Genomic DNA, 144179 nt, shown 5'->3' on the forward strand with positions numbered 1-144179 from the left:
ATTATTTCTGCTTTTTGGCAATTAAGAACAATGCTGCTAGGAATACTGGTTTATAAGTTTTTGTGTGGATATACATTTCAGTTCTCTTGGGAATATACCAAGGTGTAAAATTGCTGGGTTATAAGGTAGCTCTACATTTAACGATTTGAGAAATTTCCAAACTGTTTTCCACAGTGGCTGTACCATTATACAACCCCATTAGCAATAAGTGGAGGTTCAAACTTCTCCACATCATTGTCAACATTTGTTATTACCTGTCTCTTTTATTTTAGCCATTCTCATAAATGTGAAGTTACATCTTGTTATGGTTTTGATTTGCACTTCCCCAATGACGAAAGATAGTAAAAAGCTTTCCCTGTGCTTATTGTCCATCTGAATATACTTTCGAGAAACGTCTGTTCAAAAATTTTAGTTATTTTTAATTGAGTTATTTGCCCTTTTATTGTTGAATTGTACAAGTTTATATATTATACATTTGCATGCCTTATCAGATATATGGTTTGCACATAGATATAAGTACTTACTCCCATCCTATAGATTGTCTTTTTACTTTCTTGATGCTATTATTTTCACCTTTGGATTTTAAATTTGAATTTACAAGTTTCAAATCTTGTTTAGGTACAGTTTATCAAATTTTTCTTTCATCACTTGTGCCTCCAGAGTAATATCTAAGAAACCATTGCCAAATGTAAAGTCATGAAGATTTGTCCCTATTTTTGCTAACAGTTCTTTAATTTTAGCTTCTATATTTAGATTTTCAATCCATTTGAGTTAATTTTTTAATGGTGTGAGGTAGGAATCCATTTCCTTTTTGTGCAAGTGGATATCCAATTTTCCCAGCACCATGTATTGAAAAGACTATTCTTTCCCATTGAATTGTCTCAATGCTCTGTAGATGATAAATTGACCCTAAATATAATTTATTTTTGGATTCTCAATTGTATCCCATTGAATGATACATCTACTTCTACACTGGTACAACACCATCTTAGTTACTGTAGCTTTGAAATAAGTTTTGATATTAGGAGTTTTGAGTCCTTCAAGTTTGTCCTTTTTCAACATTGCTTGAGCTATTTAAAAAGCTTAGCTTGGGAGGTCCCATTGTGGCTCAGCGGTAACAAACCCAACTAATATCTATGACTATTAGGAGTTCGATCCATAGCCCACTCAGTGGGTTAAGGATCCAGGGTTGCCATGAGCTATGGCGTAGGTTGCAGATGTGGCTCAGATCTGGTATGGCTGTGGCTGTGGTGTAGGCTGGCAGCTGTAGCTCCAATTCAACCCCGAGCCTGGGAACTGCCATATACCTAAGGTATGGCCCTTAAAAAAAAAAAACAGAAAAAAGCTTAGCTTGCCTTTATGCCCAGACCCTGGGAGGTAACGTCTAAATTCTTGGAATTTCCTGAATGAAAAAAGTATCTACCTTATTCATGTTGGGCCCTTTGAACCACACGTGATTGTTTATGTTAATAAGGTGAGGCATGGTTGTCCTTCAGATTGTTAATGCTAAGAAGACTCTCGAGATGGGGGTTTGTCATTCCAAAGAGACCAATCATGTGATTAAACTACTGGGGCTTTGAGCCACATGATATCAGGCCAGCTTTGGGGAAGAGCAGGAGACCTGAAGATTGAATTTCACCACATAGCCAAGGATTCAATCAATCACACCTTTGTGATGAAGCCTCAATAAAAACTCTGAACACTGACACTTGGTGAGCTTCCCTGATTGATGCTACTGGTTGAGCATGTGTGCATTTGGATGTTAGGAGGGTGGCACATCTCTGAGGACATTGGACATTTGCCATTTTGAATCCTCCCTGGTGCATCTCTCCCTTTGGCTTGTTCTAATTTGCAACTGTAGTCCTAAGGATAGCACTTTCTGGAGTTCTGTGAATTGTTTTAAAGAAGTATCAGACCCGAGGATGGTCATAAGAACCCCTGAATTTGCAGCCAGCTGGCCAGAAGTGAGGATAGTCTTGAGAATCCCTGGTCTTGTGACTGATATCTGAAGTGAGAACAGTGTTTGGAGGTCTGTGCCTGGAATGTCCAGTCTGGCTAACTCCAGGTAATTTCCATATAAATTTTAGGATCGGCTTGTCAATTTCTGCCCCCCCTCCAACGGCAGCTGAAATTTTGTCAGGACTGCCCTGAATACAGACAATGTAGGGATTGTTGCCTTCTTAATAATAATAAGTCTTCTGAGCCATGAACAGAGAATGCCCTTACATTTATTTAGGGTTCAATCTTTCAATAATATTTTATAATTTTCAGTGTACAAATCTTTCAACTCCTCGGTTAAATTTATTCGTAGATATTTTATTATTTTTGATGTTGCTGTAAATAAAATTATTTTCTTTTCTTTTTTTTTTTTTTTCTTTTTTGCCTTTTCTAGGGCCACTCCCTCAGCATACGGAGTTCTCAGGCTAGGGGTCGAATCGGAGCTGTAGCCGCTGGCCTACACCAGAGCCACAGCAACGTGGAATCCGAGCTGCGTCTGCGATCTACACCACAGCTCACAGCAATGCTGGATCATTAACCCACTGAGCAAGGCCAGGGGTCGAACCTGCAACCTCATGGTTCCTAGTCGGATTCGTTACCCACTGCACCACGACAGGAACTCCAAATTATTTTATTTTTGATTTTTCATTGTATACTGATCCTATATTATGCAACCTTGCTTAACTCACTAATTAGTTCTAATACTTTTTTTAATAGATTCCTTAGGATTTTTCTATATACAAGATAATATTCAGGATAGAGATAGCTTTTACTTCTTCCATTCCAACCTGGATGTTTTTTTGTTTTATTTTGTTTTGTTGTCTTTTCAGGGCTGCACCCAAAGCATATGGAATTTCCCAGGTTAAGGGTTGAATTAGAGCTGCAGCTGCCAGCCTACACCACAGCCACTGAAACTCAGATCCAAGCCATGTCTGCAATCTACATCACAGCTCATGGCAACACCACATCCTTAACCCACTGGGCGAGGCCAAGGATCGAACCCATGTCCTCATGGATGCTAGTCAGTTTTGTTACTGCTGATCCACAGTGAGAACTCCTCAATGTCTTTTAATTTCAGTTTCTTTTTGTCATATACAAACTCTGGATAGGACTTCCAGTACAATATTGAATTGAGGTGGCAAGACATCTTTATCTTGTTTCTGATCTTAGGAGAACGCATTCACTGTGGGGTTTTCACAGATGGCCTTTATCAGCTTGAGAAAGTTTACTTCTAGTCTTAGTTTGTTGAGTCTTTTTATTAAAAACAGTAACTATGGTTTTCTGAAGAGCCAAGAGGAGGAGATGAATGAAACACCCTATAAAATAGCAAATGTGATATGCTCTGCCATTTAACTAGTTTCTTAGTCTCCATTCAAGTGGTGGCTCTTGAAGAGGGAACCCCAGAAGCGTAGACAGGAGCCAGGGTGGCTGACCTCAACTTTGTACAATGAACATGAGGAGATGCCCTGCCCCCATTGACCTGCATTCAAATCATCTAATCAAGAAAACATCCAGTGAAAGTGCACCTGACTTCTGACTTGATGAGCAGCAAAGGAGCCCTGGGGTACTTTTCCAGTCCAGACAAAGCTCCTGCTCTTACTAGGACATTTTTCAACTTTTCTTCCCCTAAATAAGAGCTACTCAAGTGAAGGAAGGAGAGAGGACTGAGAACTGGGGGTTCCTTTATTCTCAGTGGTGGCTTTAGTCCATCCTTCATGCCATGCATGAACCCTTTTTGGTCCCTTGCTCCCAACTATACAAGGAGAGAATTTTAAAAAGAGATTCAGAGAGAGGAGCTATACCAGAGACAGCACTGACTAGAATATTTTCGCTAAAAAGACAACTCTCTATCTTGCTGTGATTGTTTGCATCATCCTAAGTGAGCAATGAAAATTCCTTTTCAGGAGTTCGTTTTGGGTTCAGCAGTAAAGAACCCGACTGGTATCCATGAGGACTCAGGTTTGATCCCTGGCCTCGCTTAGTGGGTCGAGGATCCTGCATTGCTGTGACCTGTGGTGAAGGTCGCAGACAAGGCTCAGATCTGGTGTGGCTGTGGCTGTGGGGTAGGCTGGCAGCTGCAGCTCCAATTCAACCCTAGCTTGGGAACATCCATGTGCCATGAGGGCTGTTCTAAAAAGACCAAAAAAAAAAAAAAAAATGCTTTTCTTAATCGGGGAGACAGAGATGACTGCCTCAGTTCTGATATCTTTTTTTTTTTTTTTTTTTTTTTTGGCTTTTCTAGGGCCACTCCCACGGCATATGGAGGTTCTCAGTCTAGGGGTCGAATCGGAGCTGTAGCTGCCGGCCTATGCCAGAGCCACAGCAACACCAGAACCAAGCTGCATCTGTGACCTACACCACTGCTCATGGCAACGCCAGATCCTTAACCCACTGAGCAAGGCCAGGGATCGAACCTGCAAACTCATGGTTCCTAGTTGGATTCATTAACCACTGCACCACGACAGGTACTCCAGTTCTGATATCCTTTTACACTGTGACTGTCACTGCTGTGTCCTTCTGAGCAGAGTGTAACATGGATTTGAGGCTTCAGAAACCACCGATGTTGAGTCTCTTATACACATATCTAGAGCTATGCCTGAAACAACAGGTAAAAAAGGAAAGCCAGGCTCTTATTCCCCCTACCACCCAATCCCTTCACTTTGCCCTGGCTATCAGAGAGACCACTGGAAAGTTCAGGTTGCCAGGAAACCAAGCCACCCTTCCCCAATGATGCCAAGACTGGCCAGAGCTCCTGGAGGCACATCATCGCCAGGGCATCATGTAAGCCCTCCAACAGAGCTTCCCAGCTGGTGTGTGATAAGGAAGGAGCTCAGAGAATTAAAAATACCAGCTCACTGCTGCAGCGGGACCCACACGTGGAAATTTTGATAAAAAAAATTTATCAAAATTGGGGTCTAAATCCTAACTGTGCACATGTCATTGAGAAGGTCCTGCATGATGTGCACATGGCTTCTCTCTCTCTCTCTCTCTTTTTTTTTTTTTAGTTTTTAGTTTTATACAATGTTTAAAGGTTACTTTTCATTTACAGTGATAACAAAATAGTGGCTCTATTCTGCACATTGTACACTACATCCTTGAGCTTGTCTTACACCCAGTAGTTTGTACCTCCCACCCCCTCACCCCTACATTACCCCTCCCTGCCCCTCTCCACTGGTAACCACTAGTTATATCCATGAGTCTGCTTCTTTTTTGTTGTATTAGCTAGCTTGTATTTTTTTAGCTTCTACAGGTAAGTGATGGGGGATACCCTCAAGCAAAATGCCCTCCAAGTCCATTCAGGTTGTTACAAGGGGCAAAAATTTCATTCTTTTGTTACCACCGAGTAGTATTCCTTTTGTGTGTGTGTGTGTGTGTGTGTGTGTGTGTGTGTGTGTGTGTGTGTGTGTACATATCTTCTTTTTTATTTTTTTATTTTTAAATGATTTTTATTTTTTATTTTTACTTATTGTTTATTTTTTATTTTTATTTTTTCCATTATAGCCAGTTTACAGTGTTCTGTCAATTTGCTACAGTACAGCAAAGAGACCCAGTCGCACATACATATATACATTCTTTTTCTCACATTATCCTCCATCATAAGTGACCAAATACAGTTCCCAGTGCTATACAGCAGGATCTCATCGCTTATTCATTCCAAAGGCAATAGTTTGCATCTATTAACTCCAGATTCCCAGTCCACCCCACTCCCTCCTCTCTCCCTTGGCAACCACGAGTCTGTTCTCCAAGTCCTTGAGTTTCTTTTCTGTGGAAAGAGGCATTTGTGCAGTACATTAGATTCCAGATAGAATTGATATCATGTTATTTGTCCTTCTTTTTCTGACTTACTTCACTTAGTATGAGAGTCTCTAGTTCTATCCATGTTGCTGCAAATGGCATTATTTTGTTCTTTTTATGGCTGAGTAGTATTCCACTGTGTATATATACCACATCTTTTTAATCCATCCATCTGTCAATGGACATTTAGGTTGTTTCCATGTCTTGGCTATTGTGAATAGTATATGCATCTTCTTTATCCATGCATCTGTTGATGGTCACCTAGGTGGTTTAGACAATGTTTTATTTAAACTTAATATTTCCTCAACTGTTAAAAAAAGGATAGTAATAGCACATGATTTATGAAATGATGTGTATCCTGAACATACAATAAAAGGTATGTTTGTATTTGTGCATGTGAATAACATTTTTGTATATATTTTATCAGATTCCAATGAGTAGCATTTTGAGCAATAAGGACAGAAACACTCCAGGGTAGAGTAGAGTTTATTTCTTCAATGTCAGGTTTTCTCATCTAAATAGGAATTAAATGTGAATCAAGGAAAAGATTAACTTCAGGCTGGATAAAAATGACACTGTCTTAAGAAGGGCTGTGGGGGGAGGGGAAGGAAGGAAAGCCCAAGGGAACAAGATGTGCCTTTTCATCTTCAGCAACAAGAGCAGTCAGCGGGCTCCCTGGTGGGGTTGGCTGAGGACTCTCCTGGGGGCGTCCATTCTGTATCATTTAGGATGAACACCTTGGGTTGTAGAGAGACCAAGGCAGGGCTAAGTCTCACTGAGCCCTCAGAACTTTGGGTCTGTTCCTGCTGACATGGTATATTCACGTGCTCCCTTGATATGTAACTTCTTGAGTTTCTTCCAACATTTGTGCCAGAGTCTGAACCAGCTTCAGTGGCAAAACTAAAAAGATAGAGGCTAGGGGCCCTGTGGGAACTGTCCCCAGGCTGAGGCTGAGCTAAAAACTCCCAACTTTCAGCTAGAAGGAGCTCTTGGTTTACAATTACACCAGGATGGATTACCTGAAAACTCAACCTTCAGGCAAACTGTGATTAACTTGACCAAAGACATCTGGGAGAGCCATCGATGGCCTGAAATTATGACCTTCGTATTCTGGCCTGAAACTAGACACCACTGGAATTGCCTTCCTGCAAGACTGCAGCACAGGGGCCTTTGTTTGGTATTCCAACAGCTTTTTTTTTTTTTTTTTCTTGGAGCAGTTCAGTGGCTTGTTAGAAAGCAAACTCCAACTTGCTAGAATCATGGGAGAAAAAGAATGAATGCCCCAATGATTAGCAACTGCTAAATAAGTAGATTTTATCAGAGCAGTGGACTCAATAGAAAATTCAGTGCTTGAAAGAAAAAAATCATATGCTCACAATTAAGCTGGGCTTTCCTGCTGGATACTGTGAAATCACAACAGGCTGTCAGGATTCATTTTCAGTTGCTGTTATCAGCCCATGAAGAAAGGTTGACGTGAAATGTGAAACAGACTTACAGGTGCTAAGGCAAGTCATTTATCAGTGTGAAGCAGGTTCCCTTTTGTTCTCTGAAAAGCCTTGGGAACCTTGGTGACCTCTTTTGCGCTTGTGAGTTGACATCCAGCAGCAGTCACAGAAGCAGGACTTGGAAAGAAACTACGGAAATTTTTAAAAAATCAGTGAGAGTGTCCTTTGAAGCTCAGCAGTAATGAAGCCAACTAGGATCCATGAGGATGTGGGTTCGATCCCTGGCCTCGCTCAGTGGGTTAAGGATCCAGTGTTGCTGTGAATTGCCGTGTAGGTCACAGACACAGTTTGGATCTGGCATTGCTTGACTGTGGTTGTAGGCAAGCAGCTACAGTTCTGATTCCACCCCTAGTCTGGGAGCTTCCATATACCACATGTGCTGCCCTAAAAAGTCAAAAAAAAAGAAAAGAAAATCAATGAGCCCTCCCCCTCAAAGGTGCCTTTCAAGAAATTCTTTGGGCTGAAAATTAAAGTTTTAGAGACCTGTCAACTATTTGCTTCTGTCCTTTCTTCCCTCTCCCAGCCATTACACTGCCCTCTAATTCTTGATATTTTGGTCTTCAGGGGATTTGAAATGATTTTTGCCTCTTCAGGGTGCAACCCCCCCCCATGCCCCACCAGTAAGAGCAAGAGGACGGCAGACCTTATGTTCACAGGCTAAGAGGACAGTGGCCACATTCACAGAAGAAAAAATCGATAAATAGGCCCTTCCTATTTGGGCCACCTGAAGCACCCACAAAATGGGTGAAGTGGGAATACCTAGATGTATAAAATTAAGTCAACATTCAAAAAAAGAGCCGGTGAAACAGGTGAAAAGATCAAGCCATTTGTGTCCATGAATCTCTCCCCCTCCTCCAATTGCTCCAATTTTTATCTTTGGAAAAAAATAAACATAAATGAGGGTGTTCTACTGATCGTTATAAGAATAATGAAGAGTATTTAATAGCTTTGGGGACACTGAACATTTTGCTAGAGTTGAAATCCCTCCGATAAATTGGAAATCTTTTGGTTTACTGAGAAAGAACACATGGACGTGCTTGATAACAAACAGCCCCACTTCCTGGAGGAGGCGCTCATGTAGGAAGGGCTATGGGAAGAGGCTGTGCAGAGATGAGCTACCAGTAGGTCAAAGCTCTATTGAAATATGCTCATCAGTGGATTTTTTTCCCCTCAATTTCCCTCGATCTTCCTACAATTTATTTCTTAATATATCTTTCTTGGTATTTAAACTTCCTTCTCCAAAGATTCCTAAACACGAAACTCAATTTTGTAATAAAGATTTGTTATTCCATGGGATTATGAACATCTTTATGTAAATAATCTAAGTGAGAACCTTGGGTTGAACCCCTAGAGGTTTCAGTAATTTACAAGGAAAGACCCTAAAGGAGAAGCACTGTTGAAATACAGGCATACCTCATTTTATTACACTTTGACAATATTGAATTTTATAAATTGAAGGTTTATGGCAACGCTGTGGCATCCAGCGAGTTTATTAGTGCCATTTTTTCCTACAGCAGTGGCTCGCTAGGTGTCTCTGTGTTACATTTCGGTAATTCTCAAACTTTTTCATTATTATTATATTTGCTAAGGTGATCTGTGATCAGCGATCATTGATATTACTACTGTAACTTGCTGAAGGCTCAGATGATGGTTAACATTTTGTAGCAATAAAGTATCTTTAACTTACGGTATGCACTTGATAGCAATAGACAAACACCTGCAGCACTTACAGAAACAGTTGGCAAGACATAGAGGCTTGAAAGTATCTAGGACCCAGGTACTTCTTAAGGGGGTGTAAGAATGTGGAAATAATGCAGGATGGTGCATAAGGAGCACCAACAATGAATGGATCCAAGAGAGGACTCTGGGAAGAACAGGACAATGAGAAGAAAGGGAAGGTCTTAAAGGGACTTCTCTGATGCTCAGGCCAGGGCTGGGGAAGGAGGGGTTCCTGGGCTGCAATAGGCTCACACACATGCCTGGTTTATTGCACCTCCAGTTCTACACAGCAGCAATTGCCTGGGACTCTGGTTTGCTGCATCGGTACCAATTACTCCCTATTGTTTATCCCTGGCCAGAAGCAGACATTTACATTACTGAACCGGCCCTATAAAAAGCTTCAAAAATGTTTTCCTTGTATCCTCTGGGTCAAGTTCACCTTGTTGGAGTCTTGCAGCAAGAAGAGAACAAGATGGTTAAAGGGGATGAGAGCTGATTTCCCACCCTCCGCCTCCATCCCTCTCTCTAGAAATTCTCCTGTTCGGGAAAGTACCTGGACCCATATGAAGGGTTAAATAATAGTTTGACTAGATAGGCAGAAACCTACCCCCGTAGCCACCCAAAAGTCACCACCAGGGGAGCAAGTGGGTTCCACACAGCATGGAAAGGAGAGCGATCATTGGTTGGCTGGCCCCAAGGTCAACGTTGAGACCCCTCTGTGGGCCAGAAAAGACCCTATAAGGGGAACTTTAAACTTCATTTTACATTTAGCATAATTTTGATCATGTTTGTATGAAGGTTACAGAATACACAAGATGCTGGTTCCTGTCTGCCAGAAGTTTACCACTGAGTTCCAGAAACAGAGAAATACAAACTCAGTGGATGGCAACTCCACCCTTCCCATTGCTCAGCCCACTAGTCCTTGGATGACTTCATCTTTGTCTCCTCTCTTCCCCTCACACCCACCTCCCACCATCAGCAAGCTCCGTCAGTGCCATGTCCAGAGTGGACTCAGCCTGACCACTCCCACCCCTTTCTCTGCTGCCACCCCAGCTAAGCACCTTACACCAGAAGCACCTCGATTGCTTCTTACCTGGTCTTCTTGATTCTTCTCTTATCCATGGCAAGCTAGTCTCAACATGGCAGCCAGGGCGATCTCTGGAAAGCACATCAAATTTTAAAGTCCCACAATGGCTCCCATTTCAAAGGAAAAGTCAAAATCTCCCCGGAGGCCTAGAAGCCCCTACGTAATCTTACCCCCTTGCTCTCCTGACTTCATCCTCCACCCCAGACCCATTGCCCACTCGCTAGAGCTCCGCTGTTGTCCTGGACCTGTCCCCTCTCTCTTTCTCCCCACCTCCTTAGGACTCTGGCACCCTTTATTCTGTCTGCCTGGGTCACACCCTTCTCTGAACCAACCCACTTTCCTTTTGCAAGTCTTTCTCTAAAAATCCCTTTCTCAGTGAGACGGACCCAGATCCCCGTCCCCCCAACCCTCATCTAAAGTTAGCATCTGCCTTCTCCGGATCTCCTCTGTCTCTCTCTGTTTTTTCCATAGGACCTAACATACTGTATATGTTACTTATTTATGATGTTTATTCTTCACGCACTGGAATTGAAGCTCCACATGGACATTTTTGTTTGGTTTTTTCCCTAGTGTAATCCAGAGAGGTTAGAATGAATGAATGGATGAATGAATGAATGAATGAATGACTAAAAATGGTCATTAACAAAACTGTGTTTGTTAAATGCTGAAGTATAGATTAGGGTTATAAAGTTAACAAAATGGGGAATTCCCATTGTATCTCAGCAGGTTATGAACCTGACTAGTGTCCATGAGGATGCTGGTTCAATCCCTGGCCTTGCTTAGTGGGTTAAGGATCGGGTGTTTTCCTGAGCTGTAGTGTAGGTCACAGACACAGCTGGGAACTTCCATATGCTGCAGGTGTGGCCCTAAAAAGACAAAAAATAAAAAATCAAAAATACATAAAATAAAATTAACAAAAGGGCACTCTCATGTTTCCCTAAATAAGTATATATCACCAAGTTGCAAGAGGACTTAATTCGGGGAGAATTTTGTCCCTTCAGCTTGAATTCAGACAGTTCAAGAACAAATGTGTGCTCTTTAAAGATAGAGCACTTCAAAAATAAAGACAATACCCAACTTCTGACCCACTCTTGAACTTTGGCATTTGTTTATCCAAGCAATCACATGGATCTTTAGAATTAAGAATTTTGAGTTGCACGTCAGGAATTCATAACGGCTATTCCATACTGTGGTGATTATTTAAGGACAAGAAAATGAAAATGCAAAAAAAGAAAATCAGATAGGTATTAAGTACTATTTAACAGTGGATTCACATGCTGTCAGATCTAATGCATGTCCAGTCATGCATTTTCCAGCTGTTTTAAGGCTCAGAGCAGCACTGAATCTGTCCTGAAAACTGTGTTCCTACAAAGAAGACTATTAGCACCCACTGGGAATATTCAGGTTGGCTCCAAACTGGCTAATCTCGGAGCCACTGCTCCAGGAAAGAATTTTTCCCGTAATTACAGGAACTTGCAGCCATGGAAAAATAAAAGGCAAGAGAAATGGAGAAGTAGGTATTCTGGAAATTGTCATCTTGGTCAGAGAGAAACAACTGACACAGAGAACACAATCCTATCATCATCCCTCATCCACAAACGTGAATTGGTCCTACTGTTTCATTCTGTGAATATCTGAAAATGAGACAGTAATTGCTCACATCTTTAATTTGAATAAAATCATCTTTTGTGATTTCTGGCAACCTCGATTTGTTTAGACTTTTTGTGTGCATGAGGACATACTTATTTAAAAGTATTTTATTGTGTTCAGGTTAGCGTGCATATTTTAACATTGCTTTTTTTTTTTGGTTTAAAAAAAGACATGCTTATTGTCGAGAATTTGTACTTAAAGGAAACAAATGAAATCACTTCTAATCTCACCATACAGTTAATATTTTTATGTTGGTTCTTTTCAAGGCTTTTTTGTGTGTGCTTGTACACTGACTCCAGATTTCCAATCAAATTATTTTTTTTAATTTTTATTAGAGTTGATTTACAACGTTCTTTCGAATTCCTCTATACCGCTAAGTGACCCAGTCATACACAGATATACATTCTTTTTCTCATATTATCTTTCATCATGTTCTATCACAGGTGATTAGATATAGTTCCCTGTGCTGTACAGCAGGACCTCATTGCTTCTCCATTCTAAACATAATAGTTTGCATTTATGAATCCCTAACTCCCAGTCCATCCTACTCCCTCCCTTGGCAGCCACAAGTGTGCTCCCCACGTCTGTGAGTCTGTTTCTGTTCTGTAGATAGGTCCATCTGTGTCATATTTTAGATTCCACATGTAAGTGTCCAATCAAATTATTAAGAGGTCGTCTTTCTTCTCTTCCCAGGGACTTTTAAACCTCCATGACATGACCCAAGGGGCAGCCTCCTTTTATCATCCCTTTACCGACAAAAAAACAGGACTTTTAACCATCAACTAAAGAGCTCCTTTTTGAGGACTTGCTGCCTTTGTTGCAGCCAAATTCACATTAGAATTGGACCCAATTTTTTTAAAGTATCAAAGAGCAGGCAATAAGTGAACATCATTGTCAGCACCACTGGTTCCTTAACAAACGGCACTCAGCTATGGTTTCTTCACGATGGCGTAAATAGCATCTCCACTGTGTGATCATGTGCTCCAAGCAGAAAAACATTTTCAACATCAAGAAATTATACTTACAAAACTGCACCAAAAAACAAACAAAAAACTTGAAGGTTTCGAAATAGGTGCACGATTTTTAAAAGAGGGCTATTAAGAGTGCTATTAATTTTTTTGAGTGCTATATGTATATTTGCATATGAACATACATATATGTAATGAATGTATAAAATATATACAAGTGCGTTTTTGTACATGTATATAAACATTTACAAGCTCCAGTATTTTCTTTCTGCTTCTTAGGGGATATATCTATATCTATGTATTATACCTATGCCTATATCCATATCTAAATCTAAATATCTACACCTATGCCTATGTCTATATATCTATACTTAGATCTATATATCTATACCTAAGCCCATATCTATATCTATATAGCAGACCTATGCCTGTATCTATACTCTCATTTTGAAAACTACTTGCTAGAGAATATGCTTTCTACCTGTAAATAGTTTACAACTGAACATGGACATTATTGACTCAAATAGTAGAGAATAATTACACAAAGGCCATCCAAACCATGCATGCAAACACAACCAATACCCATGAATGAATGAATAATATATGTACCCCACTTATATACAATGGTTGATTTCAAATCCAGCAGTTTTACAGAAGAAAAAAGACAGGGAGAAAAAAAAAAAAAGCTTTCATTAAAAAAGCACCAGAGGGGAGTTCTTGCGTGGCTCCACAGGTTAAGGATCTGATGTTGTCACTGCAGTGGCTGGAGTTGCAGCTGTGGCACCAGTTCGATCCCTGGCCTGGGACCTTCCATGTACTACAGGCACCGGCCAAAAAAAAAAAAAAAAAAAAAAAATTTAAAATTGAAATAAAAAAAAATAAAAACAAGCACCAGAGAAATCATGGTGCTTCAAGAAACACGTGAAAGAAGGAGAGGAAGGGCTGGACAAAGCATTGCTGAGATGAAATTCCTGGCATGAGTGAGTGTGGGTGAGGACCTGGTCTTGTGAGTGAAAAAACACATGAAAGTTTAATGCAAACACCAGATGGCCTGAGATGGGGAGAGAGATTTCATAGGTCCTAGGAAGAGAAGGGACATTTGCAGCACATTTACAGCCCATCATCTTTCTAGATTATTGAGAAAAAAAATCGAGTTTCAATCTATATTTACTCTTTATAGAGCTCCTGCCAAGAGCTTCAGACCAATTCAGAAGGGATAATGCAAATTGGCTATCCAATAACATTAAAAGTATTTCTAGGAGCTCCCGTTGCAGTTCACCGGGTTAAGGACCCAACGTTGTCTCTGTGAGGATGTAGGTTTGATCCCTGACCTCACGCAGTGTGTTAAGGATCCATTACTGTGGTTGTAGCATAGGCCCCAAATGTACGTCCGATTCGACCTCTAGCCCGGGAACTTCCACATGCCACAGGTGTGCCCATAAAAAGAAAAAAAAAGAAATTATTTCTACTAATGACTTCCTTCCTTTGAGGGGAATAATTATCTTGGGAGTTAAAGAGCACAGACCTCATGGTATGTGATGCATCAGTAACTTTGCAAAAAACTTGAACTTTCACAGTAGTGATAGACAACACCAGGAAAGGCCTTTTGAAATACTGGGGAGCAAGGCTGGGAATTCCAAGTCAAAATTTTCTCCTCTAATCTGTGGATCTGGAGTTCTCATTGTGGCTCAGGGGTAACGAACCCAACTAGTAACCATGGGGATGTGGATTCGACCCCTGGCCTCATTCAGCAGGTTAAGGATCTGGCGTTGCCGTGAGCTGTGATGTAGGTCTCAGATGTGGCCTGGATCCTGCATTGCTATGGCTGTGGCATAAGATGGCAGCTAAAGTTCCGATTGACCCCTGGCCTGGGAACCTCCATATGCAGCAAGTGTGGCCCTTAAAAGCAAAATAAATAAGTAAATTAATTAATTAATGGATCTTTCTTCTCAGTGCTATTTGCTCCCCATCTTTGACCCTCACTGAAGATGTCCATCCCATTATAAGGTGTCCATCCCATTATAAGATGTTCTTGAAAATAATACCTGGAGGTACCACTCCGTTTCCCTGGTTCTATCTGCTCCCTTTTCCTCCCCATAGGAATTCACCCAGCATGGTGACCTGCGTTGGGTTTTACTGGCTCTGCGAAGATGGAGGAAGGGCACAGTTCCACTGACACACATGAGCCCCATCAAACTTCGGGAACTTTTTCTGAAATGTTTACACTAGAGGCACCTGGAACACATGGACTTTCTCTCTGCAAATGTTTAAAGTTTTCTTCTGCTTGGTGGCTGCTGTCTCCTCCTTACTTCCTGTCTTAGGTCAAGATAAATGAATTTTCCACCAGGAAAGCCATTTAGATCTCTGAGGTATTTAACTCCTAAATTCATGCTATATAGTCCCTTGCCTTTAGGTTTTCGCCAGCTCATTTTATCCCAACATTAACTGTTGTTTTCGATGGTCCTACAGCCGCACAAGCTGTAAGAGTCCTCTGAAAGCCCCTTCCTATGCCAAGAGCTACCTCAGTGTATCTCTTCTGTATTCACTTCCCGATGGAGGATCAAATGGTAGACAGACCTGTGGTTACCAAGAGGGAGGAGGAGGGACTGGGAAGGACTGGGGGTTTGGGGTTCATAGATGCAAACTTGCATTTGGAGTGCATAAGCAATGAGGTCCTGCTGTATAGCACAGGGAACTATATCTGATCACTTATGACAGGACGTGTTGGAGGATAATGTGAAAAAAGAATGTATATGGATGTAGAGCTGAGTCATTTTGCAATGCAGCAGAAATTGACAGAACATTGTAAATCAATTATAATAAACATTTTTTAAAAGACGTAAAAAAAAATTTTTTTTTTGTCTTTTCTAGGGCCACACCGGCGACATATGGAGGTTCCCAGGCTAGGGGTCTAATTGGAGACCTACTCCAGAGCCACAGCAACGCCAGATCCAAGTTGTGTCTGCGACCTACACCACAGTTCATGGCAACTCCGGATCCTTAACCCACTGAGTGGGGCCAGGGATCAAACCCGCAACCTCATGGTTCCTAGTCGGATTCGTTAACCACTACGCCAAGACGGAAACTCCTAAAAAATTTTTAAAAAAGAAATTTTTGACCAAGCAGAGAAGAGAATGGTTATATGGAATTCATTATGCACTTATTGATCTTGCTCTCTAGAACATGCCCTCTGATATTAAGCCACTCTGCTCTATCACCCGTGCAAAGGAGGCATCTTTCAAAGACTCCTCAGGAAGGCTTAGAGCACTTGGTCCTGGTTTAGATATAGGACTATTATAGGATGATCTGAGTCATCAGTTTCCAATATGGAAAGATCTGGGGGTTTGGAGGGGTCGTCTTTAAATCACAGTCCTTAGAGTATCAATAAAGAGTTACCCTTTGGGATTAATATCATCGTGATGATATATTCCATATGTAAAATTGGGACCTAGGAGTCATGGCTCAGCAGTTAATGAACCCGACTAGCATCCACGAGGACACAGGTTTGATCCCTGGCCTCACTCAGTGCGTTAAGGATCCAGCTTTGCCAAGAGCTATGGTATATGTCGCAGACACGGCTCAGATCCCACGTTGCTGTGGCTCTGGCATAGGCTGGCAGCTGTAGCTCCAATTGGACCCCTAGCCTGGGAACCTCCAAATGCCAGAGGTGGCCCTAAAAAGACAATAAATAAATAAATAAATAAATAAATAAATAAATATAAAATTGGGACCTAAGGTATGACACACAGAGAAAGAATAGATCATGTTCAAACAAATGAAATGCTCAAAGAAATACATATCTCTATTCTGCAAGTAGGAACACATGACTCGAAGGGGTAATCCTCAGACTGGTTTCAGTCATTCTTAGCCTGATAAGAATCAGTCTTGTTATGAAATTATCTACCTGCTTTCAACTACCTACAATAAAGGAAAGAACAGTTCTTGAAATGAAGATAATCATGAAGTATGGCGCTTTGTCCCCAGCAGGACTGACCTACAGAGACTATGGACATCTGGGGTGGATATTGGGCAGAGGTCAGGAGGAAGGATTTGCCCAAACAGACAAACTGCATGTTTGTTCCTGTAGACATTCTCCAGAAAGCAGAAAAAGTAATCACCTTCTGAGGTTCCAAAGGACATGCTCAGAGTACAGCCGGGTGCCCTCCCTGTCCAGAGTCTGGTCCAAAAGCACCAACCTCTGAAGAGTCCTTCCTGGTTTGAAGGGATTGGTGTGGACAAAAAGCTGAAAACCAATAACATCAAAACAAATAAAAGGGGCCACTGATCCGGGGAGCTAGACACTAGCCAGCACCCAATGGTAAGTTAATAGACTTCTTAAAATCACTTTTTTGGGAAGGGTTATTTCATAAAGTTGAAAACACCATGCAGTTTGACAAGGCAGTTTTTTTCTTCGATTATGTCATTTACTATTTTGCTTAAAGAGGAAACTCTTTTATACTCTTGCCCAAAAGGAAAGTAGGGGGAGGGGACTAAGAAGGAATGTTATAGTTTGTATGCTTCTCTGGCTAACCCAAAAGAAAAGAATTGGCAAAATGCTATAGAAATAATGGCAGATGGTCCCTCTGGCTCCATATTGGACTTTATCTTGAAAAGACTGTTTATTCAATCATACAAGGTTCTTAAAAATTCAAAGAACTCTTACTTTGACAAAACATTCTTTCCATCATCTGGTTAGAATTCTTGGGCCAGTTGGCTCAGATCTGCTATTTCCTCCCCATGTGTTTTGCAAACCATGGGAGGAGGGGGGGAGTCATTATTTTGCAGGAGTCAGGAATGAGATACAATTATGGGGTCCTGTGCACAGGATGGATGGTATGGTCCCCCAAGCCAGCCAGCAGAGAAGACTGCTTGTCTGTGTGATTCAGTGGCTGCTGATTGAGTTTGGCCTGGCGTATCCATATAAGAGCCTTATCGGCCAGCTCTCCTGGTCTGTTTATTTAGAAAGAAACCGTTGTGTGATGTGGTTATTCTAACGAGGACTGCAGAGCAAGTACTGCTTTCGACATGATGAATCTGCAGTGCGAGTGCGCGCACGCGCGCGCACACACACACACACACACACACACACACACAAAGTCCCAGGGGCCCTCCTGCCTGGTAGGTAGGAAGAAGCCTTAGATGGGTGCTTGCGTATCTGAAATTCAAGCAGATAGATTTGGAGGCAGCTAGGGGGTTTGCTATCCTCAGTCTCAACCCACAATATTTTGGGGGGACAGTTTATATTCAGAAATCCAGTGTGTCGGAATGCTGGAATAACAGCAATTTTTGGTAATTTGCCTGGGTTTGGCGTTGTGCTTTCTTTGGCCTTAATCTGCTTAATTGAGACCTGAACTCTGGCTGGCTGCCAGCATTCACGGAGCATGTGGGCACCAGATTGATTTACCTCTTATTTCTGTCGACTGAAAAATGACATTCCTCCCACTCTCTTAGCCTCTCACCGCAGGGAAGTCATCTATTGAACCCACTTGCCTGAAAATAAATGAAAACTTTAAGTAAATAAAAAATAGAAAGTGAATGTACCCATTTTGGCACATACCCCCCATTCTCTAAAAATCTAGGTACGTTAACAAAGACTCCATCTCAAAGAGAAATCAGTAGTAAGCAAAAAATGTGGGTTTTTTTTTTTTTTTTTTTTTTTTTTTGGTCTTTGTAGGGCCACACCCATGGCATATGGAAGTTTCCAGGCTAGGGGTCAAATCAGAGCTGGAGCCGCCAGACTACACCACAGCCACAGCAATGCAGGATCCCAGCCATGTCTGCGACCTACGCCACAGCTCATGGCTATGCCAGATCCTTAACCCACTGAGCAAGGCCAGGGATCGAACCCGAGTCCTCATGAATACTAGTCAAGATTGTTACCTGCTGAGCCATGATGGGAACTCTAAAAATGCATTCTTATTGGGTTCACCTGGAAAGAAACATTCAAGCCCATGTTGTGTCTGTTGAGCAGCCTGCATGTTCAAGCGAGGACAGGAACTCCAGGCAAAGGTCCCCTAACCTTGCTTAGGTCCAGAAAGGGGAGAGTCGTGGGCACAGTGGGCTGTATGTGAGCCAGCATGAAAGGTCTGTTTTAGAGACACCAACAAAGTGTTCAGAAAAGGAATTCGTTTTGTTCCGGGGTGGGGGATGGGGGAGGAAGTTTTGTTCATGGAAGGGCCACATCTGAACTGAAATTCTTCCCCATCAGTAGCAGCCACATCCATACGTACTGACATGGAACAGCCCACAAGTAAAGTAAATACCCCCTTTACTTCCCAGTGAATCATAAAATATGTATGTTTATGCATGTATGTACATGTATGTGTTTATATGTATGGATACCACATAGAGAAAACACTGCTCTGTGCTTTTAAACCTATCTTTAAAATTATATTTCTTAAATCTTCAGGCATTGTGGTAAATTTAGAAGATAAATAGTTGACAATTTATGATGGTCTATATATGGTCTTAACTATTTTTCTATACCCTAAATGAACTATATATATATATATATATATATATATATATATACACACACATAAGTTTACACAATATACTATACATCTATACACTGTAAGTTTACACAAACACTATAAATTTACACAAATATAGTTTACACATATACACTATAAGTTTACACAAATATATAGTGTACATATATACACCATAAGTTTACACAAATATACACATACATATGTAGGTGCATATATGTCATTACTGGTTAGGTCTGTATCTTTTAAAAATATTAATTAATAGTTTTATTTAAGAATAAGTGGAGTTTCCATTGTGTCTCAGCAGTAACAAGCTTGACTGTATCCATGAGGATGAGGGTTCCATCCCTGGCCTCGCTCAGTGGGTAAAGGATTTGGCATTGCCATGAGCTGTTTTAGTAGGTCACAGACATGGCTCAGATCTGGCCTTGCTGTGGCTGTGGTGTAGGCTGGCAGCTGCAGCATTGATTTGACCCCTAGCCTGGGAACTTCTATATGCTGCAGGTGCAGCCCTAAAACGAAAAAAAAAAAGAAAAAAGAATTGACTTTCAACACTATGTGAGTTAGTTCAGGTGCACAATACAGTGATTCTCTATTTCTTTCCATCACGAAAGGGTTACCACAGTTAAGTCTAGTTACCAGCTGTCATAATACAGATATATTACAATATTACTGACTATATTCCCCATGCTTTGCATTTCCAGTCTATAATCCATTTATTTTTTAACTGGATCGTAATTTCCCTCAACTGTTTTAGTCAATCCCTCAAACACCTCCCCTCTGGCAAACAACTGTTTATTCCCTATATCAACCAGTTTGTTTTGCTTGTTCATTTGTTTTGTTTTTTAGTTTTTATATATAAGGGAAATCATGTAGTAATTGTCTTCCTCTATCTGACTTATTTCACTTAGCACCATGCCCTCTAGATTCATGCATGTTGTTGCAAATGGCAAGATTTCATTCTTCTTTATGGCTGAGTAGTATTCCATTATATACACATATCACAACTTCTGTACCCATTTGTCTTTCACTGGACACTTTGATTGCTGTATCCTGGCTACTGTAAATAATGCTGCAATGAACATAGGGGTGAATATCTTTTTGAACTGCTGTTTTTGTTTTCTTTGGAAAAATACCCAGAAACACTCAGAAAAAAAAAATTACCATATTGCATGGTGGTTCTTTTTTTTTTTTTTTTTTTAATGGCTACACCTGTGGTATTTGGGCTAGGGAGTCAAATCAGAGCTGCAGCTGCAGGCATATGCCATCGCCAAGGCGACACTGGATTCAAGCTGCATCTGTGACCTGTGCTGCAGCTTGCAGCAATGTCAGATCCTTAACCCACTAAGTGAGGCCAGGAATTGAACCTGAATCCTCAGGGGCATCTAATTCACATATAGATCATATTTTTGTATCAGACACTTAATGTTTTTTCATTGGAAGATTTAGTCTATTTACATTCTTGTTACATAATTATTAATTATTTACAGGTATGTGCTTAATGCTATTTTGTTAATTGTTTGGGGTTGTTTTTACAGTTTATTTTTGTTCCTTTCTTCATCTTTTACTCTCTTTCCCTGTGATATGATGACTATCTTTAGTGTTATGTTTGAATTCCTCTCTCTTTTTTGTGTGTGTTTATATTATAGATTTTTGGTTATCTTGAGATTTGTATATATATGATCATTTTCAGTTGCCAATCTCTTAAGTTTAAATGAATCTAAAAACCTGAATTTTTACTACCTCCTCCTCCATGTTTACTGTTTTTGACATTATATTTTTTCATATTTTTGTTTAACAGGTTATTCTGGCTATAGATGATTTTACTTAGAGAAGTCCCTTTAATATTTCCTGTAAAGCTGGTATAGTGGTGTTGAACTCTTAGCTTTTGCTTGGCTGTGTAATTCTTTGCTTCTTCAAATCTAAATGAAATTTTTGAAGAATGTTCTTGGTTACAGTTTTTTTTTCTTTTAATCACTTTAAATACATCATGCTACTCCCCTCTGGTCTGAAAAGTTTCTTCTGAAAATTCAGCTGACAGTCTTATGGTAGTTTCCTTGTATGTAACTAGTTGTTTTTAAGATTTTTCTCTTTATTTTTAATTTTTTGCCATTTTGATTACAGTGTGTCTTGGAATGGATCTCTTTGGATTCATCTTGTTTGGGACTCTCTGTGCTTCATTTTCAAGCATTGTCTGTGCTTTTTCTACCTTTCTCATTGATAGGTCTCTTGGGAGATGAGCTCAGGGTCTTCCTATTTCACGATCTTGCAGGTTTCTATCTTTTTTTTTTTTTCATTGACAAAAAATAGACATAATTTTTCAGTGTTTATTTATATGTTATAATGGAAGTGATTAGCTTTCTGTTAATTTATATACTTTTTTTCTTTCAGAAATGCTACTACAAAGGTGATCTGATTTACCTTTAGTGGCTGGAAACACTGACACTTTCTCTGGCTGAAGATATCTATGTCTGTGATTCATACATGACAGCTGTGTGGTGAGAACAGTGCAACCAGCCAAAATTAAGGCTACCTTTCCACATTTAAATCCTGAAGTTTTTGAGTTTTCTATTATAGATTAGAAGTTATCTAATCCTGATCCTGAAGTTACTGAAAGCATTAATTTTTCTCTTCTATAAAATAAGTATGCTGACCATACCTGTATCATGGGGTTGCTACAAGTCTTCGGGGAGACAGTATATACAAAACACTTAGCACATTCTTTGGTACAAAGTGAATATTCAATAAGTATCATAGATTGGTACATAAACAGTGAAATAAATACACACAGCATGTGACTTAGACAATAGAGTTCTCATTTCCTTAGAATTGTTTTACTACATTTCACTGATCTGTATAACAATTAAATGATCAGAATATCATAAAGAAATAGTCCAACACTTTCTTCTCTACTTGTAGTATTGATTTTCTTTCCAGATCTTCCATAATTCAAGTCCTATTCATTTAAGTGCAGGGGCTTTGTAAAGACCAACCAGGGTGGCCATTCCTAGTTGTTATAGCTCATTTAACACTAAGATTTAACATTGGAGTTCCCACTGTAGCTCAGTAGGTTGAGAATCCAACTAAAACAACATGGGTCACTTCAGAGGTGCAGGTTCGATCTCTGGCCTCATGCAGTGGGTTAAAGGATCTGGTTTTGCTGCAGCTGCCGAGTAGATTGCAGCTGTGGCTCGGCTTCAATCCTGGCTGAGGAACTTCCATATGCCCTGGGTATGGCCATAAAAAAAATACAGATTTAACATCAATGGAAATATCATTTTGAGGATCCCATTATCTATAGTGCCTCTGTCTGATGCATCACCACAGATAGATCTCCATAACTATCTAGGCCATTCAAGTAAATACAACAAAAACAGGCCTTTGCTAGATTTTTTTTGGTTTATAAGACTTCCTCTCAAGACCATGACCTTGAGGTGGCCATATTTATCACAGTACCTCCTGCAGCACATGGCAGCACATTTGGCTTATCCAGGACTTTTGCCATGAATGGGAAAGGAACAAACACAGCTTCCTATTGTTGAGTGAAGGTCATATGACATGTGACTTTGTCAGCTTGATTTAATGGCACAGAATTATGTGGACTTTGCCTGATTATGGATCTTTAGTGGCCTTCTCTATCCAAAGAATCAATCCCAGACTCTTTAATCTGTGTAGAAAAGGGAAGATATAGGCAGTTTTTCTGCAAGCATTAGGTTCTGAAAACACAATTAGTAGCTATTCGATATTTGTATTAGGAAACAGAGTCTATGCCACAGGGCCTGGGAATGTTATCTTACAGAAATCTGTGAGAAAAAAATCCAGGAAAAAAAAAAAAAAAGCATAAACACTCATGACGTTGGTATTAGGGGCTGTTTTCTTGAAAAATGGTCCAAAAGAAATTCAAATATTGAGTTAATAAATGTTCGATTCAGTACTAGTTTCAAGATATTTCCATTCAGGAGTTCCCGTCACGGCTCAGTGGTTAACGAATCCAACTAGGAACCATGAGGTTTCGGGTTTGATCCCTGGCCTTGCTTAGTGGGTTAAGGATCCGGTGTTGCCGTGAGCTGTGGTGTAGGTCACAGACGTGGCTCAGATCCTGAGTTGCAGTGGCTCTGGTGTAGGCTGGTGGCTACAGCTCCGATTAGACCCCTTGCCTGGGAACCTCCATATGCCACAGACGCAGCCCTAGAAATGGCAAAAAGACAAGACAAAAACATATATATATATTTTTTCATTCACATAATGAAGACTTTCTTGATCACCCTGGCTTCCAATGACCCAATTCTCCACCTTCCAAGTTCCTGGAGCAATGGTTTTTTTGTGTGTTCATCCCTTAGCCCAAGGCACGGTAGAGTGTAGGGTTAATTCTGGTTTCCTTGAAAATTCACCAGCTCCCGGTTTCCATTCTCACTTGATCCAACCCTGTATTTCTCTGTGACTGAACATAACCCCATCCACATGAACACCTGCTGTCATACAATTCCTTGTTAAGGAACTTCATCTATGGTAGGATCTTTGCAGCTTGGAGCACTTGATATGTGGAGTTTCCATGTTTCTTCATTCCTTCAGGAGTGAGCACACTTGATTAGCATTGTCATACTGTACTTTATTGCTCTGCAAGAAATTCCCTCAGGCCTGGAGGTGAGCCTATTTATGCTATATGCCAGAGAAGAGCCACCTGAGTTACTCTGAGCTGAGTTACTCTCTGTTGAGTGACTATTCTGCCCTGGGGTTAATCTGGGTAAGAATTCCATGAGTTTATGTTTTGTATCTGTGTAAAGCTACCGGACCAGTTGAAAGGAGATAATGATAAATGAGTGGAAATCAATAACAGAAAACAAATATACAAAGAACATATTTATAAATAAACATACCATAAAGAGACCCAAGCAAAGCAAATTGTAGGGTATTTGAAAATATCAATAAAAATGCAAAATCTCTGATAAAATTGAACAAAAGTTCATTATTTTTCTAAAAAAGAAGATTGGACTTCCACTCACCACCAAGACAGAGTATGAGGAACAGGATTTGCAAGAGCACCTGAAACAACAAGCAAACACAACAGAAAAAATATAAAATAATAGTTATCAACATTGGATATCAACAACAAAAGACAGTGATCCCTAAGAGACATAGGAAAAATAAGATAAGGCCTAGGATTGTTGCATATTTGTGCCTTGCAAGAGATTCCAGGCTACTGCATGGGGATGAAAAGCATAGAATGGGCCTCAGGGTTGAAGAGCCAAAGCTAAACATCCTGATAGGCTAAGGTGCTGGAGTTTACTGGGAAGCAAACAAAGAGGGAAGTTGCATAGATAGAGAACTCCAGAAATCTATAGAGGTTTTCCTTTATGCATTTAATAGGGTAGTTAGTGATCAGTGCAAAAAACAACATAATTCATTTAGCTTTGGGGAGAATATTCAGAGGTGGGGATAATTAGCACTGGATTAAACACTGCTCTGGTCCTTCCTAACACGAATTAAAATCGAACTGTCTGCAAGTAACTCCACAGCATCTCAGATAAAAGATGAAGAATATTTAAAGGAATCCAAAAATATCCAGCATGTCTGCCATCCAATCAAAAATAACCAGGCATACAAAGAAGCAAGGAACTGCAAACCATAATCAGAAGAAAAATCAATCAAAAGATTATACATTGAAAAAAGAAAGATCAGATAATTGAGCACATCACAAGAGACACTATGAACTAAAGCACAGAGAAAAAATATTTCTCAAAAAAAAAAATGGCAACCCCTTAAGGGACCCCTCACCAAAGAAGATTAACTGATGGCAACTAAGTATATGAAAAGATGTTCCATGGTATATCATTAAAGAAATTCAGATTAAAACCACCACAAGTCCTGCTATACACCTGTTAGAATAACCAAAACCCAGATCACTGACAACACCAAATGCTGATAAGCATGTAGAACACAGTAACTCTCGTTCATTGCTTGTGGGAATGCAAAATAGTGCAGCCACTTTGGAAGACAGGTGGCTTTTTACAAAATGAAACATACTCTTACCACATGACCCAACAATCATCTCCTTGGTATCTACCTAAAAGTGCTGAAAACGTATGTCCATGCAAAAACCTACACATGGTTGTTTATAGCAGCTTTAATCATGATTACCAAAACTTGAAAGCAACCAAGATGTTCTTCAGTAGGTGAATAAATTAAAAAATGATACATCTAGATGATGGAATATTATTCAGAGCTAAAAAGAAATGAGCTATCAACCCATGAAAAGACATGGAGGAAAAGGCATGCCTATTATTAAGTGAAAGAAGCCAGTCTGAAAAGGCTACATACTTTATGGTCCTATCCAAATGGCATTTTGGAGGAAGTAAAACTATGGAGACAGTAAAATGACCAGTGGTTACCAGGGTCAGGGGGAGGGATGAATGGATAGGTGAGGTACAGAAGAATTTTAGGACAGTGTAAATAGTCCGTATGATACTATAATGGTGGATGCATGTCATTTATACTTTTTTCCAGCCCACAGACCAGAGTCACTATAGTCTTGACCACACGAAGACAACACCAAAAGTCAACCCTAATGTAATGTAAATGATCTGTCAATGTAGGTTCATCAAGTGCAACAAATGTATCACTGGGGGTTGCGGGCGGTGCAGGATGGTGATAAGAGAGGAGGCTACTCATGTGTGGAGGGGGTATGTGGAGAAAATCTTTACCTTCTACTCAATTTCTGGTGCACTTCTCTAATAGAAAAAACAAGTCTTTTTAAAAAGTAATAGTTATTAGAACAACTTTAGACCAGTAGATTTGAATATTTAAATGAAAAGAAATTTCCAGAAAAATAAACTTAGAATAAATATTTAAAGAATTGAATCAATATTTAAAAATCTTCCTTCAAAAATCTCTAAGATTTGGAGTTTCCGTCATGGTGCGGCAGAAACTAATTCGACTAGGAGCCATGAGATTGCATGCTCGATCCCTGGTCTGGCTCAGTGGGTTAAGGATCCGGCATTGCCATGAGCTGTGGTTTAGGTCTAAGACATGGCTCAGATCCTGCGTTGCTGTGACTGTGGTGTAAGCCGGCAGCTACAGCTCCAATTTGACGCCTAGCCTGGGACCTTCCATATGCCACAGGTGCAGGCCTTAAAAGACAAAAAAAAAAAAAAAAAAAAAAAAAAGAAGAAGAAGAAGAAGAAATCTAGAATTAAATGGTTTCATGGTAAAATGGTAAAATTAGCTAAGTATTCAAGGAACAAATATTCTAATAATACAGAAATTATTGCAGCCCATAGAAAGAGGACACTTTCCCCAAATCATTTTATGAATATCATAAAATCTTTTTAAAAATTTTTAAGGCTGCATGGAAAACTATTTATAAATTTCAGTTACCATCGTCATCAATCACTTAAGAGTATTCTGTTAACATCCCCCAGTTTTAATATTGTTTCTCATCATTGTGGAGACCACCTTCCTAAGAAATGGAGAATTGTATGACACAGTTATTTCTTATCTATTATACAATTGGATTTTTACTTCTTTTTCTTTTTTTCTTTTCTTTTCTTTTTTTTTTTTTTTTTTTTTTTTTTTTTTTGCTTTCTAGGGCCACATCTGCGGCATATGGAGGTTGCCAGGCTAAGGGTTGAATCAGAGCTGTAGCCACAGGCCTCCTCCAGAGCCACAGCAACTCCAGATCCGAGCCTTGTCTGCAAACTACACCGCAGCTCATGGCAATGCCGGTTCCTTAACCCACTGAGGAAGGGCAGGGATCAAACCCACATCCTCATGGATGCTAGTCAGATTCCTTAACCACTGAGCCATGATGGGAACTCCACAATTGGATTTTTTATATACAAAGATATAACCTAGAATGATGGATTTGAGTTTTATATTCATGTGTTTTACTTTTCTCACTGCCCCTTTTCTTTCTTATTTTTCTATTATTGTTCACTACAAGTATGATAAAAATTATCCACATCTGTTCTTTATCTTTTTATCCTGGGGCAAGGCAAATGTGTATAGTTCCCTCAGCATAACAGGAACCATATGGAGCCCATGGAATTATATCTATTATCAGTTTACAAATTCAAACTTTTTCAAAGATTGTCCCCAAGCAGCCCAGGGTTCTAGGGTGTAAGAGTTTGCACTGTGATGTTTATTATACTCTGCAAGCATAGTGTAAAACATGCTTGCAGCTGGAGCCTCATCAGAGTGATTGGGCTTAAAAATGGTTCCCAGTGGTTTGCAGACTGTGCTGTGCATTAGAATTGCTTCAGGGGCTTTAAAAATCCCTGTTCTCAGTGCAGTGTAAAGACTCTGTATGATTTACCAATTAAATTAAATTGATAACCTAAAGGGTAAATTCACACTTTACCAATTAACTTAAAATATGTGGGGTAGAATCAGTGGCATCAGTGTATTCTTTTTTTTTTTTTTAATTTTCAAGGTGATTCCAACGTGAGAGTAATTTTGAGAAAAAGCAAGAGCTTAAAAAAAGAGAGAGAGAGAGAGAGAGAGAGAGAGAGAGAGATGCCTTTGCCTTATTTGGTCAGTATAAAGGAAATGCCAAAAGATTAAAACACACTTTCACTTGGTGCCATTTGCTGCCATCCTCACTGGGTGTCACACGTGTCTGGATAAAAATCTCATCCTACTCAAAGCCCAGTTAGTATTCTGAGGTACTATTGCCACGAGAGTATCCTTCTCAGAAATAGCAAGCACTGATATGACTAGCCCCCTGAATTTAATCTTGCTCTATTAAAAAGAAGAGAGAAAGAGGGAGACTGAGAGAAGAAACTCAATCCATTTGCCCAATTTTCAAGTCAATTGCTATTCACTCACCAAGCGACATCCTGGGCTTAACACAAGCTCTGTGTCTGTTAGGCTTAATCACATACAGTTGGCCTTCAGAGATCAGAAAGTGACATACAAGGTACGTTCCAGGCACCAGCTGGCTCCAATTCAGTGTCCTGGAAAGAGCTGTGCTGAACAGTGGGTCACTTTTCAGAGGATGGCCCACTGGACACCTCTCAGAAGACAATCGGCTTTGATCTCAAAGGGCAAGTTCATGCTCATGAAAATCTTTGGGTCGCACAGCTTCCTACAATGGGCTCAGTGTCTAGAGAATCCTTTCCAAGTTGTCTTCCTGTTGCAGGGAAACAATGAGGCCCTTGAATTTTCAATGAAGGGCTGCGTTGCCATCAAGCATTGGATCCCTCATGACTTCTTTAAAAGAGAAGTAACATTTCAAACAGTAACTCTCCTTTGCTATATAACGTTGCTGTGCTAGGTCGAACTGACATCTGATTGGTTGAGGTTAGAGATGTTCGTGATTATAGATTATTTGTAAAATGAGGGTCTGTGCTTTGAAATGGTATAATCTCCGAGATTATTTCTGGCTCTTAATTGTAAGCTTGTCTGATTTTGAGCACCTAGAGGTCGCTTCATGTAGCAGGGTTGAAACCAGGTAAAGGCTAGAGTCCCAATTTTACTATTTATCATAGGCAAATTATTTATTCTTTCTATTCTCAATTCTTGCACTTCTAAAAATGTGCTTATCATTATAGTTGCTCCTCCCCACCCCAGGTCTAGAGAATCTGATGCCTAAAAGCCTATGTTCTAGAATCAGGCTGCATAGTCTGAACCCCAGCTCCAGGCAGACTCAGCCATGTCACTTTGAACAAATTACTTAATATTCTCATGCTTCATTTCCATTACTTCTAAAATCAGAATTGGAGTGTCTGCTGTGGTTCAGCAGCAATGAACTTTCCTAGTATCCTTGAGGATATAGGTTAGATCCCTGGCCCCGCTTAGTAAGTTAGGGATCCGGTGTTGCCATGAGCTCTTGTGTAGGTCGCAGACAAGGCTCAGATCTGGCGTTGCTATGGCTGTGGTGTAGGCTGGCAGCTGCAGCTCCAATTCGACCCCTGGCCTGGGAACTTCCATATGCCTCAGGCACAGCCCTAAAAAGCAAAAATAAATAAATAAATAAAATTAGAATGTTTACAATGAATAAACATTCCTAAAGTGATCCCGGCGATTATGGAAGTTAATGTGCGTTAAACTTAGCATAGAGTCTGACAAATAATAAATAAAAATCATTGCTATCAACATCATACCATGAGTATAAAATGAGACTGCACAAATAGTAATCATAGGAGACTCAAGATGTGTACATCCCCATCTTCTGTATCCCCCCCCTATCTCCAGGAATCCTCAATCACGAAAGCCTTCCTAACACCTGAGGCCAAACCTGTGGGAGCATCAGTCTCAGCTAGGGAACCAGGAACAAACAGGGAAAACTCTTTATATCTCTGGTTCCAGCTCCTTTCTTATTTCTTCCTATTTTCTGAAACTCTGTACAAACATAACAAAGTGAGAGAAAATCTTATCTTTTCCTTTCTGTACTTAAGCCAGTAGACAGCTAAAAAAAAAATCTTCCTTGGTGTTCCAAAGAGGTAAAATAGAAATTTCCTCTGTGGGTTAAGACAGTGGAAACAAATTATCAGATTTTTTTTTTAAATTGAAGAACAGTTGATTTACAATATTACCTTAGTTGCAGGTGTACAACATAGTGATTCAATATTTTTAGAGATTATATTCCATTTAAAGTTATTACCAAAAAAAGACTATATTTCCCTGTGCTGTACAGTATATCCTTGTTGTTCATTCACTTTATACACAATAGTTTGTATCTCTTAATTGTATAGCCTACCTCCCCCTCCCCCTTCCCTCTTCCTACTGGTAACCACTAGTTCTCTCTATCTGTAAGTCTGTTTCTGCTTTGTTAGACACATTTGTTTTATTTTTTAGATTCTACATATAAGTGATAACAAAGTAATTGTCTTTCCATGTTTGAGTTATTTCACTGGCATAATACCCTCCAAGTCCATCCACATTGTTGCAAATGGCAGAATTTCATTCTTTTTTTATGGCCAAGTAGTGTGTGTGTGTGTGTGTGTGTGTGTGTGTGTGTGTGTGTGTGTATCACATTTTCCTTATCCATTTCTCTGTTGACAGGCATTCGGTTTGCTTCCATATCTTGGCTCTTGTAAATGACGCTGCCATGAATACTGGGGTGCAGGTATCATTTCCAGTTAGTGTTTTCATTTTCTTCAGATATATACCCAGCACTGGAATTTCTGGGTCACATGGTGGTTCTCTTCTTAATTTTTTGAGAAACCTCCATAATGTTTTCCGGTGGCTATGCCAATTTACACCACTAACAATGTACTGGGGTGAGATGTACATGTCCTTACCAGCATTTACTATTTGTAGACTTTTTGATGATAGCCATTTTGACAAGTGTGAGGTGTATCTCACTGCGGTTTTGATTTGCCTTCTCCGATGATTGGCAGTGTTGATCATCTTTTCATCTACCTGTTGGCCATTGTGTATATCTTTGGAAAACGCCTTTTCAGGCTATCTTCCCATTTTTAAATTGGGTTCTTTGGGTTTGTTTAATATTAAGGTGTATGAGCTGTTTAGATATGTAGGATATTAATCCCTTATCAGTCACATTATCTGTAAATATTTTCTCCCATTCAGTAGGTTATTTTCTCATTTTGTCCACGGCTTCCTTTGCTGTGCAAAAACTTTTAAGTAGATGTCACTTGTTTATTTTTGCTTTATTTCTTTTGGCAACAGGTCTAGAAAAATATTGGTGTTATTTATGTCAAAGAGTATCTTGCCTATGTTCTCTTCTACAGCCAAATTTGTTCAAGGCACAAAACTTAGAAGTGTTTTTTAGCAGTTCTAAGAAGTCAGAAACAACATCAGGAAACAGAATTACTATGTGTAATATGTCAGAAAATGAGCTTAAGAAAGTCAAAAATAATTTTTTTTTTTTTTTTTTTTTTTGCTTTTTAGTACCGCGCCCACAGCATATGGAAGTTCCCCAGGCTAGGGGTCCAGTTGGAACTACAGCTGCCAGCTTATACCACAGCCACAGCAATGAGGGATCTGAGCATCACTGTGACCTACACCACAGCTCCTGGCAACACTGAAACCTTAACCCGCTGAGTGGGGCCAGGGATTGAACCCACGTCCTCAAGATCCCTGGTTGGGTTTGTTACTGCTGAGCCACAACAGGAATGTCTGAAAATTTATATTCTTGAAGATACCTGCTGAGTAGCATTGAGAACTATGTCTACACACTCATATTGCAGCAGAACAAAGGGTGGGGGAAAAATGTATACATGTAAGGATAACTTGATCCCCTTGCTGTACAGTGGGAAAAAAATTAAAAAAAAAATAAGGATTTCCCGTCGTGGCGAAGTGGTTAACGAATCCAACTAGGAACCATGAGGTTTCGGGTTCAATCCCTGGCCTTGCTCAGTGGGTTAAGGATCCGGTGCTGCCGCGAGCTGTGGTGTGGGTCACAGACTTGGCTCAGATCCCATGTTGCTGTGGCTGTGGCGTAGGCTGGTGGCTACAGCTCTAATTAGACGCCTAGCCTGGGAACCTCCATATGCCGCAGAAGTGGCTCAAGAAAAGGCAAAAAGACAAAATAATAATAATAATAATAATTTAAAAAATTAAAAATTAAAAAATTAAAAAATTAAAAATACTAAATACAAAATAGGCATTTAGAAGAGGGGAAAATGCCACTTGGGATAAAGATAGGCAGCAGGGAGTTTTTTAAAAAACAGATTTGTGTAATTTAAAACTCCAAAGATGGCAGTGAGAAGCAGAGAGTATATGCAAAGAGATCACAAATTCACTTCTAAAGAATTGGAGTTCCGAAGTTCCTATCGTGGCTCAGTGGTTAACAAATCTGACTAGGAACCATGAGGTTGTGGGTTCCATCCCTGGCCTCACTCAGTGGGTTAAGGATCTGGCATTGCCGTGAGCTGTGGTGTAGGTTGCACACTCGGCTCGGATCCTGTGTTGCTGTGGCTCTGGTATAGGCTGGCAGCTATAGCTCGGAGTAGACCCCTAGCCTGGGAACCTCCATGTGCCGAGGGAGTGGCCCTAGAAAAGGCAAAAAGACCAAAAGAAAGAAAGAAAGAAAGAAAGAATTGGAGTTCCTGCTGTTGCACAGTGGGTAAATGATCCAGCTTGTCTCTGTGGAGGCATGGGTTCCATCCTTGGCCCAACCCAGCACAGTACATTAAGGAACTGGCACTGCTGCAGCTGTGGTATAGGTTGCAGCTCTGGCTTGTATTTGATCCTTGGCCCAGGAACTTCCATATGCTGTGGTGTGGCCAAAAAAGAAAAATAAATTCATCCAGAAAAAAATACACTATCTTTATTTATAATCTCATGAAAAAAAAAAACTTTGAAAAGTTTTATAAAACACAATAAAAGTAAGTAAATACTGTGGGTGGCGGGCATTTAGAAAACTTTTTAAAATCCTGATGCCCAAGCTTCACTCATAAAGAATATAAATTTGTTTTTGTTTTTGTTTTGCTTTTTAGGGCCACAGCCACAGGGTATGGAAATTCCCAGATTAGGGGTCAAATCAGAGCTACAGCTGCTGGCCTACACCTCAGCCACAGCAATGCAAGATCCAAGCTGCATCCGCAACCTACACCACAGCTCACGGAAATGCCAGAGCTTTTACCCACTGAGCAAGGCCAGGCATTGAACATGAAACCTCATGGTCCCTAGTCGGATTCATTTCTGATGTGCCACAATGGGAACTCCATAAAGAGTATAACTTAATTGGTCTGGAGGTAGAGTCAGACTATTATATTTTATCTAATGTTATTAGATTCTAACTTGAAGCTAGATTTGAGAACTGTTACATCAGAACAAAATTTAGGGAGTTTTGAGGATGAAAAAAAATGTGTTCTAAGCAGATCCAAGAACAGGTGAAACAAAGGAAACATATATGTGTGTTCATATATATATATATATGTATATATATATATATATATATATGCTGTATGTTCATAGCAGCACTATTCACAATAGTTTGAGTACCTGTTTTCAAACTCTTAGAAGAAACCACAGGGGTATATCTTTATGATTTTAGACTTAACAATGGATTCTAAGATATGACACCAAAAGCACAAGAAACAACAATAAAAAAAATGGATAAACTGGATTTAATTGAAATTAACAATGTTTGTGCTGCAAATGATAACATCAAGCAACTGAAAAGATAATTCACAGAACAGGAGAAAATATTTGCAAATCTAGGTACAAGGGACCTGTGTCCAAAGTATATAAAGAACTCTTACAACTCAACAACAAAATAACAAACAGCCCAATTTTTTAAATGGGCAAAGGACTTGAACACATGTTTCCCCAACAAAGACATACGAAGAGCCAACAAGCCCATGAAAAGATGCTCAACTTTATTTGTCATTAAGGAAATACAAATCAAAGCCACAATGAAGGACCACTTCACATCCACTATGATGGTTAGAATTTTTTTTTTAAATGTAATAAGCTTTGGCAAGTTTGGAAGAAACTGAAAACTTCATACTCTGTGTGTAAAAATGTAAAATGATTCAGCTACTGTGGAAAAGTTTGGTGGATCCTCAAAAAATTAAACAAAAGGGGAAGGCTGGCAAGATGGTGGAAGAGTAAGAGGACATGCTCACCCTCTCCCACAAACATCAAAAAAACACATCTACATGTAAAATGATTCGCACAGAATAGCACCTGAATGCTGGCAGAAGAACTTAAACCTCTAAAAAGGGCAAAGAACACTTGACAGAACTGCGTAGAACAAAAGAAAAAAAGAGAGAGATAGAAAAGGAGTCACGATGGGTCTAACATTCCTGTGAGGGAATTGTGAAGGAGAAAGGGAACTTACACCCTGGGAAGCCACCTAACCAACAGAAACATGGGCGGAGTCAGAGGGAACTCCAAGAAGCTGAGAAAAGCATGGCAGCAGGTCTGAGATCCAGAAAGCAGAGTGAGAGACGCACAGACCATCTGAACCACTGGCACAGACACCACAGGCTGAGATGCTTGGTGGGGGCTGGGTGCTGAGACTTAGGCTCTGGAGGTCAGTCCCGGGGAGTGGGCTGGGGTTGGTGGTGTGGAGTCAACCTAAGGGACTAGGGAGCAGTATGCTGCTGGTGGGGGAATGCTACGCTAAGGGCTGGGGAGTGGAAAGCCATGGCAGAGGGAACCCGGGAGAAGGTCTGGACCTACAGGAGAGGCAAGGTGCCACTGTTGGGAAGGGGAGAGGAGGAGGGGCAGGCTGCCATAGAAAACTCCTTGGGCCCCAGTGTGCATGCTTGCCGACTGGATCACAGAGAGCTGAGCGCCCCTTCCTGGTGCCTGCACCCCACCATGCAGATCTGGCCGTGTGCACGGATCTGGCCCTGCTGGCACCCTTGCACACTCCTCGTGCCTGCGCCCAGCCCAGGCAGATCCAGCCCCACCCACACAGATCCGGCCCTGCCAGCACACTTGGCTGCTCCCAGCACGTGCACCCAGCCTGCATGGATCTGGCCTGCGGGCACCTTCACCCACTCCTGGTACCCACACCCAGCCCTCACAGAGCCAGCCCTGCCAGACCACCCCATACTGTGCCAAACTACCTGTTTGGCTTCCCCAAATTCTCAGTAAAAGAAAAACACAAGCATGATAATGAAGCTCAGAAACCATTCCCAGTAAAAGCAACAGGAGAATTCACCTAAAGCAGACCTTTGCAGACTGACAGACTGTGAGTTCAAAAGGGAGATAGTGAAAATATTGAAGGAATTAAGAGAGGATATGAACAGTAATGCAAATCCCCTCAGAAAGGAGCTAGAAAATATAAGGAGGAGCCAAGATAAACTAGAAAACTCATTTGCAGCGGTACGAACTGAACTAAAGGCAATAAAGACCAGAATGAATAATGTAGAGTAACGAATTAGTGATGTGGAAATAGAATAATGGAAATCACCCAAACAGGACAGCAGACACAAAATCAAATGAAAAAAACATGAAAGCAGTATAAGAGACCTATGGGATGATATAAAGTGGGCCAATCTAAGCATAATAGGAATTCCGGAAGGAGAAGAAAAAGAAAAAAAAGATTGAAAATATATTTGAAGAAATTATCACTGGAAAATTCCCAAATCTAAAGAATACTGATTTCAAGATACAGGAAGCACAGAGGGCCCCAAACAAGTTGAACCCAAACAGGCCCACACCAAGACATATTATAATAAAAGTGATAAAAGTTAAAGATAAAGAGAGGATTCTAAAGGCAGCAAGAGAAAGCCAAAGTGTTAATTACAAGGGAACCCAATAAGGCTATCAGCTGATTTCTCTACAGAAACACTACAGGCCAAAAGGAGTGGCAAGATGTATTTAAAGTGCTGAAAAGAAAAAAGCTGCAGCCTAGAATACTCTGTCCAGCAAGAATATCATTTAAAATAGAAGGCGAAATAAAGAATTTCTCCAACAAACAAAAGCTAAAAGAGTACAGCAAGACGAAACCCATTCTAAAAGAAATACTAAAAGAGCTTCTCTAAATTAAAAAAAAAAGTAAGAACCAGGATAGAGGAATGGATGAAACCACAACTGGAAAGCAATCACTTAAATAAGCCAGCATACAAATCCAAACATGAAGATGTTAAAAAAAAAAAAAAAAGACATCAAAATCATGCAATGTGTGTAAGGGAAGTAAGAAAAAATAGATTCTTTTTTTTTATCTTAATGATGTGTTTGAGCCTATATGATTATCAGGCTAAAGTAAGCAGATATAGGAAGGTGTTAAAATACTTAAAAAACAGGGCAACCACAAATCAAAGCCAAACATTACATTCATAAAAACTGAAAAGAAAAATACTCAAAGATAAAATAAATGGAAACTATCCAACCAAAAAAAAAAAAAAAAAAAAAAAGAAAAAAAAGAAAAGAAGAAAAGAGAAACATAGTGTCAACTGGAAAACAAGGCTTAAAATGGCAATAAATAAATATCTATCGATAATCACTTTAAATGTCAATGGACGGAATGCTCTAATCAAAAGACGCAGAGTGGCAGATTGGATAAAAAGGCAAAAACCTTCAATCTGCTGCCTACAAGAAAATCACCTTAGGGCAAAGGATACATATAGATTGAAAGTGAGGGGATGGGAAAAGATATTTCATGCCAATGGATAAGACAGGAAAGCAGGAGTCGCAATACTCACATCAGACAAAATAGACTTTAAAACAAAGGCCATAAAGACAGACAAAGGAGGACACTATTTAACGGTTAAAGGATCCATTCAAGAAGAGGATATTACAATTGTCAACATATATGCCTCTAATATAGGAGCACCGAGATACCAACAACAAATTCTAACAGACATAAAAGGAGAAATTGATGGGAATACAATCACAGCAGGAGATTTCAACACCCACTCACATCAATGGACAGATCCTCTAGACAGAACATCAATAAAGCAAAGAAATGCTAAAGGAAACAATAGAAAAGTTAAACTTAATCAATATTTTTAGGACATTACATCCAAGAAAATCAGAATACACATTCTTCTCAAGTGCACATGGAACATTCTCAAGAACTGATCACATATTGGTGCACAAAGCTAACCTCAACAAATTTAAAAGTATAGAAGTTATTTCAAGTATAATCTCTGACCACAATGGCATGAAACTAGAAATCAACCACAGGGAAAGAAATGAGAAAAAAACCTTCTACATGGAGACTAAACAACATGATACTAAAAAACCAATGGGTCAATGAGGAAATCAGGAAAGAAATTAAAAAATACCTGGAGACAAATGATAATGAAGACACAACCACCCAAAATCTATGGGATGCTGCAAAAGCAGTGCTCAGGGGGAAGCTCATAGCAATACAATCCTTCCTCAAAAAAGAAGAAAAATCTCAAATCCACAACTTAACCCACCACCTAAATGAATTAGAAAAAGAAGAACTAGAAAAACCTAAAATCAGCAGACGGAAGGAAATCATAAAGATCAAAGAGGAAATCAATAAAATAGAGATTCAAAAAACAATAGACAAAATCAATCAAACCAAGAGCTGGGTCTTTGAAAAGGTAAGCAAAATTGACAAACCTCTGGCTAGACTCCCCAAGAAGAGGAGAGAAAAAACCCAAATAAACAAAATAAGAAATGAAAAAGGAGAAATAACAATGGATACTACAGAAATACAATAAAACCATATGAGAATACTATAAACAATTATATGCCAACAAATTTGACAACCTAGAAGAAATGGACAACTTTCTTGAGCCTTACAGCTTGCCAAAACTGAATCAAGAAGAAATAGATCAACTGAACAGACCCATCACTAGAAATGAAATTGAATATGTCATAAAAACACTCCCTACTAATAAAAGTCCAGGGCCAGATGGCTTCACAGGAGAATTCTACCAAACATTCAATGGGGAAATTATACCCCTCTTCCTTAAATTTTTTCAAAAGGTTGAAGAAGAAGGAACACTCCCAAAGACATTCTATGATGCCACCAAAAAAGAAAACTCTTGGCCAATACCTTTGACGAGTATAGACGCAAAAATTTCTCAACAAAATTTTAGCTAACTGAATGCAACAACATATCAAAAAGACTGTACATCACGACCAGGTGGGATTCATCCCAGGTTCACAGGATGCTTCAGCATATGCAAATCAATCAACATCATACACCACATTAACAAAAGAAAAGTCAAAAATCACATGATCAGCTCAATAGATGCAGAAAAAGCATTTGACAAAGTCCAACGTCCCTTCATAATAAAAACTCTTACCAAAGTGTATATAGAGGGAACATTCCTTAACATAATTAAAGCCATTTATACAAACCCACAGCAAATATAATACTCAATGGAGAAAATCTGAAAGCCTTCCCACTCAAATCTGGAACAAGACAGGGATGCCCACTCTCACCAGTGTTATTCAACATAGTATTGGAAGTCCTAGCCATAGCAATCAGAGAAACAAAAGAATTAAAGGCATTCAAATAGGAAGAGAAGGAGTGCCCATTATGGCTCAGTGGTTAACAAATCTGACTAGGAACCATGAGGTTGTGGGTTCGATCCCTGGCCTTGCTCAGTGAGTTAAGGATCTGGCATTGCCATGAGCTGTGGTGTAGGTCGAAGATGCAGCTTGGATCTGGCTTTGCTGTGCCTCTGGCAAAGGCTGGTGGCTACAGCTCTGATTAGACCCCTAGCCTGGGAACCTCCATATGCTGTGGGTGCGGCCCCAAAAAAGATGAAAAAAAAAAAAAAAAAGGAAGAGAAGAGGTAAAACTGTCCTGTATGCAGATGACATTATACTATATATACAAAACCCTAAGGACTCAATCCAAAAATTACTTGAACTGATCAACAAATTCAGCAAAGTAGCAGGATATAAGATTAACATTCTGAAATCGGCTGCATTTTTTTATACTAACAATGAAATATTAGGAAAGGAATACAAAAATACAATACCTTTTACAATTGCATCCAAAAAAATCAAATACCTGGGAATATATCTGACCAAGGAGTTAAAAGACTTATATGCCGAGAACTATAAAACATTAATAAAGGAAATTAAAGAAGATGTAAAGAAATGGAAAGATATTCCACACTCCTGGGTTGGAAAAGTTAATATTGTAAAAATGACCATTCTACCCAAAGCAATCTGCAGATTCAATGCAATCTCTATAAAATTACCCATGACATTTTTCACAGAACTAGAACAAACAATCCAAAAATTTATGTGGAACCACAAAAGACCCAGAATTGCCAAAGCAATTCTGAGGAACAAAAACCAAGCAGGAGGCATAACTCTCCCAGACTTCAGGCAATATTACAAAGCCATAGTCATCAAGACAGTGTGGTACTGGTACCAAAACAGACATACAGACAAATGGAACAGAATAGAGAACCCAGAAATAAGCCCAGACACCCATGGTCAATTAATCTTTGACAAAGGAGGCAAGAACATAAAATGGGAAAAAGACAGTCTTTTCAGCAAGGATTGCTGGGAAACCTGGATAGGTGCATGCAAATCAATGAAACTAGAACACACCCTCACACCATCTGTGAAAATAAACTCAAAATGGCTGAAAGACTTAAACATAAGACAAGACACCACCAAACTCCTGGAAAAGAACATAGGCAAAACATTCTCTCTGACATCAATCTTATGAATATTTTCCCAAGGCAATAGAAATAAGAGCAAAAATAAACCAGTGGGACCTAGTCAAACTGACAAGCTTTTGCACAGCAAAGGAAACCAAAAAGAAAACAAAAAGGCAACTTACAGAATGGGAGAAAATAGTTTCAAATGATGCAACTGACAAGGGCTTAATCTCTAGAAGGTACAAGCAACTTAACACCACAAAAGCCAACAACCCAATTGAAAAATGGGAAAAAGACCTGAATAGACATTTTTCCAAGGAAGATGTACAGATGGCCAATGAGCACATGAAAAAAATGCTCAATATCACTGATGATTAGAGAAATGCAGATCGAAACTACTACAAGATACCATCTCACACCAGACAGAATGGTCATAGTAATAAGACCACAAATAACAAATGCTGGAGAGGGTATGGAGAAAAGGGAACCCTCCTGCACTATTGGTGGGAATGTAAGCTGGTACAACCACTATGGAAAACAGTATGGTGGTACCTTAGAAATCTATACATAGAACCACCATATGACCTAGCAATCCCACTCTTGGGCATATATCCAGACAAAACCTTCCTTAAAAAAGACACATGCACCCACATGTTCACTGAAGCACTATTCACAATAGCCAAGACATGGAAACAACCCAAAGTCCATCAACAGATGATTGGATTAGGAAGATGTGGTATATATACACAATGGAATACTACTCAGCCGTAAAAAAAAATAACAAAATAATGCCATTTTCAGCAACATGGATGGAACTAGAGACACATACTAAGTGAAGTCAGTCAGAAAGAGAAAGACAAATACCATATGATATCACTTATATCTGGAATCTAATATATGGCACAAATGAACGTTTCCACAGAAAAGAAAAGCATGGACTTGGAGAATAGACTTGTGGTTGCCAAGGAGGAGGGGGAAGGAGTAGGGTGGATTGGGAGCTTGGGGTTAATGGATGCAAACTATTGCCTTTGGAATGGATTAGCAATGAGATCCTACTGTATAGCACTGGGAACTATGTCTAATCATTTATGATGGAGCATGATAATGAGAGAAAATAGAATGTGCACATGTTTGTGTAACTGGGTCACCATGCTGTATGGTTAAAAAAAAAATGTATTGGGGAAATAATCTTAAAAAATAAAAGAAATTAAAAGAAATCAAGGGGAATTTAGAGTTAAAAAAATTGAAACAAAAAATTACCATATGTTTCAGCAATTCCACTCCTCAGTATATACCCCTCTTAAACTGAAAATAAATGTTCTTTACACATTTAACCATGAAAATATTATGGTATATTTTTGGGCAAATGTTAGCCGTTAATAGAATAAACACATAAGGTTAAAAAGAAGGCAATTTAGCAAAGCACACAAGACAGAAAACAAAAACAAAAAGATGGCAGTAATGCAACAGATATCTCTTAGGAAAACAAAGGTAAATGGCTTAACTCCTCCCTTGGGGGAAAAAAAGAACACACAAAACCATTATCAGAGTCAACAAACACACCTCAACTTTTAAAGTTTGTATTGGCGTTTGCTTGTGTTTATAAAAGATGCACCTAAAACAAAATGATAAATAAACTGACAATGAAGAGATAGACTTCGGTGTTTTAGACAGAAATATTTGGTTTTTGTTCTCTTAAGCTACTAAACTGCCTACAGAACACTTGATGGACCAAGGCACCTTCAGCTAATATGAGTAGGCAATTTGGGAAAACTTTAAAATTATAGGAAGAATTAAAATTAGCTTCTCAGTACTATGTCTCCCTGATAGTCAAACACCTGGTCCAACTGAAAAAATATCTGACAATTACTTCATGGAAAATTATGGGCCCCCGCTCAAGTCAAGGTTTATGCAAATAAAAGAAAATAGTAAATGAATTTCATAGTCTTGAATATTTGGCTGGAGAAACTACCTTACAAGTGTTAGCAAAGGATCTGAATTCCTTGTTTCTTACCTAGTTTGGCTTCATTCATTCAGTCAACCAAGGCCATTTTTAGGCAGGTCGTGATAAACTCCGGGAACTCAGAAGTGAACTGATCTTTAATCCAGACAAAGTCTCGTCTTCATAGAGCTCACTGTCTAGACAAAAGAAACATGCAATAAACACAGAAAGCAGCAAATCAATGGAAGAATGTCAGATAACAATTAAGTGCTAAGAAGAAAACAAAACAGTAATGGGTTGGAAACGCCTGGGGTGAGGACCACTTAGCTCTGGTGGTGATGAAAGTCCTTGCTGAAGAGATGACATTTACACTGAAAATGTTGCAAAAGCAAGAAAAGAGCATCCATGCAGAGATCTCAGAAAGATCATTCAGGTCAGCCCCAGGACTGGAAGAGCTTGCTGAAGTGGAGGGCCAGCTAGCAATCTTGACCCATCGGCCTCTCTGACCACCCAAAATCCATATGATTCTTTCTTCCCAAGGAACAGGCTCACTTGACTGTCACCGGAAAGAGCCAAATGCCCCACCCATCACTGTGGGCAACGTAATGTCCATGATCTCTAGGTGATGTGCAATTCCCTCCATCAGATCCAGTCTTGGTTCCTTAGTCCATAAACCAAACGACAAAGAGCTTGTTCCCCCGACTCATCACACTCCCATGAAATGCAGCGGTGGGGCAGAGGTAGGATAACCATGATATGAACTCAGAAAAGAAAAAGCTTGGGAAACGCATGGCAGTCCCTGGTCCGTAGCAATGATGGAGTCTTCTTGGCTGACATTAGAAGGGCAGACCTCCTGTCCTGCTCATGATTTGACAGTGATTCTGCTCTCCGAAAGGAACACCCTTATCAATTTCACTCCAGGAAGTTTCTGGTTCTTCCTGTTATTTCTCTCCCTGGGGATACATCTAAATTATAGAAAGTGGTGAGTATCCTCTCCTTGAGAACTATGCATTTTCATTTTTCCTTTTTTTTTTTTTTTTTTTAAATTACATCTGCACCTACAGCACATGGAAGTTCCCAGGCTAGGGGTTGGATCGGAGCTGCAGCTGCTGGCCTTCACCAGATCCAATCCACATCTGTGACCTGCACTGCAGTTCAAGGCAATGCTGGATCCTTAATCCACTGAGCGAGGCCAGGGATCGAACCCGAATCCTCATGGACATTATGTTGGGTTCTTAATCCACTGAGTCCCAATGGGAACTCCATGAGAAGTATACATTTTCAATTGCTTCCTACAGGTATAAGTTAAAGGGCCCAAGGATTCTTTTATGGCTTAAACAGGCTCATGCTTTCTTTGGCAATATAATTTCTTCAAACACTTAGAAAGCTTCTAATCTATCTGCTTCCAAACAACCTTCTTTCACAGACTTTATTCTTACAGGTGCTTTATCTCTAGGCTTCATCTCCCCTATATTTCCTCTGTCAGTTTACTGAAACATGATTTAGTTTAGATGGGCAGTAACCTGCTTATAGCTGAGCTTTCTCACCAAGCCTCTGTCACATGAAGGCCTTTTAGTCTTATTTATTTATTTCATTTCCCACTCTTTCGGTCCAAAAGCAAGTGGCTTTTCCAACCTCGCAAAGCCTTTAATTGCTAATTGCAAATCAGCCAATTCTTGAATCATCTCATCTCTTTCTTGCAATCTCTTTGTATAAACAGCAACTGTAACAGCAAGAAACATAGCATAACATTCTTTCTAACGAAATTCCTTTCATTTTCAACAGACGCAGTAAGCCTGTGTCCTGCCTTCTAAGTGTTTGCAGGCAGCAATTTGATCAAATGTTCTGTTACTGCATGAGCTGAGGGTCTATTTTTTTACTCTCTTTTATTTGTTTCTCCTCCATCTAGTTTTGGACCAAGTCAATAAATACCACCTACAGTAAGTTTGTATCATAGCAGCACCTTCTTTTAAGGTACCAGTTTTCTGTATCAGTTATGGCGCACTAAGTTGTAATGAGAAGAGACTGTCTGTTAACCCAGATGAAAGAGAGCAGTAACTTAGACAAGAGTTTACAGTGGATGTGACAGGATGGGGTCGAATTCCAGGTAAAACTTAGAGGCAGAATCACCAGGACAGGGTGATGCCCTGGATATGGAAAGGCTGGGAAAACAGATAAATCATCTCCCAGGTTTTTTGTCTGCATAACTGGGTGAATGGTGATCCCATTTTCTGAAATGGAAACATCTGACATTTGATCTGAGATATAAAAAATAAAAAGGATCAGAGTTCCTGTCATGGCTCAGTGGTTAACGTATCTGACTAGGAACCATGAGGTTTCAGGTTCGATCCCTGGCCTTGCTCAGTGGGTTAAGGATCTGGCGTTGCCGTGAGCTGTGGTGTAGGTCGCAGATGTGGCTCGGATCCTGTGTTGCTGTGGCTGTGGTGTAAGCTGGTGGCTACAGCTCAGATTCGACCCCTAGCCTGGGAACCTCCATATGCCACTGGAGCGGCCCTAGAAAAGGTAAAAAGACAAAAAAAAAAAAAAAAAAAAAAAAAAAAAAAAAAAAAAAAAAAAGAGAGAAAAGAAAAGAAAAGAAAAAGAAAAAGAATCCAAACAAAGAAACAATTAAAGAGAGAATAAAAGGGGGAAAAATAAACAATACATATAGAGACCTTGAGAATGAAAAGAGTTGGGCTTATTAGTGGAACATAAAGAGAACAAGTTGAGAATATTTTTTTTCTCCATTTCCTCCATTTTACCCTGTTCCAACCTCTGTCATGACCGAGTGAGGATTGTGAGCTTTGTGCTTAGCAGGTGCTGGATGTGAATTCTAGCTCCTCCACTAACTAATAGTGTGCATTTGGGCCTCAGTTGTGCTCATCTCTAAAACGGACATAACAAACAGACATCACAAAGAATTGTGATGAAGATCAGCAGAAACAGTGGAGATGAAGAACGTAAGACAGGGAGATCGTTACTCAGCAGTAATGAACCCGGCTAGGATCCATGAGGATGCAGGTTCGATCCGTGGCACCGCTCAGTGGGTTAAAGATCCAGCATGCTGTGAGCTATGGTGTAGGTCACAGACACAGCTCGGATACCACATTGTTGTGGTTGTGGTGCAGACCAGCAGCTATAGCTCTGATTGGACCCCTAGCCTGGGAACTTCCATATGCCACAGGTATGTTCTGAAAAAAAGCAAAAAAAAAAAAAAAAAAAGAAGAACTTAAACTGGATGCAGGGGAAGTACTCGGTCACCAGAGTCACCAGTAGCTGTGAAGAGCAGTGATCCCAGTCGATGTTCTGGTTTCAACATCATTGTATCATGACTATTTTGGCCATTTTAATAGATTTTTTTGCATACACTTGTTCACATGCCTTTCTCTCCTGGGTTATCTCTAAGCCCATAATGACAGGGCTCTGACTTGTTTGACCTTGTTTTCCCAGCGCCAGGAATAAGACCTTCATACATGTTGACTGAATTTGTGAATGAACTATCTCAGCCCACAATTAGCATTTTTAGTCTTTTTTTTTTCCACTTTCTAGACAATTTATAATCCTCACCCAATCAACACATGGCAGTTTAGACTCAGTTCCAGCCTTCTTTCCCTTGCAAGCTATTTATCCAAACAGTCAGAGACGCTGGAAGATTTGAAATTCCACTCAAGCCAAAAAGATAAGTCAAACAAGCTCACAGCCAAGAGAGGAGGAAAGAAAAGCTTGGAAAAAAGAGCTGTACTCGTGGTTAAGGAAAATCACCCAGTCTTTAGTAACAAGAGCAGTTTGTTTCATACCGTTTCTTCTCATCTGAGTTGCAACATCTTCACATTGCAATTTTGTTTGTAACAATGGGTAAAATCTCATGGAATCTCAACATGCTAGGATGTCAAGGCCCTGTGTATGAATTTTCTCTGTAACACCATTAACATAGGCTCCAAGGAATTATCCATTTGAAGAGGGACCCTCTGCTTCCCTAGAGAGCCTGTATGTTAACAACGACAACAAATATCAGCTCTACAATTATTATACAATAATCAGGTGTTTACAAATGACAGGCATTTTCTAGGTGCTTTCCATATGTTGCTCATAATTCTCAGAGCAGGTCTAAGAAGCAGACATCGTAGAACTGGTCAAACCTTTAGGTGCAGGTAAGAAAATCTTTGCTTGAAGTCGCTTAAGCATTCATTATCTCACAGGACAACAAGTATGAAGAGGGACAGACAAGGACTCATTCAGCAGTTCCGCAGTGTCACTAAGGGCCCTTTGAGGTCTCCCCAGCCTTTCTTCCACCTTCTTCAGCACGGTGGTTGCATCCTTGGGAAGGACACCTCATGGATTCAAGACGGCTGCCAGCTCTCCAGGCATCACGTCCACCAGGAGCAGCCTACGTAAACAGCCCAAGTAATTCCCGTTCCATTTCTTTGGCCAGAAGTGTGCATTATTTATACCCATCTTTAGAAGCCCGCCCTGGGGAAGGAGAGGGAATTATGATTGCTGTCTGTGGTTAGAATTTGTCCCCTGGGCCTGGATCTTCCCTGAGTTTGAGAGATGTCTGCCAGTTATCTGATCCCCAAATCTAGGTCCTGAGGCAGAGAAGGTACTATTACAATTATCATCACCAGTTTATAACTAAAAAAATATGGAGTTCCCGTCGTGGCGCAGTGGTTAATGAACCTGACTAGGAACCATGAGGTTGCAGGTTCGATCCCTGGCCTCGCTCAGTGGGTTAAGGATCCCACGTTGCCATGAGCTGTGGTGTAGGTCACAGATGCAGGTTGGATCCTGCATTGCTGTGGCTCTGGTGTAGGCTGGTGGCTACAGCTCCAATTGGACCCCTAGCCTGGGAACCTCCGTATGCTGCGGGAGTGGCCCTAGAAAAGGCAAAAAGACAAAAAAAAAAAAAAAATAGAGGCTCCAAGATCTTAAACAATACCTTTAGGATTACACATCCAAGTGGATTTGAAGGTTTCAATCTTCAACACCACCACCAAACTAAGAATATCTGAAGCTTGCAAAAAAAAAAAAAAAGAAAAAAGAAAAAAAGAAAGAAAGAAAAAGAAAAAGAAAAAAGAAACACCTTAGGATTGAGGCATTCCTGAAAAAAGAAAATGAGAAGAGTGACGAGAAAAAGTATGTTTTAGATGCCTCCTGTGAGCTAGGCACCCTGTTATTTACATGGTCTCAGCAAGACTTAGAGCTATCAGTAGGACAAAGAAGGGCCCAGAGAGGTTAGGTAATTAGCCCAAGATCACACAGTATTTCAATGTGGTTCAGTAATTTGAAATCAGGTATTCTAATTCCACAGCCCATGACCTTTGCATGTTACTGCCCTGTCCTTTTGTATAGACACACAAAATGAGATTGTTCGGCTGCCCATTGAACCAGTCCCTCAGAATCAGCTCTGCCTCTGCCAATTTCCCATAAACCTGTCAAAATCCAAATTCTTACTTATTTAAAAGGACCCATACACGGATAGTGACATGAACAACGTGATGGCTGCGGGCGGCGGGGGGAGGGGGGGGCGGTGCTGGTAGAATGACCCAAGTCACTTGCATTCTATGGCAACCCTCACCTTCTATCCTGACCCTCTCCCTCTGAGATATTGTCTGGGGTTTCAAAGAGGAAATTAATTTTGAGCTGAGGTATGTTAATAATTTCTTCTGCAAAGCTCTTATTGCTGTATGCAATTCTCTGTGTGGGAATTCTCTGTTCCTAGGGATAAGTGATAAAAAGTTCAAAAGAGCAAGCATCAGAGTATCTTTTGAGATGTTTCTACAGGGAGTAAGAAACCAAGAGATCTTGTCCTTATCAAGGCTGTATAGACAAGTAAAACTTCAGAGGCAGGAGGCCTGGGTTTGGAATGCCAGCATTGCCACTTACTGGCTTAAGATTATCAGCCTATTTAATTTCTCGGAGGTCCTTAGCTGTCTAAACACACTGACAAAATTGACCTCTGAGGTGTTCCTGACCATCAAGTGAGGCAAAACTCAGCTTGTTGCCTGGCACACAGCAGGTGCCTGCCATTGTCACCTCCCCAGCGTCCCTCCTAAAGTGGCACATTTCCGCCCACTCAGACCAGGACTTAAAAAGCCAACTTGCTCCAAGGCTGGGAGTTGGACGAAGAAAAGCAGGTAAAACCCAAGTCCCCTTTAACATTTGGGAGCTGTCAACTACGAGCCCCTGATGTCACAGGCCTGACATTACAGCCGGTTGCCTAGCAGTGGAAAAAAACTGTCTGGCAAGTAGGAGAATTTATAGATATTTCTCAAAACTCTCTGGGACCTGGGTTGGGGAATGGGGAGGAGGGGATCGTGGTATGTAGGTTATCAAAAGCTCAAAGAAATCCAGGTCCTGTCTGAATCCCTGCTCAGAGATGGAAGGAGGCAATGAAAAGGCTGAAGAAATTTTTCTCAAGGTTGTTTACCAGTTGGGACAGTGGGCAGGCACGTACTCTGTTTCTCTGTCTGCTCAGGCTGCCCTCGGGGCCAGCAGGAAAATCACTCTCCCCTCACTTGTTTTTACCCAAAGCCTCCAAAGGAAAGATTTGAGAGATCTTGTTTTTTCACAGACTTGGATAGTGTCTCCTTCTGTAATCCAGAAAGCAGATGTTTTTGGACGGGGCTTGGAAGCAAGATGTGAGTGGCATTTTCTTTCTTTTTAATTTCTTTCTTTCTTTCTCTTTCTTTTCTTTCTTTCTTTCTCTTTCTTTTCTTTCTTTTTCTTTCCTTCCTTCTTTCCTTCCTCCTTTCTTATATCCTTCCTTCCTTTCTTCCTCTCTTCCTTCCTTCCTCTTTTTTCCTTCTTTCTTTACTTCCTTCCTTCTTTCTTCCCTTCCTTCCTTCTTTCTTTCTCTTTCTTCTTTCTTTCTTTCTTTCTCTTTCTTTCTTTCTTTTCTTTCTCTTTCTTCCTTTCTTTCCTTCTTTTTCTTTTTCTTTCTTTCTCCTGTCTTCCTTCCTTTATTTCTCTTCATACAGAAACTTCTACAAAATTAACTATCATCTATCCAGGAACTGTTTCTATTTAGAGTTCATTTGGGCTTCATTTTTCCTTCTTGCATGGATTTTCAGTTTAATAGGGATACTGTACTGTTTGGGCCCAAATAGAGGAAAAAAAAAAAAAGAAGAAAGAAAAAGAAAAAAGGAAACAAAGAAAGAAAGAAAAGAAAATAGGGACCGTTCTTTTCCAGAACCAAATTATTTGCCCTCTTTGTCTTGGTGGTGCCACCTGACCCCCTGGGCGGGGTTGAATTTATGCACATCCATCACGCCCACAGAGGCCATGTCAAAGCCCAGCCTGGCCTCTCCCCTGCCCGTCTCTGGCTGATTATTCTCTCCATTGTAGGCTGAAGACCAGAGCCTGTGATGGAAAAGGTGCATTCCTGCCCAGCCGCTCAGGACACTGCCCCTTTGTGACCGACTCACCTCTCTTGGTCCTGTATCTATGACCTTCCATCACTGTTTGGAGCCATTGCAAGTGTGAGCTTGTAAGATATCACTTTTCAGAAAATTTGGGGCTGTAACCATCGGCATTCAGATATGAGTAAAAAGATACGTCGGTCATAAAGCCAAACATAACAATTAACGCGTCAGGATTCCTGAGTGCATTTTGCAAGAGCAGGTCATGTTGCAGCTGATGTCAGAGCTTGCGTGTTTTTAATCTCCTGAAAGTGCCCAGGGATTTCTCTCAACCTTGGCCGTGCACACAGGAAAATGCTGTCCAACCGTTTGACATTCTGTTTGAGTGCATCATCCACCATCTTGAAAGGGCCCCAGATTGATTTATATCCTTTTGAAAATTCCCTGCTTATCTGTGGAAGTCAGATTTATAGAAATGCTTAAAGGAGCCAAACTTTGGCTGAGCAGAATCAAAGACATAATTAGGCCTGAAAATACCTTATCAGGCACCAAATGCTGGTATTTCTTGGTACTGCTTAGGCTAAGAATTTGGAAGGAGTGGAGAAATGAACCAAACTGTTTCACCTTCGAGATTTTTTTTCTGCTGAAATCAACATAGGCATTCTTTGCTATCATACATGATAAAGTACTGAAACCGGCTTGATACCCTTATGAGCTTTCCCTGGTTAGGCCAGTTCTGAAGTGTGTATTGTACATGGGCAGAGTACCAGGAGTTACACACTGGTGCCCACAGGGCTAAGTGATAGGGTTACACAGAGAGGGTAAGTGACAGTCCAGTGACAGGGATGGAGACAGCAGTGTGAGTGAGCATGCTCGATCTAAAGGGACAGCCACACCTCTACTCCCGTGAGAACCAAGTATGGCAATATTTTCTGATTTTTTTTTTTCCCAAGAAAATTCAGAAATCTTGATGCTTAGGTGGAATCTTTAAATGTTGGCCACGAATTCAAATTTTTTAAAAATTCTCTATACAAGGGACAGAGTCAGATTGCTGAATCGGGCTTCTAGAGTGGCAGTTTTTAACCTCTGGAACAGTTTAGGACTTGAGCATTTGTCCCAGAGAGCCCCACCGTCTGGGGCTCTCATGGGTGGGGAGTTACAATGACCTTTTCCCTGGGACATCTTGGAGGGTCTGTCACTCAGTCCTTCTGCATTGAGAATAGCCAACCAGAAGCGCTGCTTACCCACAATGCATCCTTTGCATCTTCCACCACGGTCAGCACGCACTGGGGGTTGACCAAGTCTACAGTTATTTGCTTTCTATGGATATGGTAGCAAATTACCACCAATTTAGCAGCTTGAAACAACACAGATTTGTTACCTCACAGTCCAAGAGGTTAGAAGTCTGACCCCTTTCTCAATGGGCTAAAATCAAGATGTTGGCAAGGTGGCATTCCTTTCTCAAAACTCTTGAGAAGAAGCTGTTTCCTGCCTTTTCCAGCTCTTAGAAGTTGCCCTCCTTCCTCAGATCAGGGCAACCATCATCTTTTCAACTTTTTTTTTTTTTTTTTTTTAACAGCCACTCCTGCAGCATATAGAAGTCCCCAGGCTAGGGGTCGAATAGGAGCTGCTGCTGCCAGCCTACATCGCAGCCACAGCAATGCCAGATCCGTGCCTCGTCTGCAAACTACACCACAGCTCAACCACAGGAAGTTGTCTTCAGCTGTATTATTCTTCCCTCATCTTCTGAGGCTCACCCTGTTCTCACCATTTAGCCACTCATTTTGCATCTTGGCCTGAAAAACAAAAAGATTCAGTAGCAAACGGCACTTCCTATATACCCATTTAAAGTCCCTATAAACAAGGAATTCTTTTTCTTTTTTTTTTTTTTTTTTTACTTTTTAGGGCCACACCCACAGCATATGGAAGTTCCCAGGCCGGGGGTCCAATCAGAGCTACAGCTGCCGGCCTACACCACAGCCACAGCTATGTGGGATCCAAGCGGCATCTGCAACCTACACCACAGCTCACGGCAATGCCGGATACTTAACCCAATGAGCGAGGCCAGGGATGGAACCCGCAACCTCAACATTCCTACTCAGATTCATTCTGTTGTACCGCAAAGGGAACTCCATCATTTTGTTTTTCTTTCTCTTTTTAAGAAAGTTATTTACTAAAACTTTATTGAATGGCTTCTGTGGCTTCACCGTCTGTAACATTGTTAGGTCTCAGGTGGGGAGGCTAAGAGAAGATTCCCAAACTAAGAAAATGCCTCTGGTCCTCAGTCCCTTATCAAATGTACAATTGAGTAACAGGTGATAGACGAGGAAAGCAGACTGGCTGTGGGAGAAACAGAGAATACGCCATGGGGAGAGGGGGTCTGTAAGTGGGACATGAGCTTCAAAATCCCCAATGGAACGTGGCTCTTTTTATCTGGTTTTTCTGCCTTTAAACACCATTTCTGTATTGTGATGGAAAGAAGAGGATATTCCAAGTTGGGTGTCGAGTCGAAAGCAGGATGGGTGGTCAGAGACAGCGCTGTGGATGAGGACAAGGGGGCAGATGAGAATGGGGTTCCCTTCAATCTCATCCCATTTTGCAGAATTTTCAGCCAATGCTTTACTCACACCAACTTTGATTATGGTCCTAAATACTATATGCCAACTTGTGAAATTCAATAGCCTATCGAAATAAAACCACAAATTTTTTCATGTTGGTCATCAGTTTTGCAAATAGCTTATTGTATCATAATTATTTGCAAAGAAGCCTGCCTTCCTCTCTTGGAGACGCTTTGAGGAAGAAATGGATTCTGATTTACCTTGTGTTTCCAAACTTGAGTCATACTTAGCACCTCGTAGGTGCTTAATATGGACATGATTCGAATTCTACTTCGTACTGCTCCCCACATCTCTTAACATCATGAAAGCACAGCAAGGCTTTGGCTCCCGTGACCTCTACCCACTTGGGTGCTGCCTATGATTATGTTATGCAATGAAGGTTGATAATCAGCTGAGCTTAAGATAAGGGAAAAGAGTTCCCAATGTGGTGCAGCAGAAATGAATCCGTTTAGTATTCATGAGGATGAGGGTTCAATCCCTGGCCTCCCTCGGGTTGGGCATCCGGGGTTGCCATGAACTGTGGTGTAGGTCACAGAGGCGGCTCAGATCCCATGTTGCGGTGGTTGGGGTGCAGGCTGGCAGCTGCACCTCCGATTCAATCCCTTGCCTGCGAACTTCCATAGGCTATGGGTTCGGCCCTGAAAAGCAAAAAAATAAATAAGTAAATAAAACTTCGAAAATAACGTGTCTCATCCCCTCTGATCCTGCCCCAACCACCCCCGCCAAAACCCCCTCCACTCAATTCTTCACCCCCACGGCCATGTACAAGCACTTGGCAGTAACTTGGGAAGTTCCGTTGCAGAGTCTACCCTCCTTTCGGGACCTCAGCGACCCCTAAGAGCCCTTGTGCTTCTGTCTTGGAAAACGCAGATTATCCCCTCATCCAACTTTTCAGCTCACCCATCTCAAGCGGTAGCCTCTCCAGCCAAGCTACCCCTGGAAACATATTTTAAACTCTTTTAGCAGAGAGAAATATTTGGATCTTTGCCTATTTTGCAAAGGCTGAGAGTCACATTACACACTCAGAGCTTCTGTTTTTTTAATATTATGTGTCTGTATTATTTAAACATACATGGAAAGTAGTATTTTTTTCCCCTAACAAACTAAAGCTTGCTGGCGCCAGCATTGCCTTGGTGACTGTGACCATTGTGAGGGTCGTGTCACCGGGATGCAGTCAGAGGCCTTGGTGAGATCGTCTGAATGCACAGGATGGAGCCAGATTGGGACATGGAATGTGGGCCCTCCCTTTGCTTTTCTGGAAAGGGATAATTACTGAACTTACAAAGACTTTCCATTAATTATTCAAATGTCACATCCTGTGTCTCACGGTAGGCGATGGGAAGCCCCCAGATACTGACATGTGATTCTCCTTATATTGTTGGAGATCGTTTTTAATTAAAGGATGTTTCCTTTCTCTAACCTTTTTTTAATTTAAAAGCCCATTCCTAGCCCATGTATCTGAGCCATGTAAGCACATGTGTTTCGTGACACCCCATATTTCAAGAGGAAAAGAGCAAGATCCTTTGAACATAGTTTCCAAGAGTCTCAACTGATTAAGAATCTATTTTATCTTCCATGTCTGTGAATAGTTTGCAAATGATGTGGCCCAAGTCTTTTACCCCTGAATTTTGTATAGCGTCATTAGTACAGACTTCACTTGGGAATTGGTGAACATTTGAGCAGCAGCTGCACTGAAGTTTGTAGTTTCACAGTCCAGGAAGGAAAAGTTAGCTGAATAAATTAACAATGTAAAAAAGAAAAAAAATCTTTCAGAGGCTTTTTAAAACCAGTTAAGAAAACAAGCTTTTCACAATCACTTTAGATGAATTCTTAACATTCTAAATTCTAGTAACAAATTTATTAATTTGCTGTATTAAGCTAGGCATTTCACTTTTCCCTGCTAGGAAGCTCCTGCTTAACATAGTTTAAGTTATTACATTTATCTGAAATAAATAAAATGATATATCTTAAGTATTTCACCTTGCTTGATGAGGCCTGACTCCATCTTTTTTAATTTGAAGTCTAATTGACACGTAACATTATATTAGTTTCAGATATACAACATTTATGATTCAGTGTTTGTATACACTGTGAAATGATCACCACAATAAGTCTATTTACCATCTGTCACCATAAAAAGTAACAATTTTATGTGTGTGGGAATAATAAAAAATTTTAAGATGCATGCTTTTAATAACTTATGAATATGCCCTACAAGAATATTGACTATAGTCACTATACCATAAATTACATCCCCATGACTTATTTATTTTATAACTGGAAGTTTGTACCTCTTAACTTCCTTTACCAATTTTCCTGCCGTCATACCCCTGACACCTACCCCTCTGGCAAACACCAATGTGCTCTGTAAATCTGTCTTTGTTGTTTATAGATTTCACATATATGTGAAATCATACGGTATTTGTCTTTGTCTGCTTTATTTCCCTCAGCAGAAGACCTTCTCGGTCTATCCATGCTGTCACAAATGTCAAGATTTCATTCTGGTTTTGGCTAAATAGTATGCAACTCAGTACACAATATCATATATATGTATATATAAATCTAGGGGTGCTAGGTTTCCTTTTCTTTGGATAAATACCCAGAAATGGAATTGCTGGATTGGAGATTAGTTCTCTTTTTAACTCTGTGAGAAAACTCCATACTGTTTTCCACAGTGGCTGCACCGATTTACATTCTCACCAACACTGCACATCATCCTTATCAACTCTTGTTCGTTTTTGCCTTTTTGATAATAGCCATTCTAAGATGTGAGGTGATTTGCATTTTCCTGATTAGTGATGTTGAGCATTTTTTCATGTGTCCGTTGATCATCTTTGGTTTTCTTTGGGGAAAAAATGTCTATTCAGATCCTCTAACCAGTTTTTAATCAAACTGTGTTTTGTTCACTACTGAGTTATGAATACTATATATATATATCTATGAATACTATAAATATACTATCTATATCTGTAATCTATCTATATCTATCTATGTATATCTGGATATCTATCAATATCTGTCTATTTCGATAGATATCTATATATAGATATAGATAGATAGATAGATAGATAGATAGATAGATAGATTGCTTTTTAGGGCTGCACCTGCAGCATATGGAAGTTCCCAAGCTAGTAGGGGTCAAATCAGAGCTACGGCCGCTGGCCTACACCACATGCATTGCAACTAGGGATCCAAGCTTTGTCTGCCACCTACAACACAGCACACGGCAATGCCAGATCCTTAACCCATCAAGTGAGGCCAGGGATCAAACCCATGTCCTTGTGGACCCTAATCGGGTTTGTTAACCACTGAGTCACGAAGGGAACTCCTGAATCCGTTATATATTTTCAACATGAACCCCTCACCAGATTTATGATTTGCAAATATTTTCTCCCATTCAATAAGTTGTCTTTTCATTTTGTTGGTAGTTGTCTTTGCTGTGCAGAAGCTGTTTAGTTTGAGGTAATCCCGCTTATTCATTTTTGCTTTTGAAGCCTTTGCTTTTCGAGTCAGATCTGAAAAATCATTGCCAAGACCAATGTCAAAGGGCTTATTGCCAATGGTTTCTTTCAAGGGTTTTATGGTTTCTGGTCTTATATTCAAGTCTTTAATCCACTTTGGTTTTAAATTTATATTTGGTATAAGATAGTAGTCTAGTTTTATTCTTTTGCTTGTGGCTATCACCAGTTTGCAGATTATTTATTGGCAAGGCTCTCCTTTCCCAGTTTGGACATATATATGAGTTTGTGGACTCTCTATTCTGTTGCATTGATCCATGTGTCTGTTTCTATGCCAATACCATACTCTTTCAATTATGTTTGCTTTGTAATATAGTTTAAAATCAAGGATTATGATGCTTCCAACTTTGCTCATCTTTCTCAATACTGCTTTGTCTATTCAGAGTCTTTTGGAGTCCTATATAAAATTTAGCATCTATTTCTATGAAAAATGCCATTGAATTTTGATATTTTTTTGCCTGAATCTGTGTGGATTGCTTTGGATAATATGGGCATTTAGCAATATTAATTCTTCCAATCCATGAGTATGGACTATCCATTAATTTGTGTCTTCGTCAATGTTTTTCATCAATGTTCTATAATTTTCAGTGCACAGGTCTGTCCCCTCTTTGATTAAATTTATTCCTAAGTATTTCATTCTTTTTGATGCCATTGTAGATGGAATTCTTTTCTTTATTTCTCTCTCTCTCTCTCTCTAATGGTTTGTTGGTAGTGATTAGAGATATGACAGATGTGTGTATATTGATTTTGTATCCTGCACCTTTACTAAATTTAGTGATTATTTCTAACAGTGTTTGGGTGGAGACTTTAGGGTTTTATACATATAAAATCATTTCACCCACAAAAGGTGACAGTTTTACTTCTTCCTTTCCAACTTTGATGCTTTTTATATCTTTTTTCTTGTCTAATTGTTCTGGCTAGGACTTCCAATACTATGTTGAGTGGAAAAAACTGGTAAGGGTAGGCATCCTAGCCTTATTCCTGATTTTAGAAGAAAAACCTTCAGTTTTTCACTGCTGCATATGAAGTTAGCTGTGGGCTTGTCATATATGACCTTTAATATACTTAGGTATATTATATACCTACTTTGTTGAGAGTTTTTATCATAAATGTATGTTTAATGTTTTCAGAAGATTTTTCTACATCTATTGAGATAATCATATTTTTTTATCTTTTATTTGTTAGTGTGGTTTATCACACTAATTTGTGAATGTTAAAGGATTCTTGCATCATTGAAATAAATTCCACTTGATCATCTTGTATAATCCTTTTAATGCACTGTTGAATTTGGCTTGCTACTATTTTGTTTTGGACTTTTACATTCATGTTCACCAGAAATGTTGGCCTGTAATTTATTTTTTGTGGTGTCCTTGTCTTGTTTGTTATAAGGTAATGCTGGCCTGGTAAAATAAGTTTGGAAGCATTCCTTCTTCAATTTTTTGGAAGAGTTTGAGAAGGATAGTTATTAAATATTCTGAATGTTTAGTAGAATTTACTAGTAAAGTCATATGGTCCTGGTCTTTTGTTTGCAGGGAAATAGTTTTTTAATGATTCAATCTCCTTTCTAGTAATAAATCTATTTTGATTTTTTATTTTTTTATGTTTCTGTCTTGGAAGATTGTATGTTTCTTGGAATTTATCCATTTCTTCTAGGTTGTCCAATCTGTTGGCATACAATTGTTCATTGTATTCTCTTACGATCCTTTGTATGTCTGTGGTATCATTTGTTACTTCTCTTTCAATTCTGATTTTATTTATTTGAGCACTCTTTTTTTTTCTTGGTGAGTCTAGCTAATGGTTTATGAATTTTATTTATCTTTTCGAAGAACCATCTCTTAGTTTCATTGTTCTTTGTTATTGTCTTTTAGCCTCTATTTTAATCATCTTCACTTTGATCTTTGTTATTTCCTTCCTTCTACTATTTGGGCTTTGTTTGTTCTTTTTATATTTTCTTGAGGTGTAAATTTATTTATTCATTTTTGGCTTTCTAGGGTCACACCTGTGGCATATGGAAGTTCCCAAGCTAGGGGTCCAATCAGAGCTGTAGCTGCTGGTCTACACCACAGCCACAGCAACGTGGTATCTGAGCCATGTCTGTGACCTACACCACAGCTCACCACAATGCTGGATCCTTAACTCACTGAGCGAGGCCAGGCTGGATCCTTAACCCACTGAGTGAGGCCAGGGATCAAACCCACAACCTCATGGTTCCTAGTCAGACTCACTTCCACTGTGCTACACTGGGAGCTCCATTGAGGTGTAAACTTAAATTGTTTGAGATATTTCTTGTTTCTTGATGTAGGTTGTTATTGCTATGAACTTCCCTCTTAGATCTGCTTTTGCTGCACCCTATAGGTTTTTGATATATCATATTTACATATTCATTTGTCTCAAGTTACTTTTTATTTATCCTTTTATTTTTTGTTGACCCATTAGTTGCTCTCTACTAGGTTGTTTTATCTGGTAATCTATATTTGTGATTATTTCCAGTTTTTTTTGCTTGTAGTCGATTTCTGGTTTCATACCACCGTGGTCAGAAAACATGCTTAATATGATTTCAATCAAGTTAATTGAGACTTGTTTTGTGGTTTCACACATAATCTGTCCTGGAGGATTTTCCAGGTGTATTCAAGAAGAGTGGGGTTTTTAAATTGCTTTTGGATTGAATAGTGTGTGTGTGTGTGTGTGTGTGTGTGTGTGATGTACCCCTTAAGTCCACCTGGTCTAATGTGTTAAGACCAATATTTTCTTATTGGTTTTTCTTGTCTCAATGATCCATTCATTGATATAAGTCCCCTACAATGATTATATTGCTGTCAATTTCTCCCTCTAGGCCTGTTAAATTTGCTTTATATATTTAGATTTTCCTATGTTGGGTGCATAAATATTAACAAATGTTATATATTCTATTTGCATTGATTCCCTGCCTCTTTATCACTATTTAATTCCCTACTACACTCTTTGTTTTAAAGTCTATTTTGTTTGATATGAGTATAGCTATCCCAGCCTTACTTTGGTTTCCCTTTGCATGAGACATCTTTCTCCCATCCCCTCACTTTCAGCTAGTGTGTATAATTACATCTAAAATGAGTCTTTAGTAGGCAGCATATATAAGAATCTTGTTTTTATTCATTCAGCTATACCATGTCTTTCAGTTGGAGTATTTACATTTAAAGCAATTATTGGTAGGTATGTATTTATTGACATTTTAAAAGTTATTTTCTCAATGCTTTGTAGTTCTTCTCTGTTCCTCTCTTCTTCTCTTGCTCTCTTCCACTGCACTAAGCGCTTTAAATGTGTTACCTTATTTCATCCTCCCAGGTACCACCATCCTGATAGTTTCCTTTTTCTACTTAGAAGACCAGGAATTTAGGCTCAGGATCATCTTATCCCAAAGATTCTAGGAATAGAAGTAAAGGAATTGATTTCTTAAATCTAATAAAAATTCCAACAAACTGTAACATTTAAGAAAGGAAAGCAGGAACAATTTCACAAGCCAAACACTTTAGGGGAACTGAATTTGTTGTTGAATTTAAGGAAAGAATTGTCTTACCATTAGTACTATAAGCAATAGTTGTAGTAAATACTTTTGAGAAAAATGATAATGGAAACTTGTAAACTAAATATTTTGGAGATAGCTCAGATGGAGATTAAGGCATGGGGTTATTTCTCCTTTCCCTTTTTAGAGGTCCCCAGGAAGAGTTATTTTCTGACTAGCCCCTGGATGGGGTTGGAAGGCGAATCACTGATGTATAGTAAGACCAGCCAGGCTTGCAGTAGCAATAGCAGAAAAGCATTACTAGAATCTTCTTTAGGATGCAGAAGGTGAGACTTGTCCAGCCTCTCCCCACCCCCACCACTCCATACAATTTTTTATTAAAGTATAGTTGATTTGCAATGTTCTGTCAATTTCTGCTGTATAACAAAGTGACCCAGTCATTCATATATATACATTCTTTTTCTCATACCATCTTCCATCATGTTCTATCACAAGCAATTTGATATAGTTTCCTGTGTTGTACTGTAGGACTTCATTGCTTATCCATCCTAAAGGTAATAGTTTGCTTCTACTAACCCCAAACTCCCAGTCTATCCCACTCCCTCCCCCTCCCCATTGATGACCACAAGTTTGTTCTCTATATCTGTGAGTCTGCTTCTGTTTTGTAGCTAGGTTCATTTGTGTCATATTAGACACCACACATAAATGATATCATATGGTATTTGTCTTTTTCTTTCTGACTTACTTTACTTAGTATGAGAATCTCTCTAGTTGCATCCATGTTGCTGCAAAAGGCATTATGTTGTTCTTTTTTATGGCTGAGTAGTATTCCATTGTGTATACGTACCATATCTTCTTAATCCATTCATCCATTGATGGACATTTAGGTTGTTTCCATGTTTTGGCTATTGTGAATAGTGCTGCTATGAGTTTTGAATTGTAGTTTTGTCTGGATAAGTGCCCAGGAGTGATATTGCTGGATCATATGGTAGTTCTATATTGAGTTTCCTGAGGAATCTCCATACTGTTTTCCATAGTGTTTCCATACTGTTTACCAACATACCCACCAACAATGTAAGAGGGTTCCCTTTACCCCACACCCTCTCCAACATTTTCTATTTTTAGACTTATTAATGATAGCCATTCTGACCAGTGTGAGGGGGTACCTCGTTGTAGTTTTGATTTACATTTCTCTAATAATTAGCAGTGTTGAATATTTTTTTTTCATGTGTATGATGGCCATCTGTATATTTTCTTTGGAGAAATGTCTATTTAGCTCTTCTGCCCATTTTTTCAATTGGGTTGTTTGGGTTTTTTGCTGTTGATTTGTATGAGTTGTTCACTTTACTCTTCTATGCTGAGTAACAGAAATATTACTCCAACATTTTCCAGATGTCATTCCCTCTGCCCGGGGAAGTCACCTCAACTTCTGTCTCAAGCATCACAAAGAGTGTCCTCTGGCAGGTTTGCCCTCCCTCCTTGAACATGACTTCTCTTGTTCCTTTTCTACTCTCCAACTCTACATCTGCCTCTTCAGGGCAGCTGCCTCGATGTATTGGAATCCTTGGTCTGCACGTTTATTTCTCACTAGTGGTTGAACCTTCTGAGTGTACGCACTCTTTTCAGCTTGGAGTGCCCACGGCATTAAGAAGTCATTTTGCATGTTTTTGGGATGAATGACACACATTCAAACATGCTCTCAGGTCTATAGACCCATGTTTAAGCAATAAAATAAAAGACGCAATGGCAAAAATATTACCCTTAGTGACCTGATTTTTCAACTAGAGTATAGAATTCTAAAATGCTAATAAAACTTTGCATTTCAGGGCTTAGGTTTCCTCATCTATAAAACATGAGGGTTAAAAGATAATCCTATCTACACACCAGAAACAGATCATGGAGACTTGTGGTTGCTAGCAGGGGCAGGGAAGGGAGTTTGGGGTCATGAGGTTGGAGGATACAAACTATTACATTGGGACTGGATGGGCCATGGGGTCCTACTGAACAGCACAGCACAGGGAACTGTGTGTGTTGCTGTACAACAGGCCTTGAGGAAACATTGTAAATCAACTATACTTTAATAAAAAATAAATAAATAAATTTTTTTAAAAAAAATAATGAACTCTAGGTGATGTTGCCAATAGCTAGAAATAGCTGGAGCCAGGGGTGACCCTCCCATCACCATCCAGCCCAGTTTTCCTTATATCACGGTTCTTACCAGCAGAGTTCTCCTAGCCTAGCCTCGACTTGGAAGCCAAAATCTCAGTAATGTGAATTTCAGAAAGGCCATTGAGCCCTAAATCTCAATTTCAACATTTCTTATTAATTCTGTTTGAAATAAATGATCACCAGGAACATTACAATTCAGATATGAATTCATTCTTTCATTGTTTCCAGATCATATGATATTGGAAACAATGAAATGAAAACCTTTTTTCTTTCTTCTTTTCTTCCTTCCTTCCTTTCTTCCTTCCTTCCTTTCACAAACTGTGACTGTCTGTGCTCCAAAATACTCTTGAAGTGTAAGGTGATATTGGTGAATAAATATCCACAATATCCTGAATATAACTTTCAAATTTTCAATCTTATTTCCCAAAGGAAATATATGCAACCTTAAGAAGAGTCAATAGCTATGGACAATCAGATTCAATGTGTCAGCTGAGAGGTAAAAGAGTGAATGAGTTCCACTTACAAATCTAATCACAAAGAGCACTAAAATGCACCGCAAAAGCGAAATCACTAGAGGCAGATAGAATTTCTCTAGGCCTAATTTTTTCCTGTAAATGGAAGGAAGAAAAATGTAACTTCAGCATCTATCATAACCAATTCAAAGGGAAGCTTCCTTCAGCAGCAAATCAAAGTATCTTACCCATTAGAAGCTATTCTAACTATCTCAACTTCAGGCAGATGGGGAGAATTTGGATAGTACACAGCTCTTTACGTTGCCCTTTTTGTTACAGTCAAGTACAGTCCAAGAGACTGATTCCTGCATGAATGAGATATGTTCCTTTTTTTTTGTCGAAGAGTGCTGCACTTTCATGATTTCCCACAAAACAGCTGCAAAAATACCTACAGTAGGGCATCTGGAATTCTTAAAAGTGACTTGAGGATTTGTGGCTCATGAAACATTGTGAAATAACACTCACCATGTTGTAAAAAAATACCCTTAACCATTTATTGGCATTCTTGAAGACAAAAAATAAAAGGTGCCCTCAGCATATTAGCCCAGCTTGATTAGAAGAAAATGCTAACGTGATAAAGAAATAGTGGAAATAGATGCCAGAAACCTATCTTGACATCGTAAACATTTAAATCTCTTGGAAAGTTTGTGAAAAACAGTATGGTAAAGGCCCACAGTGATGGTCGTAGCTTTAAGTGTTTGATCAGATTCTGAGGCATCATTAGGAATAACTTACATGTTCTGTAAAAAAAAAAAAAAAAATGTGGTTTCCTGTTGAGACCAAGCACTGTTCCCAGGAAAAAAAAAAAAAAAAAAGGAATTCTCCTAAAGATGTTTTTCATTTTTACCTCTCACAAAACAGGACTATCAAAAAGAAAGCAATGGCCTTTCCATGAGAACTTGGGTCAAATAAACCATGTATTGTTCCATCTTAAAATGAAACATCTGGCTGATTTGAGAAGAAAACCAGCTTAATTATTTCTGAGTATCTAACAGAGAGAGAGGTTAACTTCAAAATCTATATGTCTTTCCAAGGTGGACATGGAAGGGAAAAAAAAAAAAAACTATGAAGCTATTTTTGACTCAGGAAAGTAGATCTGGAGGTAATTTAGTGAACACAAATTACCACTGACAAGGGAAGAAATAATTTATTCTCCTGGTGAGTCTTTTTATATGAGTGGGCAGTGTGGAACTGTCAGCAGGGAAAAGCCATTTGGATGGATTTAAAAAATCATTGAAACCCAAGTCCAAAATCCTCTACGACATCCTGGACATCATTTGAAGTTGTGAGACTCTGTAGAGAAGTTTCATGTCGAAAATAAAGCATGAGCGTGAAACTCTGAGATATAAATTTGGGTAGAGGAGAGTTTTTTGTTTTGTTTTGTTTTGTCTTTTGTCTTTTCAGGGCCACACCTGCAGCATATGGAGGTTCCCAGGCTAGGAGTGGAATCAAATCGGAGCTGTAGCCACTGGACAATGCCATAGCCACAGCCACTATGGGATCCAAGCCACATCTGCAATCTACACCACAGCTCACGGCAACACCAGATCCTTAACCCACTGAGTGAGGCCAGGGATTGAACCTGCGTCCTCATGGATGCTAGTCAGATTCCTTTTCACTGAGCCATGACAGGAACTACTGGAGAAGAGTTTATAGATGGGAGATAAAGCCTTATGGATAGCTAGCTTGTGTTTCTTAACAAATTCATCTCTTTTAGCCTTACTTTTTTCCCCCTGGGTCCTCAATCTAAGAGTCTCTACTCACCAGAGTGTTTGTGGATGTCTCCCTTGCAGTCCTTTCTCAGCTCTGTGGGCTCCTCCTGATGGCTGTGAACTTGGGTTTACTTCACTGATGGTCAATACCAGGCAAATTCCACTTTGTAGGGTGTTGTCCTTTCTCTGATGGAACTACTGGACATGGGTGGTTAGAACATTGATTTGACACCGGTCCACATTTCCCCTCAATTTCCTGTTTCCTCTTTTCTTCTTGGACATCACTTAAAACTGACAGTTTGGGAGTTCCCATTGTGGCTCAGCAGTAGCAAACCCAGATAGTATCCATGAGGACATGGGTTCAATCCCTGGCCTCGCTCAATGGGTTAAGGATCCGACTTTGCTGTGAGCTATGGTGTAGGTCGCTGACACAGTTGGGATCTGGCGTTGCTGTGGCTGTGGTGTAGGCTGGCAGCTGCAGCTCCCATTTGACCCTTAGCCTGGGAACTTCCATATGCAACAGGAATGGCCCTAAAAAGAAAAAAAAAAAAAAAAAGAAAGAAAAGACTGACAGGCTTATCAGATTTTCCAGAACATTTGGAGGAGCTACAAGGCAGTTAGTTACATCCTAGAAGAGAGAAACATACAACTCCTCTAAATCTGTTTTCTCCCATAGTTCTAGGAAAATGCACTCATAATTGGAAGACAAAGCATCTTCACAAAGGGTCCCCTTGTGGACACACTCAAGGTCTTAACCTTGGCCCCCTGGCTTGCATCTCTCTCTCCACCATTTATTCTTCGCATCTCCATGAAGTGAAATTCCACACACCTTCCAGGCATATCCAGTCCTGGCAGTCTCCTCCTAGGTTTGTCCTCTTCTTTACCCAGCACCCTCTTTCCTCAAGGTTAGAATTCTCTCTGAAAGGAAGGAGCACTAGGAGGGGACAATTATGGCTGGTCTTTGGTATTTTAAGTCTTGTAAAATATAGTTCTCTGGCCATCTATCCACCTTTACGTGATGGCGCTCCCGCTGGCTTGTACATACATACTCACACGTATCGCGAGGACATATTTTATTTTATTTTTTTGCTTTTTAGGGCCACACCTGCGACCTACACCATAGCTCACGGCAATGCTGGATCCTTAACCCACTGAGCGAGGCCAGGGATCGAACCCACAACCTCATGATTCCTAGTTGGATTTGTTTGCGCTGTGCCAGGATGGGAACCCCTTGAGGACATATATTAAATATCAGAGAGAAGAGCACCAAAACTTATAAGGAGGCAGAGGACTAATGATCAGGAAGAGGGATGAAAACCGTCATTTGCAAGTCTGCCTCTCTCACTGTATTACACTATATTATTACCACCATCTTTTAATCCCCAACCACTTCCTCCTCTCTTCTTCCTCTGCCATCTACTGGGAACAACCCTACGGCTTGAGTCAAATCACTCCATCACCTATATACCTTTTTATACCCACTTTGAAGTTGCCAAAGAACTCAAATTCTTGTCCAAGGATCATCAAAGTTGGTCCTTTTTGGGGGTAAGACAGCTACACCAGAAATGCCTGTGTTGGTGAAGATTCCATATCCAGTTAGTATTCATCGGATAAGAGATGTTAAATATTTGAAAATCAACCATCACTCAAAGGCAGCACTGAAGCTCTGTTCTCAAGGCCAAATGCCCCCAGAGGCGCTGAAAAGAATGGCACATGGGACATTTCAGGAAACGTCCATGTTTCTGCAGGTTGAAGTGGTTGGCCACCCTGTTCAGAATGTTGTGTGACTCAGGCAAGTCCTCACATCAGCTCTGTGACCCTTTCTTGGGGTAGGGGTGTGTGTAAGCAGTAGCAGTAAAAGAAGGAGGAATCGTAGCAGTTGATGCATGGGGTGGGGTGGGGGGGTGTGCACAGGAAAGAGCCACCAAGGGCTTTTCATGGCAGAATAGCTTGGAAAAGGCCAATTTTGTGTGGAACTGAAAACAACTACAGGAGATCTATAGCTTCAGGACCTGCCTTAAGCAGACTTATCCATGCCACTGGCTCTTTGTGTCTTACCAGGGATCAGGTTGCACAATACATCATTGGTTCAGTGAATCCCACAAAACTAGAGAATCAGTAAGTCACTCACACCAACAATATTTACTCACTGTAACTTCTTGGGTTCATGCTTCTGCATCTATTTTCAAAAGTGGCGTGGGCAGGGCAGAGGGGGTGGGACAGGGTGTCTGAGAAATTCAACCAAGGTGGAGGGAGAGGAGACTGGCAGGAGCTGTTGAAGTCTCACTACAATCACAGTGTGTAGACAATGACTGGTGTAGACATGACCCGCCAGGCTTATACCGGGTCAGTGAGAAGTGAGTCTGCGTTGGTAGGACATTTGTTTTCAAGGCTTTGTAAATAAATGTACCGTGTAGGAAAAATGGAGAATTAATCTCTACTTTAAGGATAAATCAAGAGTTCCCATTGTGGCTCAGCAGGTTAAGGACCCAACTAGTATCCATGAGGATGTGGGTTCAATCCTTAGCCTTGCTCAGTGGATTAAGGATCCGGCGTTGTTGCTTGGATCCAGCATTGCCATGGCTGTAGTGTCGGCTAGCAGCTGCATCTCTTATTTGACTCCTAGCCCAGGAAATTCCATATGCTGACGGTGCCAGCCCTAAAAGATAAAAGGAAAAAGAAAAAAAATTAATAATATGGAAGCTCACATGTGGGGCAATAAGTCAAGGATCTGGCGTTGCTGCAGCTGTGGCGCAGGTTCCAGCTGTGGTGCGGGTTCAATCCCTGGCCCAGAAACTTGCACATGCCATAGGTAAGGACAAAAATCAATCAATCCATCAATAATAAATTCATAGTGAGTCTTCAATCATATTATGAAAGACAAGGGAATGACATAATCAAAACAAAGACATTTGACTTTTGTTTCAAAAACGGATATTCACTGAGTAGCACAAAATACTGATTAAGATGAACACACAATGACTAGGTGACTTTAATATTCTGCTGCTTATTTTATAGAGTTCTATTAATGGGTACTTTTTTTCTTTCCAGGATAAAAACATCAATTCCCAGCCAAGATCCTGAGTTGTTTTGACAGTTCTCTGATCATTGCCAGAACTGTAAAGGAATATTCTGTTTTAAATCCCCTGAAAAAAAAAAAAAAAAAAGGTACAGGGACTTATAATCCAATATTTGATTATGTTCACAGGGGGTTGCAAGTTTAGGTAGAGTGGTGAAATCCAAACAAACAATTTAATGTTGCAACCCACTTTAATAAAATTAGTTCCAGGACACAGGAGTCACTCAGTTGGGAGAGAATCTTCTAGGAGAGAGGTTCTAATTAAAGGAAGAGGGTTTCTCATCAAGACAGGACCTTAGGACTTTGACTCTGAAGCATAGCCTTTTTTCCCAGAAGGATATAAGCTTTACGCCATTCCTTGCCCCTCTCGTCCCTGCTTTAAAAAAGAGAACAAGAGGGAGCTAGAGCCAGAGAAAAAGAAAGGGAGGGAGGGAGAGAATTTTAAGGAAACTATGACGCATACGGGATACAAAGAAAAAACATCTGCTGGATAATTAGCAAATTCCTTCACAAAGAGAACATTTAAAAGTTTAAAGTTTTCAACACCAACTAGACCACATTGTTTCCAAAATATTGTTTACTATGATTGTCTACTCTAAATGCAGTCAATTCAGGAACTTCTTTAAAGAGGAAAGTTGGGGAGGGAGTGAAAGAAGTGCCCTCTTCTGCAACCACCATTTTAAATCTCCATCTGTTAAGTCCTTTTGGTATATTGGGTCACCCAAGAGGGAAAAGGAGCTTTAAATATCATTTCCAGGCCTGCTCAGTATTCAAATTTACCCTTGATTTGAACCAAATTAATTTGATATCCAAATGCACTACTTTTTTTTTTTTTTTTTGTCTTTGTTTTTTTTTGCTATTTCTTTGGGCCGCTCCCACGGCATATGGAGGTTCCCAGGCTAGGGGTCGAATTGGAGCTGTAGCCGCCAGCCTACGCCAGAGCCATAGCAATGCGGGATCCGAGCCACGTCTGCGACCTACACCACAGCTCACGGCAACGCCGGATCCTTAACCCACTGAGCAAGGGCAGGGATCGAACCCGAAACCTCATGGTTCCTAGTTGGATTAGTTAACCACTGCGGCACGACGGGAACTCCCAAATGCACTACGTTTTTTAAATTAAAGTATAGTTGATTTACAATGTTGTGCCAATTTCGGCTATACCGCAAAGTAACCCAGTCATACATATACATATGTATAAATACACACATTCTTTTTCTCATATCATCCCTCATCACATTCTATCCCAAAAGAGTGGACACGAGTCCCTGTGCAGGACCCCATTGTCCATCCATTCTAAATGTAATAGTTTGCATCAACTAATCCCAAATTCCCAGTCCGCCCCATTCCCTCTCCTCTCTCCATTCACAACCACAAGTCTGTTCTCTATGTCTGTGAGTTTGTTTCCGTTCTATAGATAAGCTCATTTGTGCCATATTTTGGATTCCACATGTAGCTGATATCATATGGTATCTGTCTTCCTCTTTCTGACTTCACGTAGTATGAGAATCTCCAGTTGCAGCCTTGTTGCTGCAAATGGCATTATTTTGTTCTTTTTTATGGCTGAGTAGTATTCCATTGTGTAGTTGTACCACATCTTTATCCATTCATCTGTCAGCGGACATTTAGGTTGTTACCAAGTCTTGGCTATTGTGAATAATGCTGCTATGAACACAGGGGTGCACGTATTCTCCGAATTGTAGTTTTATCCAGATATATGCCCAGGAGTGGGATTGCTTGATCATATGGTAGCTCTATATTTAGTTTTCTGAAGAACCCCCAAATGCGTTACTTTTTAACAAACCAAGTGAACTATATACTTCCTTTCCTTCAGTTGCTGAAGCTAGTTAAGGGGCAAATTGCATTTTTAACAGAGCAAACATGAAAGGGAGCTGGAAACTCTTGGTCCCCAGATGATGAAGGACTGGCAGCCAATTAGCCCACAAGACTGGCTGACTTTCAAAAAGAAAAATGGAGGTGACAGAGGTTTTCACATTTAACCTTTTAAGAATTCAAGCACACTTTAAATACAAAAGGATAAGGTAAGGAAATCAAGCTTAATTCTTAACTGAGCAAAGAGATGAAAACAGATCCAGATTCCTGTAACCCATCCCTCTATGGGGCCAAAGCAATAAAGGTTGAGCTCTCCATCCCTAAGGCAACAAGAGAAGCAGAACTAGCTCAGACACAGCCTCTGGAATGGCCATGACTGTCCCCATTCCTGTTCCTTGATTGTTACTCTGTCCTTCCTCCCCTCCTCTTTCTGTCCCTCTCACTCCTTCCTTCTTTTCACGCTCCCCTCCGATGCTGCGTTAGGTCTGCTGCATCCTCCTGCTCCTGAAATTCCACATCCTCTTCTGCTCTGAGGTTGACACCAGGAGGTCTAAATAGAAAACAAGCTTCTGGCAAGTATCAAGGAAGAGGAGCAAAAGATACCTGTTACTCCAAGCTATAACCTTCCCCTCCATGAGACATCACGTGATTTTAGTCATTGAACACACAGTTTCCTGACAACCCTCAAAATCCTATGATTTTTAATATAGGAATGTGGATACAGGTCCTTTGGTAAATAAAATATGCACAACTCTTCAATCCTGTTTATGTGTGATTATCCTAACTGGTGGTTTATTTGCTCATTTAAATGTCATAGAAAATTACTAACGCCTGCTCTGCTCTGCTGCCCTTCCCTATTGTCTTGATCCTTCCTAGTAAATTTGTTACCTGGTGGGTAGACCTCGCAGACCTTTTCGGGCAATGGCCCACTGACTTCAACTCCAGTGCACCTGTGTTGATGGTGGGAGGATCTAGCCTCCTTTCTGAGTATGATCCTGCTGAGATAATCAGTAGAAATGACAATTTTTGGAGTGAAAGCGTTCATGCCCTCTGGGACGATTTGATGGCACCACCACAGATAAAACCCCGACATTGATACTGCTCAAACAGGAACACTCAGAAATGTTTCCATCTCCTAATAGCTCCTTGTTATATGCAGACAGAAAATCGATTGAGTCACTTCCATTCCTCTGACACAAATTTTTTTTTTTTTTTTTTTTGCAGATCTCAAGTTGTTGAGGTCCTGATTGTGTAATAATCAGTAAATTGTTACCTATGGACCTGCTTTGTATATTGCAGGTACTCATTGAACACTTGTAGAATTGAAAGACCTCTCCCCCCTACTCCAGATTGTACTAAAATCTTATATCAAAGGTGATGCATACAGGGAGTTCCCATTGTAGCTCAGGGGTAATGAACCCAAATGGTATCCATGACAATGCAGCTTTGATCCCTGGCATCATTCAATGGGTTAAGGATCCAGCATTGCCGTGAGTTGTGGTATAGGTCACAGACTCAGCTTGGATCCAGCTATAGTGGAGGCTGGCAGCTGCTGCTCCAACTTGACCCCTAGCCTGGGAACGTCCATATGCCACAGGTGTGGCCCTAAAAAGACAAAAAAAAAAAAAAAAAAAGGCATTTCATACACACATGAAACAATTTCTGAGTGATGTAAATAAATACTGTAATTGTATCTGTCAGGGTCCAACCAGGAAAACAAACCACTCCAGGTATGTAAAATATAGGTGTGTAAAATGCAATTCCTTCCATAGATGACAGAAGCTGAGAAGCAGAACCCAGCATGGTGGTACAACCCAGAGATTGGCAAGAGCTGGTCTGAGACCCTGTCCGAGACTGGAGGAAGAGGCAGTCAGGTCCCTATGCTACCTCAATCCCAAGTCAAGGTCACAGGAGGCAAGGAGAATCATGGCAGCACGGTGGCTCTGCAGACATGGGAGAGACCCAGTTCTCATGGGGGATGCTGCCCATGGAAAAGAGGGAAGAGAAAATACCTGTTTTCTCCCTTCCTTCCTCCCCCACAATCTCACCACAGTGCCTCCCATTAGCCACACCCTGCTGGAAGACCACCGAGGGAGAAGCCTGGCCTCAGGGTTGTAAACCTCCTGGTGACACAAAGCAGGGCAGAGGAGGGGAAAGGTTAGAAATGGATCTGAGAGCAGGTGGTTAAGCTCTCGTGCCAAAATGGAGTGCCAGTTTAGTTAATATTAACACTGAGTGCAAAATAAATTCAGGAAAAATATTGTTCCTGACACATTACAGCATGAGTGCTCAACATAGTTTGGGTGGTTTTTTTTTTGTTTTTTGTTTTGTTTTGTTTTTTTGTTCTTTAGGGCTGCACATGCAGCATATGGAAGTTCCCAGGCTAGGGGCCAAATTAGAGCTATAGATGCTGGCCTACGCCACTGCCACAGCAGTGCCAGATCCGAGCCATGTCTGTGACCTACACTACAGCTCATGGCAACACAGGATCCTTAACCCACTGAGCGAGGCCAGGGATCGAACCTGCTTCCTCATGGATACTAGTCAGATTTGTTTCCACTGAGCCATGACGGGAACTCCTCAATATAGTTTTACGTATTACACACATTCACCAGGATGACTTAAAGAAGTCACCAGGAAGCTTGTCCACAAAACTGGGACTAGGGATATTTGAAATAACATCCAGTAATTTCAGAGTTATTTCTACTCCAGTGTTGTCTAAATAATCAAAAAGCATCACTCTGGGAGTTCTCACTGTGGCACAGTGGGTTAAGAATCTGACTGCAGCAGCTCGGGTCGCTGTGGAAGTATGGGTTCGATTCCCCAGCCCGGCAGCGGATTGAAGGATCTGACGTTGCTGCAGCTGCGCCATAGGTCACAGCTGTGGCTCAGATTCAATCCCTGGCTCAGGAGCTTACATATGCCATGGGTGCAGCCTTAAAAGGGGGGGGGGGGCACTCTGCACACACGTGACCAAGACAGCCAACAACTTAATCTTCCTTCTCTTCAGGAAAGCAAAGCTTGGCAGGCTTGGGAAACCCATAGCCTTCAGGTGGCCCGTTTCCCTCCAAGCCATGTGCCCAGCCTTTTCACCAGTTCCTTGAGCCGATGGTGTCTGGCTGTGGCTAGACCACAATTCTGAGGCAGTCAGCAAGCAGGGGCTGTGCCAGGCTGACTTCACTGGGATGGTATCAGAGCTGGGGTTGGGGCGCCAGTCTCAACAAGCTGATGTCAAAGCCAGCCTCTTTCTTCAATCTGCTTGGTCTGTTGGCTGGGATCACTGGCCAACATTAAGCTAGAAACTAAAGACCAGAGTAGTAGTTATGGCTCCTAGAGACAGGCTTCTTAGTACCCACTGCTCCAAGTAAGCATGTTGTGTCCTGTCATGGACAATGAGACAAGATTTTAGGGTCAGAGAGATCCAGCTCCAAATCCCACTTCTTTACTAGTTGTATGGCACTAACCATCTCAACCTTTCATCCATGAAACAGGAAAGAGGAGCCAGGATGAAGGGCAGAATGTGCAGGCAGAAGCCCAGGACTCCGTGTAACATATACGTTGTGTTCAACCACTGACACCCACTGCAAGTGTGGATGTTTAGTCAAAGTTGCACATTGAGGATAATGACAATAATGAGAATCCATGAAGGAGAGAGTTTTGCAAGATGGAATGTTGGAATGTTGGGCAAGCCCCTAAAATAAAGTTACAGTGTAAGTAGCTACATGCATTGCTCATGGCTGTTTCATCGATGTGCGCTTTCCTTGCCTGAGACAAATTTGGCCCCTAGGTTACTTATGTGAAGCTCAAGGCCATACTTCTTCCATTCGTGATGGTGATCCGGATCCATAACCCCCAGCAAAGGAACATTCCAAACTGGGACAAGAAATAGGCACTCATAAGCAATACCATTGGCCCTGATTTCAGTGTTACTGAGAAAAACCAGTTGCAAATATTGTTCACTTTGGATGTGTAGAGGGTACTGTACTGGCTGTAAATGACTCAGAAGCCCTAATATTCACTGTAGCAAGATGGTGGAGACAGGCATTTCAAAGAAGATTATGCTTTGCTCATGCCACCCTCGCTCTATCTGTTAAGCCTCAGTATTTCTCTCCCCCCACCTTTCTCATTGCCCCTCTCTGCTCCTACTGGTATTTTTTCCTCCTCCATCTGCTCTCTCACACATAGATGGCTCACATTTAATTATTCGTGGCACAGCATTCAACAGGCCATCTAAAAGTGCAATACGCAACCAAGTCATGATATTAAGGATTTTGTTATTTCAGAATTGAAGAAATCTGCACATGAGAAGAGTCCAAAAACTATGCAACTGCTTTTCTTTCAGGGGCTATGTTGACATATTCAGCAAATAATTTCCAAAACACTATGTGATGTTTGAAGTTGTTTTTCTCTCAAAGACAATGTGTGTGGCTGGAAAAGCACATTTGCGCTGTATGTTTTCTTAGATTGGTTTGCCAGGTGACCAGAAATAAAAAGCATGTCCTTAAAATTCCCTCCCCCAAGGCCAACTCCTCCAATTGAGGAGGTTCAGGGCGTTCTAGCTTTACATTTTTTGTTCTAACGCCCTGTGTGGCCTTGCTCAGTTTAGATTTGAACCCAGTTCAAAAAAGCACAAGTCCAGGAAAAGATTGTGCAAGAGTTTTGTGTTTACACGGTGCTGTACATTCTCAACAATACTGGCCATATAATCCATAAACATCAATCTAAATTTTATGAGATTGCTAATCAGCTTCTCAGCAAGTATTGCAAATTTAAAGGCAAAAACAGAGACAATGCTAAATAAAGCAGTGGGTTCCAAGAAGTTTCTGGAAGACAATGAGCACGAGTGCATTGATTAAATCAATGAAACAGACATGGTGGGGTGCCTGCTCTGGGCATTGTCCTGTTGCCAAGTGCTCAGAGGAGCACAAAAGTGAGCGAGAGTCTAGACCTCCACACAGCAAAATCTGTTGTGGGGCTGAGGGCTTTGTTTTTCAGAAGCTTTATCATATCTGACTTCAAATTAGTAAGAAAATCATTATGCAGTCTCTAGCCAAGGATGTAAAGACTGATTTTGGGGTCAATACAATGTATGAACTGCTTAATTCTGTTCCAAATTTTCTTACTATGTTTTAAGGATGGCGGTGTTCCCGTAGTGGCTCAGTGGAAATGAATCCAACTAGCATCCATGAGGACATAGGTTCAATCCCTGGTCTTGCTTGGTGGGTTAAGGATCCGGTGCTGCCATGGGCTGTGGTGTAGATCGCAGATGTGGCTCAGATCCTGCATTGCTGTGGCTGTGGCGGAGCCCAGCAGCTGCAGCTCCGATTCAACTCTTAGCCTGGGAAACTCCATATGCGTCGGGTACGGCCCTAAAAAAGTTTTAAGGATGGAGAGAGAAGAGTATTTTTTGTGAAATGATTCCTCTAATTATCCCTATATTTATCAGCAGAAATTTTATCACAGTAATCATGAAAGCTAACACTTACTGAGGAAGACCAACTTACTCTGTGGCTGGCCCTGACCTACTTTTAAGCATTTCGCATGCAGTCACTTCTTTGGTTGTCAAAATCACCTTCGAGTTCTGGTTCTAATTATCTATTGCTATGGAACTAACTAGTTTACCCTTAGTGGCATAAAAGAATAACTATCTTCTCATAGTCATAGATTCTGCGAATCAGGAAACCAGCCAGGAGGACTAGTTTCGACTCCATATCTGAGACCTGGGCTGGGAAGACTTCGTCAGCTGGAGGTAGCTGACCAAATTCCCAGGGGCTGGAAGCATCCGGATGCCACTTACCACACATCTGACACCTGGCCTGAGATGACTGGAAGGCTGGACTCAGGGGGATCTGCAAAGCAAGACATCAACTCATATGACTTCTCCATGGAGCTTGGGTGTCCTCACAACATCACAGCTTCAAAGTCCTTGAACGTCTTACTTGGCACCTCCAGCTTCCAAGAGTAAGTGTTCCAGTGAGCAAGGCAGAGGCTAGATCATCTTATGACCAAGCTTTGGAAGCATTGCTTCCATCATAACGTACTGGTCAGAGTAGTTATAGGCCTGTTCAAAGTCAGAGGGAGGGGACATAGACCTTCCTCTGGATGGAAGGAGTATCAAAGAATTTATGGCCACATTTTTTAATTGTTTTTGTCTTTTCAGGGCCGCACCAGTGGCATAGGGAGGTTCCCAGGCTAGGGACTGAATTGGAGCTATAGCTGCTGGCCTATGCCAGAGCCACAGCAATGCCAGATCTGAGCCGTGTCTTCAACCTACACCACAACTCACAGCAGCGTCGGATCTTTAACCCACTGAGCGAGGCCAGGGATCGAACCTGTGTCCTCATGGATGCTAATCAGAGTTGTTTCTGCTGAGCCACAACAGAAACTCCCTATGTCCACTTTTTTTGTTGTTTAAATGCTACCAATTGTTCTCATTATGACCTGTGTTCTAGGAAACTCGGATAGGAAAACTGAGGCATGGAGATGCCAAGAAACCTGTCCAGGATTACATATCAAGTAAGAGGCAGAGGCAAAGTAAAATCCGTCCTCCCAGCCCAGGATCCCACATTCTTTACCAGCAGCTATGTTGCCTCTAAATTCGGCTATGCAATTCACACAACAAGTGTTTGGTGAGAGTTTGCTATGTGTCTGTCTCTGTTCAAGGATCCATCCAAACAGAGTACACAAATGCTCTCTGGTAGCATTTTACATTCCGCTTGTAGAAAACTGATAGTGGATAAATGTATAATATGCCAAGTGAGAAAGATTCATTTAAAAATAATGTGGGGAGTTCCCGTCATGGCTCAGGAGTAATGAACCTGACTAGTATCCATGAGGATGCATGTTCGATTGCTGGCCTTAAAGATCCAGCATTGCTGTGAGCTGTGGTGGAGGTCACAGATGTGGCTCAGATCCCACATTGCTGTGGCTGTGGTGTAGGCCAGCAGCTGCAGCTCTGCTTCAACCCCTAGCCTGGGAACTTCCATATGCTGGGGGTATGGCCCTAAAAAGACAAAAAGTAAAAATAAATAATAATAATAATGTGGCTAAAGAGTCACACCTGGTTATTTGATCATGTTATTTCGTGTAGGGTGGTCATGAAAGGCCTTTGTGAAGACGGGGCATGGACCTAATTGGAATATGAATACTCGTCATACATCATGTGGATTCCTGGAGGAAGAGCTCTGCACATGCCAAAGGCTTGACAGAGGAGAGGGAGTGGGAGGACGTATCGCTCCAACATCCTTAGAGGGAATAAATGATAAGAGGAAAGGGCCAGAGTTCAGAGCTTGTGTGCCCAACACCAGCACCCACATGCCAGCTTGAATGTCTAGCACAGCCTGTTCCTGGGTCCATGAGAAGAGATGAGGTCAGAGAGATACTAGAGGGCCAGAGCCTGCAGAACTTTGTGGGTCATCGTTAGGACGTTGGCTTTCACTTTGAATGAGCTGGGGAACCATTGAAGATGCTGAGTAGAGATGTTTCATGATCTGAATAGACTTTAAGGAGAAAGAATGGAGGCAGGGATCAGTTAAGAGGCTACGATAAGAGTTTAGGCCATGGAATTGGATCAGGATGGCCGTGGTGAAGGTGGTGGAAAATACAAAGATGGTTTGCCAACTCTCAAAGTGAGGCTGAAAGATTTGCTCCTGGGACTGTGCATGAAATGGAGAAATCACAGTCACTTCAAAGTCTTGTCTTAAGAAAGCAAGAGAATGGAGTTGTCACTGGCTGAGATGGAAGGAGTTCGGGGTGATCAGCATGTTTGGGGGAGACTGAAATGTGGGCTTCTGTGTTTGACAGGCTACACTGACCATGACTCTCGAACCTCCACGTGGAAATGTTGAGCAAGCAAATACGCAAGTCTAGAGCTGGAGGCATAGCCTGTCTCAAAACCCTGCAGTCCTTGGTGAGGTTTATTCCTAAGTATTTTATTTTATATTTTTGGATGCGATTTTAAAAGGGATGGTTCACATTCCCTTTCAGAAAAACGTATATGCAGAGAACTACAAAACATTAATAAAGGAAATTAAAGATGATTCAAAGAAATGGAAATATATCCCATACTCTTGGATTGGAATAATTTATATGTGTGTGTATACACACACACATATTGGCTGTGTCCATGTCGTGTGGAAGTTGCCCAGCCCAAGGATCATACCCGTGCCACAGCAGCAACCTGAGCCCCTGCAGTGACACCACCAGATCCTTAATCCACTGCACCCCAAGGGAACCCCAAATAAGAATTAATATTGTTAATATGGGAGTTCCCATTGTGGCACAGCCGAAACAAGCCCAACTAGTATCCATGAGAATACAGGCTCTATCCCTGGTCTCACTCAGTGGGTTAAAGGATCTGGCATTGCTGCAAGCTGTGGTGTAGGTCATAGATGCGGCTTGGATCCCACGCTGCTGTGGCTGTGGTGTAGGCCAACAGCTGAAGCTCCTATTAGACCCCTAGCCTGTCTCTTTGTGTGGCTCTGCAACAAACTTTTCCCTGATCCAAACAAACAGATAAAAACAGTCCAGTGAACCCATGGAAAACCTGAGATTCAAATGCTGTCTGTGCCCATAGCCTACTCTGGAGAAGTCCCCATTCAGTGTTTATCCCATTTCTATGAAAACTCTTTGAAAAACCTACTTTCACTTGCTTTTTCCATGATTTCTTCATGTTCTCCCTCGTTCCTTTTTTATTTTTATTTTTGCTTTTTAGGGCCACACCAGTGGCATATGGAAGTTCCCAGGCTAGGGGTCAGATCAGAGCTACAGCTGCTGGCCTACCCCACAGTCACAGCAATGCCAGATCTGAGCCACATCTGCAACCTACACCGAAGCTCATGGCAACACCAGATCCTTAATCCACTGAGGGGGCAGTGATCGAACCTGAGCCCTCATGGATACTAGTTGGTTTCATTACCAATGAGCCACAACAGGAACTCCCCTTGTTCCTTATAGTCAAGTTTCATTCACCCTTAAAAAAAATTTTTTAGGGAGTTCCCATCGTGGCTCAGTGGTTAACGAACCCGACTAGGAGCCATGAGGTTTCGGGTTCGATCCCTGGCCTTGCTCCAGCTACAGCTCCGATTAGACCCCTAGCCTGGGAACCTCCGTATGCCACAGGTGCGGCCCTAGGAAAAAAAAAAAAAAAAAGACAAAGAAAAAAATTTTTTTAAATGTAGTTGATTTACAATGCTCCTTCAATTTCTGCTGTACAGAGAAGTGACCCAACCATGATGTAAATACACACACACAAACACACACATATATACACATTCTTTTTTTTTCATACTGTCTCCCATCATGTTCTAACCCAAGAGACTGTACACAGGTCCCTGTGCTGTACAGTAGGACCCCATTATCCATTCTAAATGTAATAGTTCGCATCCACCAACCCCATCCCCTTCTCTCCCCACCTCCCCATTGGCAAACACAAGTCTGCTCTTCATGTCCATGATCTGTTTCTGTTTGGTAGACGGGTTCATTTGTCATCCACCATCTTTTCACAAGGTCACTCAGTCTCGTTTTTGCAGAACTTCTGCACCACAGGACATGACGGATCAACCCTTCTTTCCTTTTTTTAATTTATTTTAATTTTTAATTTTTTTAAGTTTTTATTTTTTCTATTATAGTTGATTTACATTGTTCTGCCAATTTCTGCTGTACAGAAAAGTGATCCAGTCATACATATATATGTGTGTGTATATATGTATGTGTGTGTGTGTGTGTGTGTGTGTATACTTTTTATCACATTATTCTCCATCATGTTCCATCACAAGTAACTAGATCTAGTTCCCTGTGCTACACAGCAGGATCTCATTGCTTACCCACTCCAAAGGCAATAGTTTGGGGTTAGGAGATACAAACCCTTGTTTTCAAAATGCTTTTCCATTTGGCTTCACGCTCTCCTGTCCCCCAGTTTACTCTCTGGGGACGCTTTCTCTCTGTAAACACACTTCTTAGTGATCGCCTTCAGTGCCTTGATGCTAAATTCTGTCTGATCTGATATTTCCAATCCCAGTTTTTCTGATTTCCCCATGTATTTATTCACTCAACTGTTCAATGAGCATCACAATCTTAACCTGCCCCGGGAGCATTCTGATTTCCCGCCCCCCACCCCCACCCCCAGCCTGGTCAGGTTTGATGAGAAAAGTCAGAATAGAGCAAGGAGCACCCCAAAGGCAATAGGAGAGGGAAGAAGTTTTGGTCCCCCAAAACCGTGTTCGGCCAGTGATGGGGTATGCTTTGAGACATTAGGCATAAACAGAATTGTGAGCATCATTTACATAGAGTAGTTCCATGACCCATGTCCACAAAGCATGAGTTCTTACTGAACTTATGTTATGTCCAGGAGACTTCCCTACACAAAACAGAAGATGGATATTTCATGCCAAAGCATCTTTTTTTTTTTTTCTTTTTAGGGCTGCACCCACGGCATACGGAGTTTCCCAGGCTAGGGGTCGAATTGGAACTGTAGCCGCTGACTTACACCACAGCCACAGCAACGCAAGACCCAAGCTGCATCTGTGACCTCCACCACAGCTCACGGCAATGCCGGATCCTTAACTCGCTGAGCAAGGCCAGGGATCGAACCTGCATCCTCATGGATGCTAGTCAGATTCATTTCCACTGACCCATGACGGGAACACCCCAGACACATTTTTTTGAAATCAATTTTATGTCCAGACCAAAGATGGGCATTGAAGAGAGGGAGGGATAAAAGCTAGTGACCCCAGAGCCTGAGTTTATCCTATAATCCATGGACACGGATATAAAATGTAGGTGCAATGTCAATTTCATGGTCTTAGCAACTCCAGTAGAGACTGGCCTCATGGGAAATGAGGTAGGTGTTCCATCCCTGCTTCAAGGAAGCATATGGTTACCTGTTGCTTTGCTTTTTATCCTGTGACCTACAGGGTCCTTTTCAGCTCTGCGTCCCTCTGCTTCTCTCTCCAGCTAAGCTCCGTTCCATTTGCTCGCCACCCAGCCAGCAAGCCCTCCCCGCACCCCACCACCATGTTGCAGTCCCCCTCTCTGTGTCTCTTGGTTCAAATTTTGAAGAGAGAAATCTGATTGATGGATAGACACCAATGGGTCGGCTGACTTTGAATCTGATGCTTCCATCTGTGGCCAGCGAGAGGAGGACTCTGCTTTTCCAACATAGACGTCTGGACTCAGAAGATCCTTGCGTCAGGCATTTCCCGGGAAAAGGAACTATTTTATAGTAAATGTCACCCTAGTGCAAATTCTGTAGTTGCAAAAGTAGCAAAGGAGAAAGTCCATGGTTTCCTGATAAGCCTTTCCTGAGAATAAACTTTAGGTATGATGATGAGCTAAACATTAAATAAATAGGAATCAAATACACCGGAATGAAAGCAGTGAGGTTAAAAAAGGGGGGGAAGAAAAGAGGATCGAAATGAAAAGGAAAGAAAAGAAAATGTAGAAAACAAGAGGGAAAGAACAGAGTTCACCAAATGAAACGTTTCCTTGAGAATGTGTGTGTGTGTCTGAGGCCAGTAGATCAGTAGGGAAAGAATGAATCGGGGTTTTAGAGAAACAAAAATGCAAAAAGGGGGGAAAGGGGTTATGTGTTGGATTATAGCCAGTTTTCCAGCTCCAGACATCTGGAGCCAAGACAGGGAAAGGTGAGGAGATGTCCTTTGCAGCAGCTCTTGCCTCCATGGGGGCTGGTTACTCGGGATATTTACATTAAATTAACGTGGCTGGCTGCGGCTGTGTCCAGCGCTTGGATACGCGGTTAAATAATCAGTGTGGTTTGGCCGCTGGTTTCTTTACTGTGGTTGAATAATTGGTGTTGTCTCCGTTGCTAGCTACTTTAAAAATGGATATGTGCACTTGTTTCTCTTTTTTTCTTTCTCTTGAGCAATTTTGACAAGCCCTGGGCAGAAAAGTGGCTGACCTGCTTATAAAGGGATGCTTTTTCTCCTTGTCATTTGTGCTTCCCCCAGATATTCTTCAAGGCTTTGAGAATTGTAGACTTTTCCGCCTGGAATCTAGATGAAGCGCTCTACTTAGGAAGGAATTCAGTCCACCCCTCTTGTTTGTAGCAGCAAAGAGATAAGGCTGAGCCTAAGGGCATCTGTAGTTCTCCAAAACTGGCCCCCATTTCTTTTCTTTCCTTTTTTATTTTTTTGCTTTTTAGGCTGCATATTCGTCATATGGAGGTTCCCAGGCTAGGGGTTGAGTCAGCGCTGCAGCCAGCCTACGCCACAGCCACAGCAACACGGGATCCAAGGCACATCTTCAACCTACACCACAGCTCATGGCAATGCCAGATCCTTAAGCCAATGAATGAGGCCAGAGATCGAACCCAGATCCTCATGGATACTAGTTGGGTTCTTAACCTGCTGAGCCACAACGGGAACTCCCATTTTGTTGCTTTTTAAAAACAATTGCCAAATTACCACAAGCCGTCTTGCCCTGAGAAATATTCTTCTCTCCAAACGGCTCTGTCTCTTACGTCTCCAAACCCAACCCCAACTTGAGGTAAATGATCTCAGAGCAATTAATGCTCTTTCAGCAGCAAACTGACTGGGACGGCTGGGCCAGGTGACAGTACAAGTCAGGGACGAGCCTCCACCTGACAACAAATTCCGATGATGTATGTATATTAGTCGTGGATGAAGGCCAAGTCTTCAACTGCCACCCAGAACCACAGGTTCTCCGGGTTCCATAGCACAAGGAACCCAGAGCTCCAAATTTAAAGTCACATAGAGAGGAGTTCCCGTTGTGGCGCAGTGGTTAATGAATCCAACTAGGAACCATGAGGTTGCAGGTTCGGTCCCTGGCCTTGTTCAGTGGGTTAAGGATCCCGCGTTACCGTGAGCTGTGGTGTAGGTCGCAGACACGGCTTGGATCCCGCATTGCTATGGCTGTGGTATAGACCGGTGGCTGCAGCTCCATTGGACCCCTAGCCTGGGAACCTCCATATGCCACAGGAGCAGCCCTAGAAAAGGCAAAAAGACAAAAAAATAAAATAAAATAGAATAAAGTCACATAGAGAGAGGGAGGAAACGAGTGTTTCAGAGGGAGAAGTGGGGAGGAAAGAGCAAAGTGTTTTCAAACATGGGTCATCAATCATAGGATAATTTCACTTCTACTGGAAGGCTAGAACATACATTTTAGGTCAATCACTCAGTGCTTATTCAGATTAAAAATATAGAGACATCTGCAGTTCCCATTGTGGCTCAGTGGTTAACGAACCTGACTAGCAACCTGGCCTCGCTCAGTGGGTTAAGGATCCGACGTCACTGTGAACTGCGGTGTAGGTCGCAGACGTGGCTCAGATCTGGCATTACTGTGGCTGTGGCATAGCCTGATGGCTACAGCTCCAATTCGACCCCTAGCTTGGGAACCTCCATATGCCGTGGGTGTGGCCCTAAAAAAAACCCAAAAAATAAAAACTAGGGACATTTGTTCTGATCAATCTCAAGGCACAGGTTAAGGGGGGAGTTCCTAAGATTTTAATGGGATTTGGAAGAGGATTCTTTAGAATTCATTGATCTTGCCACTTTAGGAAGAAGTCTTATTTCCCTCTATAAAAGGCATTCTTTTCTTCTTTTGTTTCTTTTAAGGCTGCACCTGTAGCATATGGAAGTTCCCAGACTAGGGGTCGAATTGGAGCTGCAGCTGCTTGCCTGCATCACAGCCACCGCCATGCAGGATCTGAGCTGCATCTGTGGCCTACACCAAAGCTTGAGGCAATGCCATGGATAGAGGCCAGGGTTCAAACCTGCATCCTCATGGATACTAGTCAGACTCTTAACCCGCTGAGCCTCAGTGGGAACTCATAAAATTCATCTTTTAACACTTTTTTTGAGAATTACCAACCAAGTGGAGGAAAAACATTCCAGAAAGGCAAAACTCTAAGCCATCAATCCCACACTGTGCAGGGTGATATGGAACAAAGGTGGAGCGGTGGCCAAGGGGACAAGCTTAGCAGATCACTTTTTGAGTGTTCTCACTTATTTGTTGGATAATGTTGGATCCCTAAACCTCCTTCAACTTAAATGTCATCAATCTTTACCCTATTAATTTTCTGAAGACCTAACTCAGAACATTTGTCTTACACATAATAAGAAAAATTAAAATGAAAGCTACAACGAAGCATAATTTTCATCTATCAGATTGGCAGAGATCCAAAAGTTTAAAAACATGTTGTCTTGGCAATGATGCAAGCAGAGTTATTTTACAGAATAACGCTGCGCATGTGCAAGCTGGAAACCCATCTTCAGGATGACCTGGGAACTAAGACCCCTCAGTCTATTAAACTCAGAAATGTTGCCACCAGAGCCCTCAACCAAGCAAGAAGTCCTTCGTTAAGAAAAATCTGGCTTCCAGCAGCAGTAGCTTCTATGGACCAATTCAAGACTAGCCAATCAGCTTCCAAGTTTGAAATTCCCCAAACCCTTTAAATTTCTCCCTGCACCCTGGATCAAGGAGACAGAATGAGCCCTGCCTCCTGTCTCCTTGCCGGTCAAGTTCACAATAAAGCTCCAAGCCGGTGCCATGGTATTGGCTTCTCTGCACATGGAGCAGCAAGCCCTGCTCTGTAATAATATCATAAATAAATTGGGCAGGAGTTCCCTCTGTGGCACAATGGGATCTGCAGTGTCTCTGCAGTATTCCCGGAACTCCCTACGTGAACTATGTCTATGCAGGGTAGGAAGAGTCACTTAGGAAGGACAGCCACCACCCTTGTCAATTCCCCAGCCTCTTTTCCCTGCTTGCAGCCATTTACTTGCTCAAGGTGAGGGGCCATTGGTCTCCATATTTTCTAGCTTGGAAATGTTCTTATCTCTAGACAAGCCACCATATCACCCAAATTAAATGATACCTATAAAGTAGAAGCCCCCAATTGTTATTATTTGATTCAACAGACATAAAATTAGTCTTCCAAATTGTTGTACAGGTATCCAAATGCTTGCTCCCACATGCTCGTGGGCCACTGAGGAATGGTGCCTGGACCAGCACCTACCCATGAAATGCAGTTGGTGGATCCCTGATGCAGTGGACACCATTTCTTCTTCTTCTTTTTTTTTTTTTTTTTTTTTTTTGGCTTTGTAGGGCTGCACCTGCAGCACGTGGAAATTCCTAGTCTAGGGGTTGAATTGGAGCTATAGCTGCCAGCCTACACCACAGCCACAGCAACGCCAGAGCCAAGCTGTGTCTGCAACCTACGCCACAGCTCATGGCCATGCCGGATCCTTAACCTACTGAGTGAGGCCAGGGATCAAACTTGTGTCCTCATGGACACTAGTCTGATTCACTGCAGCTGAGCCACAGCAGGAACTCCCCATTTCTTCTGATGACACCCTTGGTTTTCCTTTAGGGATCTCCTCTCTCACTTCCAAGCTACCTGGGTGAACGACCCAGGCCAAATGAGACTCCTGCACTTGGCCTAGAACTTTGGGAGGCAGATGATTACGTCTATTGAGATTGCTGGAATATACACAGCATCCTTTCTTGACAGTGTTTGTTTTGGGGGTTGGAGGGGGGTTGTGTTATTATTAGAAAGATTCTCAGTGAGCTGGTGGGCCACGTGGTTGTATTTTACATTTATTTTACATTTTAAAGGTGTAGCTGGATCAGCTTCCAAAAAGGATTTGCCTTTCCACCAGCAGTGTTTGGAGGAATCCTTAGGAGAACTGACAGTGCTTCCACATTTCAGCCAGTCTAGGGGGTGTTGAAGTGATATCTCATGGTTTTCTCATTTCTTTTGATCTGACTACAATTAATTTAAATATATTTTCACTTGTCTGTTGACATTTGGATTCACATTTCTGTGAGTTGTCCACTTATATCTTTCCCTCATTATCTCTTAGGCTATTTTTTCTTATAAGTTTGTAAGAGATCTTTGCTTATTAAAAAATGAGTCTTTTGTTATCTGCTTTATAATTACTCTTTCCATGAGCTCTCATCATGGCTCAGCAGTAAGGAACCTGACTAGTATCCATGAGGATGAGGGTTCTGTCCCTGGCCTCGCTCAGTGGGTTAAGGATCCAGAGTTGCCGTGAGCTGTGGTGTAGGTCGCAGATGCAGCTCGGATCTAGCCTTGCTGTGGCTGTGCTGTAGGCCAAGGAGCTGCAGCTCCAATTGGACCCCTAGCCTGGGAACTTTCATATGCCGCAGGTGTGGCCCTAAAAAGCAAAAATAAATAAATAAGTAAATAAATAAATACTCGTTCCAAATTCGTTGTATGTCTACTAACTTTGTCCCTGGTCATCTTTTTTGTACACAACTTCTTGATTCCCCCCCCCTCACAACCTCATGGTTTCTAGCCGGATTCGTTTCCACTGTGCCACAACAGAAACTACACAACTTCTTAATTCTCTATATAGTCAAATATGTCTGCTTTTGTTCTGCATCTTCTGATTTTCCAATCTTAGTTACAGGAGTATTTCTACATTCTAGGTAATATGTCAGAACCTAGGCTTTCTTATTTGATTTGTATTTTACCTTTTATATTTAACTTTATCTGGAAGTTATTTCTACATTTCCTTCTAAATACATGGCGAGTTTTGCCCAGCATCATTTATTTAAGAGACGATACTTTTCCCTCTGATTAAATCATAAACTTTGTGAAGTAAAGATATGGCAAAAGTTATAGTCTAATCAGCACCATGTTGATTTAATTATCAAGGCTGTATCATATGTTCTGATATCCCTCATTTCACGTTTGGAATCTTCTTAGGTATTTTTAGTCATTATTTTTTCTACATAATTTTTTTTTTTTGGTCTTTTGTCTTTTTAGGGCCGCACCCCCAGTGTATGGAGATTCCCAGGCTAGGGGTCCAATCAGAGCTATAGCTGCCAGCTACACCACAGCCACAGCATCACCAGATCCGAACCACGTCTGCAGCCTACACCAGAGCCACAGCAACGCCGGATCCTTAACCCACTGAGCAAGGTCAGGGATTGAACCAGCAACCTCATGGTGCCTAGTCAGAATCATTTCCACTGCACCACAATGAGAACTCTTCTGCATAAATTTTAATACAACTTTATCCAATTCTAAAACAAACCGTGTTGAGACTTGAATTGGAATTGCATTAGATTTATATATTATTTGGGAGAATAAACATTTTATTTTGTGGATACTTTTCTATATATTCAAATCTTACTTTCATTCTCATAATAGTATCTTATAACTACTCATGTGGGTCCAAAATCTCCCTTCTAAAATTTGTTTCTAAATATTTTATGTCTTTTGTCACAAATATACACAAAGCATGTTTCCAGTTTTCCTTTCTAAGGGCTTATGCCCTTAGAGTACAGAAAAGTTTTTTGTATTTATCTAATAGGTAGTGACTTTACCAAATTTTCTCATTAAATCTAGTAATTTTCTATTAAGTATCTCAAGTTTTCTTAGCATGCAATTGTGCCATTAACTCTTTTGGTTGGGGGGGCAGGTTATGCTGGAGTAACAATGATATCAACATCTCAGGGGTTCATCACGCTGTACTGATGACACCCAGAAACTGCTGGGTGTCCAGGGTGGCTGTGCTCCAAGTGTTGAATTTCCTTTTTTTGTTTGGTTTTGCTTTTTAGGGCCACACCCGCAGCATATGGAACTTCCCAGGCTAGGAGACAAATTGGATCTGCAGCTGCCGGCCTACACCGCAGCCACAGCAATGCCGGATCTGAGCCATGTCTTTGAACTACACCACAACTCATGGCAACAATGGATCCTTGACCCACTGAGAGAGGCCAGAGATCAAACTTGCGTCCTCATGGATACAAGTTGGGTTTGTTCTCGTTCTCACTGAGCCACGTCTGGAATTCCACCAAGTGTTGATTTTGCACCAGAGCTGTTTTGATCTTGTGGCCCATCTCCCAGCTCCAGCCCCATAAGAACGGAAGTCTTCTAGGTTCAACAGGGCAGAGCAAGAAAGGACAAGAGGATATAAATGCCTCATCTTAGAAATGCTGGCTGTCACTTTTCATCACAGCCCGTCACAGCCCATTGACTAGAACTAGTCACATTCCCCACCCACCTGCAAAAGGAATTGAGAAATAGAATCTGTGTGGCCAAGATGATGAGAACTAAAATATTGACCAGCACTAGTAATATTGGCCACGTTTGCTGAAAGATTTTTTTTTTTTTTTTTTTTTTTAGGGCTGCACCTGTAGCATATGGAAGTTCCCAGGCTAGGGGTTGAATCGGAGCTGCAGCTGCTGGCCTACACCACCACCACAGTAACACCAGATCCGAGCCACATCTGTATGGCACCACAGCTCATGGCAATTCTGTATCCTTAAACCACTGCGTGGGTCCAGGCATGGAACCCAAGTCCTCATGAATATTAATCAGTTTCATTACTGCTGAGCCACCATGAGAACTCCAAGAGATATATTTATATGTTCTTTTTCCATTTTTTATGCCTATCATTGCATCTTATGTGCTTATTACTTTGGTTAAATCTTCTAAGGAAATGCTAAATAATATTGACATTGACTATTCCTGTCATTTCTAATTTTAATTCAAATAGTTCTAGTGTTTTATGACTGAGGATAGTATTTGCTGTTTCTGGTTGGTATGATTTATATTATATAATTAGTTTCTACCTATTGCTCCTTTGCGGTAGGTTTTTATTAGCATTGGCTACTGATTCTACTGTATGTCTTTCCAGCATCATTTGATGTGATCATATCTTTTTCTCTTTTACTTTATTGGTGTAGATTAGATGGCTACATTTCCTGCATTCGGATCTCTAGGATAAATCCCTCTTGGTCTTAGAGTGCTATTATTTTGAAACATTGTGTGTCTCAAGATTATAGTGTCTGGAGTTCCCGTCATGGCTCAAAGGAAATGAATCTGACTAGCATCCATGAGGACGCAGGTTCGATCCCTGGCCTCGCTCAGTGGGTTAAGGATCTGTCGTTGCTGTGAGCTGTGGTGTAGGTCACAGATGTGGCTTGGATCTGGCATTGCCGTGGCTATGGGGTAGGCCAGTGGCTACAGCTCTGATTTGACCCCTAGCCTGGGAAACTCCATATGCCACAGGTGCAGCCCTAAAAAGACAAAACAAACAAACAAACAAACAAAACAGATCATACTGTCTGTACTTGGGCAGGTGGTACCCAAACAGCTCAGCCACTCAGCCACTGACTCATCTGACCCTGAGAGCTAAGGGCACACGAGAGGAAGCCTGGGAAGTCTGCCACTGACTGGTGTAACAAAGAGTATGTGCATACAGAGAGGCTGATGATGTTGACATCACGTGCAATGTCCAGGGAGTAAGGGTTCTACAGGGAGCCCCTCTTCCATATTCCCTTCAAGCTGGGAACCATTTCTCTGATAAAGAGACAAACATACAAAAGGTCCCAGATTAAAGGTAGCAGGGCGATGCCATGATGGACGCTCAGAAGAGAAATGCCAATTGGTGCTTATATGTGTGCGCATGTGTGTGTGCCTGCATGTGTGCATGCGTGCATGCATGTGTGTGGGTGCGTGTGTATGTATGGGTGCATATGTGTGTCCGTGTGTGTAAGTGTCTGCATGCCTGTCTGTATTTGAGGGCACAGGCAGGAATAGAAGGGGGTAAATATTTGGAATGGGTTTTCCTAATTATTCCATCTTGCAGTGATAGTAATGACTTTGGGCTTTTTCCTAAAGAGTTACAGTAAGTTTTTAAAAGGAACAGTGATTCAGTGAGACGCAGCAGCAGCAGCAAGGAGGAATATTTTAAAGTAGTGATTCCAAAATGCTGTCTGCAGTTTCCCCTGGATAGTAACTTTCTGCAGAAGTGAGAAAAAATGCAGGACAAGGTATTAAGTTCTTTAAAAATCTAAATGCATTCAATTTAAAGGCCTCTAATCTCCAGTTATTCCTCTCTGTCTTTCCCTCCAAAATCTCCTTTATTTAATAAAACACTAGTGTTAATAGATGGTAGTAAGGATTGTGGAAATTTGTTAACATGTGACACAATTAAGAAGTTGGTATCTTTTTTCAAAGATAATCCAAAAAAAAATTTTAATGAACTGATCTATGAAATCTTGACATCTGCAAACCAGTGGCAGCATTATTTAACCAGAAATATGCCTTTGTATTTTTTTTTTCCAAAATACACACTCCTAGGCCCTCGGGGAAAAATTCAAGTATAATTATTTAAAAATGCATCATTTATTTTTAAAAAACCTCCCAAGTGATTCTAACACACTTCCACTGTCAAGAATCTTTGATTTAGAGGAAAAGTTGGGAAGAGTTGGGAAACTAAGGGTTAGCAATGGTGCAAACTTAAAATAAAATAAAATAAAATAAAATAGAAACAAAACACAGGGCAGTGAGAATACAGAAAGGTTGGATGTGAGACATTTTCTTAGATGGAGCTAATCAGACTTGGGATGGTCCTTAAGAGAGTTATAAAGAGAGATGAGTTCAACTATGGGAATGACCCACATTTGTTGAGCATGAATGGGGTTCCCATCCATTTGGGGCGCCCATCCTTCTATTTTGTTCCCAAGAATAGCACAGGGGACTGTATGCAACCTCTTGGGATAGAACATGATGGAAGATATATGAGAAAAAAGAACATGTATCCATGTATGACTGGGTCACTTCGCTGTATGGCAGAAATTGGCACAACACTGTAAATCAACTATACTTTAATTTTAAAAAAAATCATTAGAAAACACTTAAAAAAGCAATGGAGAGACCAAGGGAAAACTTTTAGAAAGAACGGGGTAGACATTTAGGATACGAGGTAGAACATAGACTTCTAGAGTAGATGTCATTTGGTTTCCACTTGTGGTCTGCTACCAAGTATTTATAGTCTCTAGTTATAAAAACAAAAATAAATAAAACAAGTGAGCAGGTGTCTACAACAAGCCTTCAGCTGGTATCCTAGACATCCTTTCATGACCAGCTGACATAATGGTAAGTCCCCAAAAGGGCAGAGGGCCTGCCTCCTATGGCTTTCTATCTGCCACACGGCTTAGGCACCAAGAGGTAGGTGGTACTTATCCTTGACTCTTTCATTCTTTCACTGAACCACTGAACTCTCCGAGAACATCATTTTCTATTTTTAAAATGTCAGAACTACTCTGTATTCTTTAACCTCTCAAGATCTCTGTTCCCTTTTCTGCAGTATAAGTGGTGTAGCCTCGTTCTGAATTGGCTAATCTAGAAGACAAGCCATAAATTCTGATTTTCCATGCATTCAGCCAAACGAATGTTTCATTGACTGCCTGTGATGGGCCATCAATTGGATATGGGATGTGAAGAATACGGAAGAGTCCAGATAGACCTTTGAGCCAAGCCATTGAATATGATGGAAAGTGTATATATGATTGTCTATTGGTGCATAACAAACCACCTCAAAACTTAGTGGCTTAAAACAATATTTTTTGTTACTTCTAATGATTCTTTGGGTTGACCGGGCTAAGCGGTGCTGTTCTTTCATGAGGGAAAGACCAGAACGAGGGGGAGGTGAATGAAGTGTTTAGGCTACAGGATGTACTCAAGGTCCCTGCAGTAACAAGATGAGCGAGCTCCTCCTTCAGTCTTGTACCTGGGAATCTCACTCCTCTCACCCTAGTCCTGGCCCTGGGTTGGGGTGTCTTCCACATACTTTCCATCAGATGGCAGCTGAGCTGAAGTCACCGAAAGTTTCCATTGGGCTGGTCATCCAAGATGGCTTTTTCTCTTGCATGTCTTGTGCCTTCCTCATTCACATGGCTGAAAAAGCTGGGAACCGCCCAGGCATCTCTTTCTCTCTCCATGTAGCCTCTCCACATGGCAAGCCTGGCCTTCCTCACAGCCTGGCAGTCTCAAAGTAATCAGATTTCTTACATGGTTACCGGCTTCTCCCGAGCAAGCATTCCAAGAAGCCCAGGTAGAAGTTGCAAGACCTCTTGTGCCCTCACTAAGAAGCCCCAGAATGTCAGTCACTGTCACTGCAACTCATTGGTCAGTCACTAAGGTCTGCCCAAGACTGAATGGAAAAGAAATTAGACTCTGCCTCTCGATCTGAGTAGCACGGATATAAAGGGATGGAGGAAAGCGATGGAGATGAATTTTGGAGAATGTATAGCACTGAAAGACTAGGAAACAATGAAGATTTGGGAGCCCAGAATCAGCAGTGCTCTTGGGACAAGCTATGTTTGTGAGGTTCATTGAGCAACCAAGTGAATAACATACACATGGAAATCAAAGAAAGACTAGGATTGAAATGGTGAAATCAAGAGATATAATTTAGAATCTAGGCACTGAATGACATCACCTAAGGAGCGAGTTTGGACAGAGAAGGAGACCCCAGCCAGTATGATGGGTAACAGAAACGTAGTGAATCCAAGAAGCCAAATGAAACAGCACTTTCAAAAGAAGAGTTATCAGTCATGGCCCATGGTGAAGTCGAAAGGTCAAGATTTTGGTCATCCTTGATGAGAAAAATGGTGAGATGAATCCTGAGTATTGTGAACTGAAGAGAGAGCAGAGAAAGAGAGTAAAAGCAAATTTTTCAAGGTGTTTTCATTGAAATGGAAGAGTTACTGAGTAGGAACTTGAGGTCTAGGAAGGGGTTTTTTGTTTTGTTTTAAGGTAGAACAAAGTGGATGGGCATGATACAGTAAAACGGGAGCAAGGGCACAGCAGTGGAAGAAGTAACTGCAAAGCAACGTCCTGAACAGGTGAGAGGTGACAGCACTGAGACAAGGTGACAGGGCATGTTAGCATGTTCTGACGCTGGAGTTTTTGGCCCTCTGATATCAAGAGGTCATCTTAGGAGTTCCCTGATGGCTCAGTGGGTTAAGGATCTAGCACTGTCACTGACGTCTGTGGCTCAGGTTGCTGCTGTGGTTCGGGTTTGCTCCCCGGCCCAGGAAATTCCACGTCATGAATGCATCCAAAAAGGAAAAAATAAATAAATAAATAAAGAGAGAGAGAGAGAGCGGTCTCCTTAGCAGGCACACAAGCATGCTCAGTTGGTGGGTCACTGGTCTATGGTCATATTGATCAAAGATAAAGCCAGTCTTAACCAGTTAGAGCTCAAACTGGACACGGCTGTTTTCCTTAAAAATGACTTGGGCAAACATCTTATTGTTTAGGCTACATGACACTTGGAAGACATGCAAGTTTTCTGTAGCAACAATTAAAGTGAGCTTGGTCAGTGAAGGCAGGTTAGAGGTTTAATGGCTCTACCTGAAGATGACTTGGGGTTCCAGTACTGATTATGCACCTTGCTGGAGAGCAGGGAGGAAAGAGACACTCAGCTTATTTTCTGTCTGCTTGTTTTCCAGGAGCAATCCTGGTTGAGAAGGGCTGTAGCTGGAGGAAAAGCTAGTAGGTGACTCTTGGAATAGCTGACAGCACGCTGTTCAAGGAATCTGGAGATTTCCAAGGAGGAAGGCAGAGAACGCTTTGGAAGTGGGGACAAGGGAGAAATAACAGCCTGTGTTCCTCACTTCGGGGTCTAGTGGGATGTGGATTATGGAAGAAAAATCAGACGGAACTGAAAAGGGCTAAGGTGGAGGCTGTGCCTAAAAGGGCCAGCTGGGATTTGTTTTCCCAGCTTTATTGAGATATAACGGACATAGAACATCGTATAAGTTTAAAGTGTATGAGGTGACAACTTGCTAAGCATATATACTGTGCCATGTGTACCACAATTAGATTACGGAATACATCCTTCACCTCCCACAATTACCATCCTTTTGTTGTTATAGTGAGAATATTTTTTTTTTCTTTATGGCCACACATGTGGCATAGGGAAGTTCCTTGGCCAGGGATTGAATCAGAGCTGCAGCTGCAGTCTATACCACAGCTATGGCAACGCTGGATCCTCCACCCACTGAGCCAGGCCAGGGATTGAACCTACATCCCCAAAGAAACAAGGTCCTTAATCCACTGAGCCACAAGAACATGTTAGAAATGCAGATTCTTGCCCTGCCCCCATCCCACTGCTTCAGCAACTCCAGGAGAGGGCCCAGCAGTGTGGATTTGAACAAGGCCACCAGGTGAGTCCCATGCTTACTAAGGTTTGAGACCCACTGTTCTAAAGAAACTCAACAAACATTAGCTTCAAGATGCAGCTGACTGTTGACTTTGTTCTTATGAGCCAAAAATCCCAGTGCATTAAAAATGAAAGGTTTTTTCAAGCATCCAAGCTGGCTTTGAAGCTTCCATGTGAAGGATCCAAGGCACTGAGAAGGAGTGTGACTTGTCCAAGCCCTCTTGGCAGGACCAAGACTACAATTCTAAATAGCCAACCAACCAACCAACAAAATAAAACAAACCCGGAACCCGGGAAATGGCTGTTCTCATGGGTCCATTCCAAATAACCAAAAAATAACTAAATAAAACCCAGAACCAAGAGAGTGGGATAAACTGGGAGTTTGGGGTTAGTAGATGCAAACTATTGCATTTGGAGTGGATAAGCAATGAGATCCTTCTAAATAGGACAGGAACTGTACCTAGTCACTTATGATGATACTTGATGGAGAATAACATGAGGAGAAGAAGAATTACATATATAGATAATATGACTGGGTCACTTTGCTGTACAGCAGAAATTGACAGAACATTGTAAATCAATGATAATTTTTTTAAAAGATAGAAAAAATAAAGAAATTGGATACTGCAATTTTAAATAAATAAATAAATAAATACATAAATAAATAATAAAACAAACCCAGAACCTGGGAAAGGGTTGTTCTACACGGGCCATACAATTGCATCCTCTCTATTTTGTTTTTTGAACAGAGATTGCTATTGTTGTTTGCATGTTTTCTACGACTCAAGTCAGAGCCATGCGGTCTGTCTTATTTCAACCTGGCTCTTTTAAGGTTTATTTTGTTTAAGTGTTGTTTGGGGGGATTGCAGAGGTGCAGCTTCCTAAGGCAGACCCTGAGCCTCTGAGGAATGCAGCAGGCTCCGCAGGAATAGGAGGCTTTGCTGCTGTAGCCTGATGTGTCACCAGATCCCGTGGCTCTGTTCTGACTTTTGCCATTTCAAATTCACGGAGCCCCCAGGGAGAGGCGGGTAGCCGAACTCAGTGCTCACTGGGGCCCCCATTCCTTTTTGCTTCTAGAAAGGAGATTTAGCCTTAATTTTTGTGACAGATGGAGTTGATAGTCTCTCCACGGAAAGGGGAGGAAAAAAGCGCCAGTTTTTGACAGGCCGCAGGCGCCCGGTGCCTCTGGTGGTCGAAGGCTGCGTTGCGCCGCAGTTAAGGTAGTTCGCAAACTCTCGCGCCTGGGTTGCAGAGGCTGCAGTACTCGGGCGGTTACCCTTCTTCAACCGAGCCAGGGATTGAAACTTACACTTTAATAGAAGCCTTGGAGGGTGCCGGTTTGTCCCCTTCTTCTAGGTTGTGACCGCGGCTCAACGTTCCTAAAGATGTTTAATACTATGATTGTTTTTTTCATCGCCGTCTGTGTTAGAAATTTATATTCTTAAAAAAAAATAAATTGCCTTACTGGATTTCTGTCTTGCAGTTGACAAGGATGCCTCGCCCCCGGACCGTACCTGCCAGATCGGTAAACTGGGATCGGGTTGCGGGGGAGTGGAGGGGTGGAGGGAGGGTTGCAAATATCTCATCAGTACTCCTAATTAAGCGTGTGCCTCTTGTGTGCATTTGGATTTTATTTTTTCAAGTTTCAAAGTCCCACATTAAATTCTGAGTTCCCTCCCACCCCCCACCCCCGGTCCCGGCACACCCACCCCCGTTGATGATCGGCAAAGATGGGAAACTCGAAAAACAAACTGAACTCTGAAGCCAGTAGAAAGCACAGATTGGGACCAGGGAGAATTAATAAAAGTGCCCCCCCCCCAAGAAAAAAAACTCACACAGTATAATGAACCAAACAAAAAGGACCATGGCCGAGCCGGATGCAAGCAGCTGCCCCCAAGCCCTGCCCGCTGGTTCTGTGCTGCGAGCAGAGGGCTCCATATCTGAGCCTCCTTAAGAGTAGGAGGAGCTCCCGGGCCTCTGTCAGGCTCCTTAAGCCGTTCCTTTCAGGCCCTGAATGCCTGAATGTGAGCTGCCCACCACCCTCCCCGCCCTCCCCCACTCCGCAACCCCACTCCAGCGGCTCGTAAAAAAAAAAAAAAAAAAAAGTTTCAACAACAACAGGCGGGACCAATAGCATCTCGAAAAGCCGGGAAAGGGGGCCGAGCAAAGGGCGAAAGAGAGTGGAGAAAGGAGAAAGCGGGCAGGCTCGGAGCGCGCGGGGCCGGAGCTCGGAGAGCCGGAGGAGCGTTGCTAATGTTTTTGTTTGTTTGCTTTTCCATGCATGCATAATGAGGGGGCACCGCGGCACCACGCGGGGGCTCCCGGCCCACTTTTGTATTTAAAGCCTCGCTGCGAGCGAGTCCGCAGCCCGGCTCAGCGGATCCGCTCCCCGGGCTCCTTGTCACCCGAGAAGCCGCCGCCGAGGCAAGCCCGGGAGCCGCTCTCTGGCCGCGCCAAGTTTCTCGTTCTCCTCGCGCCTCCCGGAAAGAGCTCCCCGGAGCTCGGCCGAGGCCGGGGTCGCCGCGGGCGGAGGGGGAGGGGACGCGGGCGGCCCGGCCGCGGGAAGGCGGGCAGCGCCCGGCCGCGAGCCAGGAAGCGGCGCGATGCGAGAGACCGCGGCGGCGGCGGCGGCGGCGCGGCGCTGAGCCCGGGAGGAAGGAGCCGCCGCGGCCGCACAACGGATCTGCAGGCGCGGAGCAAAATGCACCCGCGGCGCCGCGCGGTCCCGCAGCCCCGCCGCGGCCCCGCGGCCCGCAGCCCCCCGGGACGGCAGTGAGCGCCTCCCGCCACCGCCGGGGGCCGACCGGAGGAGCCCTCAGTGGCCGTGCACTTCTAGGAAGCCCCCGCAGCCCGAGTGCGAGCCGACCTTCTGCAAGCAGCGGGGCACCAGCCGGCGGCGCGCATGGATTTATGAAAACACTCATGCAAGAAGTTGGCAGGACAGGGGCAAACTTTTCCGCCGGCTCCGCGTCCGACGCTCCCCGCGCCTCGTCTCCTTTCCGCTCCTCGCCCGGCGGCCGCCGCTGCCCGCGATGGTGGCAGGGCTGCTGGGCGGCGGCGGCGGGGCCCGCGGGGGAACCGTGCCGGGCGCCTGGCTGTGCCTGATGGCGCTGCTGCAGCTGCTGGGCTCGGCGCCGCGGAGCTCGGGGCTGGCGCACGGCCGCCGCCTCATCTGCTGGCAGGCGCTGCTGCAGTGCCAGGGGGAGCCGGAGTGCAGCTACGCCTACAACCAGTACGCCGAGGCGTGCGCGCCGGTGCTGGCGCAGCGCGGCGGGGGCGACGCACCGGGAACCGCCGCAGCCGCCGCCTTCCCTGCCTCCGCCGCCTCCTTCTCGTCGCGCTGGCGCTGTCCGAGCCATTGCATCTCGGCCCTCATTCAGCTCAACCACACGCGCCGCGGGCCCGCCTTGGAAGACTGTGATTGCGCGCAGGATGAGAACTGCAAGTCCACCAAGCGCGCCATTGAGCCGTGCCTGCCCCGGACGAGCGGCGGCGGCGCGGGCGGCCCGGGCGCGGGCGGGGTCATGGGCTGCACCGAGGCCCGGCGGCGCTGCGACCGCGACAGCCGCTGCAACCTGGCGCTCAGTCGCTACCTGACTTACTGTGGCAAGCTCTTCAACGGGCTGCGCTGCACCGACGAGTGCCGCACGGTCATCGAGGATATGCTGGCCGTGCCCAAGGCGGCGCTGCTCAATGACTGTGTGTGCGACGGCCTGGAGCGGCCCATCTGCGAGTCGGTCAAGGAGAACATGGCCCGCCTGTGCTTCGGCGCCGAGCTGGGCAACGGCCCGGGCAGTAGCGGCTCGGACGGGGGCCTGGACGACTACTACGATGAGGAGTATGACGACGAACAGCGCGCTGGGGGCGCGGGCGGGGAGCAGCCGCTGGACGACGACGACGGCGTCCCGCACCCGCCGCGCCCGGGCGGCGGCGCTGCTGCGGCAGGCGGCCGCGGCGACCTGCCCTACGGGTCCGGGCGCAGGAGCAGCAGCGGCGGCTGCCGCTCGGCGCCCCGAGGCGTCTGGACCCAGCTTGCCTCCATCTTGCTGCTGCTGCTGCTGCTGCTCCCGCTGCTCTTTTAGCCTTCACGCCCCGCGCCGCCGGCCGCGGGAGGGCGGGCGCCGGGACACCTGTGGCTCGGGGACAGGGTGGGTGGTTGGGGACGCTCTCTAGGTAGATTCTGCCTAGTCGGGCTCCCCCCACCCACCCGACTCTTGCACGACCCCCGCCTCCTCTCCCGCGCAGGACTTTTTGGACATCCTCCCTGTCCCGCATTCCAGGCTCCAGAAACTCCTTGCAGAAACCCTCCTAGTTTGAGCTCAGGACGCCCGGGATGAAACGGGCTTGGGGGGGCGGCGGCGCGGGGGGGAACAGAACCGTAGTCCTGGACTCCGAAGAGAAGATGCTGACCAGTGGGGCCTTAAGAGTTTCAAGGGACTGGGTTTAGAGCAGGGGTTTTGAAGGAGGATTTCTATGTGCAAAGGGGCTGGTTATTAACATGTCTCCTGCGAGGGGGGAAAAAAGTGCCGGTATCGACTTTTATTGTGGCCAGTGAAGACATTGCAATCTAACCGATTCTTTCGTTTACTCTTGGTATCCGCGCCCAGAAATCTCAGTTTGGCGGGGGGCGGGAGGGGGGGCATGAGAGGGGTTAATGTTGCTGAATTAGTTTTGGATAACTTTGAGCCCTTGACTTTAATTTCATTGGCACCACTCTGATCTCTAAGCACATTTCTAAGGATTAAGGGTCAAAAAATGCTGATCTAAAGAGTTGCTAGTGGTGTTGAACAATGCAACTTTATATCTGAAAGAGCTCTGCACTGCCATCTATGAAGGCCTCTTTATGATGTTTGTTTTATTATCGTTTTTGGTTCTTTACATCAAATGGTATGTACAAATAATGCGGAGAACATATATTGCCTCTGCTTTTATCAGGGTGCTCACCCCTGGTACTTCGTATATAAAGTGTATTAAAACTGGGTTTGTTACCAGTTGCTGTATTTTGTATATAGAATTTTTATAAATTGTATGCTTCAGAAATAATTTATTTTTAAAAGAAATTTAAAAATTTAAATCCACATTCATGGTACACCTTTCTTCTCTGAAATGTACAAAATCTGTCACCAGGAATCCAAAATCACAGTCCATTGTGAAGTGTACTCTATCTAGAACCATTTTAAAATGTACAGTGTATTTTATAGATTTGAAGTTAACATTCTTATTTTTAAGAGAATTTATGGACATTGTAGAAATGTATAAATGCATTTCCAAACTGCCTTAAACATTGTATTTTTATAGACATTGTTTTTTTAAAAAAAAAATCCTATGTTTTAAGTAACTATGGCTTTGTGTACTTTTTTTTGTTGTTTTTTGATTTTATTAAAATGTGTACATCAGTAAAGAGTTTTAAATAATGAATATGGTGTAGTTACTTTCCAGAGCTACATTGCGGTTAATCCAATAATGGGTGAGAAGGTGGGGGAGCGGAGGGGCCACAGGGAATCTATCAACCATCAACTGAAATTAAAATCCAGTACAAGAGAAGAAAGGAGGGCTATTATTTCTGCCTTCAATTTAATGAACAATTAGACATCTGTAAATGAGGCAGCTAAGATAGAATTTGACTGGTCTCCACTGGTTTTTATGTTTGTGGAGAGAATTCAGATAATTTGGGGAGAATTTAGACACTGCCTTCTCCCCCCCTTCCCCACTGGGACCCCCTCCCCCACCCTCAGAAGTGTCTCTTCTGGCTAAGGGACATTCTCACACAATCGAACATGCCAATAACATCTGTTACCAATAGGTCTTCAAAAACCTGGGAGACTCAACTTCAAAGTCATTTTCACACTTTGGGTGAATAAGTATAAAATTTTGTTACAAAACATTCAGGCGGGCAAAAGTAAACACACTGGGGAGAGGAACAATTACCAGAACTTGTAATATTGTTGTGAGGAGTTGTTTAGCAGTGGGCTGAAGGCTGGGTTCCTGCCAGAGCTACTGATCTACACTCAAACGCCCTTAGATAAATAATTACACTCTTAAGCTGTGTCGAGTGCTGATACACTTGACCTTGTAAATAGAAATGTTTGCAGTAGGAATAAACTCCGGCATTGGAAAATCTTTTAAACATTAACACAAAAGAGAGCGCTCTGTCCTCTGGGGATTTGAGTCTGAACCTCGCCAAGCTAGGCACTTGCAAGGGGGAAAAAAAAGTTTATTTATCTTCTATTCCTGGTGTTTATTTAAAGCTTTTCATTTTAAACTCGGTGATTGGAAGGCAAGTCAGGAGTTTAAAAGTCACCACAAATAAACTTTGTCTGAGGGGTCGACAGATTAGCAAGATCTCGTGTCTCTTTATATGATATTAACATGTGCTGAGAAAACATAACCAGATTTTTCTGCTGCCTGAAGTAATTAACAAAGCTATGCCCCCTTCCAACTTCCTCCCACCCACTCTCACCCCCTACTTTCAGGTTTCTTTTGCCTCTAACTCACTCTTTTTCCCAACGTTTAGGGCGGGCTTCGAGGCGCTTGGACCTAAAACCAAGATTTATAGACACACAGCATCAAAAAGTCTGAGGTAGTTGTGTCAGACCAGCCCAGGAGAGTGTGTGTGGCTAAACCCCTGTCACCTGAATGGTTGAGTAAACATATTGTTAAAATAAAGCTGAAAGCGTTGTTTCTTTGGGAAGTGAACAAAGGGTATTCCAAGAGACTTGTAAATGAAATCAGCTTTCTTTACCAAAAAAAAAAAAAAAAAAAAAAAAAAAAAAAAAAAAAAAACCAAAACAACGACGAGTTAGCAAATGCTTCCGCCCTGGTCCTTAAATATATTTAAATCATCTCCTCGTGTTATTTTAACACGTTCTTGACCAAAAGTTAAGTCTTTGTCCCAGTAAAAGGCCCAGTTTTCCCCAGTAAGAAGTAAAAGGCATTAGCACTAGAAAAGGCCTGATAATTAACTGCTACAATAAACTCACGACTTGATTTTACAGGGTCCTGTCAAAAGCATCTGCCTGGAGTAAATCAACACAGCTCTCTTTTGGGGGAGTGGGGACACGAAGCTTTCTGCTCTCTTCCTCAGAGAAAGTGAACATTGATCGGTGGTCCATTTTAATTTAAACAATTCTACCCTGGAGCCCAGGAGCCCCCTCCAGCCCTGGCAGACCTAGTGGCTTCAGAACAGGTTGCCGAGAATGTTAGGTGATGGGATATAGGTTGCCATCTGCTCCCAGGCAGAAAGGATTTTTACAGATGTTGACATCTGTAATAGCTCATGCTCTCTGGGGAGCCTTAAGGAATTCTGGACCTTCGAGGGGGCCCAACGTCTCGTGGAGGATGCCTGGAAGAACCATTACTGGAGGCAAAGGTATCGCTGGCTTTTCCTGGGGATTCTTAAAAAGCACCAGACTTCTAACGCAAGTCTTCCAGGGCCGAGAGCAACTCCTTTTGGATTTCATGGAAAACTCTGTGTTCTCCAGGCCCGCTCCCATTTCCCTGTTCGCAGGTTTGCATTCGCAGTGACAGTTTATTTGTCTTTGGAGGCTCTTCAGTGACAAATGTTTAAGGGAGTGTGGGACAATGGTGGTGAACAAGGAGGCAGTTCATTGAGCTGACAGTGACCATACAGTAAATGGAAGGAGGTTCAGGCTTCACTGCCCACCCAAGCACACGGCGATGCTTTTGTGCATGACCACAATGGACATAACATAAGGTCTCTCTTTATTTGCAACAATATCTAGCAATGTACACGGGCGATACGCAGACGTCAAGTGGAAAAATGGCTGGAGGGAACTCAATTCTTGCACCAAGTAGCAGCACATCCCTAAGCCATGGGCAGGGCTCTGGCAACTGTCCACAAGTAAGGAAGCGGCTCCTGGTGCCAACAGCCACCAACTTAAGGGCCACCACGCTCTGGCACTGCTGGGATGCAATGCAGCTCTCCAGTGAGGTCCACGTGGGTAAAGGTGACTCAGAGCCAGCAGACTCTCTCCGTTGATGCCTCCAGAGAAACCATATGGATTGGGGGGTCCCTTCCTCACCACTCCCAGTCTTTGCACCCCAACTCCATCCCTGCAATGCTGTGTGGAATAGGATGAAAAAGAGGGGGAAATGCCATGAGAACTTTCAGAGACCATCAAACTCTACCCTGAAAATCCTTCTCTTTTAAACGTTGTCTTCGCATGATGAGCTCACTGGTTTCAACTGTGGAACTTCTCAGACATAACCTCATATACCCCTTTTTAAGCCCGGAAAAGAGAAAAGCATACACCATTGGGTTTTAACCTCTTATACCAAGGACCTTCAGAAAGATCAGTGGACCCGATTTCTCCCAGTTCCCCAAAGAAAGGTTGTTGGAAGCACCTTATTGCAACGCCTGTGGCCCAAGAGCCATCCTGGGAGGCTTGGGTTTCCAGTGGGTCTTGCAGCTTTGCGAGTTAAGTCAAGTCGGAGGTTACAGTATTCTGTTTGAGGGATTGCTTCTGCTGGACAGTTGCAAAGCTTCACCCTTGACTATCTGAATGACATAAGTAATGTGCTATTAGCATAAATACCTTCTAAGGCATCCATTTAATCAATTTCTTAAATAACAGAATGATCTACTACAAAATAGTGGACTGTATACACTATATTTTGGCACAAAGATGGTCATTCTCCCACTAGTAACCAGGGGCTCTAAATAAATGATTTCAACAATGTTTTATTAAAGGACGACAAGAGCCCTCGAGCTGCATTAATCGGGGAGAAGTCGAGTGGCACTTTTGTTATGGAAATGTTAAGCACATAATAGCACAGCCAAACAATGTGCAGCCACTTCATTCTTTCAGCCATGCTGACACCTCTTAAAGAGGAACTGCAGGGAAGGATGTGGGAAAGATTTGCTTTCCGAGGAAGCTTTCAGCTCATATTTTGGACAGCTACCTCCAAACCCTGTGTAATATGCATGCAGTGGAAGCAAGACAGGCTGCTATGAGACCGAAAGTATTTCCTTACCTGATTTCAGGAGCTTGGCTTCCCAAAGAAAAGCGAATGTGTACATTTTTTGACAGGGCATATGTCAAAAGTATATTTTAGTGATTTTGCCACACGGTGAGTCCAGTCTTATAAAGTGGATCAAAGACGGTCTCTCTCAATGGTGTTGATATACACTGGATGTGGCTTTGCTGAGTTCCCCATCAGCAAACTGGGTGAGTCTGCAAAAAGGTGCAAAGACATATATCATCAAGGGCATCTTCAATCTGCAACAAAAAATAAAGTCGTCTTATCTGTTTTCAGACTTTATGGACACCTCTGTGGCCTCTGGTTATCACTATGTTTTGTTCATTTTGACATTTAAATATCAGATATCGGTGGGTCCTTGGATGCCAGAATGAAGTAGTATCTCACAACTAAATCCTATTGTAGTTTTTTGTTATCGATCGGATAAGCACCATAATAAGGAACATTTCAATGAGATCTGAGGCTTTTTTCATAGACATGTCTTTTATAGAGGCACCAGTCATCTAATCTTTCATTTTAAGCCCTGTCACCTCTTACCTGTCAGGTAGGTACACCTGTTTGGAGCATCCTTCTATAGGGAATGTTGAAGTAAGCTCTTATGATCATTAAGATCTACATCTGTAATCCTGAACTAGTGAGCAGAGGGGATGGGGAACAAAAAGAGTTTGCTTTGGTTCCTCCGGCATCTGCTGAGGGCTGCTATGGGCTGAGGTACCAGTGTGTATATAACAGAGTCTCATCAATGGACAAGCTGGTAGTCAGGATGGAGAGACAGGCATACACGTCCTTATGACATCAAATGGCAAGTGCAGAGGACCAGCTTGATGCCGGGTGTAAGGAAAGCTTGGAGAAGGCTCACTGAAGTTGAGTCTGAAGACAGGCATAGGCTTTCACGAGGAAAAGCGAGGATGAGGAAGACATTCCCGTGAGAAGAAACCACATCTCCTAAGGCATGGAGGGATCAAACAGCCCAGAATGGGTGTGTGTGTGTGTGTGTGTTCATTTGTCACCACCAAAACATAAAGTGGGAAGTAGCAAGGATGGGGCTTGAAAGAAGGGTTAATACCAGGTCATAAGTGCCTTGAATGTCATTCTGGGCATTGACTTTACCCTGTGTACCCAGCCCAGGGCTCATGACGGGAAACCTTCTGAAAATTCCCAGTTGAGGGTTCCAAAGATTCATCTTCTTGAATGGAGTGCATGATGGTTTTAAGGCGTGAAGACCAGAGACTAGGACAACAGTGAGTGCCAGGTCCCATTAAAAAAAAAAAAAAAAAAAAAAAAGCCAGGCACTGTGTTAAAATCATGGCAGCAGTGGGAAGGGAGAAGGAAGAAGGAATATTCAAGATACAAAGTCAAATGTAGAGTGGTCAAGCCAATGGGACTGCTAGATTGCTGGGTTTCTGGTGGATGATGTCATGTTCGGTCCTCAAGGAAGAAAGATTGGAGGATGAGATATATTTGAGGCTATAAGAAACACCCATTTGTCAATGGGCTGTAGGAAACCAGCTGAAGGCTGAAGGTCCAGGCAGGCATCAGACTTATAGACTGGTCACGGTTAAAAGCAATGAACCCAAAGAAAGCACAGAGAGAAAGAGTCCAATGGGCAGAGAAGGGGGGCCCAGGAGAGGAGTCCCAGAGGGATAAGAGAGGGTCAGATGCATCTGAGGAGGAACAGGAGCAAAGAATCATATAGTTTCTGGACATAGACACCAAAACAGGAAAATGCTTAAGAAACCAAGACTGTTGCTTAAGAAGAATGAATTCACTGAGTTTCCAAGAAAAATATGTGAGCAAAATAGTCTTCATCATAAGCATAGTAGTAATCATAATTATCATCACAACCAACTCCAGGAAAATTCAAAATCACCAAAATTCTGCCACTGCATTAAAATAACATTAATAATAAAAATAATAGTTAACATTACTGAGTGATTATTATTATGTGCCATGTAGGTTGCTGAGCACGTAACAACTCTTCAGGACAGTAATTCCATGTTGTTTTCTTTCTTTCTTCTTTTTTTTTTTTTTTTTTTTGCCTTTTAGGGCCACACTCGCAGGGCACATGGGAGTTCCCAGGCTATGGTTCGAATCGGAGCTAGAGCTGCTGGCCTATCCCACAGCCACAGGGACTCCAGATCCAAACAGCATCTGCGAACTTCACCACAGCTCATGGCAATGCCGGATCCTGGATCCACTGAGCAAGGCTGGAGATCAAACCCACATCCTCATGGATACTAGTCAGGTTCGTTTCCACTGCACCACAATGGGAACTCCACTTCATGTTGTTTTTATTATTATTTCTATTTTATAGATGAAGAAGCTGATATTGAAGTAACTTGACCACGGGTATTCAGTATGTAAGTTGATGAATACAAAAATCTCAAGAGATTGAAATCATAGCTTTTATACATATCAACTCTCAATAATGGTGGCATTGCAGGTAATTATTATTTTCTTCCTTATATATTTACATGTTTCCCAAATTTTACTGATGAATACATATTACCCTACTTTCAGATTTAAATGGTTAACTAATAATATTCAGAAGCATAAAAAAGAAGTAAGAAGTGTAGTTTTGCCCCTGTGGTCACTGCACAGACCTTCACATCAAAGGTCTGTGTTCTCCCTTCTCTTTTGCTTAGTCTACCTCAAATCCTCATGAAGAAGTGATCTTTTTTGAAGCCTCAATTCAAACTGAAATTCGTCTGTTTGAGAAAGCACATGACAAATGAACATAAGTCATAAAAAGATTGCCTCTTGTTAGAGCAAGAAGGGTCTCAAGAGATCTTTCATTCATCTATTCGTTCATCCACTCATTCAATCAATGTTTACTGAACTCTTACAATGGGCCAAGTGATAAGCTAGGCACGTGTAATTCTTAGTAAGCGAACCAAAAAGTGAACCTTCCTGCCCACAAAGAGTGTGGGCCATACTAGAAATCTGTTTTCTGAATCTCACTCCCTCCTGCTTTGTGGTCTTGTAACAAGACCGTCCTTCCTCTGTGAAAGAATGACCACACCCTCTTCTTTCTCTACACCTGTTCATGAAGTGTTTTGTTTATCTTTCCTTTCTCCAAATGTGTTCATGCCTCAGAAATACATGTGGCACAATATAAACTTTCATATGTATGACTAATCATTCTGTTTTTTTTTTTTTATGTTTTACAAGTAGAAGAAATAAATCCTGGAGTTTTCACTTCATTGTACGGTTGTCTCCTTCTAGCGAAGTTCTAATAGAAGAGTTTAGCCAAAAATTATTATAGCACTTTTGGGAGTTCAAATATGCCCTAATTCTTGACATGTGCCTAAATGAAAATGTCTAATTATATTCTGGAAGAACAAATTATCTGTGAGTAAGTGAATCATAAAATTGAATATTGCATATTATTTTTTAAAGTAACCATTAGTAAGCTCTAGAAATAAACAACAGACTCATATTTCATTTAAATTATAAAGTGGAATCTTTGTTCATTGTCACCTGACTTTTCTTTCTTTTTGCAAAATTCAATCTATTGAAACAAATAGCATTTTTTTTTTTAAGGAACTGCTAGTATTTAGGGTGCCCGCAGGAAATTGGTTGTTTTATTACTTGGCTTCTGTTCTTAATAGACCACTCTAACGCTTAGTGACTTAAAGCTGTTATCATTTATTTGCTCACAGTTTTGTTGGTGGGAGATTTTCTGCTGACCTTTTTTAGGCTTGCTTGGCTGTGGTTAGCTGGGGGTCAGGTGGGGGGAACTTTGCGCCTGATGGCCATTCACATGACTGGCAATTGACTAGTGTGACCAGGGCTTCTGAGACACATGTACCTAACATCTAGCAGACTAGCCCAAGTTTCTTATTATGACAGCTGGATCCCCTGAGCAGCAAGAGTGCGGCAGCCCCAGTGTGCGCATCCTTTTTAAGCTAGCACTTGGATCACGTTTGCCAGTTTCCCATTGGACAAAGCAAGTCACCTGTCCAGGCCCAGCTTCCAGAAAAGATGAGAAGAAAAGGAAAGTGCAATTGCAAAGGGGCATACATTCAGAGATGGGAAGAATTATAGAAACACTTGCACAATAATATATATTTTCCTTGGGGTCTGCGGGTATGATAGGGAGAAAGAAATGGATAAGAGTAGTGTAGAGCTTTAATCTTCAGAAGTTATAGAATGTTAAATCTAAAAAGCTAGAAAAGACCTGAAATACCATTCCACTCTTTTATTTACAAAAAAAAACTTGCAAAGTGCTTTGATGTCTAGTAGGACCATTGCTTCAATTTCTCCTACTTCAAAATAATTTACTTTATGTATATGGTAGTTTTGCCCTCCAGAAGAATTTTAGTATTAGCTTCTAAATTTCTTTAAAAAGCCTTTATTGAAAATTTGATTGGGATTGGATAGAATTCACAGATCAATGTAAAATAGAGGTGAATGGTAGCTTTATACTAGAGAGTCTTTCCATCATTACAGTTCAATAAATATTACATTAATCCATAAAGAGCTCTTACTGTAAATTTTATGTCTTCTTTTTTATTCAGGATTTTTTTTCTTTCTTTTTAGATTTATTTCCAGGTCCTTTGTAGTTTCCATTGAATGACGATGATTACATTGCCTGATTCATTGTTACTGGTTTATAAGAAACCTGGTTTTTGTTCATGGATCTTGCATCTAAACACCTCATTGAACCATTATGGGCTCTAGTTATTGGCAGGAGATTCTCTTTGATTTTCTAGACATATAAAAAACATTAACGATTCTCAAACTTTTCTAAGGAAACTTTATATTCTTAAAAATTACTAAGATTTCAGAGTTCCCCTGGTGGCTCAGCAGTTAACAAACCTGACTAAGATCCATGAGGATGCAGGTTCAATCCCTGGCCTCACTCAGTGGGTTAAGGATCTGGTGTTGCCATGAACTGCCATGTAAGTCGAAGATGTGGCTTGGATCCCGAGCTGCTGTAGCATAGGCTGGCAGCTGCAGCTCTAATTCAACCCCTCGCCTGGGAACTTCCATATGCCACATGTAGAGCTCTAAAAAAAAAAAAAGTTACTGAGATTTTGGCTATGTGTGTGCAAAGAGCTAGGGGGCACAATTTCCAACACTGCTCTCATTTCTGATATCCGTTGCAAGGCAAGCCTGAGATTCAATAATTCACTAGAAAGACTCGCAGAACTCACTGAAAGCCCTTATACTCACAGTTTCTTACAGGGAAAAAGTTCGTGGAGCAGAATCAGGGGAAGTATCACATGCAGAGCTTTCATGCTCTTTCCTCGTACAGTCAGAGTGTGTATATTACACATAGATAATCACCATCCAGGAAAGTAAGCCCAGTGTTGGGAGCTTTTATTGGGGCTCCATTTTATACACAATTGATTGACTGATTGATCCCCCATGTGGTTAATCTCAGTCTCCAGGCCAACTGACACCATGTGATCCATAGATCACATTATTGTCCTTTCTGGTATAGCCAGCCCCACTCTAATGTGTGGCCATACCCCATCTTAAATCACTTCCTTACTACCTGGTTAGCCCAAGACATCCAAGCAAACAAAAATTACCTCCTAGAAGCTGAAGGCAAAGGCCAGACCTCTTTGGAGGCAAGGTTAACTCTTTACTACCTGATGAGTTATGTATAATCCATATTTACCATATTAGAAATCAAAGTAGGAATTCCCTTCATGGCTCAGCGGTAATGAACCTGACTAGCATCTATGAGGATGCAGGTTTGATCCCTGGCCTTGCTCAGTGAGTTAAGGATCCAGCATTGCCATGAGCTGTGGTGTAGGTCAAAGATGCAGCTCAGATCTCCTGTGTTGCTGTGACTGTGGCGTAGGCTGGCAGCTACAGCTCCAATTCGACTCCTAGCTTGGGAACCTCCATATGTCACGGGTGCGCCCACCCCCCCAAAAATAGGCCAGAAAAAGAAATCAAAGCAGATGAAAATTTTTAATATCTAATACATTTAAAGAATAAACTTCTGTGTTATATAAACAATATATTTTAATGGAAAATAAGTTTATTTTTCAAAAAAAAATTAGTGAGAATATAGCTAGTTTTTTATATCTGCTTCTGCATTTAATGTTCCAATATGATATATGAGCTACACTATATATCTAAAAGTGTATAGTTATAAACGGCATAAATGATTCATCTTTTCATGTAATTGCAGACATTCTTCTTTGAAACACAACCCTCAATAAGTGGTAGATTTTCAAAGGCTAGTTGTAAGGCAGAATGTGAAATCATATCAAAACATTTCATAATCTGTGATATTAAAATCCATTCTTCTGTCTTGATATTTTAATAGAACTTTCATCCATGCATGATTTTATAACAGCATCCATTGGTCTTTTGAAAAATATTTGTCACTGAGTTATGAAGATAATCCAAATATCAATACACATTAATTTATAACATTAAATAAACAATGTTTGTTAATATCACCAATCTCATCATAAAATTCTCTAATTATTCAAAATATATTAGGTTCACAGTGCAGAATACAAGTTTTCCAAAATTCTCATTTTTCATGCATGATCAAATGTTATTGTTGTCAATAAATCCTATTATTTTCTTTGAATTGTGTTTATTTCTAATAAAATGTTTGTCAAATATCCAAATCTGAATAAAAATAGTTTGTCTTTCAGTTATTCCTTTATGTAAAAAGAGGGCTCAGTGGGAAATGGCAAGATCAGCTGTTCACTTCACAACTCAAACAAACACACAGGTGTTTTTCCTTGAGAAAAATATTTTATGAAGCTCAAATGTATTGTGTGTCCCTCCCATTTTGTCATGCAGAATGTTAAAAAGATGTGTACTCAAGGGTAAAGATTAAATAAAATGTCTATTGTTTTATTAAGGACATTCTAAGGTCACATTATCAATTTTTTTTTAAGTGTAAGTGTATGGCAGTAAAAAATATGACTACTGGCATAGTTTGATGCAGTAGCTTTGATTTGTGCTAAATCTACTACCAATTTTAGTCATCATTGCTTTTGCTCTATTAGTCAAATATCAACATAGTGAAAAAGGAAAATAGTGCCTTGAGATTATTATGAAAGAAGTTTTGACCTCACAGTGTGCTTGAAAGATCTTGGGAATGCTCTAGGCATTGGTACACCACTCTTTGAAAACAGCTAATACATTTTTTACTTTCTAATATTTATAATATTTAAGCCTCATAATTACTTTTCATGTCATATTGCCCTGGCTAGGATTGCCAGGCATCTACTATGATGCTTGATATATGTTTCTAATACATGCTTTATGAAATTAAGGAAATTTCTTTTCAGTTTATTTTTTGTTTTTTGGTCTACTGATGAATTCTATTTCATAAGCTATTGTTAATAATTTACACTTTTATAAAATAAAATCAATTTCATCTAGATTTCTAAAACATTCGCATTATATTATATCAATATTCTCCTTAATAGTTTTAATCTCTAAATTTTGGGTTTATGTATTAATTCTTTTTTAACCTTTTATGTGCCTTTTTACTTTTGATGTTTTGTTCATTTTATTATTTTTTTCAAACAGTAAGTTTTGAGTTTCACCTACAAAATTCATGATGGAATTGTTTCTTCTGTTGTTAATTTTTACTGTACCATTACTGATTTTATTCTTCCACTTTATTTTTTGTTCTTATTTTCCTGTATTCTTGAGCTAAATGCTTATTAGCTCATTTATTTGTATTTTTTGAGCATTCTAATAAATTGATTTCTGGATACTACTTTTCCTTTATGCAACTTTTAAGTCACATCCTACAGGCTTTGTTTAGCTATTATTTTACTTTAATTAATTTTCTTCTTCTTCCTTTTTTTTTTTTTTTTGCTTTTTAGGGCCACACTCATGGCATATGGAGGTTCCCAGGCTAGGGGCTGAATCAGAGCTACACCTGCCAGCCTACACCACAGCCACAGCAACACAGGAACTGAGCTGTGTCTGCAAACTACATCACAGTTCATGGCAATGCTGGATCCTTAACCCACTGACAAGGCCAGATATCAAACCTGAGTCCTCATGGATGCTAGTCAGATTGGTTTCTACTGAGCCATGATGGGAACTCCGTGTAATTCATTTTCAAAGAGTACATACTTCCCACTTGGATTGGCTATTTAGCCTCACAGTTACTAGATTACTTTTTAAATTTTTTTAAAATTTTAGGTATTATTTCCTCATTTTATAATTTTCATTAAAATGGGTAACGTACATAACGTAATAATTTCTGGGTTTTTTTGCAACTTAGTGTTATTTCACTAATTCTCTATATTTCCTTTTCTGTTGTTTTCTTAAAGAGATATGTTAGTCTCCCAACATACTGTGGACTCATCAACTTCCCTTCCTTCCTTCCTTCCTTCCTTCCTTTCTTTTTTTGCCATGCCGACGGTATATGCAAGTTCCTAGGCCAGGGAAAGAATCTGAGCCACGTGGCAATGCTGGACCCTTAACCCACTGCACCAGGAACCACCACAGAGACAACACTGGCTCCTTAATCCACTGTGCCAAAATAGAAATGCCTCTCCTTTATTTTTATCAAGTTTTGCATATATATATATATATATAAATTAATTTAGGTTCATGACTATTTTATCTTTATGGGAGAAAATATCTTTTTTAGCAATGTGAAATATAACTCTTTGCCTTTTTAATGATTTTGACCTTTAACTTTATTTTGTCTCAAAATAATCTTGCTATGCATGCTTTTATTTTGTTAATCTGTACTATTTTCTTAAAAAAATAAATTTTACTTTCCTCTTTTGTGTTTCAGAGTAATAATATACATTTAAAATTTAGAAGATAGTTAATCAAAGAACCCAAAATAATAACACCTGGAGATTATATATATTTACATATAACCTTTCAATATATTTGAACAAAATCAAAATGTACATTTTATTTTAGATTTTATTTAATATAATCACATACTAACACTAATTTTTTGGGGAGGATGATATAACTTCTTAAATCTTTTAATTTTCAATCTTCTGTGTTTTTTAATTTTAACTCTTATAGAAAGCACATAGTTGGTTAGGGTAGAATTTATTTGATTGGTTAGTTGATCAGTACTTTTTTAATGCAGTGGAGTTTTATCTTTTCATAAAAATTTATGTCTGTTTATATTTACTGGTTATTGGTTTGTTTCAATTTATTCTTCATTCTCAGTTTGCGTTTTAAATTTACCATGTTTTCTTATTTTGTCATGTTTTTTAATCGACTTTGATCGCCTTTCTTGGACTGATCACATCTTTACACCACTGTTTGGCTGCGTGACCCCCATCCGACCCTATTTTTTTCTATTGTTTACCTTGAAATCTAACCCATATATTTAACTATTATTTTCTCTCAATATGTAAAGTTAGTCTATATTGCTCTCCTAAAGGAAACAGTCACTTTTCCTAAGCCCTTCTTCCCTCCATCACTTCCATGTGGTTTCATAAATTGCTCAGTTTTGCTATTCATATTTTTTCTTTGCAACCAATCTTTACTTAGAATTAACCATACATATTTGTGTGTGTGTGTGTGTGTGTGTGTGTGTGTGTGTAGAACAGCAAAGTCAGGTAAATAATTATATCTACTCTTAGAGAATTGTTATGAGCTAAAAGGGAAGATAGAAAACTTACTTTTCCAATTTGAACCAAAGTTCCTCTTAGTGGGATTCCAGCCCATATTAAACAAGGCACAGTCCTGCCACTGGGGCTCCTAGATCAGGCCTCCAGGGATTTTTTGACTCCCTGACGGGCAGGGACAATGCCCATACTCAGCTTTGAAACAACTACAGAAGAGGGATAATCACCCTTCTGCTTCCCATGAGAATATGAGAGTAAAGTCTCTGAGGAGGAAATGAAACAGGAGGGAAGGGGGGAGGGCACAATCTTTAAAAAAATGACATAGCCATTGAGGATACAATAAAAACTGGTTAGAACTGAGTAGGCCCGAGATGGTGGAAGGTTTGACTTCCAGTAGACCTTGAGCCTCATTATGCACTCATTATAATGTGTTATCCTGCTAATGTATTAGAGCATGCCCACAGGCACCATGACAGTTCCCAGGCCAACCATAAAAGGGCAAAAAGTAGGCAGGGGCCTAATTTCTGGAAATCCCCGCCCCTTCCCTGAAATAGTTGGAATAATTCCCACTCATTAGCCTATGAGATTACTCACCCTGTAAAAACTAACTACCCTATATTTTGAGGCTGCTGTCTCACTTTTTGAGACTGACCACATTCTGTCTATGGAATATGTATCTTCCAGGTCACTCTCACCTTCTGAGATGGTCCACACACCATCTCTCTCATTAAATCTACGTCTTACCTTTTAAAAACAAAACAAAGTTCTTCTTAGGGAAGAAATAGTCTATTTAGGAAGAACCTTGATAAGTTGTTGGGTAGTGGAGCAGAGGGAGGCTCTGAAATGGAGAAATTGTCTGGGAAAAAAAAAAGATTATTCGAGTACTTTTTTATGAGAAGTAACCATGACTTGTGGTGGGAAAATCAGAAGTGAAAGGAGAAAAGAGGAAGAAAGTGCAGAACAAGATAAGACACGGCATCACGGCAAGAGATGGAAGCAGCATGTGATGGAAATAGTGGATAGACTTGCAGAGAATAAGTACCTAATATTTGTTTTAAATTATCTGTGGTATGGAACTCACACAACATCCTTCACTGTTATTTATAAAACTCCTATAAAATTATACCCTCCTTGATGCTCCTGATTTTTGTAAGTGATGGAAATGTGGTTCAAGAAGAAAGAGCTTTCTTTCCTCGTGGGTTAAGGATGGAGTAGATTAAACATATCCAAGATGCAGAGAGGGGAATGAGAGTAGAAGAAAATTACAAAGTTAGATTTAGAAGGGACTAGGAAAAAATGATACCCTGGCAACTGAGTGCACTCTTAGACTCACTCTAGGACCAGGAATGGAGGTTCTATATCTTAATGTGCAGGAAGATGGGCAGATGATCAAAGAATAGCAGCTGTTACTATCACTGGGAAATGGGGCTATCAACCCTCACTACGGCAGAGGGGAAAATGCAGCCCCAAAGAGTTCACCCTGTGAAGCTAATGCCGTGTACTATGGACACCCATTCAGATCTGAGGTGCCGTTATGATTATTGGGACAACAAACCATGCTACCCAGTCTCAGGAATAGAGTTGTCTTAAATGTATCGGGCCCTTGGAACTTCTCTTCTTCACCTTCTGATATAAACATTTCCCTCTGGGAAGGAGGCAGATGTAGCTTTCATTAGTCATCATGTTTAAGGATTCTTTACATATGAGACTGACACTGAGCCTCCATTGCTGAGTTTCATGTTAAACACTCCTCTTTCATTTTGGGTTGTATGAAACATCCCAGAACCAAGCCAAATGTTTTGGAATAAGTTCTTTTTTGTCAGCTAAGCACATGCCAGCCATGCCCTCTGACTTTAATTTGTTTGTGATGTCACCAGGGAGAATGTTTTTCCCAGGAAGCAAATATGCTTGGTCTTAAGTGAGACCTTAGACCTTTTGGGCTATTCATTCAACCAATGTATATTAAGTTTCTCTACATGCCAGTAACTATGCTATATACTATGGAGACAATGTCACAGTTATCATTGTCATTATCCTCATCATTGATGAGTGACAAACAGCAGGGCAGAGGGATGGCATGGGGTGGGGGGAGTGACAGCCACTCCATGCTTCTATCAATTCCCTCCCAGCCACCCAAATAAATGTTAACAGGAGCTACAGGAAAACAGCAACATGCTTGCTGGGTCAGTATGATTTCAAGACAACTTTCCTAAATTCCCTTGTCATTGGTGCCCCTAAGTTCCCAGATGTACACATGTTGAGATAGCATTGGTAGTAGCAATTTCTCCAGCCTTCTTCTTAATTCCTCTACTTCAGCCTTTGCTCCTCTGCTGCCCTCACTTCTTATTCCCCTGATTCTACTCCCCAGTGATGGCTCTTACCTGCCAGCTCAGGCTGTGAGTCTCTTGGACAGTTTGCTCTGCTCTTGATGTGGCTGCAAGTGCAGGGACACTTATGTGCACCCAGGCTGCAGAGGGTGACAAGCTGGCCTGGGCCTGACATGGGCCCACCAAGCTCAAGTGTCCCTGGAGCCTACTTATCAAGGATGGAGGATGTTATGGTTGAATTATATCCCCCCTCCCACAAATTCATATGTTGAATTCCTAACCCTTAGCATCTTGGGATGTAGAATTTATTTGGAAATAGTATTGTTGCAGATGTAATTAGTGAAGTTAAAATAAACTCATAATGGAATGGACCAAAATGACTGGTGTCCTTATAAAAAGGGGACATTTGGATACAGTCACCTGCATACAGGGAGAACATGTGAAGATGAAGGCAGAGTTTGAAGCAATGCTTCTACAAGCCAAGAAACTCTGAAGATGTACAGCAAACCACCAGATCCAGGGGAGAGGAATGGAACATATTCTTCCTTGGCCTGAGGAGGAGCCAACATGCAGATACCTCCATCTCAGACTTCTGGCTCTCAGAACCATGAGACAATTAAGCCACTCAGTCTGTGGTCTTTGTTATGACAGCCCTAGCAAACTCATACAGGGTATTTGAAAACAAGATGAGTTTAATAAAAGAATTACAAACTTTCAGCTATAAGATGGATAAGGCCTGAGGGTCTAATGTAAAACATGGTGACTGGAGTTGATAACACTGTCCTGGATAATTGAAATTTGAGAAGAGACCAGAACTTAAATGTTCTCTCTCACACACACTCACAAAGGTATATCCATGAGGTTATGGATGTGTTAATTAACTTAAGTGAAGGGAATTCTTTCACAATGTATACGTGTATCAAATGACCACAATGCACACCTCAAATACCTTACAATTGTAATTGCAATTATAATTCAATAAAGCTGAAATCTATCTATCTATCTATCTATCTATCTATCTATTTATCTATCTATCTACCTATCTATCAGTTTGTCTATCTATCTATCTATGGAGCATATGGAAGTAACAGGCTAGCAGTTGAATCAGAGCTGCCACTGCAGGCCTACATCACAGCCACAGCAATGCCAGAGCCGAGCTGCAGCTGCGACCTATGCCAGGGCTTCCTGCAATGTGGGAGCCTTAATCCACTGAGCAAGGCCAGGGATTGGCCTTGGACACTATGTCAGGTTCTTAACCTGCTGAGCCACAATGGGAATTCCTCAACAAAGCTGAAATTTTTAAAAAAGGAAGTTGCATTGAGGAGAATGACAAAGTGGTGATTTAAACTTTTTACTTCTTTTATCAAGAAGTTTGTAGTGGTGCTATATTCTTTAGCTAGGCTTCACTTTATTTTATTTTATTGCTTTTTAGGGCTGCACCTGCAGCATATGGAGGTTTCCAGGGTAGAAGTTGAATCAGAGCTGTAGCCACTGGCCTACACCACAGCCACAGCAATGTCACATCGGAGCCATGTCTGCAATCTACACCAGAGCTCACGGCATCACCAGGTCCTTAACCCACTGAGCAAGGTCAGGGATCAAACCCGAGTCCTCATGGATCCTAGCCAGATTCATTTCCATTGAGCCATGATGGGAACTCCATAGGCTTCACTTTAGAGCAAGACTATTCCCCCTAATTCAAATGTCATATCATATTACGATACTGCCTTATGTATGACAATAGCTCCTCACAAGGCCACCTTCATGTTGGGAAGTGTTAAAACTCACCCAGTGTTTCTCAGACTTTAGTGTGCATAAGAATTGTCTAGGCTGGAGTTGCCATTGTGGCACAGCAGAAACAAATCTGACTAGGAACCATGAGATTGTAGATTTGATCCTTGACCTCACTCAGTGGGTTAAGGACCTGGCATTGCCATGAGCTGTGGTGTAGGTTGCAGACATGCCTCGGATCTGGTGTTGCTGTGGCTCTGGCATAGGTCGGCCACTATAGCTCTGATTAGACCCCTAGCCTGGGAATCTCCATATGCCACAGGTGCAGCCCTAAAAAGACAAAAAAAAAAAAAAAAAAAAAAAAGAAGTGTCAAGGGATTTGTTCTACCTGCAGATTCCTAGGTTCCACACTTCTACTGACTGACCCAGAATCTCTGAGGGCAGAGGTATGACTGTCTCTATTTTGACAGATATCTCTTGATTACACTTTAAGGAACAGAGATAGGAGCAGAAGGAATGGTGGCATTTCCTGTAGAATCTTATTGAATGAGCTGAAGGCATCTTGAGTGCAGTTTTATGGAGAGTCCTGAAAATCACACTGTAAAGGCAGGAGGCTTTCTAGCTAACAACTACGAGAATATCCCCAAAGAACTAACTTAACTGTGCATCTTAAGTCAAAATGACCTTCTTAGAGACCCCTCTCCACAAAAACCACACCATCCTAGTTTAATGAAATAGAAAATTATTTCTCATTGGGTTTGTTTCCCCAAATAAAGGCAAGGGTCAAGAAGAGCCAGACAGTTCATTCACTGATTCAGTACATGTTCAGCACCCTTCTAAGCAGAGGAGGAAAAAGCAGCAATTGAACTGTCCCTGAACTTACTGCTTACCCCCAAGAAGGGAAGGCAAACAAGAACCCAAGAGCAAATGCGAATTCTAGCCCCTATGGTCCCTTATTCTCATACACTGTGAGTCTCAGTTTTCCCTCCATTGATAATGGGTTTGTGGTGATATTAAAAAAAGACATTAAATTTATGTATATGTATCAAATGTATGCATTTTTAGAGAACAAAAACATGTTTCAATGATTGATTGACTGAAAGGTCCTATTAGAGGTGTAAAGCTATGGTATTGCTCTGAAAATTAGCACTGCTAAACCTCTCTGTGACTTATTCTTTCATAGACATTTTGTCTGTGAATCGTAACATGAAGAAGATCTGAAGATCGGATGGTATTAATTGATCTGTTTAACAGGCAGCACCCAGGACAGAGATGTGTTTCCAATTTGCTCAGTTACCCTAACATTTCTCTAAGGACCACAGAGAGATCACGTTTCAAGAAAAGATCTGATTACTGGTTTTCAAACAAGATGGGAAGGTGTTAATAAAAGAATGAACATTCCAAACCCCACGAAAAAGTAAAGAAAATAAGAGTTCCTGTTCATAACAACTACTAGATATCAGTTTTCCACATTATTCAATAAAGTTGAGGAGACAGTTAAATAGCAGATAGAGCGTAAAACAGGCTGTATCTTCCATTTAAAGCTAATTCAATGTCAATAGAGGGTAAGTTGCCCCAGGGAGCACTGTCTTAAAGCTTCACACAATTACAATTGTATAAATTGTTAGCCAATATCTACATTTCATTTTAACATCTATCAGTGTGTATTGCTCAAAAACCAATCATAGATTTGAAAACAGAACTTTGGGGAAAAAAAAAAAAAAAAAGCCAGCAATCATCTACAACCAGGCAGCCACTCCAAACAGGAAGAGCCAAAGTACATTATTTAGCAGCAAAGCTTGTTTCTCTTCTAAGTTCCCAGCCTCTTATTTCAGGGTTTTGTGTGCAGTTTTAGAAAGAATATTGAAGACATGGTTCCTAGACCCATGGCCATTTTAAGAGGATACAACATGCCTATTAATAATTGTATTACTCCTCTATTATTTCTAAGAATAATGATGGACTGGAAGCGTTGGCCCCCGAGCCAAATTTATCCTGAAATGTTTTCAATTAACTCTTGGCACCGGCAGGAACGCATCAAACCTTTCCCAGGCTGAAATATGGAAAATCTGCAGGGAACATCTCAGCGGGAGAGGAATTTCATTAAAACAAGCACATCATAATCCAACGACTTCTGCTCTCCCTCTAAGCCTCCCTATTGATAAGGAGTCCGAGGCGATTTTTATGGATTTGCAAAGAGAAATGATTTCATAAGATCCTTTCAGAGAGGTTGCTTTGGGCCGGGCTTTTGAATGATTACCTGCTCGCTGATGAAAAAATGGTCGGACGTTTAGCTTAACTGTGACGCTGGTAAGAGGCCAGGCTGAAGGGTGTTGAGCGCAGATTCAGCCCACAGACAGCAGCTTTCTGAGGTTGCCCTAGGATCTGACATGGGGACAGCTTTCCCAGGTCTTTGAGGAGTGACATACTGTTACATGTTACAACCTGGGGTGTGAACGACCTGCCTGAAGAAGCGGGAGGGAGGTGGGCTGCTCAAGATCAGCAACCACCCAGAGAAATTTCAGTTGCCCTCCTGGGCGTGGAGGGACTGGAGACCCGTGAGGAATGCAGTGCAGAGAAGTAAAGGAATTTATTTACGGGTTTGTAAAATGAACGTTTCTGTCCTTGACCTCCTACCCCAGCTCAGCCTTGCATTCCTTTGTTAAATGTGTCACACAATAGCAAAGAAAGCCTCAGTCTCCCCACTTGCAAAATCATGACAATATAATACTACAGAGACAGGAGGTACCACTCTGAGTGTTAGGAAGTATCACATAGGAAATGCTCAGTTAAGTGTTAGAAAATTTTTCTGCCGTATTGAAAAATAGAGCATCGGGAGTTCCCCTCATGGCTCAGTGGTTAATGATCCATGAGGATGTAGGTTCGATCCCTGTCCTCGCTCAGTGGGTTAAGGATCTGGCATTGCCATGAGCTGTGGTGTAGGTTGTAGACCTGCCTCGGATCTGGCGTTGCTGTGGCTGTGGTGTAGGCCAGCGGCTCTAGCTCCAATTCGACCTCTAGCCTGGGAACTTCCATATGCCATGGATGTGGCCCTAAAAAGCAAAAAAATAAATAAATAAATAAAAGTAAAATATTAAAATACCTGACCAGTACCCCTCAAAACTGTCATAATCATCAAATACAAGGGAAGTCTGAAAAACTCTCACAGCCCAGAGGAGACTACAGAGAGGACAAATGAAATGTAATTAACATATCCTGGATGGGATCCTAGAACAGAAAAAAATAAATCAGGCAAAAACTGAGGTCATCTGAATAAATTATAGACTGTGGTTAATAATTGATCCATGTGGTTCATGGCTATAACACGTGCTGTACAAATGTCAATAACAAGAGAAACTGCATAAACGGGTATGTGAAAATCGGTTTAATTCTTCTCTAAATCTAAAGCTGTTCTAAAAATAAAATCCATTCAAAACAAACAAAAAAGTCAGCATTATTTGAAAGGTATAAGGTAACATTTTATGAATTAGCATCCTATCTTAATCAACGTAGGATCATGCATGCATTTTAGAAAAGGTGAATACAGAACACTAGTTTTTTCACCAGGAACACACAGACACGCATGCTTGCACACACACATGCACACAGAACCCGCTCCCACTGCAGACCTAGAATGCTGGCTATTTCATGGTGGCTTTTGTGGAGTTAGATTCAGTACACCTGTCACTCAGCTGACCACCTGTGTGTCTCATGGTCTCAAGCTATTTCAGCTGTCATGTCCTGAAGAATGGATGTTGCTCTTAGCCCTTTTTGCTGATGAGAATACTGAGTCCAAGAACAGATATTCTTGTCTGGTTCTTGATCTTGGGAGTAAGCATTTAAACATTAAGTATGATGTTAACGCTGCATTTTCCATAGAGGGCCTTTATTAGGTTGAGGAAGTTTTCTTCTATTCCTGGTTTGTTGAGTGTTTTATCATGAAAAGCTGTTGGATTTTGACAAATGTTTGTCTTCTACTGAAATAATTACCAGGCTTTTGCTCTTTATTCTGTTCACAAAACTGCTATTTTAGATGTCAAGCAAACCTTGAATTATAGGAGAAATCTTACTTAGTCATGATGCATGATCCTTTTAAATATGCTCATGGATTCGGTTTGCTAGTATCTATTGAAGATCTTGGCATCTATATTCATAGGGGATATTGGTCAAAAGTTTTCTTGTGATGCCTTTGTCTAACCTTGGTATAAGGTTAATCCTGGCCTCATAGAAGGAATTGCTGCTCTCTGGTTTTTATTTTGGCAGTTTGATTATGATGTGTGTAAATGCAAGTCTTTTCATGCTTATTTTACTTGGGGTTTTTAAGCATCTTGTGAATTATTCTTTTTCAACAAATTTGACATTTTTTGACTATATTTATTCAGATATTCTATGTGTTTCTTTCTCTCCTCTCCTTCTGGGACTCAATTATGCATATGTTGGTACACCCAATGGTGTCTTACAGGTTTCTGAGGCTCTATTAATTTTTCTCAGTCTTTTTAGCTTCTAGTCACTACTCTGGATCATTTCAATGGATCTGTCTTTAAGTTCTCTGATCTTTTTTCTTCCAATTTACCTTTGTTGTTGAGTCTGTCTCTCTAGTACACTTTTCATTTCTATTATTTTATTTTTAAATCAAGAATTTCTATGTGGTCCTTTTTAATGTAATTTCTATCTCTTTGTTGATACTCCCTATTTTGTGAGACATTGTTTTCCTACATTGCTTAATTCTTTATATAAAGTTTGTTTTCATTCTTTGAACATATTTATAATAGCTTTTTTAGTCTTTGTTTAGTAAGCCAAATATCTGCATCTCTTCAAATGCACATCCTACAGACTATTCCTCTCTGCCTCCCCCTATATGGGGCATGTTTTTCTGTATGTTTTATAACTTTGTTGAGAACTGAAATTTTTAAATAATATAATGTGGCAACTCTAGAAATCAGATTAGCCCCATTCCAACCCACAGTTTGTTATTGCTTTGTTGTTGCTGTAAAATTTGTAGTCTTTGTAACGTGCAGTCACTGAAGTATTTGCTCAGTTAGCTTAGTGGTAAGATAATGCCTGGTTAGAGATTTGCTTTAGATATTTTTAATCAGTAAGTCTCCATTTTTTGCCAAGAAGCTCTGAATGTGTGTTGGGATGTATCCTTGATGTCTCAACATTTTACAGCTCTGCTTCAGCCTTTACATCCTGCTTATGTAGGGCTTTAAGGTTAGGCAGAGGTGAGAGTATGGAGATCTCTCACTCTTTCCTGGTCATGAGCACAACCCTACATGCACAAGTCTACATACATACAGCCTTGTAGATTCAGAGTCCCAGGAATATGTCAGAGTTTTTTAGAGCCCCCTATGGATAGCTCATTCCCTGTATCTTCTTTTTAGGTTTTGGCTAAGTGTCTTGTTTGCCCTAATTGATATACCAGACTCAAATAACTGCAGTGGTAAACAATTGCCTCTGACTGTTTTCAACAAATGCAGTGGAGATAAGGCTTTTCTGGTGAAGTGAGCACTAGGACATGCCAAATGAAGACATAGCTCTGGAAATGGCATTTTCCACGAAGCTGCAAGACAAGTCAAATAGTGACTGTGGTTTAGGGATAGAACTTCAAAAGCTGGACTTCCCTCCTTATGGCTGTCACCATGGTTGTGGGGCTAGATGCTGGTTTTCAAGGCTACAGGGTAGCTTAGGAGACAGAAATATGGGTAGATTTAGTTAAAAATAACACAAACTCTGTAGTTCTTAATAGTGTTTAGCAGTTTTTCCCAAATAAACCCTCTTTAGATTATTGCAGGCCTTTGGTTAATTTCCAGAGTTATGAAAATGTGGATTTTGACAATTTTTGCCAACATTTTTATTTCTTTCATGGAGGAGTGGGTTTATAGAGGTTTTCACCACCATTCTGTAAATCCCACCAGCCACTGAATTTCTGAAAGCTAATCTTTCACATCTGAAATGGGATTAAATGAGCCAGAGACAAATACCTGTAATAACCAACCAGTTCCCTGGCACTGGCACTCTCCTTTTCTGATTATTTTCATAAACAGTTGTCCAATAGTGCTATCTCATTCAGTTTGTTGTTATATACAAAAACTGGAGATAACTGCAGGAGTCGTCACCTTATCATAGTAGACTAAAGTGAATAAATATCAAAGCTAAACTCTTGAAGACCCTAACCTTACTTTGGATCCACAAAAGTACTCATTAAACAGCCTTGAAAGTTCGCACAGCTCTACTTTTCTTCAGTTGAAAAGAAGTTGGATAGTAGAACTAATGAAATTCAGGTAATACGGTAAAGAATAAATTTAGCATACTAAAACCTGTCTGATAGAGTCCTGTTTGTCAGGGTGTGTGTTTTACTTTGTGTGCCTGTCAGAGGTACATAAGAGGTCACCAAAGATATTCTCATCCTAATCCCCAGAACCTGGGACTATTTACCTTACATGACAAAAGGTAAATGCAGATGTGATCAAGGACTGTGAGACGGGGAGAGTATCCTGGATTACCCAGGTGCATCCAGTGTAAGCACAGTGGTCCTTATGTGCATGAGAGGAGGCAGGAGAGAGGCAACCTCAGGAAAAGGAAGTTGAAATGATCCAATCGTGGGCTTTGAAGATAGAAGGGGACCATGAGCCAAGGAATGCCTGCCATTTCTAGAAGCTGAAAAAGGGAAGGATGAAGCATCTCCCCTAGACCCCTCAAATGGAATCCTATTTTTAGCTTGATGAGATTCATTTCAGATTTCTGACCTCCAGAATTGCAAGATAAAATTTTGTATAGTTTGAAGCCATCCAATTTATGATAATTTCTTATAGCAGCAATGGAAAAGAAGGTGCATATCTTTATGGACACTTATGCAGGAAATTCTAAATTTACATGCTAAACAATAGTTGTAGTCCCATATGCCGATGATAAAACATAAGAGGAGTTAGGTACGGAAGGGAGAGCAGAGAGTCGAATGGTTTATAAATGCAGCTAGGATGAAAGTGTATTGTGGACTTTCAGTGCCTTCTTTATGGCAGAATAATGCTTTCAATAGCATCTTTATGTGCAAGGTGGATATAGAGCCAAGTGTGAACTTAAAGTCTAAGACAGTTCATAAAATGTCCAGAGGTACTACATTTATATCATGGGGGTTTCTTATGCATATATATATGCTCAGGGATTTCTCCCTCATTTGCTAACTCTAAGAAGCAGCACAGGTTTAGGTCACAGCTTTCTGTTCCATCAGGCAGCATATTGAACACTGCCATCTTGCTCACCTCTAGCATCATCCCAGAAAGTATGCAGAATATCAAACCAGATTGTTTCCAATACTTTTTCCTTTGCAAATGCTGTGTAGACGTTGCCCGTTGGCAAAGGCACAAATTGCCAGAGTTTTTGTTACCACTGGGCGTGGGGTGGTGGGGGATGGGAGACTGTGCAAATACTCCTGCATCATCCCAGAGACAGCAGAGCTGCGCATTATTAGTGAGACTAATCATTGTCCCAACTCAGTTGGAAGAAGGCGAATTCTTTGTCTAAAGAAAACACTGAAACCTTTAAGAATTTAGGGCTCGCGGTTCCCGTCATAGCACAGTGGAAATGAATCTGACTAGGAACCATGAGGTTGCAGGTTCGATCCCTGGCCACGATCAGTGGGTTAAGGATCCGGCATTGACGTGACCTGTGGTGTAGGTTGTAGACGCAGCTCGGATCTGGCATTGTTGTGGCCGTGGTGTAGGCCAGGGGCTACAGCTCCAATTAGACCCCTAGCCTGGGAACCTCCATATGCTGCAGGTGCGGCCCTTAAAAAAGGACAAAAAAGACAAAAAAAAAAAAAAAAAAAAAAAAGGAATTTAGGCCTCAAAGACCACATATATGGGCAATTCTTTATGTCCTACATTCCATCTACCATCTATTATTGAACCATTTTTGGTTTTGGTTTTGGTTTCTCTCCTGTGCCTATGTGGGGGTTATTTGTCACTAATGATAGCAGACTATTAAGGGCAAGGCCAACCTGAAGCCCAAAGGCCTGAGAGTATTTGTCAGGTATTGACTAAGGAGAAGGAAGAGGGGGTCATATGCAAAACAGCTTTTGCAGAAGGAGAATCTGTTCTTTTGAAGCGGATACACTTTTTTACCTTCCAAGCAAAGAATTAGAAAAATATCCTTCCGTTACACAAGTAACCTGATACTTATACTTATCCTCATTCTCAACTTCATTTTTTTTCCATCTTTTTCTCTGCAAACAGACCTCCAGTGAAACACACATATAAATACATCGTCACCCCACATTTATACCTCTGCCAATTCTTCCCTCACATATAAACTTTAGGAAGTTCCACTCTAAATAGTTTTCAAATCCAAGCTGCCACTTTGATTTCATCAAATCAAGCCCTTGTGGAGATCAAACCTTTGAAATGAGAAAAGATTTTTAATCCATTTACACCAGATGGGGTCCAACTCTCGCAGTCTTGAGAGCTTTGGGCTTAGGATTTCTCAAACCCTTTCCATACTCCTACCTCCCACATACCCAGCATATTTTCCAGCTACTTTAATCAAATTGTATCAGCACTTGCATTTGAACAAAATCAGAGAAAGAATGTTCTCCATAAACCAGCCTTGCTGTAACTATTGATGTACTTGAGTGACAAAACGCTGCCTTTCTCTACAGGGATCAGCCGATACAAACGAAAACAGGGCTTTTTGAACATAAGCTTGAAGCTAAGCTCTTTCAGGAAGGGGTAACAAAAAAAATTTTAAATGACTGAGATTATAACAGAGAAGTATTTTCGCAACTAGCCTGAAACATTTATGTGAGAATCGATGAATGGAAATGGCAAGTTTCCTCAATGATCTCTCGTGAAATTCGGAATTTAAAAACGTATCGCCCAAAAGTATCTTGTGTTCATTTTTATCAAGACAGAAATATCATTTGTGATAGACTCTGCCTTTGATTTGATGATCTTAGGAACAGCATCTCGAAGAATTGTGAAATTTCTCGTAGCTGCCTCTTACTGTGCAAAGCCATTTCCCTTTTCTTTGGCTGGCACTTGCCAGAGAACAAAGCTGGCACTTCGTGTTCCCCAATCCAAAGGACGACATAAGGTAATTTGTGAAGTTATGTGCTAGACAAACAAAGCTGGATAATCTAGTCTTGGGAACAAAACCCATGAGCATGAGGAGTCTGGGTGTTGTAGTGGGCGGGCGGCATCTCATTCATTTGGAATCTATGTGACAAGCACAGGTGCCTCTCCGGAGCCGGCTTGGGACTCCTGAAACGGGATCAAAGCACTACCTGTGCAAAGGAGCCCGAAGGTGTGGGTAAAGGCTATTTGTCATGTGTGGCATTTACAGCTGAATCTTTTCCAATGTCCTCTCAAGCTGAAGCAAATACATGCTAGTTTTTTTTTTTTTTTTTTTTTTTAGTGTTTTAGGATTAAGAGGCACTTGGAGCGTGCATGTAACAGGTCATCGGTAAAAGATGCTATGCCTTGGGCACTTGAATCTTGCCACTTTCTGGCTAAGAGCAACAGCATGGAGGGAAGGTAAGACTTAGGCAAATAATTGAGAAAGAAAAGAGACGGATATCCATGACCAGCACCAAGCACTTGACAGCTTAGGTTTTCATTACGGAAGAGCCTGATGGAATTTTATGTCAATAAGCTCCAGTCCTCAAAAGTCACTTCTGTCTCTTGGAAGGTCAAGGTGCAGAGGAGATTGCAGCCAACTTAATCAACGTCCCTTTGGCCTCCTTCTGTGCTGAAGCACATCAGCCCAGCTGCCAGGACAGCACTAGTCTCTTTGCTGGGAAGCTGCTGGAAACCAATTTATCATCAACACTGATCCTAGTGCCCATTAACCATGATGCAGCAGTACCACCGTTCCTTTGCCCCTTGGTTGGAATCATTCTGCAATAGGTGTTTTAGACATTTTCTAGAACTTTCCGGTGAGATAAGGAATCAGTTGCCTTTGGTATTAGCTCACTTAACAATACATCCCTTCGTGGGTGCCTTCCCTTCCCTGTGTCACCCCCTTACCACTGTTGTACCTCCTTACATCTCCAAAAAACAAAACAAAAACTCTATGTTCTTAAACCATGTCTCAGGTTCTGCTTCTGGGAGGACCACAACTACCAGAGGAGCACCTTTTAGGATCCCTGCAAAGGGGACACTTGGTTCTCTAGTCCTCAGGTGGTTAACTAGCAATGGGGTAGAAATAAAAGTGAAGAGAGAAGAGGGTTCAAACCAAACTGAGGATGACACCATATGCCATCTAGGGATGGTGGAAAGAACCTTTCCTGGGCTGAAACCCCACTGCCATCCCTCACTAGGCAGGTACCATGGGCAAAGTGTTCCTGTGACCAAGCTGCATTTCTGAAGTGCAGAGAGCACCTCCCCTTGGGAACCCTGGGAAATGATGGGTTTACAAACTGTACAATGCTTGGGGCCATTTCTCAAGTTCGCTCTGCACATCTCCACTGCTGTTCTAGGCCTCAGCCTGGTTCACGGTGACCTTACTTGGCAAATGTCCAGCTCAGAAGGACAGGGGCATTAATATGCGTGAGACACCCTTGACCAGCGGGAAAGAGGCAGCTCATGGACCAATGCCCCCATCTTTAAGCAGAAGCATTAGGAGGTCTCAGTGGAATTGAACTACATCCCACCATGCTGATCTTGACAATTCACCCTTCTCTTCATCCTCCTTCCTGGAATCACACCCCAAATTATCTGCAGGCACCCATGTCCTTCTCTCAGGGTCTCCTCTTGGGGGAATCCATGCTAAAGCAACCTGAGTTGGAGTTTTTTAAGGTAACAGCATATTTGAGATAGTGCTATGCAATCATTAGACATCAATGAAGTCTCTGCAGAAACATACTCATTCAAAGGAAAGCACTATTATGTTGGCCGCCAAGAAGCTCCGTGCTTCTGTGCTGCTGGATAACTCACACCATCCTCAGATTTGATTCCCTCCTTGAAAGTCTTCAGAGCTGCTTAGGAGCTGCCTGAGGACCTTAGAGGCTAGCTCTTTAGGGAAAGAAGAGGAAGGTTGGGGCTTGTTCACCCCCTCCCTCCTTGGGTCTTAGATAAAAGCAGAGTGACTTTATCCACTCACGCATGGGTGACCTTGTCTTCACGAGGGGGCTGAGCTTCAGAGAACTCTCCAATGCCAAGGTACCCACTGTCCCCCAGAAATAAGGAGTCACCTTGCAATATCATCTTCATCTAGGCTCCTCCTAATCATTGACAATGGTTTTACATTTGGTCCATAGACTAAGAAAGTCAAAACTTCACTCTGGTTTTAGAAGTTCCCTCAAAAGCACCAAATGAAAGGATAATAACAATATAAAATGTGGCTGCTTACAATGTTACCATCACAACTGAGTTTCTACAAAACTTTTTGTTTTTCATTGGACAGTGATCACAGCGTCCATATTAACCCGTTCTCAACCTCATGGGGTGGCTTTATCTAATTCATAGATCTTTAGCTTTCAGGAAAGACTTTCCTCAGTTGTGACCCAGGTGGTGGGGAGAGCATCCAGAAAGTGGGGCAATATGGGAGAAGGGGGTTCCTGTGAAGGACGGAGTGTCCCTTAACCTACAGGAAGTGCTCTCCAGCATTCCCCCCCCCCAACCAACAGCTCATATCTGCCTTTCACTTCCCTGGAGAACATGATAGAAGGGTTTCATTTCTTCCCATTGTAAACATTTCTCCCAGCTCCTGGGAAGATGCTGAGAAAATGCAAATATAAAAATATCCACGGCAACACAGGATCCAAGCAGCATCTGCAAACTACACCATAGCTCACGGCAAGGCTCGATCCTTAACCCACTGAGCGAGGCCAGGGATCGAACCTGCATCCTCACTGATGCCAGAAGTATGTTCCCCCTGAGCCACAAGGGGAACTCCTATTTTTTATCTTTTTGGATATGAATACACACTGAGAAGCCATAAGCATTATTAAGAGGTCATACAGGAGTTCCCCTCGTGGTTCAGTGGTTAACGAATCCAACTAGGAACCATGAGATTGTGGTTTGGATCCCTGGCATTGCTGTGGCTGTGGTGTAGGCTGACAGCTGCAGTTCTGATTCGACCCCTAGCCTTGGAACTTCCATATGCCACAAGTGCAGCCCTAAAAAGACAGAAAGACAAAAAAAAAAAAAAAAAGTCATACAGTGGAAATTGACACAACATTGTAAATCAACTATAATAATTAAAAAATTTTTAAATGAATTTAACAGAAAGAAATATTTTCTGCAAAAAAAGAGATCCTGTAGGTCTGTGCCCGTTCACACACCAGGGATTGTGGGGTGTAGAGCTGATGCTGGGGTTGCTCCAACTCTCTGTGTATTCCCTCTCCCCCCAGAGAAAAGAGCAACAGGCACAGGCACCGCAGCGTTCCGTTTTGGAAGGAAACTAAGGCTTGACTTCCGCCCTTGACCTGGGACGGTCACCCCCAAGCAGAGAGCGGTCCAGAGAAAGAGGGTAAGTCAGGATCTGGGAGGCGGGGGTGTTGCACACTGAGTGAGGGGTGCCGCTTGCCTTCCGGGGCCTCTGCAACAAACTGGGGGCGGGGGTTCAACTCTGAGGGTAGGCAGGAAGGAGAGGAGGGGGCAGGAAGAGGAAAAAGAAGGGGAGAAGGAAGCCCAAAATGTGGGCGTGGGGTGGTGAACAAAAGCCACTATTTGGATAGCTCTCCTCTGAAAGGCTCATCGTCTCCATTTACTGCGTCTCAATAGCTGGCGGGGGAGGGGGGAGGGGGGGTCCCAGCGCCGCCCTGTGGGCCAACCTCTGCCTCTCTCTCGGGGATGCGCACTTCCCAGGAGCACCATGAAAGAGCCCAGAGGAAAGAGTGGGAGAGGCAGGGAGGAGGGAGGAGGAGAGGCACAGGGAGAAAGAGAGAGCAAGAGGCAGAGGGAGAGGGATGGGAAGGAATAGAGAAAAAAAGAGAAAGGGCCGGGGGAGGGGAGAGAGAAGAAAAGGGAAAACCCCCTTGCTGACACGGGGCATAACTTAATTTTCACGGTGCTGGGACAGCTGTGTCGTGTAATCTGCCATGGCATGCCGTTAAAGCTTCAATGACTTTACTGACCCAGAAGGGAAACTCAGACCGTGGAGAGGCTTTTGAAAAGAAGTGGTGATCTTTCACGATTTATGAGCTTGTCTTAAAGAAACAGACTCTACTCACTTTAAATTAATCACCCTTTCCAGGGTGCATAGAAATCGGGGTCTCTGGGCTGCGCCTGGTAGAAGCCTGGAGAGCTGGGTCCATCTCGACCCCACGGGGTGGCTGGGCAGAGCGGAGGTGGTGGTGGCCGCGGAGGGGACGGTGGTGGTGGCCGTGGTGGTCCTGGCAGAGGTGGAGGTGATGGAGGCTGCGGAGGAGGAAGGGAGGCTTTGCTCCCGTGGTCTCCGGTCTTCCCCGAGACAGGCGCCCCCGAGGGGTCCCCGGGAGGCGCGGAGGGAGGGGGCGGAGGGGGCTGCAGGAACTGTAACTTGCAAAGGAGGAGGCAGTGTCCTCCAGGGGCCGGGAGGTCAGAGCAGGGGTAGCTGGCAGGGGGTGGGAGGAGGGCATGTGTGTAGTGGGGAAAGGCCGTATTCACGTTCTTGGACTTGCATTCATTGTTGCAAGAAGAAAAAAGAAACCAGGAGAAATATAAGGCATTTCACACCCTGATGAAATGCGAGACCTCCCGCGTGATTAAACCGCTGAAAGGAAAATGGGGTATTACCAGGCCCACTTTATCCTCCTTCGTTTTGCATATCCTTGAAAACAAAAGGTAAAAACCTTATCTTCATGTGCGTATACTTACTGTTTAAATTTTGGCAAAAAGATGCATTTCCCCAAAAGGACCTTTTGGAGAACTGACAATTCCCAAATAATCAGCCCTCCTATCTAAGGAAAGAATCCTGAGACCGGAAATATTTTTGACAAGATAACAGAGCAAAATGTTGCATTTATCTTCAAAACACCTTTGCAAACCTCAGCGCTTTTTCTGGGCCAGGGAATGACCTCAGCAGAGGACAAATGAGTCTACAGTAGCCCCACGCATAAGGATTTCCCTTAATTCTGCTTGGGGGTTCCCTTTCTCCTTATTCTATGGGTGCTGTGTTTTAAGCACCCATGGAATAAGGAGCTCATATGATAAGCACCCTTATCATATGGGTGGCTGTGTTTTAACACATTTTGTCGCCTTTTGCATGTCTATCTTTTCGCCACCTGGCTACCTTTGAGCAGCTTCTGATGTGGTGAAATCTACTCAGCTCCTAAATGATCTGCCCTTCAATAAAACTTTTTCTGGTGGTAGAAATGGGATCCAGTTTGCAAAAATGTCAAGGTCAGCAGATAGAGTCAATCTGTTTTTCTTTGGTAAAATGTTGTATCAGGTCAGTAATTAGAAGAAACTCCCTTCTTGGAGGATGGCGTTGGTCCATGTTTTAAAGTTTGTCCAGGGTTGATTTAAGGGTTCATCTAGTGAGATGATGGAAGAGAACAAAAGCAGTGGCAATGGGCTCTTGGTCTTGTGGGATGCTCAGGTGTGGTTCAGCTGAAGTAGACCTGCACCCGTGGACATGCCCTAATCCTTCTGAGCTGCCAGCAAGGTGGTGCATCTCCGGATGGGATGTCATTGCAGGTGCACTTCTTGTTCAATGATTTGAATTTTGCATATACAAGTTGCATCACAGTATTTTATCCAGCGTTTATGCACTTGATACAGATTGTGTAGAGTTATTCTGCTCACATTACAGATTAGGCAGGCAGGGTGAGGTAAAGGTCTGATGGCAAGTTCTTATACCTCACCTGGGAAACTTTATAAATACAGAGCCTTGGAGTTCCCGTCATGGCGCAGTGGTTAACGAACCCGACTAGGAACCATGAGATTGCAGGTTCGATCCCTGGCCTTGCTCAGTGGGTTAAGGATCCAGCATTGCTGTGAGCTGTGGCGTAGGTTGAAGACACAGCTCGGATCCCGAATTGCTGTGGCTGTGGCGTAGGCCGGCGGCTACAACTCCAATTAGACCCCTAGCCTGGGAACCTCCATAAGCTGCCATGGGCGCAGCCCTAGAAAAGACCAAAAAAAAAAACAAAAAAGTTATTTTAATGTATTGAGGTCAAATTCATATAACATGAAATTAACTATTTTAAAGTGAATAGTTCAGGCATTTCCATTGTGGCTCTGTAAAGACATGAGGATAGGGGTTGGATCCCTGGCCTTGCTCCGTGGGTTAAAAGTCCAGCATTGCTGTGAGCTATGGTGTGGGTCAAAGATGTGGCTCAGATCTGGCATTGCTGTGGCTGCGGTGTAGGCCAGCAGCTGCAGCTCTGATTCAACCCCTAGCCTGGAAACTTCCATATGCCATGGATTCAGCCCTGAAAAGACAAAAGAAAAAGTGAACAGTTCAGTAGCATCTAGTACCACCTGTATCTATTTCCACTTTTCCATCCTGCAAAATAAAACCCCATTCCTACTAAGCGCTTTCTCCCCTTTTCCCCTCCCTCCTGCCCCTGGCAACCACCAGTCTGCATTTGGTCTCTAGGTATTTGCCCATTTTTTCAATATTTCATGTAAATGGAATCACACTGAATGTGATCTTTCCTGCCTGGCTCAGGCATGTGTGCTTTTTTAAAGGTCGTGTTCAAGCTGGAGGGGTCACAGTGGACCCTCTAAAGACAGACATAGCTTTTTCTTTGACAAGTTTTCAATGTATTTATTTATTTATTTATTTTTTAGGGCCACACTCATGGCATATGAAGGTTCCCAGGCTAGGGGTTGAATCGGAGATGTAGCTGCTGGCCTATACCACAGCCATAGCAATGCAGGATCTGAGGGGTGTCTGCAGCCTACACCACTGCTCATGGCAATGCCGGATCCTTAACCCACTGAGCAAGGCCAGGGATCGAATCTGTGTTCTCATGGATGCTAGTCAGAGTCAAGTTAACCACTGAGCCATGATGGGAACTCCGACAAGTTTTCAATTTTGATATTATCAAACAATTTTACAATACCAACCACAAAAAATTAATAATCCCATTTACTTTACAATCCATTTTGCAGCAACAATTTCAATTTCTTTGAGGCCTCTGGGTTTTTATGGACACACTCGCAGATATTATTTTCTATATACTTCTATTTATGGCTAATATTTATTTGCGTTTACCTCTTTAGGCTGTATAATGTATCATTGCAATACTATCTATAAATTTTCCAACACTTTCCCTTTTTTTCTTTTTTTTCCCCTGCTTTTCAAAACTACCCACCCAAGCCTCTGAAGTTTGTGAAACTGCCAGGATGTTTTGTATTACTGGCATTTCCTTAGCGTAGATTTCCAGAAATAGCATTATTGAATCAAAAGCATAAATTAAGAAAACATCTTTTCCTCATTAATGAAGGAATTCGTGTTGGTCCCAATCACAGCTCTCCATCAAAGAGCATTTAACACTTACAGTGGAAGAAAAGACCTCAGCCTTTTTGTGCAGGCTTCATCATGTCACACATTCAGAGCAGAACAGTTTCTCATATCAAAGTGCATACCACACCGAGGCTGAGATGGCTTGGCAATGCACTGTGCTCCACAATAGGCACTGGTCCGCCTATGCTTGCAAAGATCTTACAACAACCCCCTGGGAGCAGATTCAGGAAAGAAGTGAGGAGACTGTGTGAGAGAATGAGCTGCCTCAGGAGAGCCTGTGGCTCCAGACTGGTTAAAAAGGCATCTAGACATTGGACACAGCCATCAGTAGCCAGGAATAAAGATGCTTCCCGAGTCTGAGTGCAGGAGGCTGTTTTATAACCTTTTTCAATAGTCCAACATGGAGTTCCCGTCGTGGCGCAGGGGTTAATGGATCTGACTGGGAACCATGAGGTTGCGGGTTCGATCCCTGGCCTTGCTCAGTGGGTTAAGGATCCGACGTTGCCGTGAGCTGTGGTGTAGGTCTCAGATGCGGCTCGGATCTCGTGTTGCTGTGGCTGTGGCATAGGCTGGTGGCTACATCTCCGATTAGACCCCTACCCTGGGAAACTCCATATGCCGAGGGAGCGGCCCATGAAATGGCAAAAAGAAAAAATAAATAGTCCAACAAAGAAGACAGAGTTGGTGTTGCAGGTACTCGTACTCGAGAGGTCAATGATAATAACCTTATTACAGGAAATAAAAGTTATTCTTTTATACCCATGGAAGGGAAAGTGAGGCCCTGAAGCTACTTATGAAGGAATAAGTCAACCCTATCAGGAATGTGTACCACTCAAGGAGAGACTGTTCAACAACCAGGCATTCAATGTTCCTAGATGTTCTCTGAGATGTGTACTCTGAGAAGAAGGAAAATAATGAAGTCCCCTTTAACCTGAATCTATTTATCGCATCAAGGTTTTTGAAACCACAAATGTTCCGTTTGCTTTGGGACAAATGGGCGAGACCAATGAGTTACAATTCCCAACTGGTCAGAACTAAATGCTTATGAAGGCGGATTTTGTGTAGACTAGAAATGGACCGTAAGGTATTTATTCGAAAACGTGTGGTCAGTGATTGCAATCAATCCTGCTCTCTCTGAAGGTGTTGGCTGCTTGTCTGTTAAGAGAAGAAAATTCATATATCAAAAGGATTGAAAGTTGATTCCTTTCTGTTCTGGTTTTCTGGAATTTTTGCCTGCTACATGGAGACCTGAGACTTGACATATGGGGCTCAAATCCACAGAGTTCTGGATCAAAAAGCAAAGCATCAATTCAGTCTCAGGATCCCTGGGTCTCTAATGTGGCCTCCCCTCCTAGCCTCCTCCATCTGCCTCTCTGCCATAGGGCTTCCTTGGCATCTCTTGGTTTCTTTGCTCCATGACCTTCGCTTGCCTGTGGCTGTGGTTTCCAATGGCAATGACTATGGCTCCAATTCTATGAGCCCTCATAGCTGCAATGTCTGACCCCATCTTGAACACAGCTTCTGGGCCTCTGAATTCAAATTCTCTTTTTTTTTTTTTTTTTTTTCTTTATAGGGCCACACCCGAATCCGAGCTACAGCTGCTAGCCTATGCCACAGCCACAACAAAGCCAGATCTGAGCCATCTCTGTGACCTACGCCTCAGCTCATATCAACACCGGATTTGTAACCCACTGAGCAAGTCCAGGAATCTAACCAGCATCCTCGTGGATACTGGTTGGGTTTGTTACCACTGAGCCACAATGGGAACTCCCTGAATTCAAATTCTCAATATAAAGATTTGATGCTTGATGCCATGCAGCCCCCTGTCACTTTGTTCTAATCAGATGTGGCTAAGAGACAAAATCACCAGGCACAAACCTGGCCATTTAAGGCATCTCTTTAGCCACTTCCCCCTAAATGGCTTAGATGCATCAGGCAGGCTTCCCACTTCAGCATTCAAGCATTTTTTTCCCCCTTCAACTCTTCATTTGTTTATTCATTCATTGACTCAATCAAAATTGAAGGAGTATTGACTTTCTGACAGGTGCTAGCTGGGCTCACCATTGTAGTTACAAAATGAACGAGACATGGTCCCTGCCATCTAGGAGCACTCAGTCTAAGCAGATAGCACTCAACTGGACTTGGAGAACAGGGGGAGGTAAACAAGGTGACCTCAGCATGTAGGACTCCTGGCATTTCACACAAAAGGGTGGCATTTCTCACATGTGCAAAGGCTGAGGGGTATAAAGCATCAAGATATGTTCTGGGGACTGTATGCCACCTCTTTGGGGAGCAAATGCATGTGTGACTGGATAAGAGATTGGCAAGGGCCAGAGCAGGAGGGTTTCATGTGCCTTGTTAAGGTAGTTTGACTTTTAGTCCATTGATTCACACTTCTGACAGGTGGATCACAGGCCACTCCAAGGGATCAGGAAGGTGTTCCTGGAGATCAAGCCATTGAAGGTGTTACGATATATATATATATATATATATATATATATATATATATATATATATATATATATATTTTTTTTTTTGTCCTTTTACCATTTCCTGGGCCACTCCCGCAGCATATGGAGGTTCCCAGGCTAGTGGCCTAATCAGTGCTGACGCCTCTGGCCTATGCCACAGCCACAGCAATGAGGGATCAGAGCTGCATCTGCGACCTACACCACAGCTCAGGGCAATGCCGGATCCTTAACCCACTGAGCAAGGCCAGGGATCGAACCCACAACCTCATGGCTCCTAGTCGGATTTGTTAACCACTGAGCCACGATGGGAACTCCCTATTTAAATTTTATTAAAAACATTTTGCTCTGCAACAGAAATGGAAGAAATGCTGTAAATCAACTACACTTTAACAAAAAAATAAATAAACACCATAATTTTTAAGAGCAAAATTCAAGATTTTCAAATATTGGGCCATAAAGAGACACTTATATCAGTGGTGAAGCTGTGACAAGTTGGTTCAGTTTTAATCCCCAATAGAATATATATTTTTACCCAAACCAAATAAAATATAATACATGATGTAGTAGTACATTCATCAACAAATCATGTTTTTCCTCACACACAACTGATTTAGAGTTACCCAAGGGCTTGGATCATATTAAATGGGAGACAGTCAAAACTTATCTTTATGTTCCACTGATGTTAACTGAATTTTTCCATTAGAAATGAATTTTATGGAGTTCCTATCATGGCTTGGCAGTTAACAAACCCAATTAGCATCCATGAGGATGCAGGTTAGATCCCTGGCCTCGCTCAGTGGGTTAAGGATCCCGTGTTGCTGTGTGCTGTGGATCCCACATTGCTGTGGCTGTGGTGTAGGCTGGCGATTACAGCTCCAATTGGACCCCTAGCCTGGGAACCTCCTTATGCGGTGGCTGCAGCCTAAAAAGACAAAAAAAAAAAAAAAAAAAGAAAAGAAAAAAGAAATGAATTTTACAATCTGTGCAAATATATTTATATATCAAATAAATATTTTACCTGAGATAATTTTTACCACATTCCATAAAAAAAATCAAGAAATGATTTAAAATACCCTGAAGGAGCTTTGTTAGATCACACATTTGAATGAAAAGTATTGGGGCAAATGACAAAGTTGGAACTGCTGATGAGTTTAATGCTAATTTATTTATTTATTTATTTATTTATTTATTTGTCTTTTATTTATTTATTTGTCTTTTTAGATAGAAATTACATGATTATGTGCAATAATTTTCCAAGTGACTTTGTCTTACTCCTTGGGTCAAAGAAGTGGCCAGTGAAGGAGGGTGTTTGGAATTCATTCTGCTGTTTTAATATCACTAGGGTTAACTTCCCACAGAGGATGTCTTTTGTGAGGGGCAGATTGCAATGGTACCACTGAAAGGAAGTCATCACATTATTTGCACCCAGAAAACCTCAGCACATTTGGAGGCTGGTGTTTTAAAATACAGATTTTGTTGTCACTCAGGAATGGTGAGGTCCATGGATCAGAAAATGAGTATCAGGGAATTCTGGTGTGGCTCAACGGGTTATGAACCCAACTAGTATCCATGAGGATTCGAGTTCAATCCCTGACCTCACTCAGTGGGTTAAGGATCTGGCATTGCCACAAGCTGTGGTGTAGGTCACAGATGTGGCTCAGATCTGGCATGGCTATGGCTGTGGCATAGGCTGGCAGCTGCAGCTCTGATTTGACCCCTAGCCTGGGAACTGCCATATGCCCAGGAATGGAAAAAAAATTAATATCAACAGACAGATAGTGATTCACAGTTCCCAAGAGGAGGGCACAGGACGCACTACCCAGGGCCACATGGGGAAACATCAGGATCAAGCAGGAGGCAGAAGAACAGGAGGAAAATGCAGACAAGAGCATTTATTGTGGCTTCTGCAGGAAGGAATGGGAGAGGCAGTTCAGGCAGGTTTAGAATTGACTTGGAGTAATTTCAGTGGACCCTGGAGTGTAGGGCATGTCTCTAGTCCAGAACCTGGCTCTATATGATTAGGGCAAGAGAAAGAGTGGCCTGGAGTATGAGAATCCAATGAGGGAGGGGGTGAGGGTGGGCTTGGGATTGGTTGGTTTGTCTATGAAAGATGTTGTCACCAGCGTATCCTTAACCCTCTCCAGGCACTGGATGGAGCCCTAGGAGGGGCAGTCCCTTCAAGGTCATCAAAGCCCCATGATCAGAAATACAGAAGATAAAAAGTCATGATGAATAAATACAATGTTCACTTCAGAGCCACTGAATAAATGCCAATCTGGTGACTTGGACTGACTGTGATGGTACATGGAGGGAGAAGGGAAGGCAGATCTTGAAATGTGGTGCATTGCAGCTCATCCGCATAATCCTCCAAGGGCTTCTCCTTTTTCACAATTGTATATTAATCTGCATGACTGCGTCCAGTTTCTTTAAGAGCACAGAACCCAGAATCGCTGTCAGACAGAGGTGGAGATGACACTGGTCAGAAAAGGATCTCGGGCCACACAAGGCGCATCCTGGTTCTCTCTCTAGGATTCCTGTTCCCCATGGCATTTTTGGCTAAAAACTTCTACTCTGCTAGCTTCAAAGAGTCAGTTTTTCCTTTCACCCATGTGTGTTCCCCTCTTATAACTAACTACACAGCTCAAACATTCAAAAAGCCTTTTTGAGGCAAGGACAAAAGAGCAAAAGATGTAGGCAATATTTTATCTGGCTGATAAAATACCTGTGATGCACCCCAGGGGACCCCTTCTGCCCAGAGCCCAGGTTGTGTCCAATGACAGGGACCAACATTACCAGGAGTGAACACCTGGACCTTCTAGTTTCTCAAAATAGAGGCCAAGAACAGGAGTCTCCTCTGTCTCTTCCATCCATCTCAATCCCAGTCTCCCCAGTTCCTATTTCCCATCCAAGGAACCCAGTCTTTACCTGGGTGAATGAGCTCGTTGTAAGGTTGAGTCTTTATCCACAGGGATTTCACCTTACCCTTGCAGGTCTCAGCAGAACAAATGCGTCTCAGTAACACACATTCAGAATTGTACGATGGTCCCCAAGATTCCAGCCCCTTGGCGCACACACCACATAGGATCCTTGGGACTTGAGACTATGATGAGACAGTCACCCCAGGACTGGGCTATGATATATATGTGGCATAGTTCACATCAAGAAAGAGAGACTACGGAATACCCATTGTGGCTCAATGGGTTAAGAACCTGACATAATGTCTGTGAGGTTGTGGGTCTGATCCCTGGCCTCACTCAGTGGGATAACGTCGCAGATGCAGCTCAGATCCAGTGTTTGCTGTGGCTGTGGTGTAAGCTGGCAGCTTCAGCTCCAACTTGACCCCTAGCCCAGGAACTTCCAAATGCCACTACAAAAAGAAAAATAAGAGAGAGAGAGAGATTATCTGCCTGGGCCTGACCTAATCAGGCGAACCCTCAAAAGAGATTAGGCTTTTCCTGGTGAAACAAATTTGAAATGTGGCAGGGATTTGACATATTAATGGGTTCCCATCTCTGACTTTGAAGACAGAAGCGATCATGTGGCAGGACTGTGAGCATCCTGTAGGAGCTAAGAGCAGCTCCCAGATAATAGCAATGACACTGGGAACCCAGCCCTGCCATTGCAAGACCCTGAATGTAAACTCGGAGAAGGGCACCAAGCTCCAGTTGAGAATGCAGCCTGATGGTTACCTTGAGTTTAGCCTTGTGAGACCCTGAGCAGAACACCCTGTCACTGTGCCTGGGTTCTTGACCTAAGAACTGCGAGATTATAAATGGGTACTATTTTAAGCCATTGTGTTTGTGGTTATGTAGCAATTGACACTAGCACAAAGTCCACCCTTGAGAGATGTGCCTCTAAGCAGGTCATCATGTCCACGTAATCTGTTGCAAAAGAAGAATTGAGAGCTGTGGGTTCTGCTGTAAAACGACTGAATGTTCTCTGGGGTCTGCCATAAAATAATAGCGGTCATCATCACCCCCACCATCCCCATTATCATCAGCCACCATCAGAATCATTACCGTTATTATCATTATCACCCATCCTCATGGGTACCATAGTCACAAGCAGCAGGAGCATGACCACTGTTGTCATGGTTACCGTAATTATCAATATCAGTATTCAAAAAAAAAGTGAGAGCTTGCTACTCTTTAATCTACCTTATATCATCTCATTTTCGGATTATCTTAAATAATCATTTATTTACATAGTAGAAAATGTCAAACCTCCAAGGAAAAAGGCATAGCCAGTACGAAAAAGCCCTCATAGATGTGCTTATTCCTTGTCTAAATTTTCACTCCAACAAGGTCATTGCTATGATCTGAATGTCTATATCCCTGAAAACCTTATACGTTGAAATCCTACCCTGCGGTATAGTGGTCTTAAGAGGTGAGGTTTTGGGGAGGCGATAAAATCATAAGGGCAGAGCCTTGATGAATGAAACTAATACCCTCACAAAAGAGATTTGATAGCGCTCCCTAAACCCTTCTGCCATGTGAAGTTACAGTGAAAAGGTAGTGTCTATGAATCAGGAAGTGGAACTTCATCAGATGCCAAATCTGCCTGCCGTCTTGGACTTCCAAGCACTCTGAGAAATAAATTTCTGTTGTTTATAAGCCACCCAGTCTATGAAATTTTTATTATAGCAGCCAGACTAAGACAGTCATAAAATATGCTGCCTCTCCACTAAAAATAAGTAAATAAATCTCTCCTAGGGCAAGTATATTCCCAGCATCCTTATATAATGTCCCTAGTTTTAGAGGAACCATCTTTATTTGGCTCTTCCTTCCCCATCATTCTTGAGAATATCTTTTCTGTGGCAGTGGCTTTAGTCCCCTGCATCCATGATCACCTCCACCTCTTTGACACAAAATTATAGGGGGAAAAAACTGTGTCAATGAGAAAGACAGTAATCCCTTTCTCACTAGAAGATCTTCTCCTACAGTCTAGTATATTCAGATTGACTTCTGTGTAGCTTTCTCTTAACCCTGAAAATAGCTCTTTTCTTGTTCTGCTTTGTGTTTTGTTTGTTTGTTTTGGAAGAGTATTTTTTTAATGTTTTTTTCACATTGCATGTTTCAAATTAATCCCACTGGGGATAATTAGACAAAAGGGAGCTGAGGGATGGGAGGAAAGGAGCTAGGAGAAGCAGAAGGTAGAACGGGAAAAGGAGTTTTGCAATGCATGCACCACACCATTCTGATTCCCACGTGTAGAACCGCAGTGATGTCATCTTTATGTACATGCTCCCTGCCAGCTTAAATTTTTGTTTCACACGTGATATGTTATTCCAAAAGGTACAAGAGAGTGCACAGTGGAAATCAAGATGAGTTTTCCCGGATGTACCACCTCCTCTTTCCCATAACCCAGAGGCAGCAGCAGTTAACAGTTCCTTTGGACACCTTTCCAGAGTTTGGCATGGAGTAAACATTCAAAAGCCACAGCACACATCAACCACACTCATTCTGCCCCATGCTTTCTTCACTTTGATAGCACACAGAGAAAATGTCCTTATTCTTTTTTAAAAAAATGATTGTTATTTTTTCCATTATAGCTGGTTTACTGTGTTCTATCAATTTGCTACTGTACAGCAAAGTGACCCAGTCACACATACATGTATACATTCTTTTTTTCACATTAGTCTCCATCATGCTCCATCACAAGTGACTAGATAAAGTTCTCAGTGCTATACAGCAGGATCCCATTGCTTTTCCATTCCAAAGGCAATAGTTTGCATCTATTAACCCAGGTTCCCAGTCCATCCCACTCTGTCCCTATTCTTTTCAAAGGTGACAGTGTCCCAGGATGTGGATAAATCATCATTGAATGAATGAGTCCTCTTCCGATAACTATTTATATTGTTTCCAATATTTTACTCTTATAAACAATGCTACTATAGATATCATTTAAACCCATCATTTCAGTGGGCTATTTTTAACTTTTAAGAAATGTTAAAATTATTTATCAGCATTTCCTTGGATCTCTAACAAATTCTTTGTCCCCAAATTATTATATTTTTTGTCATAATGTATTAAGTCCCTCAAGCGAGAATTCTCATTCAAAGTTGTCTTTTGCTTGTGGTTGCCAAGGGGGGAGAGAGGAGGGAGTGAGATGGACTAGGAGCTTGGGGTTAATGATGTCTTACTGTATAGCCCAGGAGACTATGGCCAATCTCTTGGGATGGACCATGATGGAAAATAATATAAGAAAAAGAATGTGGTGTGTGTGTGTGTACATATATATATGACTGGATTGCTTTGCTGTACAGCAGAAAATAGTGCAACATTGTAAACCAACTGTCCTTTTTTTTTTTTTTTTTTTTTTTTGGTCTTTTGTCTTTTGTCTTTTAGGGCAGCATTCTCTGCATGTGGAGATTCCCAGGCTAGGGGTCTAATCTGAGCTACAGCTGCCAACTTACACCACAGCCACAGCAATGCCAGATCCGAGCCGCATCTGCAACCCATATCACAGCTCATGGCAACACTGGATCCTTAACCCACTGAGCGATGCCAGGGATCGAACCCGCAACCTCATGGTTCCTAGTCGGATTCCTTTCTGCTGTGCCACAACCGGAACTCCCCAACTATACTTTAAAAATTTAATTAAAAAATAAATAAATATAAAAGTCGTCTTTTGATCCTAAATCATTGAGAAACTTGTCAAAATGCTTTTTGTGAGAAGAAAAAATGCTCCCCTCTCAATGCCATCTTCCATTTATTTAATTGCTCTGTTCTACTATGCGCTATTACCCTCCCCAGCCTGCATCGTGAATCTTCTATCTCTAAGATTTCCCAACATTTTAATTCTTCACTAGCTGTGGGGTTTTGCCCACTTGGGTGTGTATTACATAAGTATCCCTAGACAAATAAAAAAAATTTTTTTTTAATGTTAAGGATATTACTTGAGTTAAGAACTAACATTATATATAAGCAATTGGGGTTTTCGTCATAATCTGTACATGGAATATATAAATGATGATCATTGAACTCATTTGTGAACTATCTGCTTGATGAAGACGCTGTGATAACTGTTACACCAGTGTGCATGCCTACTGCCTAGAGACAGGTAAATGAGCATTTGTCCACTGGGCTACGATCTCAGCGATAATCATTAGAATGCATAATGCTGGAGTTCCTGTCATGGCTCAGCGATAATGAACCCAACTAGCATCCATGTGGATGCAGGTTTGATTCCTGCCCTTGATCCATGGGTTAAGGATCCAGCGTTGCTTCAAGCTAAGGTGTAGGTCACAGACATGGCTTGGATCCCATGTTGCTGTGGCTATGGTGTAGGCTGGCAGCTGCAGCTCTGATTTAACCCCTAGCCTGGGAACTTCCATATGCCACAGGTGCAGCCCTAAATAAATAAATAAATAAACAAACAAATAAATAAAACACAAAGAACACATAATGCTGTATCATGGATTATTTTAGTTATCACTCAAGTGCTGGTAGAACCTCTTTATGTTCATCGCTCCTTTCCCATATCCCTTTGTTTCCTCTTGGCTACTTTAGAGACTCGTAAACTTATGTGAGACTAATTTGCCTTTTGGCAATGTTCCACAGAGTGGCAGATAATTCTGATATTTGCAGCAAAATTCCAACTAATTTTCTCATTGGTAGTGAATTGAACCCACCTGTATTAGCATGGCTTATGCAGAAGCTGTAGGATTGTGGGGCTTACGGGATCTTCAAGATGCTCCTGTTCATCTTTCATCTCCCGAATGAGAAAACTAAGCTTTGGAACAGACCGTTACATTCCCAGGATAAGACCGCAGAGCTCAAACAGAAATTCTGACTTCCTGACCCCCAATTCGGTATTCGATCCTTTTTTTTTTTTTTTTTTTTTTTTTTTTTTTTTTTTTTTTTTTTTTTAGGGCCACATCTGTGGCATATGGAAATTCCCAGGTGAAATTGGAGCTGCAGCTGCCAGCCTAAACCACAGCCACAGCAACATGGGATCCAAGCCATGTCTGCAAACTACCCCACACCTCACAGCAATGCCAGATTCTTAACCCACTGAGTGAGGCTGGGGATTGAACGTACCTTCTCATGGATACTAGTTGGTTTCGTTGCCACTGAGCCACAACAGGAACTCCTTCTTCGCTTTTTGAAATCTAACTGACCATGTTGTTACCGTAACTATTTTTACTCTCCTTGGGTTAATTCATCTCTGCATGATTTCCAATAATGTGTGTATGGTGTATGTGTTTGCATAAATGTTGAGAAACATTTGGTCCTCGAATGCACTTTAAAATCGCCTGGGAATTCCTGTCCTGGCTCGGTGGAAACAAATCTGACTAGGAACCATGAGGTTGTGGGTTCAATCCCTGGCCTCACTCAGTGGGTTAAGGATCTGGTGTTGCCCTGAGCTGTGGTGTAGGTGGAAGACGTGGCTTGGATCTGGCATTGCTGTAGCTGTGGTGTAGGCCAGCAGCTGTAGCTCCAATTCAACCCCTAGCCTGGGAACTTCCTTATGCTGTAGGTGCGGCCCTAAAAAGCAAAAAGAAAAAAAAAAGAAAAAAAAAAGAAAAAATCACCTGGCTCATAATGCTTTGTTTTGTTTTGTTTTTACTATGCAATGATCAATACTATTCTCTTTCTTGTGGTCATTCTCTTTCCCTCATTGACCTCCCAAACAAGATAGAAAGTATGACAGGTAAATTATTGAGCGAGTTGAGTGTGTATGCTCTCCCATCTCAGTTTCATTCCCTTTCTGTTCCAAGAAGGCTCCTTGACTCCCCTGCCAAAGAGAGGATAGAGAAGCATAATCAAGAAGACAGAGGGGAGAGGTCCCCCAAAGGAGAAAGAGATGGAGGTGATGGGGTTTCTTGGTCCATGGGCCTGAGGTGAGGGAGGGGCAGGCAGTGAAAGAATGGCTATGAGTGTCCTTTGAGATAGACAAGCACCCCTAGCTCCTTCCCACCCTAGGAGGAACCTATATATGTATAATTGATGCACTTCGCACTATACTGAAAGTAACACAACGTTGTTAAGTCAACTATATTACAATAAAATTTATAAAAACAAAAGGAAGGAAAGAAAAGGAAAAGAAAAGAAAACTGGTGTCTGGGAGGGGGCTTAGTGGCTGGTTGAGGAGCAGCAGATGTGGAACCAACCCTAACGCCTAGAAGGAGCAGTGGGTCTCCATGTCCAAGGATAGGACTACTATCAGTATTTTCTTTCTGGACTCTTTTTCCTGCAGTGCTTTGAGATTTCCAATACAAAGCATAAAATATGAATGTGGTGAATTCCTGCTATTATCGTTCACAATTTGACATGGTAACATTCCGTTTTGAAGTTTTCCACCTTCTGTTACCAAAAAACCAAGTTACTAACTTCTCTATATTTTTTTCCTGTAGTTGCCTGTCATTTTTCATTTAATCAGAATATTTATACCATTCATGTTTTTCATTAATCCGCAAATATTTACTAAGTTGTTGGTTGCTTGTCCAGGCAATAAAATGGCAATAATTACTTTAAGAGTGGAATCAAGTGAGTATTATTATAACTCACTCTGGGTGTATGTGTAAAAGGAGCAGGAGACAACAGAAGGAAAATTGACTTTCTACTTCTTATTTTAACACATTATAGAAGTACAGGGAAGAGAATGACTACCAGCTTTAGCAACATTAATGTACTAGGTATGGGATATACAAATAGTAGATCTAGAACAAAGCAATGAAGAATCTCAGGAATTTCTTACTATCTATAACATGAGTAATTCATATTTCTGTTAAATGAACAATTCTCCTCTAGGGATGCAATCTATGGGAACTTATAAGTGCTCAGAATACATTGGCAAGTAAGCAGAGTGTTTTCAACTCCATGCTGGGTAATGCGCCAGCCAGATGAGAAGAAAATGGTACACTGGTGTCTGCTGAGCAAGACAAGTTGGGGAGGTGGTTGGCAGTTGTGACACAGGACAGTAAGAGAAGAGTAGAGGGAAGAAGATGGCTGGGAACCATCGGGGTTAATTCCCAGGAAAATTCTGCTCAGCCCCAGTGGTCTGAACCAGGACCTCTGTGCAGAAATGATGGGGAGGCATTTATAGCTCATTCCTCATAGTGACTACTCTTTCCAGTTTCTGTATTTGATGCCTTGACATCTGCGGCACCACAGGGACTAAGCCTCCCAGGGATAGCAAATTCCCAGAGAGAGCAATTGATGTGCTTGTGAGTGTGCCTCTCATATGCCAACCAGCCAATCCAGAGCCCACACCCCAACCACCTCCTTAATGGGGCTCTCATATTCTGGGCCACTATCTGCCTGCCCTAATCTCCCATGGGCCAGGTACCTGTCAGTAACTTTGCCTCACAATCCGCCACAATTATTCGAACTAACAAACCTAAACCTGCTCACCCTGCCTCATCCCTTCCTTCCTATGGAGAATGAAATAAAGGCTCTTACCCATCACTCTCTCCCAATCCATTTGCCTCCTGACCAGCCCTGGTGCTTCCCCATGTGGCCCTCCCTGGTGTTCCATGCCTGCTATTTCTAGGAATCTGTGGGTGTAAAAACTTCTTCTTTCATGACAGTCATTTCTGTGTCTGCACATCTTACTATACCTAATTAAGATGTATCTTGGGTACTTTTTTAAACATCCCTGTAAAGAACTTTCAAATAGCTATAGCTCTTTGGAAATGAAATGAGCATTTATGGGTATAGCAATTCCCCGTCCTGAAGAAGAGTAATCAGAAGCCAGTAGTTCAGAAAATGAAATTGAACAGATTATTTGCATTGGGGAAGAGGGAGGAAATTCATGTCTAACATCACTTTTAAGTTTCCTCTTGTGTATATTATTCTGCATAATCTAGTATAATGCACATCTAGTATAAGTCCTGGGTCATGCTACTTATTTCTGTGCCAATGCACTAATATTCAGTTATATGCTATGTTCTAGAGAGTGCCTAGCACACTGCTAGTGTTTGTAAAAGATTAAGTCTTCATAAAATCAGACTCTCCTTTCATGAGTAGCAGTTAGTGTGTCATTTTGTGAATGTTCCCATTCTCTATTTGCCTGGCATGTTTGCCTCAAAATATTGGTGGGAGGTAGTCAAAATATTGGTATGGGTGAGATGGGGAGCTTGGTGGAGAAGGGAGGGCAGCATTAACTAACCAGTTAATGAGAGTGAGAGTTCACTAGCATTAACCAGCATTAACTCTCATTGGGGTTGAGTTCCTCTCTCATCTGGAACAATTGAGCTTCTTACTGTTGGCTACAAAAATTACCTCCAAGAGGAGTTCCCATTGTGGCTCAGCAGAAACAAATCTGACTAGCATCCCTGAGCATGCCAACCAGCCAATCCAGAGCCTACAACC

At 41.7% G+C, this 144179-nt stretch overlaps 1 protein-coding gene and 3 long non-coding RNA genes across 8 annotated transcripts; 2 read left to right on the forward strand and 2 right to left on the reverse strand.

Annotated features, from left to right (window-relative positions):
* Positions 1 to 5897: 5897 nt before the first annotated feature.
* LOC106505126 (uncharacterized) lies at positions 5898 to 48666 on the reverse strand. Of its 4 annotated transcripts, none has more exons than XR_014818341.1 (7): positions 48550 to 48666; positions 41198 to 41322; positions 24217 to 24256; positions 18127 to 18212; positions 16841 to 16965; positions 10111 to 10175; positions 5898 to 7427 (listed from the first exon to the last, which is right to left on the reverse strand). It is a non-coding gene; the product is annotated as an uncharacterized LOC106505126 (long non-coding RNA). The 4 variants fall into 4 exon arrangements; XR_014818342.1 differs by lacking the exon at positions 48550 to 48666 and adding an exon at positions 42465 to 43687 and having other exon boundaries at positions 41198 to 42207; XR_014818343.1 differs by lacking the exon at positions 16841 to 16965 and having other exon boundaries at positions 5898 to 6054.
* Positions 47543 to 78784, forward strand: LOC102161091 (uncharacterized). 2 transcript variants are annotated; one of them, XR_014818344.1, is made up of 6 exons: positions 47625 to 47763; positions 48470 to 48611; positions 70915 to 71133; positions 73082 to 73384; positions 74514 to 75332; positions 78377 to 78784. It is a non-coding gene; the product is annotated as an uncharacterized LOC102161091 (long non-coding RNA). The 2 variants fall into 2 exon arrangements; XR_014818345.1 differs by lacking the exons at positions 70915 to 71133; positions 73082 to 73384; positions 74514 to 75332; positions 78377 to 78784 and adding exons at positions 63609 to 64303; positions 65563 to 68182 and having other exon boundaries at positions 47543 to 47763.
* LOC146399435 (uncharacterized) lies at positions 57727 to 62709 on the reverse strand. Its single transcript, XR_014818346.1, has 2 exons — positions 62564 to 62709; positions 57727 to 58019 (listed from the first exon to the last, which is right to left on the reverse strand). It is a non-coding gene; the product is annotated as an uncharacterized LOC146399435 (long non-coding RNA).
* Positions 78785 to 93594: 14810 nt separating the features above from the next.
* Positions 93595 to 96810, forward strand: GAS1 (growth arrest specific 1). Its single transcript, XM_021064627.2, has one exon. It carries the CDS (start codon positions 94425 to 94427, stop codon positions 95472 to 95474), a length of 1050 nt encoding a protein of 349 aa, XP_020920286.1. The 5' UTR covers positions 93595 to 94424; the 3' UTR covers positions 95475 to 96810.
* Positions 96811 to 144179: the final 47369 nt, after the last annotated feature.

The sequence above is a fragment of the Sus scrofa genome, chromosome 10, assembly GCF_054392235.1.
Source record: "Sus scrofa isolate SSC_HxYL_T2T_F1_AM1 chromosome 10, Sscrofa_HxYL_maternal_Yorkshire_Landrace_v2.0, whole genome shotgun sequence".
NCBI lineage: Eukaryota > Metazoa > Chordata > Mammalia > Artiodactyla > Suidae > Sus > Sus scrofa.

Excerpts from the sequence above, each read along its gene's own strand:
- GAS1 (XM_021064627.2), top strand. The coding sequence starts at position 94,425 with ATGGTGGCAGGGCTGCTGGGCGGCGGCGGCGGGGCCCGCGGGGGAACC.